This window comes from Onychostruthus taczanowskii, unplaced genomic scaffold (genome assembly GCF_017590055.1).
Source record: "Onychostruthus taczanowskii isolate IOZ18803 unplaced genomic scaffold, ASM1759005v1 scaffold16, whole genome shotgun sequence".
NCBI lineage: Eukaryota > Metazoa > Chordata > Aves > Passeriformes > Passeridae > Onychostruthus > Onychostruthus taczanowskii.
Genome location: NW_024498795.1, coordinates 11,792,049 through 11,911,881, shown reverse-complemented (window position 1 = coordinate 11,911,881; position 119,833 = coordinate 11,792,049). Strand labels below are relative to the sequence as shown.

At 42.1% G+C, this 119,833-nt stretch overlaps 1 protein-coding gene across 1 annotated transcript; it reads right to left on the bottom strand.

The window, feature by feature from the left end:
• Positions 1-29,915: 29,915 nt before the first annotated feature.
• Positions 29,916-99,441, bottom strand: TAF4B (TATA-box binding protein associated factor 4b). Its single transcript, XM_041399222.1, has 15 exons — positions 99,216-99,441; positions 84,323-84,471; positions 83,481-83,588; positions 79,125-79,292; positions 78,898-79,020; positions 76,641-76,730; positions 72,933-73,511; positions 67,715-67,850; positions 67,011-67,116; positions 61,836-62,005; positions 59,013-59,143; positions 54,453-54,578; positions 53,436-53,492; positions 41,005-41,124; positions 29,916-30,080 (listed from the first exon to the last, which is right to left on the bottom strand). Exons 1-15 carry the CDS (start codon positions 99,439-99,441, stop codon positions 29,916-29,918), a joined length of 2,454 nt encoding a protein of 817 aa, XP_041255156.1.
• Between the last annotated feature and the right edge of the window lie 20,392 nt (positions 99,442-119,833).

Below are 119,833 nucleotides of genomic sequence, written 5' to 3'. Positions count from 1 at the left end.
AGTGACATGGCCAGCCCCTTGTGTTATCCTCGGCTGGCTGCGTGTCCCTTGGTAGCAGGCAGTAATTCCACGTTCTGCATTAGAAGTCCTACGAGCTGCTCTCTTGCAGAGTCTCACTGAGGCCACCTCTGCAGGCACGGGCTCCAGGCCTGTGAGATTTTGCAGAGGCACCACATCCTGATGCCACTGCACGGACCGCTCACGGGTTGATGCACCAGCAATCACCACCTTTCCTCCAAAGTCTCTTTTTATGCACTGTTACAGAAGATGACTGTGTGTTCGTCCTAGGATGGAAATTTCTATCAATGCGATGGTGCTGGCATTCCATTCATTTTAGTGACACTTTGCTATTTATTTAAGAAAAGAAAAAAAAGAAACTTAGATACATGTAAAAAGTTTTCCAATATAGTCTTAACTAAAAAAAAAAAAAAAAAGTTACATTTTTTTCTGGTTTTTATTAAAATATGTATGAAGATATCTTTAAATAACTGGCAGCACATATCAGTGGTTTGGAATTACTGAAATGTGAAAATGGGTGAGGGAGGGGACTCTAAAAATTAAGGTTCATTAGTGGGTTATTAGATCCTCAATGTGATGCTGATCTGTCTGTTCACAGTACTGAAACAGCTGCCTCATTGAAAATGCTTGTTTTCAATTAGCAGCAAGAAGTCCTCTTACAAAATAAACAAATGCTTGCTCTTACTGCCCACAATTTGGTTGTTAGCCTGCATAGAAGTTGGAAAGCTAATATCCAGGGAAATAAATATTTTAAACAGATCTTTAAACGGTTGGAAGTGATGAAATTTGTGATGTCCGAAAAGATGCTGGTCCCTATGGGTTTGAGAGTCCATGGGTGCCAGTGCAAGGTGATGTAATTTCTCAGAGGCTGCTGTGCAGGCTGCAGCTGGGGGGAGCGCAGCTCCTTTCTCTGCTCCTTGGCAAGCAGGCACTGCAAGCCTGCTGCATCAGCAGCCCCAAAAGTGTCCCCCCAGTGCTGGCAGGGCCCACACTGCCTGCAGCCTCTGCACAGGCAGGGACTGGAAGGCGAGGAGCTTTGCCTCTGATGCTGTCCAACATGTGGCTCCCAAAGCCAGCAGGTTGTGCTCTGCTGGTGATTTTGCTTGCTCAGTGTGTACCTGTCCAAGTCAATGACCTTTAAGATACCACTGTGCTCCTTCCAAATCCTCAGCTGGCTGGGCACCCTCTCACCAAGCTTGCTTTTGTTGTTGATGGAGTCAAAAATCAGTCTGAAACCCTGAATGTAAATGTCTCTGCAGTTACAATGTGGTCATGGAGTGAGAGGTCATGAATATTCAAAGTAATGGCTGATGAAAAATGTGTGCAGGAATAAACTGGCTGTAGATTTTTAGAGAGCAAATGAGATTAATCCTGTTTGCAGTTGAGGTTTATAACTATGTGTTTTCAAAATGTTCTTTAGAAAAACTGATCAACAAACAAACGAGCAATTTCTGCAGGAATGTGGGGGGGAGTGGGGGGAACCAAGAAGGACCTTCTGTCTTTTTGTCTCTGGAGGTTAGTAATTTTGACATCTAAATTTATCTAATTTTTTATTAGAAAGTGTTGACTCAATTTTATGCCATCAGTGTATTTAATAACAAGAGGCAGAACTGCAGTGAGTGGTAGCTGCCAATGTTGTACTTCAGCAAGTTGGTTAAGCAGCTGCCAGGAGAACTCCTGCAGGCGTGCGGAGATTGCAGATGGCACCAACTCCCCTTCCCACAGTGAGACGCAGGCAGAGGAATTTCGTCCTCACCTTTTCTTTGGGTAATGCGAATGTTGGATTTCTGCAACAACCATCGACCCAGGGTTTAGTTCTTCCCCTGAATGAACCAAACAGCTGTGTAATGTAAGTATGGATCCTGGTGTGCTTGGGTGAGCCTTAAAACTAAGTGTCCCATTGGAGACTGAGCTAATTTACTCTGGAGAAGGTGAAGTCTTGCTTTGTCACTGGGTTAATCTCCTTTTCCAGAAGCCATACAGATAAATAGGTGCTGCTAATTTATTCTGTCTTCGGATAGGTACTAGCCAGGCAAGTCTGGCCCAATGAATGATTTTCCTCTCTGTTGCCACATGTCTATGGAAGGAAGCTGATCATCTCTGTGCTTGACTGGCACAAGAAAGTTGAATTGAGGCATTGTTTTATGATGCCCACTAAAATGCATAACGAAAACCAATGGCGAAAACTTAGTAAACTCCGGAAACATGAAAGTTGAGCCACCCATTCAATTATTTTCCTTTATGCTGAACAGGCACCAAATTCAATTTGAAGTCAAACATTTTGTTCATAAGCATAATTTTTTGCAGCAAGCTTTAAAAATTGATTTCTATACTAATTACAGGGTTTTTACTGCCATCCAAATGACTTGTCAAGTGAATTTTTCTTTAATGTTTCCATTGCATGAGTTGGCGGGGAGGGGGGGAAGGGTTGGATTTTGGGGGGTGAGAAAAGCATTTTTATTGACCGATGGTCAGTTTTTCAGAGAAATAAAAACATTTCTTTCCATCTGTCATTTCTTCACTGCAGAATTCTATATTATGAATTATTTCTATGGACAACTGGTATTTGTATGTTGGCATTCAAGCTGCCTGAGGTTTATTTACAGTGGAAGTGAAACCAAGATATCCTTAGGGCCTGTAGACCAGTTGCTTTTTCTCAGATTTCAGTTTGAATGGTTTATTATTTCTTGAGGGTCTGGAGGGATCGCCACCACCAAAAATCAATATGTTCCACCCGGTCCCAGTGTTGGCTTTGGCTGCTGCCTCATTGATCGGTTTTTTTGAAGACCCCAAAACTGACTTATCATATGAGATCCTCTATTTGAGGCTGAAACTGCTAAAATCATAGCCCTAACTCCTCTTAAAAAGAAAAAATGCAGGCACATAGTACACAAGTTCATCCTCTTGTAAGCTGAGCTAGCTCTGCTAGCTGGTAACCAGGATGTTAACATTGATGCTGTGGGGAAACCCTAGTGCTAGCCTGCTGAAGCACCTTCTATTTGCACAAGTAAGGGTTCCAGAAATGGAAATGTTGTCCAACAAATGGAGAAAAACGCACTTCTCCTTGAATCTGTTTTGGGAGGGGTTTTGTTTTTGTTTGTTTGATTGTTGTTGTTGTTTGGATTGTTTTATTTTGGGTTTTTTTTGTTTTGGTTTTTTGGTTATTTGGGTTTTTTTCACATTTTTTGACTAGGGACCTAATAGGAGTCCTGTGTCCCTAAAATAATAGGGGAGTAACACTTTTCAGGTGATGTTGGAGATTATGGACCAGGTCCCATCTTCTGCCTTCTATACTCATGGTGAACTTGCCCCACACCCCAGTCAGAAGCCAAAGGGGTGCAGTGTGGTCATGGGCTGTCAGTGTCATTGCATCCACAGCAACAGTACACCATCCCTGTTGCTTCTAAAAATACAGTATTTTCCACTGCAGGTCAGAGGAAGTATGGGTTGATGAGACTCTTCTCTCTCAGCCTCGTTAGAGCCCCATATACATGAGTTGTCTCTGGAGAGGCTGTTGCTAGTATGAGCAGGCTGGGTTTGTGCTTCTTGGGGAGCATGGAGTGCTGGTGCCATATCCCAGACCACTGATCCCTGTCCTGTGGTCCTCAGAGCACAGCTCTGGCTTGCTGGTCTGAGGAGAGATGGAGAGAGGGACATTTGTCTCTGTGCTCTAGAGTTTGGACTGATAAATGATCTCATCTATAACCCTAAATGGTCTTGTGGCTTCTGTTATGTAGCTTGTCAGTGTTGTTATTAATTTTCCTGAGGAAAATGTGAAGCATGGGATGGCTGGCCTTGCCTTCTTACCACTAGGATGCAGTCATAAAGACAGGGTGACATTGACTTAAAACAAAAGCTGCATATGGTGAAGTCCCCTAAACTTATGTACTGCATTCTTTCTGACTTCAGGTCAAACCAGAGGGCTCAGTGAGGCTCACCAGTGGATGTTTGATACTTCATTTGATTAACTGCCAAAAAATTGCAAAAACAAAAGGCAAAACAAGCAGAGCACGGATATTTGTTCTAAAGATCTGGAGCCATAATTTCACTAATCCCTGCTGCTTCTGAATAAATATTTCAGTTCTGGGTGGCTTACATTAAAACCAAAAGCAGCTGTGTATTTCTTTCCCTCGCTTTCTCCAGTTCAGGAGGCTTGTTTTTCTTCTGCTGTGCCTGGGCAGCTTGAGAGTAATAACTTTGGCCTTAATGCAGTTCTTGGTCTCTTCAAAGCATTGTACAGACCTTCAATTAAGCATCTCTCTAAAGGGAAGAAGGCAGCAATAAACTCACCTTGCAGCTGGGGAGGCTGAACAAGCTCGACTGTCACTCACTTGGGTCTCAAACTGCACATCTGGAGTCTCTCTTAGCTGTCCTTTTCCACAAGCCCTCCTGCAGTACAGAAAGAGTTGGAAATTAAGGAGGATGTGACATATTTTTTTTTAAGCTGAGAGTGTGAAGCTATTCAAACACATAAAAGGCATTGCTGGGATGTCTGAATGAGCTTAAAGTGTTAGCATTACCACCATGTTTGGCTTGATGCACCTTCTGATTTCTTTTTCTAATTCCTTCCAAAGTGAGAGAAAAATAAATGAAATAAAACGTCCTTTACCTTACATGTTTTAAGTGAAGTCAACTGATGGTCTACTTAATTTTCTTTCTCTGCCTCAGCTCTTCAAGAGAGACTAGCATTTTCTGTTTATGTTTATGTTCATGTTCCTTAACACAGAACTCAGGTATTAAAATGGGAGAAGGAACCAGTGCAGTTTGTGAAAGAGCTTTGCTTGTTCATACAGTGGTCACAACAAAATCGTGCTGCATGCCAGGATGGCAGGAATGTTTTTCAGGTGTGGTTGTTGAGATGGGGCAAGGTACGGCCAGCTCCCATCTTCAAATGCTCCACAATAAAAATTACAACAGTGGGAAACTAGGGCTCAAACCCTCACGGATTATCTCCCTCCTTAAGCATCTGCTCATCTTTCTCACAGTTGCAGCCTTTAGATGAGTAAAAGCTGTGCTATCATCTCCACTGTAACCAGTGTAGCTATTCCAGAAGAAAGCTGCTTGGATCAGGGACAGCTGTTCTGCAGAAAAATTCTCTTCTGATGCATTATTGATAGATGCAAGTTAAAGCCATAAAGCTCGCAGCTTTATTGGGCAATATCTACTAAATCCTGGAAGCACGTAAGATAACCTAAATGTAATCTACTGCATACCAGCTTTTTCAGTGATGGATAGCACAACAAAAGCAGGACTAATGAAAAATTAATGAAAACAGTTACTTCCATAAGAAAAATGATCTGTTTTCTCCCACCTTTGTATTGATTTTAACTGGCCCTGTAATTGGAAGTGTATAATTTTTTCCTCAGGTAAAGAGGATTGAGGGTGAGGGAGAGCGAGTGTATAATTCTATTCATGTTTGTGACATACTTTCAGGCTACAAAAACAAAGCATTTTCCTTAGGATGTTGAGGCTGCCTGTGAATGCCGACTTCAAGCATATTTTCTCAGCTCAGGCAAACTGCCATGCTGGTTTGCCTGAAACCAGATATTGCATGAGCAGAGTACTTGGCATACTTTGAAGGCCAGCAAGGAAGTACAAAGAAACAATGTTTAAGGAAAACCAAATACAGTGCATGTAACTTGGTGGGTTTAACATGTTTCATGGATTTAAGTTCATTCCTGACTGATGTGCTCCTTGGTGAAAGGGAAAAATCCTCCATTGCTCTTTGGAGAGGGGAGGAATGTCAGGCTGTGAAGAAGGACCTTCTCTGTGAAAAGAAACCAATTGTACCATGATGTTCATGTACCAGCTTGGCAGAGAATTCATGGCCACAGTGAGTCTCAGCCTCTTCTCACTAACACACTTAAACACAACTGTCTTTTTCTCTAAATTTAATAGACCATTTCTGTCTTTTTCCCTATCTCACAGCAGAATTCAGTCAGATCTGCAGCTGCTGTAAACTCTATTTTAAATATTCTTAAGTCCTTACCTGCTTAATGTTAATATACCCACTGAGCCCGAAGGGCAATGCTGAGATAATAAATCAATCAGAACAGCATATAGTTTGTTTTGCTAGGGTAAAAAAATGCACGTTTTTAAAGTGTTTAGGAAATGCTGCTTTCCTGTTCCCTGTTGTATATGCTATGGGTCTTTTTCTAATATCTTCCATCAAAGACATGATATAGGCCTGTAGTGTGATGAGGATCAGGATGTTCTTACACATTTGTAGTAAATGTTGCTCTTAATCTTTGGGGGTTTTTTTTTGGCTGATATGCCTTCATTTAAAAAGTACTTTTTTTTTTTTTCCCAACTTGAGAGATTTAGCCATGTCTTTTGGTTTTGCTTTTATTCCTTGCTTTTCTTATTGGCCTGATAACAGCTGCAATACAAGATGAAACACCCCTTTCAATGCATGTCTTAAAAAATTAAGGCATTTACTTGTCCTCAGTGTTTGGATTGGCTTTATTTTTGTCTCAGCAGCCTGCTCTGATCCAACCTCAGCTGGTGCTCCACACAGCAGATGTGGTGACTGCTTGGCCCTGGTGACCACGGAGCCTTTGTGATGGTGTCCTCCCCAGCTCATGGGGCCTTGCTGTGTGAGTGAGAGCTGCAAGAGCAGCATCAGTGATGAGAAACCACCCAAAAAGTGTTACAGCTGTAACACCGCAGCAGCAAGAGGGGGATGCAGCCCAGGGCAGTGCCTGTACTCACTGCTGGGGCTGGGAGAGGTGCTGCTGCCAGTGAGGGGTTCTGGGTGCCAGCTCCTTGTTCCCCAAATCCTCTGGGTCCCCTGGAGAGCAAAAGGCATCTGGACACAGATCTGGGCAACAGGGCCAAGGTGACCCTGCTTGTGCCAGGTGGGAGTGAACAAGATGATCTCTGAAGGCTCCTTCCTACCTCAACTATTGTATGTTTTCTGTCATTTCCAAGAAGACTGGACTGACTGTGATGTGAAAGGTTCCTCATGAAGTGTGAAATGTGGCCCTCTTTACTTGGTGCCACTGTCATACTATCTGGAGTTTTAATTCTGTCCTCTCTTTCTTTTCAATCAAGAGAGACCTTTTACATTTTTTTCAGTAGGGAGCAGAATGGGGATTCTTTCCTAACGGGACTTGAAAGCCATTGGGTGCAAGTGCTGGGCTTAATGTAATGAACTATATTTAAAGTATTACTCACAGAAATTCTGTGTACAGTGAAGCTGTATCTCATAATTGCATGTCACTGTTGCTGAAGAGCAAACAAAGGACTTCAAGAAAGGCAGATGCAGAGCTCCTTCATATTTTCTTTGTGGGGTCCTGATTTGGGGAGGCATTTCAGGGAGCCCTTAGCTTTTGGTGCAGTAGAAGTTTGGTCTTCATTTCATGGGACACCCACAGTACTGAAATTCTGTTTGTATTTCCATACCTCATCAAGTGAAGACACAGAGGGGCAAGAACACACCAGAGAAAGCTTCCCCCAAGTTCTCTCTTCCTGATTTTTTTGTTTGTTTTACTTATTGTAGGGCTAAATATTGATTTTTCAGCTCTGAAAAGCTGAAGACATAGCATCTTCTTCTGCCATGTTCTCAATATGCTTAAAACGAAAAAAGCACTCCATGACCACATTTTTCCCCTGCAAAAATGTGAGCAATTAGCGCAGCAGGTTCTCAGCTCAATATGTATAATTTATTGTAAAATGTATATAATTAGTTTGGCAGACAGCAAAAGCACCAACACAAGCATAAACCTTTTTATGAATCCATATGTAATACTGGATGTTGATGGATTATTACTACAGCAAGATGTCATGTTAAATAACTGATGCAGATGTACAGTAGCAAATAGTTTGCCATTTTCATTAAATAAGGAAACAAACAGAAAAAAAATTCTTCACATCTTCATTATTTATTGAAGTTGGGGGTTTTTTATACACTCACTGCTGGAGCATCTGGGTGTATTAAACAGCTGAATTCAATATCACATTAAGCTAAATTGCCCACAATGGGCAGCTGCCTCATTTCACTCTTCTTAAAAGTCCAAAATGTGTTTTCTGAACCTGAGGCATTTGTTTCCTTGCCGAAGTGGTGTGCTGGTTAGTATTTCACCAAAGGCAGAAGCAGCGGGAGACATGTCCTTCTGCTGCTAAGACCCTGGCCAAAATATTCTCAGTGCAGGTGAGAGGACAGGGATAGGAGGAGAGGTCAAAACAGCGCTCCCAGCTTTGTCTGTGTGGATCTGGTTTAAAACCTGGTAAACAGGGAGCATCATGTGCTGTCACTTTGGGGCTGGATCTGAGGGCTGGATCTGAGGATTGCCACCCTCCTGGACAAGCTCAGAAGTCTTCTCAGTCCTCTGGCTCCCAAATATCTACGTGTCATGTAGGGGTGTAGGGCAGCACAGGCTGCCGCCCTTTGGCTTCCTGCTCAGATCTTGGGTAGCCCCCCAGTGCCGGACCGTGAGCTGGGAGCAGCAGGATGGTGCAAAGAGGGATGTGGTGGAGGGTGTGTGTCTGGGCAAGGGAATGTTCTTCAGGAACCACCTGGGTTTGCCCTGCTCACTGCTTGGATCACATCCCTGACCTGAGCTTCTCAGTCCTGCCAAAAACCCTGAAGCCCCTCAGGAAAAAGCAGAAAGTCCTGCAGCACCTGTCCATGCTTGATCTCTAGTGCATGTCCAGTAAAGCGGGTCAGACAGGACCCCCCTCCATTACTTTCCTGCTACATTTTCCCCTATGTCTTTTTCCACAGAGACCACAAAGAGCTCAGACATTTTCCAGCCTCCCTGGAGGTGTCCACACTCCTCCAGGTGTTTCTTCCTGTCTTCCTGTCATGTGTGAGGCTCAGACCCAGATGTCAAAGCCCCCTTATCGGTACCCAGAACCAACTGTGTTTCACACCAACCTTCCTACACTTGTGTCCTCCTTCTACATCTTCTTTGGCCTCTCTCTCATCCCCAGGTGGATTTTCCAATTAATTTTCCACCTTTTATATCTTCCGACTCCCTTAGCCCATTTTTCATCATCTCTTTCCAGTTGTCTGTTTTCTTTCTTCTCCTATAATCCTGTACATTTGGATAATTTTCATTTGGACTGTTTAATATAACCACTGGATTTGTGTTTTAGCCTTGTTTAGCAGGTTGGAGGCTTTTTTTCCATCTTATGTTCTGCATTTTCTTCTCCCTCTTAATATGTCAGCATTAACAGACTGGGATCCAGCTTCATTTCAGTGGGAAGTTTCACAATGATTTCCATAGGAGAAGAGGGAGAACATTCAAAATGTGAGAGGCTAAACCCAAGTGTCTGGGTTTGTCTGTTGCTAGATTTCCCAAGCTTCTCCATGCTTCCAGCATCTCCTAGCTCCAAAGGGACCTATAAGTAGAAAGAACAATGTTTCTGAAAAGCAGGCCACATTTCCTTAAGTTACAGAGATGGAGGCAGCATCCTACCAGGTTTGAGCCAATGTGTCTGAGCAGGAACCTTATCTCCAGCATGTCCCTGCTAGGCATGGTGGGCAGTCCTTCAGCAGCATTTATAGAAGGAAGGAAGGAAGGAAGGAAGGAAGGAAGGAAGGAAGGAAGGAAGGAAGGACAAAACCTTTTTTTGCCTTCCAACTTCTTTCCAGGGGAAGCTTGTAGAGGTTCATATGTTCCAAACAAGCCAGAAATCTCTGTCCAATCCCCCAGATTACCCAGTCACACATTACCTGGCTGTGGTGCTGCCCCACAGTAGTGTTCTGAGTGCACGTATCCTGCAGACATGCTGTAGCCATCCCTAAATGACAGCTGCGATGGCTGAAGTCACTCATCCACATACATAATCTAAGAAAACCACCAGTGATGTACATTCAGTGATATGCTAGAAAATATAGTTTTGCTGGTAGGATTTATTCCATGACCCTGCTCTCTTCAAGTGAGCAAAGCAGTCAGAGACGTGGGGGATGCCCACAGGAAGCCTGCCCAACCTCTGCATAGCCTGGGATGGCTGTGCTGCCAAAGCACTGCTAGTACAGCCCTAGGAATGGGCAGACCTGGTTGTTTTCAGCCTTGGCATGTAGAAAGATTCCCACATTGTGCTCTGATCACATTCAGGTGGGTTTTTTTCTGCAGTTGCAAAACACCTCAGAAAAAGAATCAAAACTGACCTCAGGAGTGAAAGAAAAATGGAAGGGCAGCTGGTTTTGAGTGAGGCTCCTTTATCAAATGGTGTCTGTTCCAATCCCTTCTGTTCAGGAACAGCCCCAGTAGAAAAAGTCCCCCTTTCCAGCTTATCCTTTCTGCAGCTGTCACTGCACTGCTCTTTGTTCTTGAAGTTACCGGGCGCCCATGTCTCCCGATGGGATCTACAGGTTCCCACTGTTTATTTCAATGTAAATATTTTTTTTTGTTGAGAAACAAAAGGGGCTGGAAAAAGGGAGGTTATGGGAATATTCAGGATGAGATAAGGAATCTGAGGCAGAAAAGAACACACCAATTACCTCAGCTCACATGCTCATCTGCCAGATGAAACCAGTTTTACCGGCTGTTGCCCAAAGGCAAAACACCACAGGGCTTCTGATGTCATGTTGGCCTTTGGTTATGAGCCCGGGTAAATGGGTACCTGGCAGAGAGAGAAGAAGGGCTGTGCTGCTTAATGCCAGCTTCATCTATTTATGTTCCTCTAGCATCAATTAAAAATATCTCTGTCTCTTTCTGCCTGCCTGCCTGCCTGCTGCTGTGGTATTTGTTTTCTTTCCATAGCACTGCAGATTGCCTTGCCTTACAGTTTACAACAGTGAGAGCTGGCACTTGCCTCTGGCAGGCAGAGGATGAGAAACTATTTCAGTTTTCCTCCACTTTGTCTTCGTGTGGAGCCGCAAAGGTGTTTGATGGGCTGGTTGTTGTGAAGGGGTGATGTACAAGGCCAGAGCTGTTGTTAATTTGCAGTGCTTCAATAGCATTAGCTTTTTCCTTAGGATTTAAATTGAATTGGTGGCATTGCTGGGACAACATAGTGCTGTAGATCTGAAGTGTGTTCTGTGTACTCATCTGTCTTTTTTTCTTTATTATATTAACCTTCTCCTTCTTCCTCTTTTTTTTTTTTTTTTTTGCCTTTTTTATATCACCAAGACCCAGTGAAGCAGATTTTATGCTGCAATAATTCTGTATGTTTTGGTTATAAATATCCCAAATCAAAGTTAAGGGTTTTTTCATATAACTATCAAGGCAAGTGTCTGCTTCAGCCCAAATTGAAAGGGACGTTTTACACATAAAATTTCATCAGTGGATGGTAAACAGCTTCTGTCCTAATACAATTCCAAATATTCTGCTGCGGCACAGACCAACACCTTTGGTGAAACTGGTGCTGTCTGACCTACACACAACAATTCCCTGTGCTAGTTGTTGTCCCTGGAACTTAACCAGGGTCTGAGCATCCAAGAAATCCCAGGAAAATCAAGTCTTTTGCCCGTAGCAATATAAAACATGCTTCCAGTTCCCAGTTTCTCCTTGCATTCCTAGCTGCCTCTTTGAGGGCAAATAATGCCGCAAAGTAATTTAAAAACAGAGGAGGTAAAAATCAGTAACTTCAGCAATAGCAGCACAGACAGTTTCCTCCATCACAATCTCCCATCTAGATTTTCCAAGCAGACTTGCAATTTCAGTGGTTGCCTTGGCATGTGCCCAGCATGGTATGCCTGAAAGCAGCCAGGCTGTCTGAGAGCAAATGCGCAATGATTTTGAAAAATCAGGGTTCTTCAAGAGTTCTCAAGTTGATCGTCAAATACTACTAAATATTTCTCATTTTTCTTCTTCCTCAGAGTTGCACACCCTCAGAATGGCAAGTGCTTCATGATCTGAAGCCAACACAACAGTGCTGGTATCACTGGCTTGCAACAACATCTATTTGAAGGGATGTTTTAAAGCAGTCTGCAGTGCTGGAAGGCGGCTTTTTCTGTACTGCTTCTAGCTAGGATGTGCTGATCTGAGCACTCGGCAGCATAATTTATTTATTAGGACTTCACACAATTTTTTTCCCCATTGACACAGGATTAAAATTAAACATTTCACAAGATGAAAGTATAGCTTAGCTCATTCAGGTATGTCTGCATTAGACACCTGTGTAAGCAATTGCTCTCCGCTAGCTTGATCTTGCTTTCATGTACAGGCAAAACTCCCCCAAGATGACTCGCCTGAGTCGGATGTTCAGCTGAACCTGACTGTGCCCAGAGGAGGCAGTGATTGGAACAGACCAGAACAAACCTTTACAGCCTTTGATTCTCCAAAGACTCCATCAATAGTTGCCATTGATATTAAGGGGGGCTGACATGAGAGCTGAGATCCTTGGGAATGCAAGGATTCCTTGGCCTCATCACAGTACTGCACCCACATGCAGCAAAGCTCAATAAGTTACTTCTTCATGAGCTGCTGGAGAAGAGATGCATTCCCAAGCCATGCAGCTGCCTGGCTGCTAAGTGCTGGAGGCACAAGACAGCCACCATCAGCATGGTCTGTGGTCACTTGGGCTGACTCCACTTCACTTTAAGACTTTGCTCATACCAGTTACCAAGTCTGAAGCTAAGGGAAATGGTGGCACCTTGCCTTGGTCTCATCCCTTGATGCTGCCTCTTCCAGAGACAGTCTAGGCAGACAGAAAATGTCTGGCTTAGTGTCCTGCTGCTAGTGCACAGCAAGATCTCACAGGGTGGAACTATGGGGAGCCAAAATCCTAAGAGCAGCCCTTGAGACCCCCAGAACCCAGGAGAGGGAAGGGAAAAGCATCCCCCACCAAAGATCCATTGTCAGGGAGGCAGCACTAGCTGCTGTGGGTGCTGGGAAAAGATCAGATGCCTGCAAAAACCCAGCTGGCAGGGAAGGCATCAGACATAAAGCAGGCATAAAAGGTCTCTCTGCATCCAGCCACTGCCATGGGGACCTGGTTGACCCAGCCCTGAAAAACCCTGCTTGGCCAGACACTGCTCCTGCAAGCAGGTTGTGCTCTGCCTCTCACTCAATAAAGTTTCTCCTGCTCCATCAAGCACTTTTATCCCAGTGTCTGGGCTGACAGGCATGAGTTTGGGGTTCCAACACAACAGATGGGGAAAAAGGACTCCAGAAGATACCACCAGCTTTTCAGGGAAGGGGTTTGCTTGCACATCTTCTTCCCTTGGGGCCTTTGCTGCCCTTGCACCTGGGAGAGGAGTGGTGGGAAGCAGTCACCCACCCTGGCCATAGGGCGTGGGGCCTTCTGGTCCTTTGCTGGTGGATGTGGCAAAGAGAAGTCCGAGTCAGGCAGCTGATTTGGCAGTTTGTGGCATACGATGAGCATGCATGTTGCAGACTTGCTTGAACTGAGTGGACTCTGTAAAGGCTTTCTCAGGGATGCAAAGGGTTTTTTTCAGGAGAAAAGTGTTGCCTGTGAGGGTCCCCAAGTTTTGCAAAGCCTGGAAGTGAGCACAGTGCTCTGAAAGGAGTGGGATGGACTGTGGTGGACTACTAATGCCAGAGCAGATGTGGCCTTCCAGGGAAAAAAACCCAAGTGTTATCTAAAAGCTGTATGTTTCCCTGGGAAAGATCATGAAGGAGAGATGAAATATACCTGGAATATCATTGCTGGAAATATCACTGAATGTAGAACTTGTTGCCCTACTTTGAAACACATTCCCATCCTGCAAGGTCTGCTCTGTCCTTCAGACTCCCTCCTTTTGTGATAAGCAACACGTGTATTACTTTGTTCATTGCTCCCTGTGCATACATTATGTGGTCACATATGATGTGGTGATGACACTGAAACCACCTGTTGGTTGCCCAAGGTTTGAAAATGTGGCCTGGAATGGAAACTGTTGTCACAAAGACCTTCACACATGGGTTGGTTGGTTGCTTGCTTGGTTGGTGATTACAGACTATGAAGGGATGAGCGAGCAGAGCCTGGGCAGTTTTGCTGCAAACACTGTGGTCCAAAGTTATGCTGTAGATGTTGAGGTGTCCTCATTCATGGAGATTAATGCATTTGATAGGAGAAGCCACCATGTTACTAATGCTTGCAGAAGCATAACGTATATGAAAGTACTTCCAGTGCTTCCATCTCCCCAGAAGTAAACAGAAATTAAAATGTACTCTAAGTTTGCACACACAGAATCATTAACTTTGTATAGTTAGGGACTAGAGAGAGGGAGGGAAGGGGGATTTTTGGTAGGATTTTTTTTTTTTTTTTTGCCCTTGGCAAAATTTTCAACATTAACTAATTAATGTTTATAAAGCACTTTGCATATATAGTGCCTTTCATCAGGGGATCTCCAAGTATTAGATTATATTATCTTGAAGGCCCCAGGCCTGTGCATACTAGCCCTATAAAGTATTAGCCTTATAAACTTTAGTAATTCACTTTGGGTTTTTTCCCTGGGTTTTTTGTTTTGTTGGGTTATTTTTTTTTTCTGTTTTTTTTTTTTTTTTTTTTTTTTTTTTGGTTGCATTTTTAATCTTCCTTCTTCTGAAAATGTGCCAAGTATTTTGGCTGTGTATGTAAAAAGGTGGTAAAAAGTGTGGTGTCAGCCAGAATGACCATATGAAAACTTAGGGCTCAATAATGAACTTCTCAAATCCTCTAATTGCTAGGGTTGGGGAGTAGCAACTGTGCCAAACTAAAATTCAAGTATAAACCCCACTCATCAAGTAGAGTTGAGGGGGAAGCATCATCACTGGTGAGGGAAGCAGCCCTGACATTTGTTCTGGTAATGACAGTGGGGATATGGAGAAAAGGGGAAGATGCTCCTCTGAAATCCAGCAGCATCAGGAGAAAAAACCCTTGCTCCAGCCTGGGTGCAAGATGGTGGCTCTTCTGTATTGCATTAAGTTTCTGTTACTGGTGGCTGGAGGCTGGGAAAGCAAGGATGGGCATGAAATGGCCCATCTGGAGTGTGTTCATTGCTGCCATCCTCCTGGGCAGAGGCAGGAGGTAGGGTACCCCAAAGCCACGCCAATAGCAGTGAATCTCTCATGTTCTAAATCTGAAAAGCCTGCTTGGGTGTGGGCTCAGTGGATGACTCAAACAATTACTTAACAATAGCTGCTTGCGTGAGCTGGCAGGGATGAAGCCAGGTTCACAATGGAAAAAATGTGTGGGCATCTTGGCTTTAGCGAAACACGCGGGGAGCAGACTTGCTGCTGCATGCAGGAACTACCAACAGAGAAAGCAAGGCCTTGGGGAGCAGAAACTTGACAGGGACAAGGCAAAGGATGTCTTTGCCCTTACTTGCACATCTTACAGGTGGAATTCCCCCAGCTGAATTTAGCTGGATAAGGGCTGCTACTCTGAGGGAAAGGCTGAGCAGCAAATCCAGTCTTTTGAAGAGTCAGCAGTATTCAGAACTCTAGAATGGAGCCATCATTTGCAAGGCCATCTTGTCCACACTGAAGCGCTCTTTCATGAGTGAAAGTTCACAGCAAGGATGGGAAATCCCTCCCCATTCAAAATATAGGAGAATTCAGCAGAGTGATGGCACATGTAGCTACAACCAGACAGGTACTTTGTCATAGAAACAACCTGATAGCTCTTTAGAGTCTGCATATACTGAAGAACCTAATGGGGAGCTTGGAACAGGTAAAAGTGCTCACTTGCTGCTTGTGGACTGACATTCCAAATCTCAAAATATCCACTCTGCATATGACTCCCAAGACAGAGACAACTGGAAGAAGTGTACAAAGTGGTTGTGGGGAATGGCTCTCCAGATGGGTTGTGGGCAGCATCTGAACATAGAAAAACATATCAGGAAATCTAGCAAGTAGGGATCACTCACCAGGCTTGCAATGTGGATTAAATCTTGGTACCCTAAGCCTAGCACCGGGCACTGTGAACTCCTGGTCCCAAGGAAGAGTGGGAACTCCACAGAGATCTGGAGGGTGCTCACTGTACAGACCTAGAGCAGAATTCAGATGAAGAACAAACTGCAGCAGAGCTCCTGCTGGGAAGGAAGAGGCAGAGACATTTTTGTCATATCCACATGCTTTATCCCTGGAGCCAGTGCTGTGGGAGAGCAGGAGGCTCAAGTCTTGTGTTGGCAGATGCCCTAGGAAGCATAGCTCACACAGGTTGCTCTGTTGTTGCAAACAAGAGAGGGTTGTGAGGGCCAGCTGTATACTGAGAGTGAAAGAGAGAGCAAACTTTCCTGCTCTGGAGATACCACAATGCAGAGAGCTGGCCAGGGAGCAGACAAATGTCCCACCACCTTGTTCCAACCAACAGCGTGGGGTGATGTACTCTATATGACTGCAGTGAGCATTGAAAGGTACTTCTGTTTTTTTTCTCTCCCCTTCAGGCAGCCGTGGCTATAGAGACTGGGGGAAGAGGAATCAAAGCAAGAACTATGCTGTGATATGGCTGGGTCTATTCTCCTGGGATCCAACGGTGCTCTTCTCCTGGCATTGCCATGTATGCTGGACACATTTTGCTCTTCCAGTTTCTCCAGCACTTTATGCACTGTGTTCAACCCTGGCAAGGGTGTATTTATATTGGCAAATGAGTCCATCTACCAGATAAAGGGCCTGTAATGAGGCAAGCAGACATAGTTACAAAAGGTCGCTGCCATAAGCTGTCCATGCACATGTTAATCTTGCGTCTTCTTTGATGCAGATGCTTCACTTATGGGTCTGGCTAATATGTCTGGTCTTTCAGGCCAGGATACTCCCAGACTTGATATGCAGCAGGAGGGAGTGCCTGGTGCTATTGGTATTACCTCCAACCAAGGGCAAGCATGGATTAATCCACACTCATCAACAGGGAGCAAGGCACCTTTTTGCTTTCACTGAACTCAGGAAGCAAACATTGCTGCACCAGGCCCTGGGGAGCTGGGAGCTGGGCATGAGGACTCACAGGTAATCATAGATGGGCTGTGAGTCATTCCTGCCCTGGAAACCAACCAGCTTCTGCTCATCAGCTACCATTACAACAGCTGCAGCTTCTGTTAGATGTGAGTGGTTTTGCTGCCTGATGGTTGCTGTCCATGCAGTTGGAAGCCACTGGTACTCCTCTTTCACAGGTGGGTGGTACAAGTGCTTTGGAGCAAAATATGATGCTTGGCTTTGAAGGAGAAAGGCTGTGAGGTTTACCCATTGCAATGCCACAGCTCCACCCCTCACCAAAGCAGGTGCACTGCCTACTGCAGTCTTTAACCTCAGCAGATCTGGGAGAATTGGTTGCTCTTCCTATTTGCATGCAATTCCCTCTAACTTCTGAATGCTCTCCCTGTGACAGGTGATTTGCCTAGCCAACGGGAGCTCAGGAAGAGCCATGCAGCCTGGGATTTCCCCACACTTCACACCAATGAGTCCTGACTGGTACGAGCTGAGATGTAAGAGCAACAAGGAGGCAACACACAAGGATGAGAATGGCTTCTGCTGAAACTGAAGAGATGTCAGTCCAGGGAAGCGACACTACCATGTTGGGCTAAAGTAGACCATCTCATGGTGCTGTGTAGCTAATCACCTAGGGTGGGAGTCCTCTCCCATGGAGGTCATGCTGCTCCTTTGGTGGGGACAGCTGTAGCTGAGCAGTTGTAGCATGACCCAAGAGCCTGCAAGGACCAACACTGTGGCACGGATGGTAACTGAGGGACTCCAGAGGGAAACAAGAAAGGACTTGCAGCAAAGCTGACTCTGCAAGGCTGAGTTGGGCAACTGCAGTTTAGATCAGTTATAGATCTAGAGGCCCTCAAGTGAGGCAGGAGACAGAGGAAGCTCCTCTCTCCTGCCAGCACATCCATATTTGGAGGTGTGGGTGAAGGCTGCTCCCTGCCTGGGGGCTCAGGCACCAGCAAATTGGGCCACTTGGTCTAGTACAGAGGAAGTGTGCCACAGCACTCCCCTTCTCAGGTTTTTGGGGGTTTTGGATAACTTTGGGGGAGGAGGTACTAATTTGTACCCCCAGATAAAAAAGTTTCAACTTTGTCTTAAAGCAAGTTCCTGCATAGTACAGAAAAGCAATTTATGTCCCTCCAGAACAGGTGTTGCATGCAGCTCTCCCTACCTCGGGCAGTGCTGAGCTGGTTTTATGGCCCTGGCTAAGTACATCTTTGGATTATTCAAAGCTGCGTCTCTCTCCTATTAAAGTCTGAGGATTAAATGAAGACGCCTCTTCCTCACCACCTATCCACAGGGAGAATAACCCTGGTACAAGCAGCTCTCATTCCCCACTGTGGCAAGGTGGGCACTGGGGCTTGGCTGTGTTTCCAGGCAGAGCATCAGGGATACGAGGGAGCAGCAGCAATGCTCCCAGTGGGGGAGAACACTGCAGCAAGGCAGGCTTGGGGGTTTGGAGGGCATGACAACCATCTCAGGCTCCAGCAAAAGGAGAATGGATTTATAAGCATGTATAAGCCTCAACTCCAGCCCACCAACACTCTCTCCCCAAGGGAGGGCATACAGCTTCCCCTAGAGCGCTGAAAACATAGAGGGAAATACCCTTCAGGAACTGCCCAGATTTCATACTTGGAATTCAGACCACCAGTCTTGTGATTCCTGGAGATCTGATTCATACTTTTTGAACGTGTGGGTTTGGCAATCCTGTGCTTACACTTACAGCCATTTCCCAACCCCTTATTTTCCCCAGAGGTGTTCTTACTTTTCCCTTTTTTTACTCTTGTACACATGAAATAAACTGCTTGGGGGTTAGAGGGTTAGAGTTACTGATAGCAAAACTCATCTATTAAATTCACAGTGAGTTGCTCACCAAATAACAGCAAAAAAAATCCCCCACAATTTTATAGTTTAAATCAACCACAGCAGGTTGGAGCGACTCCTCATGGCTTTTGCTTTGCCTTGGGGCAGGATATACTGAGCAAGGGTTTTTCTCCCCAAGGAGCAGCAGGAAAATACTATCCCCCCACTGCAGCCATGCTGGGGGTGGCAGACAAGCCCTCTACCATTGTGGTGGATGTGACCTATCTGTCCCCACATGTTTTTGTGGGAAAGGTGAGCTCCTGTCCCCCACAGCTGCTTTGGGGAGGGAGGTCTGGGTACATGGAGAGACATAAGCTCCTGGGACAGCATCTAAGGGCCTTTCCTGGGGTCACGAAAATAGGATGGTTTTGTTCTGGGAGATTTAACATGAGAGTTTTGGGCCCATATTAATTTGGACCAGCAAAAAATCCATTTTTTCCTCCCATATATTTATTTTGTGCAGTCATAGAAATGACTGTATCTTTATCATTGTAGAAGTCAACCAGAGGCATAAGTAATACTGTAGCTGAAAGAAACAGTATTAATTATCCAAGCCCTGTGCAGAGCACCATTTTTATTCCCTCAGACAGCCTGCTGCTGGCACAATGGTTGGGAAAACCATGAACCCATGGGAGTGGAGACTGTTTTCCATTTTCTCTGAGAGCTCCCTGCTCATTTGAAGACAGCGCAGAATCAGGAAGCAAAAGGATGAGGGAGAGCGTTTGAAAAGTGCCACCCCCACAGTGGCGCCACATGCTCGGAGGTGTTACAAGATGTGACCTTTCAGTCAGTTTAGGATTCACAGCTAATTTCAGGAAAAAGCTTTGTGTGCTAAATCTTAGGAAGGTATAATATATTGCTGTCCTTCGTCTACATTGCCTCAAGCAATGGGCCATGGACATCCACAGAGGATGGCACATTGGGAAAGGGAAGTACCAAAAATAGATGGAGGGAAATCCCCAGTGCAGGGTTTCAGCTGCTGAGGAGTGCTTCCTTCTATGGCATTCTCCGTGATGCCGCAGAAGCCTCACACCAGCAAGTTTTTATTGGCATCACAGCAAAGCCCAACTTGAACGAGACATCTGAAAGAGCTTAATAGCCTAAAAGCACTGCAGCTGCCTGGGACAGCGTGCCTTCTTTCTTCAGGAGATGCACACAGGAATTTAGGGAAGGAAAAATGCTCCACCCCGGCTGTCCTTCCCTGGAAAAAAGGGAACCTGCTTCTCTGACACCTTGGAAAGGCAGAAATGACAGCAGTGACTTTTGCAGCCAGCACTCCTCAAGGCTCTCAAGAAGTTACATTCAAGATTTGGAAGCTCTCAAGATCACAAACACCACAGGACTGACACTGCCTACTCATTAACAAAGATAATGGCAGAGAAAGTAACAGCCCTATTTTAGCCCTGTTCAAACTGATTTAATGTCTCGACATGCCCACAGGGACCCCCAAGTGCTCACAGCTCCTGCCTGGACAATGGGTTTGCGATAAAGCTTTGTGAGCTCTCAGCTCAGACAAGGGGCAGCTGAGGACTTGCTTATGCAGGAGACGTCTCCTGTGGAAGGCAATCAAAGCAGCAAACCTGAAGAAGGCTGAGAAGCGATGGCAGTCATCCAAGGGAAATAAATTGTTTGAGGGATGGGGAGGAGAATCAGAGCAGCTATGGAAGCTGAAGAGGAAGGCAGGATTTTGGGCAGAGCAGAAGTGCCCAACAGCTGTGAAAGATGAAGGTGGAAGCACCTGGTCCGGGTGTTGCTGGTCGATGAGCATTTCACTTGGGTTTCGCCTAAGCATAGAAGTTCAGGTCAGGCTGGAGGATGCCTGGAGGAAGCAGACAGTTCCCTCCCAGTTCAGAATTCACAGAATCATCAGGTGGAGTAGAGGGGCTGAATCACCTTCCTTGATCTTCTGACCATGCTGTGTTTGATGCAGCCCAGGACACAGTTGGTTTTCCAGGCTGCAAGTACATGTTGCTTGCTCATGTCCAGCCTCTCATCCACCAGCACCACCAAGTCCTTCTCATCACTGCTGCTCTCAGTGACTTCTTCCCCCATCTGTACTCATGTCTGGGGCTGCCCCAACTCAGGTGCAGCACTTGCACTTGGTCTTGTTAAACCTCATGAGGTTTCCATGGGCCTACTTCTTGAGCATGTCCAGGTCCCTCTGGATAGCATCCTTCAGGTGTGTCAACTGCACAGCTGTTGTTGCTTGGTGCCATCTGCAAACTTGCTGAAGGTGCACTCCATCCTTCTGTCTGTGTTGTTAATGACGACATTAAATTACACCAGTCCCAATATGGGCCCCTCAGGGACAGCACTTGCCATTGATGTCCTTCAGAGCTCTGAGCCATTGATCACTATCCTCCAAATATGATCATCCAACCAATTTCTTATCCATCTAACAGTTCATCTATGAAATTGGATGGACTGTTCTCTTTCTAATTTAGAGAGAGGGATGTTGTAGGATATTGTGTCAAAGGCTTTACAGATAATTAGATGACATCTGTAGCCTTTCTCTTGTCCACTGATGTAGTCACTCCATCATACAAGGCCACTGGGTTGGTCAGGCAGGACTTGCCCTTGGGAAAGCTGTGCTGGCTGTCCCAAATCATGTCCCTGTTCTTCATGTGCCTTAGCACAGCTTCTGGGAGGATCTATTCCATGATCTTCCCAGGCATGAAACTGAGGCTGACAGGTCCATAGGTCCCAAGGTTCCCCATTCTACTCTTTCCAAAGATGAGTACAATGTTTCCCTTTTTCCAGTCACCTGGGTCTTCGGTTGAGTGGCATGACTTTTCAAATATAGAGAGTGGTTTCACAACTACATCAGCCAATTCCCTCAGGATTCTGGGAGACTTACGTAGGTTCAGGTTCCTGAGGTGGTCATGCTTACACAGTGGAAAACACTTTGCTCCCCAAGTCTCCATCCTGCTGTCTATCCACTTGAGTGATGTGGAAGAGAGGTTGCCATTGAAGCCAAAAAATTGAGTACTTCAGCCTTGTCCTCATCTGCTGTCACCACTATCCCAGCATTGTTTATTAGTGGGGGTACACCTTATACTTCCAAAGTATCATTCCCAGGGGTTAAAACACTGAGAAAGGGAAGGCCAGGGAGAACAGTAAGGGAAGCCAGGCAGTGCTACAGCAGGTTTGTGCAAGGCACAAGCAGGGGGGAAAGATGCAAAACTAAGGCAGCTGTAGGGGTAATGAACTGGTGGGAAGGAGATCGAACACCACAGAAAACAGATGGAGGGGACAAGAGTGGGAAAGAGGAGTGGGGCCACTGCATGTTGGTCAGATGTGCCTGGGGATGCTTGTTCCAAGAGCCAGGGAGTGCTTGTGCTGCATCCCGAAGTGAGGAACTCGAGCCCCTTACACGTGGTTTACTGCCCGTGATGCAGACTGGCTTCTCAAGTACACCTTGTCAAGGAGAGATGTCCCTGTGGAGGCTGGTGCCACGTCACATCATGGCTCAGAGGGCTCATAGCCCCCCAGCCACGCCTCCCACCCGCCTCGGGCCGGGAGCCGCCGGCGCGCCGAGGGGAAGGGCCTTGCCCAGGGCAGGGCCTCCCCCAGGGGCTGGGGCGGGCTGGGCAGGCCCGGCGGCCCTGGGGCAGCAGGGCGGTGCTGGCTCCTCCGGGCCCTGAGCCAAGCCGGCGCTTTCTCAAGGCTGCCTCCGCCAGCGCAGCCTCTCCGCCCTTCCCGGGGCTGGGTCGCCGCGCAGGAGGTGCCGGAGGGTCAAACGCCAGCTCCCGCCATCCATCCATCGGCCCTGTGCCACCCACCCTGCCCCAGCCCTGTGCTGATGCTCCCTGTCAGCTGCCGCCCAAGGCGGGTGACAGCTAAACAGGAATTTAAAATCTCTTCTTGATCCCTTCTTTAAATCATCCGTGTGTTTCTGGGGAGGGGAAAGAATCACCAAATGAGGCAGCACCCTTTCACTCTGCTATGGCTGGGTGGCACCTCCCAGGCTTTCTTCCTTGGGGGATGCTGCACCTGGGGTCAGCTCGGTTTCCCTGCTCCCAGGCGTGGCTCAGGACTGCAGAAAGTTGAGCCTGTTAAGGAGAAAAAGCCCGAAAAGGCAGGAGTCCAGCTCAGGAGGTGGAGGAACCTCACCCAGGTAACAGGGAGGTCTGGAAGAGTTGGGTCTGTGCAAAGTGTTCATCCCTGCAAAGTTTTTACTTGATCAGGACTACAAAGAAAAAAAAAAAGAAAGAAAGAAAAGAAAGGGAGAGAGAAAAAGAAAGAGAGAGAGGAAGGAAGAAAAGAAAGAAGAAAGAAAGAAAGAAAGGAAAGAAAGAAAGAAAGAAAGAAAGAAAGAAAGAAAGAAAGAAAGAAAGAAAGAAAGAAAGAAAGAAAGAAAGAAAGAAAGAAAGAAAGAAAAGAAAAGAAAAGAAAAGAAAAGAAAAGAAAAGAAAAGAAAAGAAAAGAAAAGAAAAGAAAAGAAAAGAAAAGAAAAGAAAAGAAAAGAAAAGAAAAGAAAAGAAAAGAAAAGAAAAGAAAAGAAAAGAAAAGAAAAGAAAAGAAAAGAAAAGAAAAGAAAAGAAAAGAAAAGAAAAGAAAAGAAAAGAAAAGAAAAGAAAAGAAAAGAAAAGAAAAGAGAAAAGAGGCTCCTGACTCATTCTCTTCCCAAGACTGCCCTAGCCCAGGGCATTTTCCCTGCCTTGGGAAGTGTTGCAAAATTTGAGCTTGCCCTGGAGGTATCTCTCACTAATAACTGGATATCCTGGTTTTGTGTAAGGACATAGGCAGGACCTTCCCACAGGTTCTCCTTTACCGCATGGGAAAAAAAACTCAAAACGCTGATTTCTGTTCCAGCATCCCCAGCAGACTGCTGTGAAGGGCTGATTGCACACTCGAGGGGATCTTTTTCTGGAGCCATCCTCCCCAGCTCTGGGGCATCACTCACCAACAGCTCCTAAGAAGTGTGGAATTTCAAAGGCAAAAACAAGCTTACTTTTAATATTTGCCCTCTGTACCTGACGTTTGGGTCACTTTCAGTTTGTTTTTTTTTTTCCCCTGTAATAAAGAAGGCTAAAGCTTTCAAATTAGAAGCAAAGACTGAGAGCTGTGTGAGATGAGGCCTCTTTGAGCTCTCACCACCTGCCAGCCAGTTGCAAAGGGCTAAGGAACGGGCTGGTGAAAGGCAGGGTGCAGAAAATTACAGACCTGGCCCTGACAAGAGGTAGCACAAGCCTGATTACCACCTCAGCTTGACGCTGAGGCAAAGCTCACATGGGCTGTAAGCCTCCAACCATGGTTTATTCATGTCAGCAGTGGAAAACTGCTTCAGCTACAAGATGTTGAGTAGCCCATGCTGTATTTACACAGCTCCTGGTATGTCTAATGTAGCTACACATCTTCTCCTTACTCCATATTCTTCTTTCAGCATCGGGCCACCAACTCCCATGGACAGCATGTGGCCCAAAGCCCACAGTAGCTCAGTTCTGTGCTGGTGATAGTACTTGCTGTTCCTTCAAAGAGAGATGAGGTGATAACAGAGTGGTTTTCCAAATTTTGAGACAGTGAAGTTAAAAACGAAAATTGCATTGAGCAGGAATCAACAATATAAGGATTTCTTCCTCAGTAAGTCTGCTTCATTAAATACACAGCCTGCCTACACGTACTCACCTACTTTGTTTCTAGGAAGGTCCTTTTCTGTCTTTTCTCTAAAACAAAGCATCTGCCAGAATGCACATAAATGCATCACTGAAGCTCCTGAGGAGAGGAGCAAGCTCTGTTTTCGATTCTCTGTATGCATTCTCCTTTTCCTACCCTTCCTTCTTGAGACTTCCCGCTAATCAGCTCTTCAAGGGAGTCTTTATTCTCTGCCCAATTTTGCACAAAGGTATCAAAGGATTTTAACACATTAAAACTTGAAACCTCTTAAAGAAAGAAGATAATTTATCTCCTTCCTCCCTCTCTCCTTGTTGCTGGAGTTTCACACCTGGGAGCTTTTATAACTCAGTTTTTACACAGAGTATTTCTTTTTAAAAGTTACTCAGCCATCCTTATACACACAGAGTACATGTATATTCACACATAATTACTTGAAAAAAATACTTCCATCCTCCCTTCCAGCTTCTAAGAACAGAAATAAGAAACACCTTAAAATAACTGTAAATAATAAACCCTGTCATGCTAAACACTTCAAAGTGGAAGAGCAAATATCTCAAGAAGCTTGGGGAACTACACATAATTATGAATTAGCTCTCAAAAACAGATACAGATGATCTGTCAGATAATTTTTCATTTCAAATAGATTTAAAAATACTATTCCCTGTGATCTGGTAGAGACAGTAACTGCTTACTGATAACTGCAGAGCAGTTATCAAACAAAGCCTGTGGAGCAGGAGCATGGCATGCCAAGCTGCTAAGAGGCACTTTATGCCTTAGCAGTACCTATGCAGAAGAACCCCACCTTTGCTGCCTCCCAGCAGGGCGCAGCCCCAGGGGAGGTAGTCTTCTAGTGACACTGCAAATGGGCAGAACTCTGGTGAAGCACATGCTGGTCACCCTCTGGGGCCTCAGTGCTGGTCCTGACACCGCTCAGTGTCTACCTGAATCACACAAAACAAGCTCTGTACCCTTTGCTAGTTCTGAGACACACAGGTAGACAATGAGACACATGGAAGAGCTGTGGGACTATGAAATGGGGCTGGGGAAGAGAATGGATGACCATCTCTGATAGGGTGTCCAGCAGGAATTTTAGATGTCTCTGCCAGGGAAACATCCCTTGGAAGATGGCAGGCACCTACTGCTGTAAGGACCTTGTAGAAAACGTCTGACTGAAGTAGGACTTAATGGTGGAAGTCTTAGCCACCATGAAACACCAACTTCTGCAAGGATCTTCCTGGTGCAGAAAGTAGCAGCCTTAGGGCTGTGGGCTGACCTGTGCCACCATCTCCTTCCACTCCAGGATAGCCATTAAAGTCCAGGATGAAAATCCTCCTTTTCCTCCCTTCTTCACAGCAAAAAACCATTTCAAAACCAGGCTCCCCAGAAGGGGAACTGTGGAGCAGGGGCTCATGAGGAGAGACTGGGTAGCAAAGTTATCAGCTAACATGCCAGAACAGCTACAGAGAGCAGGCAATGAGTGGCCATCTCATGCCTGCAATAGAAGAGGAAAGAAGAGCCCATAGGATATATCTGAAAGGAAAAGACAAAGTTTATTGCTTATTCCTTCAGTGTTCCAAATGGGGTGCTTATCTAGGTTGCTGAAGGCCTGCACCAAGTGAAACAGTGGCATTGTGGCCTGCACACAAGCAGCCTTAGTATCCAGTGAGGGAGGGACAAGCCACTGACACGTGGTAATGAACTCAAGAACTCAAAGTGTCAAAACAGGCAGGTCTGGTGCTCTTCAGTCTTGGTGCTCAGCTTTGCACCCCTCAAAGGAGTAAAGCCTTCATTACAGGTTGTAGTTATTTCCAGAGCTACAGCTGTGGGACCTGGGATAACAATGGCATCCTGCTTTCACAGCATGCACAGACATAGTGTGCTCTGTGCACAGGGAAGAGTGTGGAGCACTTGGCCTCAGAAAGCCAGCAGCCCTCATTTGAAAAGCTGCTGGGAACAAGCCTGTTTCACCAAGTCCAATCACTTGGACTGTCTGCCCCTTCAGGACATCCTCACTTGCTTTAGTCTTTCTCTCTTCACCCCAGTGATTACAAATGAAGAGGAAAGCAAAGAACAGAGCAAAGAAATGAACCTGGAGAACAGCTGACAGCATTTTTGCTCAGCACAATGCACTCACATGGCAGGACACAGGTGCCTACAAAGAGAGGGGGCCTAGAACAACTTGATGCAAACAGTAGCCTTAAGCTACTCGTGTCAAAGTGTCCAAGAGAGTGCAATGGCTTTGAGGAATCATCCAGCAATGTCTCACGATCCCCTGCTACCTTCCTCATTAAACCTCAAACAAAGCTGCAGGGTGTGCTAGTGCACTCCAGCTAGGCTTTCCCATGGGGAGAAGGGAAAAGCTGGAGTCAAAGACAGTGCAAAGGGCTAGATTCAGTGCTAAGACTTGAAAATGGCAATAAAAGGAAAAAGCAGCAGTTGGAGGAGAAACAGTACAGACCCCCTTTTGTCAGCAAGTAACACACAAAATTTGGCATAGAATGCTGCTGAGATAGTAGTAAAGAGCAAGCAACAACAGCTTTCCCCCCCAAGTGTATACCCTTTTCTCTGAAGGTTGAGCACTTCAGTGGCAGGGATAGTTGCCCAGCCAGCTCAGTGCATCAGAAACAGCCACTACAGGCTAGCAGGCCAGCTGGAAAGCAGGAAGTGCCTGGAGCAAGCTTTAGAGCTCACCCAGCACTGGTGGCACAGACAGTTCCCCTAGGTTCCCAAGCTTGAACATGAGCATACCGAGAACTAAAAGGCAAGGGAGCATGATAGCAGGTTTTGTCGTCATAACTTTATGACTGGGATTTCAGCATTCCCATAAAGGGCAGGAAGAGTGGGGAAAAGCATGAAAGTGAACTCCTGGTGATCTCTCCTGATGTAGCTGAGCAAAGCCCAGGAATCTTCTAAATGCCACTTTAGGAGGACAATTTTCTCAGAAGCAAAGCTATGCTCAGCTGGGGGGCAGGATGAATCCTTAGCAAGGAGACAAGTATTTTCAGTTTTTGCACTAAGGACTGTTCCTGTCTGAAATTAGGCCTAAAGACTTGCTGAAAAACCTTTTTGAAACATCTGCTACTCCTTACAGTATAAATTTTGGATTTGAGAGGTCTTTTGGGAGTGGGGTGGGTGTGGACATGACACATGGGGGAAGAGGGAACACACAGGGAGAATCTGCCTGTGAGAGACAACTTGTTCTGGCAGCAATAAAATCATGTGATCATAGGCAGGCCATAAAAACACCTGAATCATCCATAACCCTTTAGATATATCTATTTATCAATTATTTTTTCCAACATATTTCGCTTCAGTATTGCACTGGTTTCAAGAGAAAGAGGCAGGCCAATATGCGGATGCTTCTTGTGGTTCTCCAGCCTGCATTTAATTAATTTTGAGTTGCTTTAAAAATAATTTAGGACAGTGCTTCCACAGCACACTGCTGAAGTATGACACAGTTCATGCTTTTGCTTCCCAGAACATGTGCAAAGCTCTCACCTCTGCCCGGCTGTTACCGAAAACCCCCACAACCCAGTCTCTGTGCTGAGAGGAAGAAATCAAACATGAGACATTTCTTTTCTTCCCTGCCCACCCCTCCCCTTTCCAGCAATCCTTTTCCCTGTCACCTACTTCTGTTTAAAACTCTTTCAAACAAAGATGTTCATAGTTAATATGTCACATGAGGAAACCGTGCCAGCTCCTGCGATGGGCAGACAGCTGGGACGGGCTCTCCAAGTCACACCATTAGTCAGGGTGCTGACAGCTTCACATGCTGAACTTCTCACATCAGGAAACAAAGTCACCAATTTGTTGTTTTTAATAAAATAATTGCTTTAATGCAGTATTTAAAATAATTTTTAACATCTGATCAATAAGATAACAGTACACAAATATGGAAAATGCTGCACTTTACGTAAAAAGTAAAGCTAAGCATTTAATAATACAAAACAATTTTGCCCAATGCCATCAATATCTTGCAAACTATAGTCAAAGTACTGCTTTTCTTATATATATATATATGCTATATATACATATATAAATAATTTACAGCATTCATTTACTAGATTTGTTTACTACAGTTCCGACAAAAACCAACATAACCAATTCACAGCTTTGTGAATTTGGTAACCATCTACAGTGGTTCTGACAGTGCAGAATAGTTGTGTGAATAGTTGCTTCAAGTTTTGAAGCAGCATGCCAAGTAACCCTAGGAAGCTTGTTTCTTGTCAAAGAAAAGAAAATTCAGCAGGAAGCCATTCAACAGTTGGTTAGAGCATGGTGCAAATAATGTTCTGTGATTGATCCCTGTACAGGCAGTTCACTTTAGAGCTGGACTTGATGATCCTTGGGGGGTGGGGTCCCTTCCAACTCAGGATATTCTGTGATTCTGTGAATGCAGTCAGTGTCTTTCCCACCAGTCCTGGGAAACAGCCATGCTATACAGCACTGTGTCATGAAAGGCAACATATTTGGAGCCTGAGGAGGAGGGTGACCCAGAGGGCTTTCCTTCCACCACAAGGCAGTCTTTACCAGCAAGTAGACAATCTTTGAACCTGTTCTAACAGTCTTTATAATCCAGAGTCCTCCTTCTCACTGAATGGGAACAAAGCAACTGTCTAAATACTTTCTATTTGAGAAGCTTCCCTGTTAGACCACATTAAAGTATTAAAACAATATTCTAAAGCAGTGAATCCTGTGCTTTGCAAACACTGCTCCTATCCAAGGAGAGTGTTCAGCTCCAGAGTTTCAATGCATCTTAACTTTTTCCTTTTTTGTAGTCAGAACAGGTTTTGTTAATATCTTTCCACATTTATGCTCAAGTTCAATGCTATTTTTTGTATCCACAGAAAGACAAACTGTTTTTTCTGTTTACCCTCCCTTTTTAGGATCTTTTACTCATTTTATTTTTAGTAACTTCAAATTTTCCATGACCATTCAAATATGCCCTAACTACACTGTGTGATGTACTTCAATCACAAGAATGACTGATTTGTCCTCCTTCCCTCAGTCCCTTTCTGAGGAAAGGCTGAGGGCAACTGAGGCAAAGTGTGGGGTAGAAAGGGCCCCTCATTCCTTTTGCTTGCTACTTTGATCTCCACAACTGAGCATCCAGTAGTAATTCTAAGCCCAGAAAATTTACGATGTTGAGTCACACAGGCAATACATTAGTGTGTTTACTGGCTGCTGGTTCATGATTAAATACAGTTGCCATGCTATGCTGTGCCATTATGATGATATTTGTTTCCCTAAATAAGATGGGGTTGGAAGGTGGCACTACACATAGAACAGATGTTGCAGACTCTGGAGTACTGAAGCAAGTGGCATTCATAAACTAGGGACATTCATCAAGCCCTCAGAGCTTTTAAGACAGTTAAATGTAAGCAGAGAGGTGCTTATGTGTGCAGCTCAGTGTTTTCACTGGTTTACAGACAGATTTAAGCCAAGTATTATTAAAAACCTTATAGGTGCTAAGTTAGGTATTTAATAAAAATGTTTATCTGTAAACAAGAGTTATCCTTACAACGGATCATTTTCCAGAAACTGGAATTTCAAGACAGTGCAACAATGCTTCAGTGTTATCTTTGGCAGTAGACAGCACGGTGAAATGCAAGATTCAAATCACTTCAGAAGGGCACGGTACAAGCGTAGAGAATGCTTCATCTCCCTCTCTTGTTCCATGCAGAATATCAAGTCCCTGAGACAGACACGGGTTACTCTTGGACAGAGGATCTGCTTCGTAAGGCTAAAACCTGATGATCCAGCAATTCCATTGCCATTCAAACCCTAAATGGAGGAGAGAGGAAGAAAAAACCCATCAGAAACATTAGGATTTCATGTAAATAGAAGTTTTAACTAAACTGGTTGGATTATACTGCCTACTTCTATAAAACTAGCCCACTGGTGTTCAGCTTTCCTCGTTGAAAACCAGCAACCCAAAAATCCTTGCAGATTAGATGCTGAAAAAGACAAAGCAAGTGCTTGCCAGCTGATGGTTTATTTCAGTCAAAGCAACCGCAAAGTTCTTTCTTCCTTTAAAATTATACTAATATGGTAAGATAAATAACTGCTGTTTCACTGAAGTCTGCTAAATAGACTTGCACTGAGAAAGGATCGGGCAGCTACGAAGAAGGTACTAACACAGTACCTATGCAGAGTCCCAGGTTGTGCACAGCTCTTACTAGTGCTTGCTCCAGAGGTTTCCATCTCTTCATGAGGAAAACTGTCACTGTGAGTGCACCCTAACTTTGGAACATGGCCAGGAGAAACTCATCCCAGCCATCATCTGTGCTCTGTCCTTTAAGAGGGCAACACATACTCAGTGAAAGCATCCAGATATTCAGAACTCTGTATCTGAGCCTATCCACCTCAGTCAGCTGCCTTGCTTGGTTATGAAAATACAATTGGTAGGAGATGATGACATTTAGTAGTTTTACATTCAAGCTGCTGGAATGAGCAACCCCCACGCTTTCCAAAATGCCCCAAGATTTATTATTAGGGGTGGGGAAGAGGAAGATTACCATGAGCTGCACAATAGACTGGCTACTTATCTTGGAGCCAATCTGTGCTGCACAGCCAGTCTCTTATCACTACTGGAGGGTTCTTGGTAATGAATGTAATTTGTACAAATACGAGTGCTCAGTCTCTGTAACTTCAGCAAGGCAATGCCTGCCAGCATCAACACCACTTGGAGATGGTGTTGCTTGGATGCAGTGTTAACTATATCAATTCTTACCCTAACACTCTGCAAGACTTCAGCAAAATGACTTTGCCCACTTTGCTTAGAGAAATCTGTTTAAACTCCCCATTTATTAGAAATGACTATCAGTGCTGGACTACATATAGCAGCAAATGCTACTGTTTTTAGGGTGGAAGCATTGATATTTATTAAAAATATAAAGAGATTCACCAGAGAGCACAGGCTGGCCACAGAAAACCCAGGGCACATTGCAGAAATGGAAGCTGTATTTTTTTACAAGCAGCACGCAGGGTATTCAGCACCATTTCATTTGCTTTACAGTCAATACTATTAAACACTACGAAATGCCATCATTTGAAACTTTCAGTTTGTTAAATGGCTTGGAACAAATGTGTGCATGGGGAAGACTGCTGGCCACATTGCACAGAGGGCACTGCTGTCCTGGTAAGACACAAAAGGGTCACAGTTCAAGTTTGTCATATGACAACCCTGAAGGATCCAGGGAAAAGATAGCTCTGCAATGCAGCTGCCAGCACGGGTTGAAAAGGAGGTCAGTCCAACAGGATGCAGCAGAAGGCCCGAGGCAATGTTATAAATGAAACAAACCCCAAGGGTTTTCAGTAACCCAACAGCAATGTCCTTTATAATTCAAAGAACTTTATTGAGGTGAAAGTATTTTCTCTCTAAATAAGTCATTAGACTGGAAGTCTTACCTTTAAAAAGACACCAAACAAAGCCACTTCAATCCTGTTCACTCTTACAAAAAGGGAGACAGACGGCACAAATCACCCAGCCCACTTTGGAAGCTGCTGTTGCTGCTGTAGCTGCAAGATGCTACAACAGAGCAGAAGCTGCTTGAGTTTGAGACAGTTATGGATTTGTTTATTCTTAAATTCCTACCCATCATGCCCAGTGCAGAGACATAAAGCGGTATTACACATCCAAAGACAAAGCTTGTCCTGGGCCCCTGTTTACTGAGACAGCCATTCACAGTTCTAAGTTTCCCATAGCATCACTCTGGCTTATCAAAGCTACCGAGCACAGCATTTCAGGGGCCAAGGAGCTCTTTGACAACCAGCTGTAGCTCTTACCATAAGTTAAAACAAAGTGTCCTTCTCTCAAAGTACATGATGGTTTAAAATTAAAGAAGCCAACAGACAGCCTAGGTCATTCCAGTCCAGATAGGGACCATGCTGGGGAACCCACTTTTAAGTGAATTTATGCAGTGCTGAGCACTATCTCCTGTTAGCTACAGTCTCCCACAGTTGTATTGAAACACTGTTTTTTCCTGGTTTTGTTTTGGAACTTAGACCAGGCAGTGGTCCAAGATCTGCACATCCCAAAGAACCATCACAGAGCCCTCTGTTAATGTCCAAGACTTTACTTATGAAATGCCCAGCTCTGAGCTCTCAAGCTGACACAAGGGACACTTTAGGGGAGGGTCCTCTGCTGCTTCACTTGAGCAAATTCCTATTGGGCAGGAGATCAACTTTGTCTGGCCCTAGGCAACAGTCAATAATCCTCTCCTTTAGACCTCACATACCCCATCCTCAGAAGCACAAAATTTTTGAGACCTGAAAACCACCAGCTGACTCCTTGCTCCCAGACATCTCTATTATGCTCCTCCCATTCGGGCAGCAACCACTTGTGTCTTGCTGTTTTGGGGGATTCTTCACTGCTAGTCTTCAGCATACCCTAAGATAGCTTTGTCCATTTCTAGGGGAAAAGTGCTGCTTTTCAACCAGGTCACAGACAAGTACAAAGATAAACAAATAGAAAATGCATCCCTGTAGAATCAATTCTAACAAAGGGTACTGCAAACAGCCTGCATCCCCCTTCTGCAATATCTAATTATTAGTGCTCTAACTAGCAACTTCTTTAACTTCTTTTTTTCTCGTGCCTTTTTTTTTTTTTTTTTTAATCACCTTGAAGTTCCTGCCTTTCAGTAAACCCTCACCACCCTGCCCTCCTTCCAAAAGGGAAATGACAGACACACGCAGTCCAGGAGGGCCAACTACCAGTGTAGATTCTACCAGTCAGCCTGGGTATCACAGCTGACAGGCCCTGTTTGTAAGCCAGGTGAGGCACTACAGCAGTGTAACTGCACCACCATAAACCACCCATCCCAGTACTGAGACAACAACTGGCTTAAAATCAGCCCCAGGAGGTCACAACAGCAGCAGTCCTGCTTTTGAACTATCCTCAGAATTGAGCCCAAATCAGCAACTTTTCCACAGCAGCACACTGTCACCCTTAGAGCCTTTTATAAACACCTGACAGAGATCAATTACACTCACTTGGCAGCAGAACCCATTGTGGTGCTCCTGCTGTAGTCCCAAGCTGTTGAACAGCCAGTTTCATTCAGAGGTGCTCTGGAAACCTGTTTAAAGATCTCTAGAGCTCTCTCCAGTGGCTGGATGGAGAATGATATACCAATTCTCTGAGAAGGCAAGCGTGAAGTTACTACAGAGTCACCTTACTTCTAGTCTGCAAGGTATCTGGAGCTTGGCATCTGCAAGTTTGGATCATGGATACCAACAAGGATTTCAAAACTGCTCAGAGTTATTCTACAGGCCTTGACACAAAGCTCCTAGAGGTCTGCAAACCTCTCCCTCCCTACCAAGTTCCAGTCAGGTTCAGTGAGCTGCTCCTGGTGGAGTACACACCCCCTTCCCAAATTCAATGACTTCACACCAACCAAAATTCAAAATTTTAAACTCTTGGGAAGGAAACACTTTAAGGGAGAAAAGTACTCAGTCAAACATTCTAAAGTCAAGCAAAGAGTTCTCATTTCAATTTTTGGTGTGGCATAAACATATCACAGGCTCAGAGCCAAGATCCTGAGACAGCAAATTGTTATTGCAGCTCTGCTGCACATTATAAAAATACCACCAGCAGAAGGAAGCAAAGTCACGAGACACTTTTCAATGACTTTCCCAAACACTGAAAAATGACAGATGTGTGCAGCAGAGATGTGGTAAGAGCACCTAGTGAATTGAAGCAAAAGCTTCCAGCTTCGACTCCCATCTCTGTCATGTGTGGTTACACTGAGATCAGGGATATCTAGTGTTTGCTGTACTTGGTCTCCCAGCTGTAAAACACAGGACACATTCCTGTCTCATAGGAGGAAGCAAGGGTTAAAAAACCATTAACACATTGTGTTCAAGCACTTACCTGAGTCTCCTCCAGCAGCCAGGGGGAAAGGAACAGACCCTGGCAAAATTTTGACCTTTTTGCTCGTACACATAAGTGCCTAATTTAGGCCAGAGAAAACAAGGTGAAAGAAGTTGATAGCAGTCTGGTGGTAAGCCAGCCTACTGATGCTGCCTATTCTAACAAACCTCAGTCTGACAGAAATACTCCCACGTTCACAACACTGAAGTATTAGATGACTCGATATTTATAGGATTCTTTTTTAAAAATAAAGTTGGCTGTGTTAGGTTGGGGTCTGGGGATTTTATTATTTTTTTTAACCTTATAGAACATTAGCATAGCTCAAGCCAATGGCTGAAAGACTCAGATCTTTATATCCAGACTACTTCTTGTGTAGCTGAAAACAAACGTGTATCTATGATGTTATCTGCAGCCTACAAAAAAGCCTCTCAGAGCTGTCAGATCTATATAATAGAAAACTCCATTCAATTACACATTTTTCTTCAGATTTCATTGCAACATTCCTACAAGTCCTTTCAAATGTAGGCAACAACATGTTTTACATATTGAAACAAATTACTGTGAATGCAATGTCAGTTTATTCACTATTATGCCCAAGATTCATGTACGCATGTCACTTCTTATGGGTACATCAGATGCTTAATCTGTACCTGGAGGTAATGAATCCTATACAAATATGTCATGTTAGTTAACAGACAATTATTAAGCTGAAATTTTCTGGCTCTTTGCCACATCATTTTAAGCAATGTATTGTCAACTAAATTATAAATCTCTTGACCCTTCACATGTCATCAACATTTGTGCATTACCAATATGTTCAGCCTAAAGCTACAATGCAATTAGTCATTTAAATTGCAGATCTCTTTCACATATAAGAAGAATTAAGTTCATCTCTAGCACAGAGAAGGCACGATATGGGCCAATGAACTGTATTTCTGAAGTGTGTGAATGGCAGTTGAGAATATTTTTGCCTATTTACATGGGGAAAAATTCAGATCAAGTGTGTAGCCTAGACTGACAGACGCCAGGAAATCCAGCGCAGAAACTGAAACTCTCTAGCTGACAGAGCTGTGCTTTGTTAGGTCTTGAAACAAGTAACTAAGATGCTGAAGACGTTTTATAATTGCAGTAACTTTTAGCTCCCTTCTCCCCAAAGGTATGACCATATCATAGACACTTCAATTGTCCAAGAGCTTAAATAAAAACCAGAAATGTAAATCAACAGTCTGCATACAACAAGCATATGCAAAGTAGAAAAAAACCTCACCCTCCAGTATCACTTAATACCTATGGGCTGGGGGAAGGGGTGACAGAGACAGAAAGAGACACAGAGAAAGTGAGGAAAACCACTGAAGTGCAGAAACAGATTTGTAGCCTTGTTATGAGCACCTACTTATATATAAGTAGCCCAATTTGAGGTGATTGCTTTTAAATTAATTTTATGTAGCTTCTCAGAAAATACTTTAGCAGACTATCATGTACCCATGCCAAAGACCAGACAGTGGCCTCATTGCACAGGGAGCTATCATTTGCTACAGAGCCAATTCATGCCATTAAATTCACACTTAGACACACTCATGTCCTTAACACCAATACTGAAGCTGATGAATTGTGCTAGTGTGTTCCCTCATCAGAAAAGTTTATGGCCCAGAAGAGTGGCAGTAGCTTCTACAGTTACCACTTATAAGAGCATAAACTCCTTCTGGAATAAAAAATAAAATAAAATAAGCCATTGGATTGTCACACACAAGAAAAAACAAATCATGTCTCTTCCCCAATCACTTGGAAGAGCTGGGTTTACTCCCATTCTGCAGAAAGGACTTGTTGCTCAAAGGCTTAGTTCTTCCTCAGTCAAACTAAAGAACATTTCCAAAGCTTAAACAAGCACCATACACAGAACATGTTGAATCAACGTGCATACCAGCATCCCAAAGTTGTAAAGCAAGAAGGGTAAGTTCTGTTAACAATGATCAGATGTGGCAGACACAAGAAAAGATGACAAGCTCATTTCCTCCACCCACAGTCAATACTAAAAATGGAACAATGACCACTGTGGTAAACAAGGCATTTCCATTTTTGCTTGCCAAACTTCTTTGCAGAAGGAGAATGCAAGTGTGGACTGCTGTATTAGATGCGCACAGCCCTGGAAGTATCACATTATTTCAAGTATGTTGGCCAGGGCTAGGAGTTCAACAGAAAGGGAGTATTTGAATGGCTCTGCACTGACCACAGCTGCATGATTTACTTATGTAGCAACTACTTGCATAGTTTGTTTCCACAGCAAAGCCAGACTATCTGTGACAAGGCAAGACCCACACTTATTAACAGAGCAGCCAATCTGGGCAGGGGACAGAACAGACACAAGCAGTATCTGGAAAGAGGAATTTCCTTTGCCATTGGATCTGGCAAATTGAAAGAAAAGACACAAGATATATGCCCCTGAGTCAGTCACTGGAACCAGCGTGGAAGAAAGCAAGTGAAGAACTCAGCACCAATAGCACTTTGGGGCAGGAGAGACTGCATCACTTCTAAGTACTTAAGGTGTTATCATGGAGCCAGAAAAGTAGCGCAAAGCAAGTGTTCCACCCCAAAAAATTACACAGAAGTACTGGTTTTCCTATACAAAGTAGAAGAAGGGCTCAACCACAGCATTCAGATGACAACCATAAGTGTAATAGCCAGTCTTCTGAGTCTATTTTCAGAAACATGTGCAGACATCTTTCCTCTCTGGTCCATGATTTTGCAGAAATACACAGCTTTTGGTTCAAGGCCAAAGATGACCTTGCACCCAAGACACATCTGAATAGAATGAAAGAAAGTTTAAGGACTCAGAACTGTAGTCTTCAAATTTCTAAGATTCCAGTTACAGTGGAAATGAGAAAAAGCTGTTTCCAAAATGGCTTTGTCAACAGAAAAGCAGTAAAACTTAACAAAAAATATAAAAAATCCTTGACTATTTATCAGCACTGAAAACATTATGGGGTATGTTACCAACCAGTAAAAGCTATGAAACAGAACAAAGAATTGGGAAAATGAGTCTGTGGTTTCAAGTTTACTTTTTTCTTATTTGTTTTAGAAGTGTCCTCCCTTCCCAAGATGAGTTAGTTTTCAATTCTTCCTACCCTTTAATTCATTACTGTTTACCACATGCCCTCAAACTAGGGGAGGAGGAGAGGTGGGTAACAAATGCACAAACCCCAAGACACACATAAATGAAATCCAAAGGCCTCTCCTATTCATTGTTTCCGAAAGTGTCCAGAGGGATAAGAATGAGAGAAATGAAGATATTGCCACCTCTGGATTACAAGTAGCACCAATTAACACATTTTCACAACAGAGGGATTTTCTTACCAAGGCTTTCTCAAATTGCTTTCTGAACAATACCATTCAAATGTTAAGTTGCAGTAAAGAGAACATGCAAAACTACCCAAACTAGTGTTTCCAACAAGAAAGGAAAAAGAATTCCCATTACACTGATGCCTTTTCTTTCTTTTATTTTTAATTAGGCCTAGAGCATTAGCCTTATTTTTTCATTGCATGATCATCATGGATTTGGTACTACTGCTATTTTAACTTTAGAGATACATAAGCAATCATGGCAATATATAGATTTTTCTTTTTATATTGCTTTTAGGTCCAAATTAGTTGACAGGCACTCCTCTGAACAAGAGCCTCTTTCTGTACTTGTTACACTATGAGGTGATGAGGCTGCTGGCAAGCAGGCTTCCAGCTGGAAAGCACATGCTTGTGTCACCACATGTTCTAGTTACCACATTAAAATGACCCATAACAGGTCTCCTGGAAAGACCCAAGTAAAGCACAATTTCAGACATCAAAATAAGATGAATGTGCAGGAATCATGTGCTCAAGTATCTTGGGAAGAAGACTTTACAGAAGAAGAGCAAAACCCAGTGCTAGAGCGTGGAGAAATAGAAAACCTTGGGCTGAAGAATCATCCCAGTTAAACACAGATACTTCTTTTTGGATAAGTTAGCATACCATGCTCCCTAAAATGCTGGTTTGAGCCCTTCACATTGACTGCAACAGCAGGCAACAGATCCAACCACCCCAGTCTGCTGAACTAAACTTTCCCAGTATCCATTACATTTTGGTACTGAATAAAGAAAGGCAAATATATGACAAATTTGCTTACAGAGTTTCACTTTTTTAATACATACTGTAACTGATTATTTCTTCCCTGTCTGCCCAAATACATTAGGGCTTTGGTTTGCATCAATAATTGCTTGAAACAATTCCTTTCCTTTAATTATTGCAGTAGGCAACCATAAAAAGAAGCTGCACAGAGCTGACATGGCCATAGAAGACACAAACATTGTACAAAGAACATTATCTAAAGAAAGTTGAAGTCATAGTTAAAAATCTTAATCCAATTAGCATCAGTGATTTCACTCAATAATGTTAAATATCATTCATATTTAGGAATAACTTCTTCCATCATACATGTCTACCAAGTTATTAGCCTTTAAAAATAATAATAATAAAAAGAATGTCCCAGGAGTATTGTGCACAGATTTACTTGCCATTGCACAGTCTAGAAGTTCTGACATTTAAGATTATTTGAGAGCAAAGCTCTCCGTATTTTGTCTGTATTTGCAATTTGAAATGAAAAAGCACATCCTGCCTGTTTAAATTATTCTCAGACAGGTTGCCCAAAAAGATGATTCTAAAGATGCCCAAATGTGTATCAGCCTAAGGCCATATTGTACTTGCTTTCAGTTTCAAAGACCTCCTTTCATCTCTGAAGAATGGAATGTTGTTTACTGCTCAGGATGTTTTGCCATGTTATCATGAATGTATTACAAATGTTCTGCTTCTTGAACTAGAGAGTGTTTGTCAAAACCATTCTTTATTCTACATGAGAAGTCTTAAGCCTTTTATAAATCCTGCTCAGATATATTGGGACACTTAAAAACATTTAAATCTAAACATCCTTCTTAAGGATTGCTATCCTGCATAATTTCACAAAATAGTAAAAAAAAAGGTCTGAAGAGAAATGCTTTCCAGTAGCATGAGCCTAAGAACCAGGCACTGGAATGTGAGCTTGCATGCAAGAAACAAAAATGGTTCCACTGTCAGAATTACTTTCACCTACTGCCCTAACAAATCAGTCTATATAGCAACCATATGAGAAGCTTAAATGAAAAGCTTTTACTTGCTTAAAATACAGCAAGTAAATTTGTGACAATGGAATGTTATCAAGGTTTATGGTCAGTTTTAGGCGTGTCGTGTCCACATACTTTTAAAGTGGCAAAGTAAATAATGGATAACCAGCTTTCAACAGCAACACTGTTATCTGTCTCGCTTTGGCATAATCTCATGAAGCTTTTAATAAAGCAGACATACCACAGATTATGAGAAATAACTGAAAAGTACTTAACAGGCAGACTTGTTAAATATTCAGAAACAAATCCGACAATAATTACAGAAAACCACTATGAAGAACAGGAATAGTTACCCGATAGAAGCTTGGGGGAAGATGAGAAAAGGATGGGGAAAACTGTTCTTGTGCTAGACAGATTTTTTTCAGGTTTTTCCAGTGGTATTTAAAAAAATAATAACCATACATTTAGCTTCATGTGAAAGTGCATTAAAAAACTTCAAAGAAGAGAAGAAAAACTGCTCAAAAGCTGTGAACGCTGCTCTCTGCAGCTTGTTTAGAGAAAGACCACTGCCCTTCACTTGTGGTTAACAGGGAGCATTCAAAGACCTAATTCTATATCCATGTCAGGGAAAAAATGAGCTAAAAATTCACTGAAACAGCTCTATCTCATCTGCTTAGCGAGGCCTCTTGTCACAGTCCAGATGAAGAAAAAACTATGGGACAGTTGCCACCACTGTCTCAGTTACAATGCAAATAACCGAGGACAAGGTCCTCTCAGACTCTGCTATGCTAAAATGACAAAGTATTTTCAATCCTACCATCTATTTAAGCTTCCCAGACAACAAGAATGAAAAAGACTGAAGGGTTCATCAGAAAGGACAACTTTACCACCATTGCCTCTACACAAGAGTTACTTTCCAGGCTCCTGATCGTTGTGGTTATGTCAGGCCAACCAGACTTTCACTTGAGCAGTATTGAGGCTTCATGATAGAGGGGCAAAACTTGCTGTAACACCAATTTCTCCCATCTCCAGCAAAGATGATGACCCGTAACAGAAGTAGGCTGTCAGTCTCCTGAGGACTTCTGCAGTCACAAAAGCTTCCCAGGTACTGGGAACTGTTACTCTTCAGCACATTGAGAGATTTGCTCAGAAAAGGTTTGTTAAAAGCACTTTCAGTATTCAACTTGAGCCACAGAAGACGGTCAGGCTCATTGACCATTGAATGGTCAAGCTTTACTGACTTACTTACTGCTTTTTGGGAGAACCTAGCCAAGGTGAACTCACAGAATATTTAAGAGTCCCTATGCATTGTGCATGGATTAATGTCCACAGTCAAATGTCAAATCAAGAACCATTTCCAAAGTCATCCAAAACAGGAACTGTGAGTTCACCTGAGGGGCCATGGCAGCTACCCAGTGTGGAAAGCCACCACAGCTTGGTTACTCTCCACTACAGATAGAATTTCTCTGAGTCATCATTTCATTTAGTCCTTTACACACAGCGTTCTTTCCTTTAACACAAAATTACACACTCCCATCAAATTTGCCAGAAACAATCCTTTCAAGCACCTAACACACAAACTAGGTTTCTTACAGAATGCAACAAACCATTTTGTATGAGGGAACTCACACTTCTTCCTACAGGGAAAGATAAATGTAATTAATTCAGTAAGAAGATGCAACACAATGCAAGTCATTGCAAGCCAGGTTTGTACCTCGAGCCCAGATCCAATGTTCAGTGAATCCAACGGTCTTTTCTTCCTTGGTCCAATGGCTGCCAAAGCTGTGAGGTTGGCTTCTCTTTGTTGCATCTGTGCTAATTCCAGCTGTTGCATCTAATTGAAAAAGAAAACACATTAATTACGATACACATTATGTTCAAGGTTCTTTTTAGAGCTGTTTCAGATGGCTCTGTAGCTCCTACAGAAACAATGTGTTTCACAGCATCTTTCCCCTCTTTCTGGTCACTTCTGACAAACACCAGTACTCAGTCATGCTTGGAGCCCTATGGACAGCACTGTTTAACTAACACCTTTTATGGAGACCACACTGTGGTATCAATGCAGCCTTAACACAAGCCTTGCAGCTGCTTCCTTACCTCCTAAGGTTTGTTGTTTCTGGTTAATGGAAATTCTTGGTCTGAACTAGTTTATGAAGCTGGATTAGTATTAAAAAATTGAAGTTAGCAAGTTATGTGATCTGGTTTTATTCTTATTTCAAAATCTCAATTCCTGACTGCACAAGCAAGATACCAAATTTCCTCTATCACCTGAACTCAGCACTTATAATATAATTTTGTGAAACATTGGCAGTATTATATTATAACAGGATGCTGCTGGTTGACTGCTAGTCTTTCTTTTCCCAGTACATATTTGAATGTTCAGGAACATGTGAAGCAAGTGAGAGATACACTGCATGTTTATTTTCACTCACCTCCAAAACTGCTGAATCCTAAGAAATCATTAGAAACAACTTTCACCTGGTAACCCAAGACAAACTTGGGATGGGATAGAAACCCACAGTAAAGAGCATTAAAATAAAAAAAAAGTTTTATTCTTGTATTTTGAGATACATTCTGTTCAATAACTATCCATTCCAGCTGCTCTGGAGCTCAACCCAGTCAGGTCTGCTGACAGACTTACTGTCTGCAGACCTTGCTAACACAATCACACTGCTTCCAGATCCACTAGCTGTCCAACTTGGAGCATGGGTGGAGAAGGAAGGTTTTCCAAACATAAACCTCTGGGTGATGTCAACCCTGGGATGGTCTCACCTGCAACTAGTACAGCTCTGTAGCCCTTGTCCTCCCCATTCCCAGGACTTAGATGATTATTCACATGGGGATTCTCTGCATGGATGTGTGTGCATGTCTTAAAAAAACTGAAGTACAACCATACCACGTGCAGGAAAGCATCCAAATCTCCCCCATCATAAACCCAATGAATTACCTGGATTTCCTCACCTAGTCAACAAGATATCTTGCTTACCAAGCTTGTAACACTCTCTGATTTTGGTTGCTTTTCAGCTCTCAGAGATCCCACTTGGAGAGGAGAAGAGCAGCTGACAACTGCGCTTGCAGCTCCTACATGGTGTAAATCCCCTACTTGCTACCACTTAAATAAAGAAGAATCCAGTGAAATACTTTGGGGCTCATGGGGGGTGTTTTGGGGGAGAGAGACTTTGGCTGGGTAGTTTCAGGGTGGGTGGGGTTACAAGCCTTACTTTACATATCTAACTAGACTTTAGTGATGGTGGCAGCTTCACATCAGGTACTGCAGCAACTAGGCTATTTAAATAAAAACAGTATTTCAGGGCAAGATTCCTAAAAGGACAGTGTTCCCTGGAAGACTCACACTGCTCAAGGTTTTCCAGCAGAAATCAGGGAAAGTGAGATTTTAACAAATATGTTGAGAATAAAGTTTATGGGGGTTTGTATGTTTCAGTTTTGGAAACAGCACTATTTGCAAGTCATCTTTGATCACCCAATGTAGGCTTTTATTGTAGTAGTACTTCTTCACACAGTAGTATTTCTTCAAAGCCAGACACCATCATTCACTTACCATATACACTATTCTTGCTTTTGTGTGCAGTGTACACAATAAAAACCTTATTTACCAAAATTCACTCAATTCAGTCAGCTTGTTTTTATCTAAATATACAGGATTGCTTTCAATAATACTTTACAGACTATAAACTTTCAAACTACTAGTATTTTGCAATTGTCAGAGGTTAACTTTAGCCAGCTTAAGTAGCATAAAATGTTTAAGATAAATTTTCCTTTAATCTCATATATTGATTAAATCTCATATCTTTATATTCAGTAACACACTCCAGCCAGAGACGGAGGAAGGTGAAAATAAATTAAAAGAAAAATTTGAAACTTTGTAAACTGTGAAAGATTGAGGCAGGGAGGAGCAATAAAATACTTAGAATAAGTGTTAAATCTCAGCAATAAAATGCTGAGATTTTTGGCAGAGGCAGGTGCTAACTTCCAGCCTCAGCTGCCCAGGCTTCCAACACCTGGAGCCACTCATCCTTACAGCAGCTATGGAGCATCCCTGCAGAAGTAGAGCAGGCAGTCCTTCCTGCCAGCAGGGTAGTTCAGTCATCACGATGGTCATGTGTACATGTGTCATGTCTTCTTGCCATGAGAAGGGGCATTGCAACATGCCACACACACAGCACCCCTCTGAGGAAAGATTAAATTCCTAAAGGCTCCAGTGAAAGAGAAAACCAGAAGCGGAAAGATGATTTGCTTTAATTTAGGAACCATTGCACCCAAAGTAAAATGACTTTTAAAACCATTAAACTTAAAGCAAAACAAACGAAAGCCTTTATTAGTCTAATCATATGCTTCCATCCCTGGGAACCACTGGAAAACACATCCCCATTCCCTCTCCACCCAAAAAACACACACCAACCAGCATTACTGCAGTTAGACTTGTCAAAAATGTGTGGCTGCTGAACACCTCTGGCCTGAAGCAGCATTGAAATAAGCCCCTCTCTCCTTTTTACAGCTGCTGTAGATGGGCAGCCATGGTCAAGTGTAAGGACAAAAGGCAGAGCTATGAATTAAACACCAAGAGGGCTTTGGGTTGGCATCAGCATGTGGTGGAGGGGACTGGGCAAACTGAGGCTCTCATGGTGGAGCATCAGGATGCTGCTCTGGTTGAGGACTGGGCAGTGCCTTGGCACCATCCCCATGGAATTCTAGAGACCAAGCGTGCTGCTGGCACAGACACACTGCAGGAAGGAGCAATGCTGCTGGAGGGCAGTGCTGGCAGAGGTAACAAAGGAGAGGATGACAGGGAGACTCTATAAAAAGGATGTGCTTTCTAGATACAGAACTGATGCATCTTTGACCAGGCAGTTCCCAAGACAATGCTGGAATCACACATCATTACCAGCATCTGCTCTCTCTGATACGTTTTCCACCTCCTAGCTAGTCAAAGGATTTTTCAAATCATAGAGCATCTCACCAGGGGTTTGGAGCAAAATTAAAAAAAAAAAAAAATCATAGTCTTGTTGCATTCTATACATCTCAGGGATTTTTCTGAGAACATAATTAAGACAAATGAATTTAAACACTCAATTTCTATAATGGACTAAACAGATCCCCATTAAGCGATATGGGCAGGCATCCAAATTACCCTGCTGAAGCCAGCAAAATCATCTTTTCATCGAGTTTTTTTTCCATTTAAAATTGCACATTAAAGGTCTAAACATTGTGTGAGCAGTTAAAAGCACAGGGTAAGCAGAAGACAAGCAGATAATGTCAAGGGATACCCGAGGATACTGGCTGGCTAACTGTGGCCAGATTTTCCTAAACAAGATTAGGAAAGAGCAAGAGGTGACTGTGTGGAGTCAAATCTTTCTTTAACAGTTAGTTTTGTAGCACGTAAGTTAGGGAAGAAAGATCACTGCATAAGGGGCAGTAAAAGTAGTACATACACTTTATTAAAATATAACAGAGAAGCTGCACAGTTTCCCTTCTACAGGTCAGTTTTATTAACGTTGGTGTCTTTGAGTACGATAGGATACAAAGTGAATTGTCACACCCAGGTGAAATCATACCATCATACTTATCTTGACAACACATTGATCTTCCTTGAAGACTGAAGTGTGTGATGGCAATTCCAGAGGAGCAGGAGGGAGCTGCACCATACACTGGACCCCCAAACCAGCAGGCTGCCCCTCAACCCGACCTATATCATCTGCTGAAAGACGCTGCTCTTCCATCACAACACAAGAACCCAATACATGCTCTATTCAAAATCTGTTCCCCAAGAAGGGCAGTAAGAGGGGATGGGTTCCAGGCAAGGGGCAAATGAATGTTCATGCTTCCTTACCCCCCGCTTCCCGATTTCACATATGCTAAGAATTGCAGTACAAAGAGTTCTGAAAACCTGTGTATAAAGATCAAATTGCTATGAAAACGTCTCCGTCTCAGAACTTGTAAAATAGTCTTTGTTGCTGCTGGCCTTTTTAATAATAAAAATAGGGTTTAAAGTCTGGTCTTGCAGCAAGCAGGAATCTCTAGGGTGACACAATAACCATTTTAGTTAATCTGACCTGCAGCAGAAATCAGGAAATAAGGTACGTTTTAAAGTCCTTCCTTATAGTGAAATGGCATTTGCAGCATGGCTGTAATCACACAAAATGAAAGGTTTTAAAATTGACCTCTCTGTTCTTCACTCAATCCTCTGAGAAAAGTATTTTTTTCCCATTCACAGAAACTCTCTCACGTCTCATACACCACATTGCAGAAAATACGCAAAAATCTATTTTTACTGTTACACCAATGACATTTTTGAGGCACTTTAATATTAAAAAATAAATTTCAAGTTGTATAAGAAGACAAGAAGTACTTCAGATATAAAATGATGAAACTTTTACTTAAAGCAATACTGCAGATTGGTTTTAAACTCTTTTGCTTACGAAGTACATGATAATGTGGTTGCCTGCCTTATCAGAGCCTCAATAATGCAAGTTATGCAAATCTCAAGGCTTTCCCTAAAGAGAAAGAATCCCTTAAACACAACTGATGAAAAGTATACACTGCTACAAATAAAGTCAACTAATTCACAGCAGCTAATCCATGATGTGTACAGCAGAGGGTGGCTGTATTATCAAAGGTGGGAAAAAAAGAGAGTGTTATCTAGCTGAATACAAGTTCACCTTGGAAAAAGAGTAGATTAAAGTCTTCGTGTCTGGCCACAAAGTCCCCAGGACAGGATTCAGATATTTGATATAACCTTTCATAGAGGACAAAGTACATGAAACATTTGCTCTCTAGATCCTCAAAAAACGGTTTTACCAGGGAAGGTTTTTCTACAGGTGGAGATGAGATCACCTGTCTTAGCCAGGGCTCACAGAGCAGTAACAGGACTGAGGTTAAAGAAAAGCCAGACAGGCGGCCCTTGTCCAGCAGATGACATGCCAGCATCGTGCTGGCATGAGAAATTCATACCACTGTCTGCTTCTGCAGGCACTTCAATATACAAAGTACTAGGAAACAAATCTGAGGAGCAGAGAAAAGAAATCTCTCTTCATTTGAACACTAGAACTTATGCCTGGGGAAAAAAAAAAAAAAAGCCAAAAAATTGTCTTGGCAATGCAATAACAAATAAATACAGCCCCATGGATGTAAATGAGCTCAGAAAAAATGCTGGCAAGACAGATGTGGCTAAACACCACAATTCTGGACTTAGTTATAATTAATATAAGAGAAAGACTTAAAAGTACATGTACAAGATACTGGATTTAATATTAAGTAAAAAGTGGGGATGTCTCCACATACGACATTACAGACAGATAGAGTACAGAGTACAGGACAGATTAAATAAATATTTAAACTAACAGAAGAACTGGCAGGAAAGGAAACCAGGGAAGGCTGAAGACAACTTAATGTATGCCTAAGGGTTATGTGTGCTATCCAGCAATAAGTACATCAGGAGTAATAAAAGCACTAAAGTAGATGAACAAGAATTTTTATAAGACTGGGGGGGGGGGGGGGGGGGGGGGGGAAGAAAGGAATATAGGCATACAAAAGAGACAGAAGCTCCCAACACTATCAGCTTTCTCAATAAAGAAACTAAACAATAAATTAACAAATAGTAAAAGTCATATTCAGTCAAAGAAACTGTGATCAAATTTCAATGTCTACTTTTTTCTAGCTCACATCTGTGAAGGAGAAACTTCAGGACCCATCTGAGCCTTTTACTGCCCTTTACTGTGTATTTTTAAAGAACTAAACACTGAGATACCTTTTTAGTGGGTCCACTTATCCCACTGAAATGACTTTTCTCTTTTTTGTATCCATTCTCTCTTTTTGACCAGCTTTTTCAAGCAAGGTTTCACTGGGTTTCATTAAGTCCTCTGTTTAGTGCTTTGAAAGTTGTCTACTGCTCTCAGTCACTTCTCTCTTCATTGTCTTTGGAAGAAAGAACTGCAATTTTTTTCACATTCCCTTTAAGCATTTTAAGGAACTTGAGAAGAAAATGAAAAATAAACCTTAAAATCTGCTTTCAATCCCAAGCCTCTCACACTGGTTGTCATAAAGCTCAATGAGCATTACTGCCTCCAGCCTCTACCTTTCCTATACAAAATTTTCTGCCCTACAGGTTGAACATGGCTGAATAGCAGACTTCTCATATGGGGGACATTCTCTGAGGAAAACTGACACTTGGAGGCTGCATATTTAAACATTTACCATCCTCTCCTCTTGCCTATAATGCAATTTCTCTTCTTGCAATTGCTTCCTTTCAAACTGTTTTAATTAGCCATACAATTAGTTTCCACTGACTTTTCCCTCTGTTGTAATTTAGATTTAACAGCAGAAAGGCAGAATAGCATGCACTGGTTTGAAATGCAGCCCTGACTTATAATAGAGCTGTATGTAATACTGTAGATTTCTTTCAAGTTAATAACCCACATACCTGCTTCAGTGGCAGAATACTCCCTACTGTGGCTGTGAGCCCCAAGACCAGGTGCTTTGCCTGTCTAAAAGGGTGCAATTAAATGTTCTGGAGAATGACAGAACGTTTTTCTAGAATACCCATGAAGTAATCCCATAGGAGCAGGGAAAAAAAAAACTGGTATTCTGAGTTGATATTTCAATATGTAATTAACTCTACATGAGGTAAAAATCCAGGGCACAGTGACTTCCTGACCCCTTATTTTGGCCACTCTTGGTAAGAATTTCCAATATGTTGGAGTGTGTATTTCCTTTTGCCCGTTTTTTTTGTTTGCTTAGCTATTACTGATACATTTCTGTGTTTCCTAGGACACTTGGAACATGATTTCCCCTGTGCAGTCCCATCAGCTTGCCTTACTTGGAGGCCCAGGGAAGTTCTTGGGTGTCTGGCATCCAGAATAAAGCTCTCTATGTGCTTTCAGACACTGCTTAGGCTAACTGTGCTGCAAGGACAAGAAACAAGACTACAGCACCCCACACCAATGAAACACATTCCACAGGTTTTGTTTCAGATGCTATCACTTAGGAGAAAACTGTTCAATGACCATCAGCAGGCAGGTTTGTCCACCTCATCATACAGTCCACCCAACTCTTCCTGGCAGACAACTCTCTGGTCTTCATTATCATTTTCTTTTTGTACTTTCAGCCCTAAATTTTCCTCTATTAGCAAATTTCTAATCCAAAGCCATACTTACAACCAGTTTTATTTCATTCTCTTTCTCTCAGACAAATGGAGAAAAGTCTATTTGCAAATCCAAGAACATGCTTAATGGAGTTTGGGGAGGTGGGGCTGTTTTTCACTAAAGATAGTTGTTGCCAGCTTTCAGGCAGATGGTTTCAGGGTATTAGATGCAGTGTCTCAGCTGCTCTTTTTTTACATTCCTTCAGAACACCAATATGAGTGTCCCAAACAGGCATTCAGTCGCTTTGTAGCTAGCCCAATAGTCTAACACATTGTGGAATTTCTGTGCCTGACTTTCTACAAGACTTGTAACACACCAAATCTCTGAGATTGCCCTTTGTAAATTTTAAGGCTACATTGCAGCTAATAAAATTTATGTCTCTTTGATTATCATGGTTTGTTATTTTGTTTTTCAAAACATGCAGAAGCAGGTAAGAAACACTACAGAACAATAAAGATAATAAAAATAAAGTAATTAAGCAGAAGCTTTTAGGCTGCCATTGAAGGCTCATAAAAAAAAAAGCCAGTTGATAACTATGAGATCTTGTTTTGTTTGCAGCAACCTGTACTTGCTTTTTTGAGAGGTTAACTTCTGCCCTGCCACAAGAGTGGTCTTAAATAATTTGAACCATTGGGTCCAGAAGACTAGACAGAGAAGCAGCACAAGAGGAAAAAGAAAACAAACAGCTTGAAAATGTGAGTTGGAGGTGGTAGGGCAAGCAGCAAAGAATCAAATTACAGTAACTTGTTACCTGAGAGTGAGAGGAAATAAGGGAGTTAGAAGATTATATGAAACAGGAAAAAAAGATGGTAACTGTTGAAAAGATACTACAGAACAACTCAAATTCAGTCATTACTATGTAAGACCAAGAATGCATGGGATCATGCTGGCTCTTTGATGTTTTCTATAGAGGTTGTTTTGTCTCTACAAAAACCCTAGGGTTTGCCATTTTCCTTGCAGTCAGCTGACACTAAAGGTGTTGAATTTTCTCAGCATCTCATCTACTGCCATCTTGTATCTGTGTCAAAAAATGCACGAGTGAATCAAGTAGGCAGGAGCAAAGAGTGGGAAGATCTGTGCAGTCCCAAGTGAAGAGAGCTCCTGAGAGAGCAAGGAATGGGGCAGGCAGATCTGCTTCCCTCAGGTGCTTGCTCCACACGCTCCTTCCCTAGCTCCAGATGCAGCTGCTCCCCTTCATGTGCTGACAGGCGCCTCAAGGTGACACAAGGTAAGAGCAGGGATAAAGGTGGCTGCTGTGGAAATAAGCAAAGATGCTGTCATTAAAATACCTCTTCACCTGCTCAACCACAAGCAGGTATCTTGCCCAGATACATTCTGAGAGGTTTGCCCAGGCTCAGCCTTAAGCTTCCTGAAGCTGTAGTACAAAAGCACACCCACTTTTGAAGAGGATGGACAGAAGTACAAAGAAACTGGGAAAAATTCCTTCACCAAAAGGTTTGTCAAGCGTTTGAACAGGCTGTCCTAGGAAGTAGTTGAGTCACCATCCTTGGAGGGATCTAAAAAATATTTAGATGTGGCACTTAACACAGTTTAGTGATGGCTCAAGACTTGGCAGTGCTGGGTTAACAGTTGGGTGATCTTAGAGGTCTTAGAGGTCTTTTCCAAACTAAACAATTCTAAGGGATCAGAGTTTATATTTAGAATTATAGTACATACTGTTTAATACTGACATTTTTACAGGTCTTCTGCAATGAACTGTTCATATGGCTGGCTTGCACATTTGACAGTATCCTACACCTACTCAATTTAGGAAAGCTCATTTCAGGAAAGGGGAAGAAGCCACAGATAAACCATAAATACAGCAGCAAGAATCACACTGACTGAACATTTTCTTTGTAACTGGAAGCACTATAGAAAGTAGAACAGGAAACAGCAGAAATCACCTAAAAAAAGTCAGGGTTTAATAGTGCAAACATCATGGACAATGAGAGGACTGCATCCTCTCAGCCTGAAGAGGCAGATAAAGCAGAATGAAAAACAGGGGTAATTTACCCAGACTGCAGGAACACCACTGCACAAAGAGCTGGTCCGTGAGGAGAGCAAGGACAAAATTCTTGAGTGCACAAAGCAGCAGCTTGGGGCAAGCCTTGCAGCTGTCTCAGAAGGAATGTGCACTTTCCATAGGTATTAAAATCTACTGAAACAGGTGAAAGAGGGAAATAAATATAGACTTAATTCATGGCAAGCTACATAGGCTAAGAATATAGGAAAGTAAATGACTTAGCATAGGGGAACTTTGAGGCAATAGGTCATGCAAAAAGGGATGAAAAGGTCACAGCAATTATGTATAGCCTTTTGCATAAAAGAATCCACTGCAGAGTCTCTGGATGTACTTCCAGCAATGTTAAGATGTTGCTTCCAGCTACTGGATGACAGCACATCCTGGATTTATAAGTATTCATAATCAGGATGTACACCCTGTATTTTGGGAAACTTTGCTTTAGAACATGCTACAGTGCCATTACTCCACACCCTCTTCCTTCTCCCAGGGGGTCACCATCAACATACAAAAGACAGCTTTGAGGAAGGCAGGTCCATATTAATTCTTAAAGAACTATAAGCAGACAATCAGATCAGACTTTCCGGCAGATACTTGAGTGGAGTGACCTGGAAAGGATCTGATTCCAGATGACAGAGGCATCAAAGTTTCCAAGTTTGGTTCCTTAGGAGCAGACTATAACCACAACATGACAAGACAGACAGACAAGGGTAAGCCATTTCAAGCCTTCATCCCAATGTACATCATGCTTCTGTGTTACCAGTTTTAGTCTTAGGATATTTGTTGACTTTTATTTTGCTCTTATTCCAGTCCTATTCATGCTTGCATTTTTTCAATGCAAATGTGTGCTGACCAGTTTTCTCCAAACTGTCAATAAAGTGCTAATTTTTTCCAGCTGCATTTGCTCTCTTTTCCACTCTCCATCTTGAGATGGTCCCAGATGAAGAAGCACCACTGGCACAGATGGTGGGCATTCCCATTCTCCATGTGAAGCTTGGAGAAGCTTCTGGCTGCCTCATTCTCTGGAGAACAAAGCAGCAGGACAGAGGGCAAGTGAATACCAACACAAAGATCTATGTTGCCCCAAGAGGCACACCTGCCTCCTCTTCTTTCGGTGGAACAGTTGCAGACTGTCATTCTGGGAGCAGCACAGCATGGAGAAACACACAGGACAAAGAGTGATGCAGGTTGTGTTAGTCTGGCACAAGATGAGATGCACTGAAGGAGGGGAACTCAAGACATATTATAACAACAAGCACTAAAATTATATGCCTTCCCTGCTCTGTTGGCTCCTTTTTTTGTACACCACCATGCCACTTTTTAAAAGAGATCTCATGAAAAATATCAGTGAATCTAATCTAACCTTCTTTGTGTTCTAAATATGCAAACCACAGAATACTTTTAATGATTTTACACATTATTGTTCAGAAAACAAGAGAAAAAAAGCTGCATAAATGAATTGCTTTGCAGTTGTTATTAAAAGAAAGTACATCTAGAAAGATCAGATGATGCAGAGGTAAAGTCACCTACAAAACATGAAAGATTAGCATCACCCACTGATTGTTGATCCTGGTGGCACTAGAGGCAAACTGGGAAGGGCTTTAGGGCAACTTTGTGCTCACAGATTGTAGCAATGAAGGAAGAGTTGTAAGCAGAAACAAAGAATTAAAAGATAGATAGTAAAGCAAGTTCCTTCTTTCTCATTTTACAAATTTCATCTACTATGGTGCAAATTCAGAGCATTGATTCAAATACTATTTTACTGGATTTCCATTTGTTTTGCCTGGGCTCCTACATTAATCCAAACAATAAGGGCCTTTAAAGCATTCATAAATAACCTGCTGCTGCTGGCACCTAGGAGCCAAGTGCAGCAATGTTAAGCAACAACAAATTTCATAGTTCAAGAGGCACAGTTAAGGAAAAAGGTTGCTCAGAAAATCACTCTCATTTAGCACAAAGATCCTTAAAAATTGCATGAAATCAGTCAAGTAACTATAGAAACCAATTTCTTCAGCTCTGTATCACACGTCTCACACCTCAATTGTCTTTATTATCGTCTGCTGTCAGATCCTTAATCAGAAATGTGAACAGGCTTCATGATTTATTCAGCAGGGACAAGAATCTGTAGGTCAAGTGAAAAATTTCACACACACATACACATGCACACACATCTTCAACCTTAGGTACTTTCATTTCATTCTGTTCCCAGTAGCTCTGGGGGCAACTCCAGTGAGATCCAATATTAAGGCTCAATTAAAATAAGCTCCAATTAGTGGAGCTTTTTTCTCTCAGGCTAGAAAAGTCAGGAAATGGATATTGGGAAATGTAAAAAGTCAGCTACTGAGAGGAGGCTGCAGACATAAATGAACTTATTTGTTGATTTCTACAGTTGCTATGCAGAGGCCTCTGGGAGTAAAAGCTTAACCAGTCTAAGCTATAAACTAAAACCCCTGCAGCTAAACATGAACTGTGTGAAACAAGGGCTCCATTCCAGAACAGAAAACTGCTGGGCCCAGAAAATTAAAAGCCAGAGGCGTTTTCCATTTAAAACTAAATCCCAGTACCGCCTCCCAGCCAAAGAATTATAAGCAGTATCAGATTTACAAAACGAACAATTACCCTGGAAAAATGTAGCCTATTGTACAGTCCCAGATGCTAAATCTCAAAGTTTCTTTTTTTTTTTTTTCTAATCCCACATTATATTCCTACCAAGTGTACTGCTGCAGTTTACAAAGGACTGTTTCGAGACAGGACTGAAACTGCAAAAATAAAATGTTAAAAAAAGAGAGCTCATAATTCATTGACCTCATTTGAAGCACTGCCCTTGCCTGTGGCAGTTCCTGTCCTTCCCCAAGGCCTCTGCAAATGGTATGCAGCAGCAAAATAAACCCTGACCTAATTGCCAGGACAGGGCTGCCAACCTTCTCTCAACACACAAAGGCAAGCATGGTAACTGGAAACTCCTACCTCTTTCGCTTTCTGCTTTAACCGCAGTTGCTCTGGATCTTCTTTATTGGAACGGCTCTACCAAAGGAAGAAGAAAAAGACTGAACAGAAATTACTGGCATCCAAACACCATCCTATCTGTTAAATATTTAATAAATGACAGTTTTCTCTGGTGATTGAAAGATTTAGCTCCAGGGGTGAATGCCTCAATCCAGACTGGCTTCCATCCCCCTCCACGCACATACGTGCACACCGCTCCTCATCTGGGCCGGCTGCCTCTGCTCTAGCCAGAGGCAAGATTAAGCTGAAAATGATGCTAACAATGTCAGTCAGGTCCAGTCTAGGCATGATGTTGTTCATGTCAGCAGCAGACACTTAAAAAGGACAGGAAGTATAGGAAAGAAAGGGAGCTCTATTCATGCAGGCACAACACTGTTCCTTCAACTCTAGATTAGGCTTCCACCCAAGCGGCTCCAGAATTCGGCTTGAAACAAAACCAAAAGAAAAGAATCAAGACAAGATTGTCAATTCACAGCTGATGAAGCAACATCTACTGTCGTAGTTTTTTTTCCCTCCTTTTCCTGAGGGGAAGGAAGAGAGAAGAAACTTATTCTGTACTAGCAATAGCTCCATCAGGGGTTCATGGATGCTGTGGTACCAGCTCTAAGGCTAGCCCTCTGAACTTGACTACAGGAAAATAATACACCTGCAAGGGTGGAGGATCTCACCAGGCTTCTGTTTCAGAGGCAAAAAGAGATACAGGAAGGACATTTATAGATTTTTACTTCATTTTGACCAGTAGAAATAATCTCAAAAGAGTAGTTCACCCCACCACACATTTCAAAGGACTCTTGTGGACTTTTGAAAAAATGTAAATAGGTTAAATCCTTTTCTGTATAGCTGCAATTGTCCTAAACATTATAGATTTTCAGTGACAGAATTAATGGTTACTATATTTAAAGCAGAAGTAGGAGAAACCTGAAGATGGTCACCAATCTAGAGGATATGACTACTTCCTTGGAAACTTAAGAGTTTTACCTTGGCTGCTCGAAGCAACATTTCACGTTCCTCTTCATCTTTTCTCTGCTTTTCTAGGTGATCGAGCTTCTCAAGAAATCTCAGTTGAGCTCTGGTGTCACTACATACGATGTACTTATCACTCCCCTGAAAAAAGAACTTAGTTATAGACAACCAGGAGCTCATAAACCTAGTGGGAACAATCTGAAAAAAACAACACTATTTTTCAAAGCTGAAAAGTATGGGCTGTTTTATAAAGACTTCAGGTGGTAGGTAGTCATTTACACATCTCCTCTCCACTGAAGCATGTTTCCAGGTGTCTGTGACTAGTAAGAGGTTATTGAACAAGTGACATTAACAACATCCAGTCTATACTGACTATAATAACAGAAGTCTTCCCTAACCTTAGACTAAAGACTAAAAAAATTTTGTTTTAAACCACCAACTTCATATCCAGTAAACATGTCAGTAAAGAAAAAGGAATTGTAAAGCAGCTGGGCATAATATCTTTTCTCCTTTGAAAGAAAAAAAATTAGAACTTGACATTATAAGTTTCTAGTGTTTTGGGTTCCAATTTCAGCCATTTAATGCAGAAGTTGAAACAAGCATCACCTGGTATTTCCAAAAAAGATTATTTATGTATTGGAGGGGTGGTCTAGAACCAGTTATAATGAATCTTAGGGGTGAAGAAGGTGAAATATATTATATACAGTTTATTATAGCTTTAAGAATACATATTTTTGCCTCAGTGAATCTTTCAAGTCCCAGGATAGCTAATGTTGAAAGGTAACACTCCAATAGGAAGTCATCTGGTCCAGCCACATGTAAAAGCTGGGCCAGTGAATACTAATGATTAGTTTTAGTCCAACAATCACTGGAGACACAGGCATTGAAACAGGACTGAGGCCCTTTTGGTCTCAAGAATAGCAATCAGCAGTTTGTTTTACGTTCTATTTTTGCTCCCACTGGAAAGCCTGAGTTGACATTTACTTTAGCTCAGAAAAGCAGAGAAAGAAAAGATCCAAAACATGGTAAACTGGCAATGAAAATCTTGGTTTTACTACTCTGCTTTTCCAAAGACAGACTTCTTGAGCCATGCGTTGGCCAGATGGCAATTAGGCAACACAAGACAAGAAGCCCATTCTAGATGAGGCATGTCTGTGCCACCTGTTTGTACCACTTTTTAGTGCACGTCCTACAGCTGTCTTCTTTCTCTGTTACTTTGTGAACTTGTTTTTTTTTTCTTGAGAAATTTATCCTGAGGCATTTATCAGCCAAAAACACCATGTATTTTCAGTGACTCTTCGTTCTATCTTACACTAGTCTCACATTGTAATGAAACAATTCTGACATACAACTATTCTAAAAGAAGCACAGGATATTTTACAGTTGTATTTTAGGCAAGGTTATATGTTAAGTATATGGACTATCCATGACTTCAGTTACTCAGTTTTTAGTTTTCAAGGATACTATAGTCAGACTCTTCTTCTCACACCCAGTTGTGCACTATGAAAATACAGAAGAAAAGTAAAAGTTTTCTTGTGGAGCACTGTTGTCTTGTGATCTGAATTTTCACAACTGAGTCAAAGCATGAAATCAATCCCTTTTCTGGTATTAGGCTTGGTCCTTTTCAATGAGCCACCTCATTGTCACGTATTACCAACTGTGGCTCAAAACACACCATATGCTGCAACCAGAGACTTTCCCAAGCAGCATCTGTGGCTCTGCAAAAAAGTCCAACAAACCTTTTCCACTGCTATTCTGTCACTGCTCAAGTCTTTTTTAACTGCTCCCCACAAAGCATAAGCTATTTCTGAGTCACTCTCAGTACATCAGTACAACTTGTTTTGAAGCAGCAGTTTATAATAATCCACCACCATGCCACAATCCTTTTAAAAGGACAAAGAAGAAAGCTGTAGTACCAGAAGATTATTTTTTTCCAAAGTTTAGAAGTGTTTTGCTTTGGAATAGCCAGATATTTACACATTTTAAGACAAATCCATGACCCTATACCAACCAGCAATGTTAAGTCTCTCAAGCAGAAGCTCCCCAATGCACTACCATGAGCTTATATGGGACAAGAAATAGATGCATCTGTAACAGTATTTCAGCTCATCACCTGTTTTAAGATAGCTTATTTCAGGAATTTTTAAAAGAGGAACACCTGCAGTTATATTTTGTCCTACTCAATGAGCTTCTCTGTGGTCATTTAGCAGGGAATTGCTGAGACAGAAAACATTACATTGCACCCCTGTTCATGACTTGTAGCCAGTGCTGTTATGATGAAGCATTATCACCCACATCCCATGGCCCTACAGATAATGCAGTTTAGTGTTGTGGTATTTCAGAGCTACTGCATGAGGGGGAAATGTTTTCATGGAGCATCATTTTTAGCTCAGCACCACACCATGCCTCTCGGAGCCATGAGCTCAGGGCCTCCAACCACAGGAGCATGGCAGCTGTTTCATGCTGGGATGAATCCACATAAAAACCCTTTCCCTTTATGGTCTTCCAAAGGCTCTATAAGAGCACTGCAACAAAATCTGCATCACAGAAAGCAGCTCCCAGCCATCTGAAAGGCTATTCCTACTTCACATTAAGAGACCACCATCATAGTTTTGTCCCAATGAAGTCAGTGACTTCCAATTTTAATTCCTTTGCTTAAATTTAACAAAAAAAAAGGACTAAAGTTGACAAGTCTACATGATGGCATAGCATGAAGCTTTTACCCTGTCAATTCACTCTCTCTGCAGGGCTATCTATCAGACGAAAGCTGCTAGGCATGAGCTGAGCAAACTGGGAAGAAGAGTTCCCTGACTATGATCCCATGAATTACTGGTCTTTTTACACCAACTCCCACCCTAACAATAGTTACTTTGGTTTCACCACAAACACCCCTATTGCTGTTTTTCTGTAGTGAAGATAGGCCAGTACAAAACTCCTAATGGAGCAAGCACCTAGCCCTCCTGGAAAGACTCTGGGAATTTATCTGACATAGACAGCCCATACTGTGCAGGGGTACCACTCAAAAGCCATGAGGGATAGGAGAACAGGAGGTAAGCACCAGGGCAGATGTAATACAGGGCTGTATAAATACCTACATTAACACATAACAGGACCCCAGCACCCTGCAGTGTTCTCTACTTGAACTTAAGTTTTCTAAAAGCCTGTCAGCATCTTTCACAATAGCACTGCTCACAAAGGGAATCCTGTAGGACACTCCTCTGTCGCGTAATACCATCTTCCTAACAAAAGAGGGTATCTGTGCCTCTAAGATTACTGTGCCCGTTACTTTTGATTTTTTTGTTTGTTTTGCTTTTGAGAAAAGAGGAAAAGAAAGCCAGCTTATTGCAATCTTATAATCTTATCATTGCTTCTGGCAATTCAATCAGACAAAAACCCATTTTTCTATTGCTTTAGTTCAATGAGAAAGAAACTAGCCCTATCCAGCCTACTGTCCAAAACCATTTCCTTCTGTTCTTGGTGTCTGCAAGACACTATGTCCTACTGGTTACTCTGGACTTCAGCTTCCTCCTCACTTTTGCTCACAAGCTCTATTGTACCTCCCACTGTGGAGAAACAACAAGTGCAGTTTCTGAAGTCTTTTCATACAAAATTCTGTACTTGTTATGTATTGATTTTCTTTTCTATTACATCTTCTGCTGCGAAGGAACAGAATACCCCTACTGCTCCAGAACACTCCATGAATACTCAGAAGTTTCCAAATAGTTGCTCCTCTTTACTATTGCTGCTCCAGTGCTGAAAAGCCTATAAAAAGTGTTCAGTACAAAAAGAATTCCTATTCCATCAGTTGGCTGCTCTTCTTCAATTTCATTAAGTATAAAGTTCTTGTAAAAAAACTCAACCTGAACAAACAGGAAACTAAGAGCTGACAGATACATTTGCTTCTCACTTCTTTTTTTTTTTCCAAAACAGCTTCACATTGGAAGATGTAAGGATTAGTATCTTGCTACTGAATGACAAAAGGAAAAAAGAAAGAGCTGGTTTGGCCAGTAAATTATCACTTCCCATTTGCACCATACAAGCATCTTAAGGGATACCAGCTCACTGAGACACAATATACTTTATATTGAATGAAGCTAAAAAAAGACTTAAGATGAAAAAACATCTTAAGATGAAAAGGGTCTCTGCCTTCACGGACCACTTTCTAAAAGTAAAATAATCAATTCAGTTTCCCAAGGCTTTTTACTGAGCCAATACTGACTGCAATTCCACCAACAGTAAATGCATAAGGAAAACACAAGTCCCTAAGTCAACCCACCATCAAGAGCATTCAGAATCAGCTTTCCATTTATCAGGTAAGAGACTTTGCACAACAGCCACCACTGCTATGGAAAAGAAGAAAAATACGCATTTAGTCTTATGCTGGGTTTTAAGAGCACCTGTCCAACAAGTCAAATGGAACAGTTATATGCTGGGCTAGACACAGCTAAACCCAGCCTTTGGTAGATACTGAGTACGCAAATGTTACCTGTGATGTGCCCACACTTGGAAGAAGTTTACCTTCAAGGCTGCAAAGCAGGAAAACTTTGTGCAAAACTTGCTAATGATTTCCTTTACCTTGTGGGTTGATACTCTGTGCTGAGCAATTACAGTTAGTTTTTCCAGGAGCCCTCGTAATCTCTTCTGTGTAGCGTGGGAGATCAAGTTCACAACATCAGAGTTAAGTTCCATAATGTCATGCCTTTTACCTGTGGAAGCAGAGAAAATCCATTACGTGTTTTAGTAGTAGCTGATAATTGAAATAATTAGCACAGCAGGTATTCTGTTCCCCCTGGAAGTCATACCCATTATGAATAAAGGTTTGGAGATTATGATTTCCCTGGTAAAGTCACAACTTCAAAGATCTCAGACATTACATTAATAAAACTTAGCCTGGAGCTTCAGAAAATATAGACATTGTTTCACTTAGCCTCCAGAACCACTCTCCTTGCAAGGTCATTTATAGGACAAAGTTAATAAGAACACAAATCAAGCCTCATGTTCAGGGAGGGGGAGAAGCGGTAGCTGTAGAAATTAGTGCCATATTCTGTTAATTCCAGTAATTAAAAAAATACAGAATTACATTTTGCCCTGCTTGACACCGCGCTTGTTAACAACTCATGACATTTATTTGACGAGCAGGAATGGGTTTTGCAGCGCACTCCAGGCACACGAGACCCTCCAAACTGCCTTGACCGACCGACAGGGGCAGACAGACCCAAGGGACCTACAGCTCGGACAGCGCGGATTCCAGTCCAGCCGGGGCCATCCTGCCATCACCTTCAACCTTTCCTCTCGGGCTGCCGCCGAATCTCCGTGTCTCAGCAGCTGTGACCGAGGCTGGTGACAGCTCCAGGCAAGGCTGTGCTGGCCCTGCACCTAGAGCTGGGCATCACCTCTGTGACCTTCCCGCGGCTGCAGGCTGCTGCCGGAGAAGCCTTCCCATGGCTGACACCATCCATCACTCAGCGCGGCTCCTTCGAGACACCTGGGCGGCAGCGGCTTTTCCCTGGTAGGCACGGCAGGCAGCAGCTCCACATGCCTCATACGTTGTACCTGTCAGAAGCACTTTTCCTTGCCCTACACTGCATTTACAGCAGCTGTAATACTTTATGATGCAATATACAGCACGCCTTCAAAACCCATTTCAGTATTTACTGCCAAGTGAAGTGTTAAGAATGGATAAACAGCGCACTGTAAAAAAACTAATCATCTATTTCATTTGCTTTTGCTACTGTAACTGAAAATGAATGACAATCTCACAAAGCAGAGAGAACCTAGAATATTTTCCCAGATACAATCAAAGCATTCCCGTTTGATCAGTAAGCACCGGCCTGTAACTTAACTGAGTACAAAGCTCATTTTGCACAAGCTCCTTTCAATACTTCTTCTGCAGCTTCTCACTAGACTATCAGATTACTGAAACACCAACTCAAAGACAAAATAAAATCCCCCCCAAACCTCAAGATCTCCCTACACACATTTCTTAATCCAAAGATGGCTTGATTCAAAAGCAGACATGTTAACTTTCTGAATTGCTCCACTCCCTGGCAGCATTCCTTTCCTTGCAAACAAGCACTTATCATTTATGACATGAATTATTGATATTGCTATTACTGTTATTATTAATTTGGAACAACTACCATTCTAGCTATGAAACAGCCAGGTTTCTATTTTCCATCTTTCAACACAATGTCTTTACACCCACAACCAGCAAATTATGCTAGAAATACTCTCTCTGTTTTTGCAGAGCTCTTTATTTTTCCTTATATCCACTTCCCACGAATGACTGATTAATCTTCTACTAAACTTTGAGAACATCTTCTAGGCACCAGGTCTGATGTGCATTTTCCCTCTGCCACTGGTAACACAGCATTTGCTAAGCCCCATACAGCTTGAGATGACACATGTGGCTGACCAGGGCAGGAGCACCAAGGTCACAGGTAGCACTTGCAGGTTACGTGCTTGTCACAGGCTAGCTGCTCACTCTGGACTAAGAACCAGGCGTGTGTGTAAACAAAAAGACTTTGTGAACATGTGGTTAAGCCACTGTGACAGCATTGTGACTGCACATTCAGGCTTTCCTGGATGCTCAGCTGTAAAACTCAGTGTTCCAGTACAGCAAGTACTGGGCAGAGGGCAAGAGCAAGGAGCTGAGCAACATGCATCGAGTTTGCTGTCAACTGTAGTGGAACCAGCCAGTGTGCTGCTACACAATTACATGCTCCCTGCTCTGACATAATACAACATTACTAAGCAGCACTTATTATTTTTGCTCAAAAGGTAACAGCTGAAATGATGCCTACATTAGAAACTTCCTGTAACACAGGCATTCAACACACATTCCGCAGTATTATTCATTACACAGACAAACACCTTCAACATCTATTTTATATAAAATTAACAAAAGTTTTTTCCATGAAGGGAGTCATAAACAAAGCTCTGCTCCGTGTGCACTGGAAGTTTGAAACTTCTCCCTAATATTAGTTGATAGAGTACATACACCTGAACAGGTTGAGGAATGCAAAAACTGTTAGGGAAGTCAGTGTAATGCATCAAGTTAGAAGCTGCTGAGACAGAAGAGCACATTTAAGTGTTTTGACACTAGCAGATTTATGGTTAAGTGTTGCATTAGGTTTAAGAGTAAGAAAGTTGCTCACTTCTCACATGTTTAAGTGGCATCAGTGTCTTTTTCCTGGTTGTGCTTCAGACTGTTTCCATGTAAAGAAAACCTTAAAGGACAGTTGTTTCCTAGAAGGGGAAAGTATTGTTTGGTAGAAACACATGAGATAGTAGATCATAATAGTTCCAGGTCCTTCTTCAAAGACTGGAGGCTGGCTGATGAAAGAGGTAAGGAAACACTACATCCATACATATCTGCTGTGTGTGCTTTGTTCTCACCTATGTTCAAGATCTTACTCTGAAGAGCTTCCAAAGACAGAAATGGTTCATCTGCGCAAGAGTGAATCACCGTGCCAATGAGCTCAGAGTTTGCTGCCAAAATGCAGGCATTCTCCTCGCTGAGATTAACCCCAGCCATAGAAGTCACATCATTTAGGTCATCTTCATCTCTACAAAAGAGGAGACCAACATTTTATGCTTTGTTCAGAATAGACACAAAGAAAAAGTCTCAACTATCAACAAGCAGCTACATTCACATATCCTGTATACAACAGATGTTCAGCGTGGGTGTGGACAGGGAGCTCCTAAAAGCTCTCACATTTCTGCAAGGTGCTTCTGAAACATTAATTTGGCTAATGCCTCAGTTGCTAGGCATGCAAATCCTTTATATGAAACTGAAATTTTGAGCCAGCTTGGAAACCTAGGCTGAGTTAAACGCAGATTAAAAGTTCCCACAACCCCTAACCCTGCACCACCACTCTCACAGCCTGATATTTGTTCTAAAACTAATTCACCAGGTAGAACCAAGTGTGGAATGAAGCTGAATGTTGACTCACTGGACTACAAACAAGCCCATTTTCTAACCAAGATGCATATCTTGCACACTGAGGCTTAAAGCACAGGCTTATTAGCACAGACATGATCTTCAGTTTTCTTTAGCAAGCTCCCCTAAAACACAGGATACAAACACTCCTTGATTACTTACTAAAACCAATCCAGACCTTGTACTTTGAATCAGTCCTACCATACATGTGTACATAGCAGGGAAGATGCCACTGCCTCTGAAGCACCATGTCAGAGCTCTAGCTGGTAACACCATTAGCTGAATTCTCATGTAGCAGCTTTGGACTGTATGTTCAAAATAAAAGCTCAGTTAGGGTGAACATCACTCACTATAGTAGCCAGTGTGCTTCAGCCTAATTATTTTTTTAGAGATCATTTAAAATACTGAATGAATCTTAGATGGAAAGCTTTTGCACTACTTTGGTAGTGAAACAATCCAAGTTTTTATCAAATTGTTCAAACGATCAAGAAAAAGCATTTTTACTTCACAATGTGACAAAGGCCCTAATAGTGGCTTCAGGGATTTAGGACCAATCCAAAACAGACATCCATAGTATTAGGCAAATAAGTAAAATCACTCAATCTGAACATCTTTTTATTTGGAAAGCACAGAAAACAAAACCAACACACACACACCCCTCCTAAAGAGCATTCTCTGGCAAGGTTTGATGAAGTTCACCTTCAGAAAACACTGTGTGGCCTCAATAACTCTTGAACAAGGGTTAGCCAGGAATTTCTCATTCTAAGGTGAAATGATGTTTCTTGGAGGCTATCCTTTGACTGACTAGAAGCAGAAGCTGAAGTTATTAGAACATGAGTTGGGATTGAGGTTAAGCAAACTCAAAAGACACAAGAAAATGTTAGGATATTTTTCTTAAAACTATAGATGTATTTTCTCCTTTGAGTTTCAGTATATTTCTATTGCACAATTCTTCTGCAAACTTCCAGTGAGAGACTCAGACAGAAAAGGAGTCCAGCCTTGAGTCCAGCCTTCTTCTATCCCTCCTTCCATTGGTGTGCCCTCATTGCTAGCAGTTCCTAGGTGTGCATGTCTTCAGGGAAAAGGAGATCCAATAGATTCTCAAACCAGCTCCAGCTCTTTATGTCTAACTAGACACAACAGCTTCCCAACCAGGCTTGTGCCCCAAATCCATCAGGCTAAGAAAAGTGTTAAATCCCAGGACTGTCAGAACAGTTAGATGTCCACAGCTACAATTTGAAGCTGAAGCCAACAGTGTCAGAACAGCCTCCCTCCTCCTACCCCTTCTCATCCAGCAGCTGAGCAGCTCCAAGTGTACACTCAGGCTCTATCAGCCTAACAGAGACCCTGAACTTTCACCAAGCGTGTCAGTGAAGCTTCATGGGATGATAATTGAGTGCTAACTAATCTTCACAAGTACATTCTGGTTTCCTCTTCACAGTGACCACTACAGAGAAGTCTTTTCTGATGGCAGAGACAAGAATTCCACTGAAGCATGGTGACTGCCACATATCTGCTGACAAAATCAGCACATCCAGCACCAGGAACCACACATCACAAGCTATCCGTGCTGGAACCTGACATTACTCCAGTGGAAGTGTTTATGGAATCCCAGAAAGGATGTTTGCATCCCAGGTACAACTGCATAGCATGCAGTTTCAGGAAATCATTTTTGTTTTTAATCTGGCCACATACTCAAAACACTCAGGCAAAGAACAGATAAACTTCTACAATGTATCCATGTTTCTACATAGAGAAATTTAATTTCTTTATAACCTGCCTTTACCAGGTTACTATTCTCTTGATTATTTCCATGCACACAGTCTCTCTAGTGTGTACAAGCATACAAGTGTTTATATGCAAGCAGACATCTCTACCTGTACTGTTCTTCAGTACCAATTCTAACTTTTTCACTGTGAGACATAAGTTTGCTTTGATAAAATATATGAAAACACTGTTGCATTTATTTTACTCAAAGAAATTACCACTGTATTCCTTAGAAAAGTGCTCACTAAAGATTAATGAAAGTTTCAGAAGCCACGGTAAGTTCATACTTTTTACTACTCTTTTTTCTTTGTTCAAACGAACTTCAATCATTTAAAGTAAGGTATCATGTACTTTGAGTAAGCTGTAGAAATCATTCTACTAAGGTGATAAATTTAAAATGTTACAGAGTGTACACAAAGGTGTTTCTGATGCATACTGACTTGCTTTCACTTTCAGCAATCCCTCCATAAAGCCCCTTTTCTGCACCACTTCCTTTAATGCTCTTTACATTTGATCATGTCACACTCAGAACAGGAAAAACTCACCCAGCAGATACAAGCCTCCAGTGATTTAGGCTTACTAGGACAAGGTGGAAAGCAGAACTCAGGAGTTCTGAGCGATACACCGCACAATGTCGGATTTGACATTTCTATGGATATTCACTGCAAAAGAAGCCCAGGCAATGCAGATGCACCTCACAGCTCTGAATTTGCCTGCTGCCTGAAAAGTGAGTCTGTGGCACCCTCTGGTGTCTGAGGACCGCACTCGTCTTCTGAATCCCCCTAATTTACTCCATTTTATCCAAGAGTTAAAGGGAAAACTAGAAAGACACACTGAACCCAAACCTTTGTGCACCATCCCTGACAACGACCCAGGCCAGAACAATTCCAGCCAAGCCAGAAAGTTGCATGTGCTTCGGAGAACAACTCTATTAAACAAAACAAATTCAAAACAAATATTTCAAGACAAAATATGTGATTTATTTTTTTTCCAGAGTGCTCTAGCATATACTTTACAGGAATGTGTAGATCAGTTTACAAAAATCTTGATTTTTTAAAAACAGACTATTTCCTGACATGCCATGGTGCAATGTCCATGCTTAGCTGAAACAACACCTAGAAGGCTGGAATGCTTTGTGTTTTGTTTTTTTTTCCTGTTTGATTGCTTGGGGGGCAGGAAATCACCACTCTTTCTACTGCTTATCTCAGGCAACCTAAAGCAGCATGTTAGAGAGCAGACAAGGTCAAACTGCAGCTAATTAAGTACAGCTTAGTGAGCAGAATGTCCTCAAATCCTAAACTAGCCTAGTCACAGAATGGCAGAGGGAGTCGGGGTCGATGACACACTGTAATGAGAGTGCACAGCAAGAGCACTCTTGTTCGAGCCACAGGTATAATCACATCCATTACAAGACATGTTCTGTGCTTGTAACAAATTTCATCACAAAACCTGAAAACAGGCCACGGTGCCTCTCTCTGCCTCACACATTGATCACAGGTAAGAAAGTTTGATTACAGCAAACTTTTGAATAAAAGAAACACCAAGGGTGTGTCCAAAGACAAACTCTTCAGAGACAAGAGACCCTACAAAGAAAATTTAGGGTGAGTTAGAGATTTTCTGTCTAAATTCTCATGGACTTATGCTACTTTGAAGATCACAATCCAAAAGCAAGAAGAGAAATCTCTATAGAATCACACTGTAAAAGCAGGTTTTTCTCCTACACTATGAATTTAACAATTCAGGGAACGACTTACAAGAATTCAAATTTCTCATGTAAGACAGCTAATATATTCCATTTGGAAGATCAGAGAAAAATTTTTTCCTTTTCTTTTTTGGGTATGAGTTTGTTCATTGTTGCTTTTTTTTTATTACGATATTTATGAAGGGGTTTTTTTTTAAACATCACTACCCAAAATTACATCCCACATTACATTCTAAAGTATATTTCATAAGACCTTGAGGCAGATGAACAGAGCTATTGCTTTAATATGAGCTTTTCATTTCAGCTTCTGGCAATCACTGTTTTTAAGCGTTCACTGTATACTGTCTGTTACTGTAAACAGCAGCAGCTTTCTGTCTATACCAGTGCATTCAAAGCTGCAGCTTTCAACAGATGATAAGTCAACTGGTCAACAAGATAGAGGTGTCATCACCATGTCTACTTTCTTCCCTTGGAAGAGCAGTATCAAACCTGCCCTGAAGTGGTAAGACTAATAATGCTTATGGCAGAATGTACCTCTGTTCCAACATCACACTTCATAGCTGCAAAATTAATTTCTGCTTTTGAAAAGTTAATCAGTTGCCAGAACTAAAAGCTTTAAGCACTCTTGCAATCTAAAGGCCTAGAGAATATGTTAGAAATCATGATTAGAGATGTAATCAAAGACTAGACACAGATGTAGTCAAAGACCCATAGACTCAGAAACAAGCTTGTAAGAAGAGCTAATAAAAGATTCTGAAATGCAGCACAGAGCTTTAGACAGGTTCCAAGCCAGTCCAAGTAACAGTTCAATGCTATCAGACTATATGCAAAAACCAGACTTCCATCTGCTTTAATCCTGCTGAGAGACTTTACTACAAAGTAAAGTAATACAACTGGTAATTGTATTCATAGGATGGAAAACATGTTAGTGAAAAACTGACACAAAACCCAACCTCACCAGGACAGCTTTCTTACACTAAGAATAATTAACGTCTGCGTAGAAGTTTTAAGGTTACCCACTGCCCATGAGTATTGTGACGTGAAAAACATGTATCAGAAAAAAGTTTCTGAAGAAAGTTGCTATTATTTGAGCTCCATTCCCACCTCTATACTTGTTTCTTCCTTTTGTTCCTTTCTATACTTCTGATATTTTCTTTTTTACCTGAAGGGTGTTGCTCCATTCTCTTTCATTTTCACTTTTTGAACAGGAGATGCTTGAAGCGACAGAATTTTATTTCTTGGCAAGGTAATTTGCTTCAGAATGGAACCTACAACAAAACAAAGAACATGCTGTAGTAGAAAGCAAAATGCTAAAACAACTGTTTAGTTAGTTCATTATTCCAGGCAAGGCTACTGCAGACTCAGTAACAACTAACTGGGTCCATCTGAAAACCAGACACTCTAGAATCTTACATTCTACAAGTTCTGTATGGCCCAAAGCCTCATACGCTCTCTAGCAAACATCCTCTCTTCTGTCCTGACCAGGGAAATGTTTCAGTGAAAACTCACTGGTCGAGACACAATCTTATTGTGCATCAACCTGAACCTGCCGAAGGAAAAAGCAAGGCCTCATGAAACAGCTCTCAAAATCATCATCTTAGAGGAAGTTAACTGCAAGGAGCTCAGTTACAGTATTTTAACAAGTACAAATATTTGATTGACACGCTCCTCACAAGTGCCAGAAGCAGATGTGACATTGATTTTCTCATCAGAGCTCCAGACAGTAAAGATGTTCAACTTAATGCACAGAGGTGGTTGCTCCCAACAGCCACCTTCTTGCATTCCTACAATCTACCAACAGCCTGCACTTATTTCTATACCTCAGGAGTCCTCCCCTTCTCCATGAAAGAGGTTCCTGCACTTTACCTGCAGGAAACTGGTTGGTTTGAACAAGTGTATTCAGCGGCATCTTCTTCTCAGCAGGTGTCTGCAGGGTGAGCACTGAGGGCTGTGGGAGCGTGGATACTTGCTTGACAATGGCTCCTGACGGTTGCTGGACTACCTGGAAGAGGAATATCCAATATCAACAGTGAGAAGAGATAAAAATACAGAGAAGTAAACAGTATCAATGTTTCCATTTAGCCAGAAGTGCCACTGGGCAAGTAAGCTTGTCTAGTTTTCAGCTTAAAGCAAACAGCATGCTCGGAAAAGACCTTTTTTTTTTTTTTTGTTAAACTTCATGTCAAGACATCTTAACAAGTGGTAGTGAGCTTTAAGCTCATTCAGTGAGCTCTAACAGACACTTCACCCCTATTCTCTACTGATGAACTCTATTGGACAAGTTCCACTAATTATCACACAAGCCATTACACTGAGGCTTTCCTCTACATAAGTCTTGCTCAGCAGGCCAGCTATTAAAGAGTGAGTCTGCCAGTAACTTCAAAAGGGTAGGTATCACAACACCTAGTCAAAAAGGGAGAACACCAAAACAATTGAAGTCTTACACGAAATACTGTACTTGCTAAGAACTAAAGAGTACCTGCTATAAAATTACTGATGTGTTTTTGGAATTGCAACATCAATTGTAAATTGAGATGCTGAGTTTTAAAGTGTTAACCTAAAATACACTAAACAGTTGCCACGAACAAAAAGTACAAACAGCAACGCCTATAGCAAGTAGAGCCTCTACACAAAGACACCAGTACACAGCTGAAGGGTAAAAAGGAAGGCAGTTCATAGTTTTGTTTAAAGAGACTTTTCAAAGAAACAAAACCAGACAGCAGGATGTCATCACAACACAGACCTACAGGCACAGCCCATAAATGCTAATCCTTCCTCTTCAGGGGCAGCTATTAAAATGCAAGAAAGTAATAAAATTGCAGCATCCCTAAAAATCTCACTTCTAAGCCTCCTAGCTAGCAGAATGTGGGCTCCACTTAGATACATCTTTAAAAAAGTTCTTGATTACAGGCAGTATAAAGATGCCACTTCACCAAATCATAAAATCAACATCTTCAGACTGAATCCTGTTTTTTTAGCAGCAGAAAACTAACAAAGAAAGTGTCAGGGTCAAGCAGCCATTTTTCTCCTCCACATCTTTTATTCTTACTTCAGAAAGTCTAATGAGTACTTGTACAGCAAGACTGCACAAGTGTAATTTACAATACCTCAGAAGTTAGGCTCTCTCCTGCCACCTAACTTTTCCTCTATTAATAAATATCATCAACATAAGCATCAACATAAGACATTCACAAAAAGAGGTACTTAGTGTACCAAAGAGTCAAGATATCCTCTCAACCATCTCTGTACTGGTAGCATGAAAACTTGGTGTAGCAGCAGTAATAGAATAACTGATGTGAAAGTGGTATCTGAAAACCTGACAGACAGTTAACGTTAAGATCTAGAGGAGGAGAGAACTACAGGAATACAGGGACAGACTGTGGACAGAGATGAGGGTCACATATGCAGCACTTGTTTATGGAGCAGAACAGATGCTAACATTTGCTTCTATGTGTTTTTCCCAAAACTCAGTTTGATCTCTCAGAAAGGTCTGGCTTCCGAAACTGCAAGTTGTGAATAACGTTAGCAGCGTCTTTTATGAATTCAAGTAACTTATGAGGAGACAACCAGCTTGGACACACTACTCACAGGCTCCACTAGCACTAACACACACCTAGAGATCCTCCTTACCACCAGGAAGAATGATGCTTCATCTTCAGCATGCTAAACACTGGAACAGCACAGGAGGAAACATAACATTCCAGACCGAGGTACAGCAGACAAAAGAGCAGAGATAGCACTGTTACAACCATGGTTTAAGTGGAGACTGGGATGTAAGTCAAGTAACCAAGGAGGCTACATTGCCAAGAAACAGAGAGGATGTGCTGGCAGTAGAGCTCATTTTCTGTTTGTCATTCTAGCTCTAGACTAACAAAAGCTGGAAGTCCTTGAGAGTTGCAGTGGGAGAGAACAACAATATTGGAAATTTCAACATGGATCCAATGCCAGAACAAAGCATTACCAACATCAGTAATATCTGTGAGAATATCCTTTCTTCAGGTTAGCAGCAAGAAATAATAAAGAAAATGGACTGTTCCTTTGTGTCCTGTTAAGCAGGCTGACACAGACATCAGAGTAAAATCATTGATGTTCTTAAGTTAAGAAAAATGCAACACAACATTCAGTTGGCAATGAAGAGACAGCTGCCTGAAAGAGACTTTGATTAGCCTCACTGAACCTGTTTTACATTCATAAAACAAAGTTTGGAGATCAGCAGAGTGATGCTGAGGTATCATCACATACAAGCAGTATTGTTTCATGAAGGAAGCCTCACTAATTGAATGCAAGAGCAATAACCAGGACAAAAAAAAATAATGCAGAAGATTGTTCATGAAAGCTCAGCTCCGAGGGGACATACACTAACAACTGACTAAGAACAAGCAGTTGCAACAGCATAAACACTTCACTCCTTGGTTCAATCATTAATAATCTCCAGGCAGTGTGTCTCACTGGTAATTGTGGGGACTACACCATAAACCCTTACTGGTTATGCCTGACATGAAGCTGTAATCTCACAGCAGCTTTCTCACCAATGGATGCCAGCATCTGGTAATGTAAATTTTAATTTATTGTGCTTTAACAAGAGACAAAGCAATAGTAGAGCAAGACAAACTTTATTTCCAATATGAAATGTCTTTGTAAGCCAACACCCTTAAATGAGGCAGTGTTAAGAAAGTCACAGGAGAAAATCCTTGAAAATATGCAACTGCCACAGCACAGGAGTGCAATCAATCCCAACAGCACCCCTGAAGAACAGGCCCCTTAGTGTCCACACAGAGTTTTGATAACAATGCTACAGAAATGAAAAGTTTCATGTTGCATCACTCCAGTCACAAACTTGATACTAAAATACAGCAGTGCTGCATTCTTGAGCACCACCAACATTATAATGGAGCTGGCATGTGGAAGTTCAAATTCTCTCAAGCACAAGAGGCCAAAATTAGGAAGGGGCATGCAGAGGGAGTGTATGGCATCAGACATCCCTGTGGGCTGAAAAGGGAAAAAACTGCTGGCAGCATTGTATGGACAGATGTGCACAGTTGGCAGGGTGTTTCCTTTTTCAGCTGGCAGTAGGACCTTTCTGTTTAGGGAGGGCAGGTCCAGATTTGTTTTCTTATGGGAGAAGATAGACCCTTTGCCCTTTCAAGAGAAGGCATCAGGGTAGCCATAGGAGATACAGCCACTTCTAATACCTTGCCCTTTGTGCTGTTGTCTAAGTTGTGTAAGTTGTCTGAACAAACACCCAGCTCCTGATATGGCTAAGCTGTGAAGCAGTCAACTCAGTCCTTCAACTGTATCTGAGAAGAGCAAGTATTTTAATCACTGTGCCTACCCAAATGAGGATAAAAACATGTTTTGTGTACAAGTCAATATATGTAAGGCACAGCAAAGAAATGCAATTGCAGCAGACTGCCACAGTCCAGCAGTGTAGAGGCAGAAGCCACTTCTTGAGTTCACCAATATCAAATGCAAGAAGTGTTTTGACTCCCTTGTGTAGAGCTAAGCTTCCTTGCCTATTTGTACAGATGGTCAACCTTTTTCCTGGATTACAAGACTTGCTGTGTAGCCAACAAACTGCTCTCCTGCCCTTGTACAACCTAAGAAATTCTCCTTTTCTTCTGGCTGGAATTTCAAACTTAGTCCTCAAAGACAATATGAGTACCAACTCCTTTTCCAATTTGATTTCAGCTACTACTAGCCAAGATTGTCAGTGCATATGCTTAATAACTCCTCTTTGGAGTTTTTGGGTTGAGGGTATTGTGCCTCTTTTTTTTTTTTTAAATTTAACAAATCCACTCAGAAAAAGGACTCCCCATCCACCCCATAGAGTTTTAAGCAAGTCTGGAAAGGTGAAAAGCTCATGCTTATGCTACTATAGCATGAACTCTTTATTTAGAATGCAGGATTCTTGTATTACATCTACCTTATGCCCTTTGAAAGGAAAGGAACTAAAAAAGCAAAACATTTTAGGGGTCTGAACACTGTTAAATCAAGTATACACTATATCCAAGCTAAAAAGAAAACTCACACAGCAGACGTCCTACCATACCTGTGAAAAGTAAATCTAGTTCCACAGGAAGTCTAACGGTTTTCTCACTTTTTAAAGAAAAATAATCTTTACAAGGAATTCCTTTGCAAGAATTGAGTTCTTTATCTGCCAAAGGGAGACTAATTCTCTCAAAATACTGGAAAGCATTACTTACAGGTAGACCAGCTGGACACCATGCTACTTGGTATCTTAAACACCTATAAGCCAAACCTAATTTATTTCACAAAGTTGCTCTTTCGGGTATACCTGTGATCCACAGTTTCTTGGTATTTAATATTAATATTAGCAAGAAGTTAACCTGTGCCAAGAATAAAAAACGTTAACACATTGCTTTTGAGGGTATTGTTTTAATAAGACAGTTATTCCTCCTGGAATTTGTTAGCTAATGAGGCCTGATAGAAAAAACTCACTTTTGGACAACTTCATAATTAACATGTCTTAGTAAATGTGGAGGTCAGAACTCAGCTCAGAAAAGCTCCTTGAGGTAGTTCACGCATTTCAGATAACATATCACTGAACAGTATCAAGTCACCTGTGTCTGCCAAGTATCCAGGGCAGGAACTACAAGGGGAGAGAGATTGGCATCCCTGGTGGCTAGCTGAGGCACAGCCCTAACAGGGCATCCAAGAGCAATTAATGTAAGTATCCCATCAGCAGTTTCTGGTTCTGACCCTTGCATTTCCTAACTTTTCTTCCAGGTGCTAACCTAGCCTGGCTGTGGGCCTAGTGGGGGCTAGACCTCATATCCCCCTGTGACTCAGCTATGGATTGATATTCAGTCTGGTGAATGATGGATGGTCAACACATCTTACAAGAGACCAAGCTGACAACTTGGTTTTAGAGTCACCTTTCCAGCACAGGCTCAGCATTTCTAAATGATCAAACATAACTGATGGACTCAAGACAAACTAGCTTCATATATTAAAAGAAAAAACGAAAGAAGAACCAGAGGTCCAGATTGGTATCCTCTATTAAATGGTGAGAATCAAAGCAAAGGTGCAGGGTTATTACACAGAAGAAGAGAATCCATCTTACCAGCTGCTTCACTTTAACCACCTGCTGAGCACCCGCTGACCGCGCCACGATGGAGCTGGGCTGCGAGATTTTAATACCAATTGGCGTTCCAGTGACTGGTTTCAGAGGCTGGAGAGGGGTTGTTGCAGAAGACGCCACTGCAGAGACCAGCACTGGCTTTGCAGACTGTGGAGAGGCCGCTGGCGCCGCGGAGGTGAAGACCGGCTTGCCGGCTTGGACGGCAGCCAGCCCGGACGATGCCGCGGCTGTGGCGAGGACGGAAGCCGCGGGCCCCAGCGCTGCTGTCCCCGTGGCACGGGAAGGAATGGCCCTCACAGCCTGCAGAGGAGCTGCTGCCGAAGTGCTGGCAAGGACTGGGGTGATAACCACAGGGGCCGTGACCGCTGCAGAGGCAGGCGTGGGTTTTACAGCTGGAGGAGCAGTTGTTGCTACAGCCGAGGTCGCCACTCCTGTCGAAGGAGCTGGTACTGCAGAGGGACAAGTGGAAACCTCTTCTTGGGTTGGAGCTGGCTGCTCCATACACTGCTGGATAAAGCTCTGAGGATTAGGCATTAGTTGCCGTAAGGCAAGCATGCTTTTCTAAAAGAAAAATGAAAAAGCAGGGGATGTAGTAACAGCAGATTTTTCCACAATAATAATACATTAGTAACTGAATCATCTTCCTCATTTTCCAATTGAATTTTTCATGAGGCAATAAAAGGCAAACAAATTTAGCTAAATTTCAGGCACGCTTAAATTGATGACAATCTTGTTCAGTGAAGATGACAAGAAACACCAACACCAGCTGAGCAAAGGGCAACCATCACCACAGCTATGCTACACATTGTAATCCCATCTATGTGGAAACTCACACATAACTTTGTTCTTCTGTTTAGAGTTTTCAATTTGGAATTTGTGTTTCAGAGTAAGATGATTTTAACTGCTTTATTACCTCAAAGAATTTTGTTTTGCCAAAAACCCCTGCTATATTGGAACAGCTGTGTTTATTTCCTGGAGCCTGACAGGGAGCTACGAATTATCCAATGAAGTCAGGAACAAGCTCTGAAGACAAGAAAACTTTTATACCAATACAGCTGTATCTACACTAGGGGGGGATACCACTTTAATAATGTCTGTAGAGCTGCAGCAACACAACTTCAGCCAGCTACTTCTCTGCAATAGGAGAACAAAAGTAAAGGAATTTGGCAACATCTCATTTTCACTACAGCTGTGTTTGAGAAGGTTAATGGACAGAATGATCTTCAAACGCTCTACAGATTTTTCTCCTTTACTGTTTATAATCTGCTATGGCTCTGAACCAGGGGAAATCAGTTCTGCAGCTACCTGTATATTCTTGAGAACCCATGTATTTTTTATTCCTCTCTTAACAGTTGCTGAAGTTTCTAAGAGCTCCTAACACAGTGCTGCCGCTTTAGACTTCATGCAAAAGGTGCATATCTCACATGCTAGCATACCAAGCAATCATATTGTTTGCACAACTGGACCTTTTGCAGCCCATCTGTTTTTTAACATTCACTTCCTTTTCTTTTAAAAAGCTGCTTAGCTCCTGATGCAATTTATGTACCAAAAGCATCCAGCAGACTTGAAAATCAAGCAGGCTTCACAGCCTTTTTCCCTGTACTTTTTCTACCTCTTCGAACAGACAAAACGAAACACATGCACAACTTCATCAAAAACCTGCAGCTCAAAGATAAGAGCTGACTCCAGAGAGACCTCCCTAAAATTCCACTTCACTAGCTAAAAGTGGATTGGCAAAAAGCCGTATCACATTTCTTTCCAGACTCAAGCTGCAAACATTTCCCCCATAAAGAAGGCCAGCACTGATCCTCTTAGCACCTTCGAGAAGTGCTCCAGAAGTCATCCTCCATTTGGCACTCGGTCCTGTCACAGCTGCTCAGAGTTACAGATCAACCTAATTGTGTGCATCAGCCACACATCCTTACAGTGTTTCAGGAAAAGGCAATCTGGGTGCAAGACGTTTTAAAGGACTGGCAACACTGTGAAGTCAGCTAACTCTGACCATATCTGAACAACAGTTCTGAAGTCACAGTATATCTGTTAATGTAGCATGCAACAGGGAGAGATCAGCATGCCAAGGATTATGTGGTGTGGACACTTCTCCAGTCAAAGAAGCCTAGATGATGCCAGTATCTGGCAGTGCACTGCAGAAGAAACACACAAGGACTCTGCTGTGACAGGTCAGGGTCTGACCCACGCTGATGAACCCAACTTAACCCCTGCAGAATTGCCTTGAGTTCCCTGCATCAAGTGTAGCAGCTCTTCACATAGTTGGATGGCTTCTTGTAACAGCTGAGTACTTCTGAGAGTGCCAGTCACACTGACTCTGTACTCACAGCCTGGTCCTTCTGCAGCCAGAGCCACACTGGATGCAGAAAACCCATCCTCAGAGCTGTTTATTTTTCTGGCTTTTGCATGCCTATCTAAGAAGCCTCCAGGAAACTAAACAGGTAATAAATGACCAATAATACAATTTTATGTATCATAGAATCATCAAGGTTGGAAGAAACCTTATACCTTTAAGATCATCAAGTCCAACCACCAGTCCCGCACTACCACTGTATCCCCTAAACCACTAAATCTCATCACCCAGCACCAGATCCTATTAAACACATCCAGGGATGTTGACTGCAGCACCCCCCCGGGCAACCCATTCCAATGGCTGACCATTTCAACAGTGAACATATTTTTCTAATATCAAATCTGAATCTCCCATCTCAGCTTAAGGTCCTGTAGAAATGACTGCACTCTTTCAGACTCATGGCAAACTTGCTAGCAAGGCATTTGAAAGTTGCCACCGTAAGGAAAATTTTTATCCCAGATTTGAGCAGATTAACACCAGCCATCTAGAGCAATATCAACATTATCACATTCATTGTTATATGGCCTGTCAAATATCAAGGAAAAGGGCAAACTCCAGTAAAACTCTGTCTCAGCTTTACCACTTAACTACTCTTCCTTTATTGACCATCATGCCTATAATGAATGTACAGGTCTAAAAAACTTAAGAGTATGGTGTACATTGGAATTTAGTGAATTTAACATAGTCTTCCATGTTGTCACTGAGATTTAATGTTTGCTGTATAATTAATTTTTATTTTGTTAATATCATTCTATAATATGATTAAAAGTCTCAAGGAAGCATTTTTTTCCTTTACATGATTATTTGCTTGAATGGAAGTAGAGTCCCTGGGATTCTTTTCCTAAGCTACAGTAGTCTTTTCCTGGAGCAGGGGTAGAGATTTTTTCTGCCTCCAGCTAAACATATCCCAGCAGAAGATGAACAGCTTTATGCAGATTCTTTGATCTTTAACATGGCATAAGCTTGTGCATCACCACTGCTGTCAGCCTCTGAGTTAGAACTCAGAATTACTACAATTTTGATGAGAAAGTAGGAGGTCATCTTAACACAGCTGCTCTACTGCAGATTAGATGCACAGCTTCTAACACACTATTCTCCACTAACACCTAAAGGGCAATTACTCTACAACATTGGGAACACAGCATAAACTACTCCTCAAAAACTCTTCTTCCCCTTAAGAATTACCTTTCCAAGCACAGCAGTCACAGAGGTATCCTAAGCACCATTGTTCAACTGACCTGAACAAATCTGAATGCCCCAACTCTTTTCTCTTCTGGTCCTCCTCCCTTCCCTCTTTAAATACTACAAATCCATAATCAGACACTTACCTTGAGAAAAGGAACTAAATATGGTTGTGGAGATGACTTAAGCTCCATGTACAACTTTTTTGTAAATTCTTCTGGTTCAATTTTTGCTTCCTAAGAGAAAAATATAATTACAATAGTAAGTTATAGCTGAATCCACCCCACTTTTTTTCCCCAAGATGTATCAAAAGGTCATGGCAACTTTTATTATCATGGCATTGTTCAATTTCAGTACTCAAAGGCTTTTTTCCTGCTTTATTTAAAGAGAAAAAAGGGGAGTTAGGATAGAATAATGTTGTAATGTTCATACAGTATTAGCCAGTTGTCCAATTTCAGTACTCAAAGGCTTTTTTCCTGCTTTATTTAAAGAGAAAAAAGGGGAGTTAGGATAGAATAATGTAATGTTCATACAGTATTAGCCCAGTTGTTTACATTTTCCTCAACTACAGGCAGTTAACACACTTAGGGATAGGTGTTCACACCCAATCACTGAAGTGAAGGGATAGAAAAAAGTTTAAGCAACACAGATCCTTTTGAGTATCTCATTGTTATGTAGATGTATTTTAAATCTACTACTAGTACTTCTTTCAGTAGTTTATGTGCATAAAAATAAACTTAGAAGCACTGAAGACTAATGACAACTTAGCAGTTTTTGTAAGACAATTCTGCACACACAGCATAATAGAACATTTAACACAGTCTTTCAAAAGCAATCAAAACATTTCTGCATACCCCCATGGTAACAGTCCTCTGAATTGCAGAGTACTGTTTCCTTTCTTAATGCTTTCCAGCCTGTCCCAACACAAACACCTGAGGCAAGGGCTTAGGAGGGTTGGGAAGCTGCAGCAAACTTCTGAGACCTCTCACCTGTACACAGGGCTAAGCCCCAGACTCTGCTGCCCTTCCTCACCCTCCCAGAGTCATCATTACCTTCTCCAAGAAAGAGCAAAGAGCAGCACCAATCTCCATTTCTGCTGAGAAATTACTCCTCTCACCCATATTCACCTCTGGAGAAACTGTTCCAAGTTGCTACATAAGCAGAACAGGGATTTTAAAGACTGTGTTTTTGCAGACAAACAGAGCTTCAAGCAGCTCTCCCATTTAGCCACTCGATCTGCTGCCTGTTAGATCTCACTGAGGTGCAGACATGGGTCACCAAGGTCTCACTGATACAGATGCAAGTGGTTTGGCATGCTAAGGCTCAGTGCATACAGGGTGCTTGACATGCGCTTCATTAAACGCTGCCTTAAGGATCATTTTGCTGCCCAGCTGCAATTTACTCATTTCTCTCATACACAAAAAGTCACTTTATTTTGCATTTAAATCATACACATACCAAATAGCAGATTTTTAAATTACTACAAAAAGCAAACAAGTGTGCAGTTAACAATGTATTAATGTCTCTTAATAACTGCTCTTAAAAGAAAGAAAAACAAAAAACAACAAGTACTGTAAGCACAAGAAAGAACAACTCAATTTTTCCCACAGAAGAAAGGTGTATAGTCCAGCAGGGACAGAGGCTAAGGAATCAAATTTTTGCAAGGCTGCATTCTTCAAACAGTCTGCTCTCTGAAATTACACCTGTCTACATCACACCTTCCCAGACTGAAAAGCCCTTTGGTACCACCAGCAAAGCCACCCCCCTCCACCAGCACACAGCCTTCTGCTACGGCGGAACAACAACACAGCAGCAGCGGTCAAATGCCATGACAAGAAGTGGCAGGAGAAATCGTTACCAGGAAAACCCAGCTGTGCTGGGATACAGCACAAAGCACCATACGGAAGCCACCTGCAAAGAGAGAGAGCTTGGCAGCCACCACATTGTTTGCTCCATCCTACTGTTTTAAGCTATTGATAATGTCATTCCTGTTCCACTGCTCAGTTCTGTCTTGGAGTAAAGCAGTAGTATGGACTTAGCGCTGCACGGCAACCTCCACCTCAGATTCTTGCTACTGAGGACTCAAAACTACACTAACATGAAAAAAAAGACCCAGAAACTGTGTTAACACTACCAGCTCCTGCTATCAGTTACCTGTGTGCATAAAGTGAAATAGAAATGTGAGGGAGGGAAGTAACACAGCATGGGATTCAGTTAAAATAAGATTTATAATGTAAGACTTTACAAGGGTCAGATGCACCCAGCCACAAATCCAACTCTTGAGCTGATAAAAAAAAAAAAACAAAAAGCACTACAAAATAACAGGAACAAAACTATGATAAAGTAAATGTCAAAAATCTATACACAAATGATGCAGACTTTGTTTTGGAAAAAAAGTCTCACCAGTAGGTTTTGCACCAGATTCTTCACATTCTGCCCCATCTCAGGGGCTTGAGGTCCACTTGACGCCAATTTTACTAGTGTAGCAAGAAAATTCTTGCATTTCTTCACATTCTCTAGCATCTCCTAGTGTGGAAATAAAGAGAAGACTGTTAGATGTTGCACTGTCTCTTCAACCTCTGATGAACATACAGAATGTTAATTTTTAATTAAAAACTTTTTTTCCTTACTGTAGAAGCGCTGGTCTGTGCTACTGTTGTGCCCTCTGCTTTCACAGAGACTGCCTTTTGGGAGATAGCTTGTGCAGGTGGTCCTGTAACTGGAAGTTTTACAGGTGTTCCAGTACTCAAAGGCTTTACAGCAGTAACTGTAGTAACACTAGCTGTTGCAGCTGCTGGCTGAAGAGAAAAATTAACACTTTTTAACCAAGGAACAACGTGACAAACATACTCGATTCTGCTAGCATATAAGGCAGCAACCTCCCTGGATTCTGCTAGCATATAAGGTAGCAGCTTCCCTCCACACTGCTATCCGAAACACAAACAATTCCTCTCTTTGTTTTTAGAGTTTAGATTAATTTGCTTTGAGAGGCTCTATTTAATATAGTGACAGCCACAGCCATAATTCTATTTAAAAATGAAGGGTGGGGGGAAGAAATTACAGAGGCATATCCAGACCAAAACACTGCCTGCAACTTTGAAGGAAGACAGGAAGGTAAAATTGTCTTGAAGAAACCAATATATTAACTTTGCCAGGCTACTACAGTCTAAGACTAATGGATTTTGGACAATGCTAAGCCAGGTGATACCATTCTGAAGACAAGCAGAACCGTAAGTCATTATTTATCTTTCAGTCTTGCCCTGAAGCTCCTCTCCCAATTGCAACACCCTTTGCTTTTCCTATCACACACAGAGTAGGCAAAAGACATCATGTCAACTTTGGAAGGATGCAAGTGCCAGCAGAAGCAGCCAGCTCAGCAAATGGATCTAACAAGTTCTTCCTGCTTTTTCCTCGTGGGCAGCAATTTGGATCTCCTTCTCCTCTGCCCTGACAGAAATTCTCACAAAATCCAGTTATTGTGAGACCTCTTTTTAAAAGCTCATTATAATTTACCAACAGATTCAGAAGCTGCAGCAACAGGAGAGTAATTAAGGTTTAGGAAGAAATACCTCCCTTCTTTGCAAATTAGACTAAATCTAAAACCCACTAAACTGAAGTATTTCTACTTCAGACTTTAAAGAGAACAAACAAACAAACCATACCCAAAACACCAACACAGTTAATTTGATACAACAGAATACAATATGAATAAAAGAATCTGCCCATGCAAAAACCCACTACTTTTGATTCCTCAAATTAAAAACTGAAAAGCCAGAAGGAACCCACAGATAGAGTTCCAGGTTAACATCTGAAACCTAAAGTTGGGTGTCATCTTTCCTCCTGTGAAGGCTGTGAAGAGGAAGGGAAAGTCTGGTTTTGTAGTCCAAATTTTAGTTTCAGATCTGCACAATGTAATGGCTTTCACTGACTCTTAATTCTGACTCCATTTAAGCATCCCAGCTTAGTGAAAGAGGCACAACTAACACTGGCTAATTGCATTAATCATAAGAGAGTCAGACAGGAGTCTAACTTACCATACCATGGATAAAACAAAAACTAATAAAAACTGGGACAGACATCACATAGAATAGCAGTCTTTCCGGATAGGGAAAATTAATAAGCAAACTTTTAAAGCTAAAGCAAAACCATAATGCTTTTGTCACATATTTACAATTTTTCTTTTCTGGGTGGGTGTCCCCTCCTCCCCAAGCTGCTGCCAGCTTGACATGAAAGCAGCAGGCAGGTACCAGAAAGCTTGGGCTCCCACTGTCGGTAACACTTTAATAGCTCTCTGCAGGATCTTTGCCACCACCACTGCCTCTTCCAAGGATGAGGCTCAACAGCTCTGAGACCACAGGGAGGCAAACTGGGCACAAGAATCCCACAAACAGATGGGCAGGAGGAAGACGGAAGGGGACACAGTGCAGATCTGCCAAGTTGCAATGCCCTGGGCTTTTAAAAGTCGAAAACAGGAGCTGATCTCTTGCAAATTCCAGCATGCTTACACATCAAGACTAGAACAGCATTTTATCAGCTGAGGGAGGAAACAACAGGAAGTCTGCTGGACCCTTTTCCCAGGAAAATGAATATCTGGGAATTAATTTCTGCCATGTGCCGTCAACAATCGGCTACTGACAATTCTCATTCTCACTTTGAGCAACAGAGAAACGGTCACCACAAAAAATGGCATTAATCCTGCATATTTTGAAGTCATTTCAACAGAAGTGCTCTGCATCTAAATGAAAGTGCCGCAGCATGATGCTAATTAGACACTTTGCAGCTTTGTTACCCCATCTGGGAAACCGGTAAAAAATAAGAACACACAGGTAATTTTGCCTAACCTCAGAGCTTAAACATTCAGGAATGTCAGAAAAGGGAAATATTTTCGCTGATGAGGAGAATAATCCTGCAGTCAGTACCTACAGAGTTTTGCAGAGAGCGTTCCAACTTGTATTTCACAAAAGACTGGAGATGCAAAACCAAGCCAAATATTATTTCTTCTCCACTCTCCACGACTTTTTGTGGTGACATCATACTTCCACACCACACTCCTCTCCTGTGATCTCAAAAATTATCAAGACTAAGATCAGGAAGTTATTTTAAGACTGTTGAATGAATTGCTGCCAAGGAAATCAGACTCAAGGGCTCAGCCATCCTCTCCCCAGATGGTTCCATCAACTTTTTGTAATGACTCCCTTTGCAGCACTCTTCTCCTGTCCATCCCAGGGTGAAGAGCAACATGACCACATGATGGCAAGATGTATCCATATTGCAAATCTATTTACTCTTCATTGTACAAGGAGCTCATACAGAGGGCTTTGAAATCTTCTGCAAAGCAGAGGGGCTTCAAGGAAGCTACTCCAAACAAAACAGCTCTATTAATTTTTCTTAGAGTCGTCATCCCTACTGTTTAAATCCAGCCCTACAGCTCATTACAAGTGTTCCAGTTTCTACAGTGGGGGGAAAAAAACCCTCAGCTTACAAAAAATACTCCAAGTCTATGTCTTTATATATCTCAGAAGAACACAAGTTCAATAGACTACATCAAAACTGAATTAAAGTACAGAAAAACCAAGCTAAAGGCAGATAAAAGTTTTAAAAAGAGAAGTTAATAGCATGATGAATCTCAGTGTTTACCCACATGAGAGTGTGAGGATGCATGCGACTTCATCCATCAGATGATGGATGACCTTCATCTCTTTTCCCCAGTGCAAGGGTAGTATAGTAGATAACTATTGTTTTTATATCCTAAAGACCTCTATGCAGAGATCACAAACACAGGGTTTGCAAGCTAGTATTCCAAAACAAAAGTGAGGAATATCCATTACTGTATTTAGACACAAAGCATACATTCTGAGCAAAACAGAAAATGTAATAAGAGAGACCTCTGGGTTTTCCACTTTAGCCCCAACATTATCCATCTGTAGTGAGAGGGAAGTGAAAAAAGAGCACAGAGTGTGAGTAGTGTTCAGTTGCTGATACAGAAGAACAGCAGAAGGATGAACTTGTTAGTCAGACTGTTACCACTGCCAGTACACACATCCCCCAACCCTTCAAACACCCTCAGGGTCAAGAACATACATCCAGCATGTTTTTTTGAATGACCGATCTTGCTCATTTACTGAGTGTTTTGTCAACTGCTACAGCTCAGTCTCCTTCGAAGTCTTGTCACAAAATACAAGTACAAGCCAGACTTCTTCATTTCTCCTCCAGATTACGAACAGAACATACTATCTGCGGAAAAATTTCTTTTAATTCCACATGCATATCCAGAAGTCTCAGCCCCAAGAAGAGGATGAACCATATGTAGGAAAAATCTCATACTCTGCAGGTGATAAAACCCTCTTCAGAAGACAGCTACAACATTTTTCTCTAGAAAAAAGCAAAGGAAGACCTAGGAAATAAGACAAAAATACTACTTGAAAATAATGAGGCATTTTCAACCACTGCCTATTTACAGTTGTACCTGTGGAACCCACCTGCCACACTCAGTTAGAGAACAGGTCTCCAGCTATGACCTTCCTTCAGTTTATAATGAGGGGGAAAAACATCATACACATGAAAAGCAGCTTGATTGGTGTAGACAGCTCATTTTCCCCCAACATCATCTCAGGTATACTTTTTTCCCCACTAAGGAATCAGTGAACCCCAACAGAAGCACATCTCCCAGAGAAGATTTAGCAAAAGATTGAAGGAGCTCTGTCACAGTGTACAAAAGCACTGGAAATGGCTCTCTGAACTATTTCTTTTATTCATTGTTCATGTGCTTTCTACTGTAGTGGGCTAAGATTATCTGACACATGCTGACAGAAGCCTAATTAAATTATGCATTTAAAAAAACAGATTTGGGAAACATTTGTTATGAGGACAAACGTTACTAAGCTTACTGAAAACCAGATTACAGTTAGAAATAACAAGAACGCATCCATATTTTCTCTAGTTCTTTCTGTCACTTATTCCACCACACTATAAAGCTTGCAAAGTACCTGTATTACAGCAGGCGTCTGAACAGTAGAAACCACAGCATTTGTTGTTTGAGATAATGTTTTCACAGGAGCAGCTGCTATTTTCTTTACTAACTGCGTGCCAGAATTCTTTGAAGAAATAAAAATAAAAAAATAATTACACACGGGCAGAGAACAGTTGTCAGACAAGTCAATGACAAAACAGACAGTGAAGTTGGGGTCAGATACAAACTGAGACATATCCTCTTACAGTAACAATACAGGCGTCATTCACACAGTCCATATAATTTAAACACTGCTCAACCAAGCTCTTTGTCTACCAGTTTAATATTCAATAACAGATTCAGAGACTTTTAGAGATAATGCATAATCAGAATAAAATGGTTAAAGAAATAGGTAAATTGTTACTTTTATGTAGTTCCTCACTCTTGCACGCTGACCACACTACAAGAGATGGAAGCAAAAAGCCAGCAGAGTTCAGGGAAGGAGGAACATCCTAGGGACATGGGAAAGGTTCTCAGCTTTACTCAGCTTTGGCCCAACAGAGGATCACAAGGTTTTAGATACTTGCAGTAACCAGAGACAATTTTGGCTGGCATTTTTTTCTTGAAATGGTTTACATTATCATCATCAGAGACGAGTTGACTAATTTGAGCTTTACCTTACCATATGTAACAGCTCACAAGTTTTTTCCCAAGCAAGAAAGCAAAGCACATATTGATGTTTATTGGTGCAAAACCAAACACCATCCCCCCACTCAGAAAGGGTTAAAACGCTTATTTAACCCTCCACAACTTATTTGCAAACCATGCTATAACTACATAACATACAGCTATGCCAAGTAAAGTTATGAGAGAAGTTACCTGAACAGCACATATTCTGATTGCAGGTGTGCTGGTTGGCACAGATGGTCTCACACTTGTGTTATTTTGTGTCTGGTTCTGGTTCTGTGCTATTGACTGTTGAGATACCAGCATCAGGTGGCCATTACTACTTCTGATAAGAACAGTTCCTGTTGAAAAAAAAAACCAGTCAGACTGTGAAATTAAGTTATATTATGGCTTTCCTGTATTTCTGTGGAAGAAATAACTAGACCACACTGATAATGTAATATTTACTTTATTACTCCAAGGAACAGCTGCCAAGAAATATAAGAATAAAGTGCACATCAGCTTTACTATGCATCTTATGACAGAAAATAATTCCTAAATTCAAGAGAAAAACTTAACCACTGGCCTCGCTGAAACATGGTGGGCATACAACATGCAAATTGCAAAACAGTTCACCATTTGAGTCAAAAAGATACTCTGAACATTAAAAAGACAGACACTCAAAATATACACACAGTCTGGGATTACTTTAGCACTAATTTTAAGCAGTTCTTCAACTGCAAAATTCATTACCACTACCACACTTGGTTGCCTCTTCCGTTTCTCAACATTTAGGCACATACTGAGAGATGAAAACACAGTTTAGAGAAAACTGTAGTGAGAAGTGAAGCCTGATTAGTATCAACTCACCCACTTGTATCAAGACCATCCTCCCTGGTCAAGAGAGCAGTGGTCTCCCCTGAAAATCAAGGCTGCTGAGGTAATTGAAGCTGTCCCTCTGTCAAGGGTGTGTCCAAAAGCATTATACCCCAAGGTTTTATTGAAGCAGTTTGAAGCCAAATAGGGAGATTCCAGTGGGAAAGAATTAAAAAAGAACGGGAGGGAGAAAAAAAAAAAAGACCATTCAGCTATTAAAGCCTCCTCCCTCCTCCCCTAAGGGCTCACCTCTGAAAAATTCAGAGGATTCAAAACAATCATAAATACAAAATGCCAGCTGGGTACTTGGTCTGTACCATGTCAGGTCCTTCAAAGGAGCTACAGAGGACCCTGCCTTTGTGGTGCCTCACCTCCTTTGCCTCCAGCAGCAGCTGCTGCAAAGTCCCGCACTGAAAGCATCATCCTCAAACATCGTCATTTAACACCGACCTTTCAAATAAAAGGAAGGAGGAGGTACAGGAGAATCCAGATATGTAAACAACACTAGCTCAATGTTTCTGGAGGACTGCATTAAACTTTCTTGCAAGATATCCAACATCTGAAACCAGATCAGAATTCTATGCACACTTACAACCCTTCCTAGTGTAAAACAAGACTGTAACGGAAGTCTTTTTACTACTTGGTTAGTCTGAAAGCTGACAAAACATGACCATACAATACAGCCTAAAACACTGCTTCTGTCTGAGTTTAAACACATACAACAGAAAAAGCCACAAGCTCCACAAGTTGGGTTTTTTTGAGTATGTTTTGGGTTTTTTTGGTTTTTTTTTAAATAATCAAGCTATAACCACATGCTTAGAAACAGCTTTTCATCCTCCACATCTAAAAGCATAAGAGGATATTGCAAGACAACACAAAACCTGGTATAAAAGTCTGTAACATCAACATATTGCCATTTACATAGCAGACACAAGCTGAGAACTGCAAGAGCAGCATCTACATGATCCCCTCCTTTCTCAAGCAGCTTTTACTACATGGGGCAGATGCACAAGGCAGTTGCACATTCAGAAAAACACTGTTAACTCCATCTGACAACTCAGCTTTCTCCTCCTCCACTGATGACTTGACCATAATTATATTTAGGTACAGATGGATCATTTAATTTAATCAATGAATAACGGGAATTCTAGAAAACATATTAGATTTCTCATTTTCTTTTCACGCCATCTCATTTAGACAGTGATTCATGGCAAACAATTTATCATCAGCCAGGAAAAGGGCATTGTTTCCCTTGTTCAGACCACATGCTTATGCAGATTTCACTGAAAGAGAGAAAGCTGACCATATTTTGCTAGCAATAGCATTTCTCTCTGCTCTAAATCTACATTCAGAATGACAGAAGTGTTGCTCCTGGAGACTTTAAGCTTTTCTTTTATAATCCTAGTTTAAAATATCATTGACAGCTCTACTACTTTGAGAAGGCAAATATAAACTTATAATTTCATTCCTTTAGAGGTTTAGAATTCATTAAGAGTTAGTTTTCATGTACTTGGATATTTTGTCACTACTCATTACTCATCATTTGTCTGTTAAGTCAAATTATCAGAAGTGCAATTTCTACTTCTGCATTTGAGAAACCAAATTGACAACTTGATTACAGGGCTGGGACTGGTTTTTCGTTACTGTTCTGCATTTTCAGTTGGCATTCAACAGAGATGGAGACCCTGCTGGAAAAGTATCCCATCCTCCAGTCACCTGAATGGGGTGAGTTTCCAGCACAATCTAATTGCTTGACAGGAAATTACCTCGAGTGAGCTAGAAAGTTTATGCAAATACAATACAGTTCATATGTAAATCCATTAACATCTCAAAAAAGAAAAGGTAAACAAGTAACGCCTTTACATTTGAGCAGGACAGCAGTGATCCCAAAAAGGATGTAACCTAAAACATAAAGCAACCTTACCCATAGCAACAGGATTAGGCAACACAAGGACCTCCATACTGAATTAAAATGGTGAGAGCAGCCACAGAAGAAGTTATCTAAGGCCAATCCAGTGGCCATAGCCTTGATTGGAACATTCAACTATGATAATGCCTGTTACTTGAATATAAGTTAGAGTAACAAACAATCATTTCCTTATCTTTGTCCCATTTGGCAGAATTTTTAATACAGCACGGTAACCTTTTCATGGCAGCAGCTCTTTGTGACACTGGCAAAATTATAACTCCAAACCAGTATTATGGTAATCTACTAACTACTGCTTCTGCAGGCTTAATGCTATTGATGCCTGATGCACAGATAAAGCTGAAGGCATATTTGAAACAGCTGTTAGAGCTACAGTTCCACACACTGAAGAGCCACATCTTGTCCAAGCACGAGAGACAGTTCTGGGTAGTTACAACCTAATGTCACAAAGGGACAGTAAACTGACACATGAATTGCCTGGAACACTTTGAAAGCTGTTGAGAACAGCACTTATTTTTTACCTCTCCTTGCCACAATTTAATTACAGTTTTTCACAACTTTGATACTCCCCTTCTGCCTGGAAACAAAAGCAATAACCCCATACTACAGTCAACAGTAGACTCCAAGAGGTGGCACAGGAGGTCTCTTATGCTAGAAGAAGAGGTTCCATGGCTCTCAAATCCAATGACTGAAGTCTCATACACTTTATACAGCTGCACAAGTGTGAAATGAGACAACAGCAGGTGATGGTAACCTTGAGGCTCTCAATAGAAGGGTCACATAAACAGACTCGCGCAGCTACCAAGACTCTACTATCAGAAATGAAGGTAAGTGCAAGAATCCACATTCTTCACTTGGCAGGGGGGAAAGATAGTACTTCTTATCAAGAGCTGTTTTCCCATACACTAGAAGGCAAATACTAACAAAATAAATGTGAAAACTGATCATGTCTTGCAGTCACTGCAACTCCACAAGAAAATGGGGGAAAAGAAGAGACAACATGGAAAACACAGGACCTCTGAACAGCTGAAGCATGAAATTTCATCTAACACCTTTCAGCACTGCATTTAAAAACAGAAAAGGTAGTGGCAATCTGAGCAAAATACCAGCATCAATGGTAGTAAATGAAGAGTGATGAAGCATCCTCATAATAATAGAGATGCCCTCTTTTGGGCTGCACTTCCAAGAACATTGTTTGACAGTTTTACTGGAGTTGTTTCACAGAACAGGACAGTCTTCCTCACTATTCACACACTTTTATAGGAAGAGCAAGGCACAATTCCTTTGGGGCTACAAAGCTGTTCCTATTTTCAAACCAAAGTGACCAGTTACCATCAGGGATTATTTCTTACATGCTTTACTGGAGGACTCCAGTGTCTCCAGCAGAATAAAAAAAAACCCTCTTTTTGCAACGAATTGAGACTTCTGTCTTTAGATATTCTGCCTGTCCTGCCAAAAACATACCTTGGAAAGTTATTTGGTTTTCCTACACTGGCTGAAAAGGTAGTTAATGCACCATCAGCTGTTTCAGCCATTTGTTCTCTTCACACCTTTCTCCAGCTGTAACCCTCTGAAGGGAGCTGGAGGGGAAGTAAGTACCTGACAACCAAAACCCAACTCAGTTTCCTCCAAGGCTACACAAAAGGAGCCATGCTATACCTTCTTACCTTGAAGAGGTCTCATTGAGATCTACACCCAGCACCCTGCCTTCTCCTGGAACCAGGGCTGCAGGTACCCTGCCTTGAGGAGGAGAGCCTGGCAACAGTCCTGCAAAGCTCTGGCAGCCACCACCCAGATCAGCCTCTACTTAGACATGCCAGCACTGTGAGCAATGGAAAATCAGAGGCCTTCTAATGAAATTTAATTTCATTTCGCAAACTTGAGATCACTCTGCTACAAATTTGGACTGTCCCAACACCATTAGTAAAGGAAACCAGCTTACTCTGAACTTGGTTTAGCACCCAACCCAGGAACCAAGAAACACAGGTTAGCAGCATCCAGATACCTCTGCATTTTAACTAGAAAGCACCAAAACCTCACTGGAGACAAGAGCAAGAAGCTGTGGGATAAGGGCAGAGATCTGTTTATGCCATCTGCACGGGCTTCACTGTATTTCAGGGAATAGTGTTAAGGAAACCAAAATGTTGTTAACACAAACCTGCGCTGCCAACTGAAGCTCTGGGCTTCATCCAGCAGCATTGAACACCAATGATGCAAAAGCATCCCACTGTAAGGGCAACTTCCACCACGTAGGACAAGCCTGAGACATTTCTGATGGGGAACTTCCCCCAGGAATTTCCTGAGATGAAGCAGCTGGCGTTTGTGCTCCAGTGGAGATCCACCTTATGCTGTTACTACAGGTGAAGCTGAAGTTGTCACCACTTTGATTACAAGGTTTCTAACCCAACTGCTCAACCAAACAACTCATGGGAACTGCTGCTTAGGGAATAACATGAGGAAATGAAGAGAAGTCTTTTGCTCCTAAAATAAAATACAAGCAAGAACCAACCACAATGAGACCAAAGTCATTTAAGAGAACATAAGTCACAAAAGCTGCATTCAAAGAAGCGTAAACTTAGCATATTTCAAAACAAGGAGTGCCTTTATCAGGTATGTTGCCAATCTTAGTAAAGTACACTTAAACCCAATTATAAAAACAAGGCTAAATGGGGACTTCCAGGTCTCAAATCAGTAACTAAACAACAAAAATGTTTTAAAACAACAGTAATGTGTCAGAGCTCTCTGTTCCTAAACAAATTCCATTCTTTCACTGAGCTACTCAAAACAGAGCGATAGCTTTTAAGGAAGTTATTTCAAGCTAAAACCAAGCTTTAAAGGGGATGTTTTAATAGGAAACTAAGTGGCAATTGAAAGGGAATATTGGTTTTAAGATCCTTTGACAATTTAGGATCATTCAAAACTTGGAAAATAACATACCAAACACTACTAATCAATGCAACAGGATAGCATACAATTTTTCTCTCTGAAGCTATCCTTTAGGAAATAAAGCCTGTTTTTTCCTCTTCAGTTCCACTTATTGAGTCCCACAGAATAGGTCACTTAAAAGTTTTTAAAAATACGTCACAGGACTGAATAACACAGACCAAAAAAGGGCATTATTAGAGATGTAGACTGTTCCAGCAGTGATTGCATCAAGGTGCATTATGTCAGTAGGTTAGCAGAAAAAGAGTGCTAAAGAGGCACAAAGTGTTAATGAAATACTGGGAAAGACAGTAACTTAACTTCTACATGATTGACTTAATCCTTCTAATATGAAGGATATGGAATGTTTTCAGATGAAGTATGGTCTGTAGTGCATGCAGGAGGACTACTTATTCTCTTATGAACCTCACTCAGTACTTGAATTTTTCTAGATGTCTACTGCAAGTTATGTAATGGAGATTAAAAAACAAGGACAACAGCACAATTTGGAGGCAACAGCTAGCTGTGCTTTTCACCCTTTTAGGAATGAAGCTACAGCAATGATCTAGAGGCTCTACATCAAGTTACCTCATCACAGGCTCTTAATAATGATCTCTAACTTCTATTTTTAAATGCAATTGACTTCAGACAACAGATCTTTTGTGAAGTCAAAGATTGATTGTTTTAGGCTTTTCTTGGGAAAAGCACCTGTGATTGTTCTCGTATTTCCCATATAAGCAGGACAGAGGGCTCATCTACACTATACGGGATCAAGATAAGTTGTTCAGCATCTACACTACACCCACAAAGCATTTTACTCCATACAGCAAATCATTCCAACTTGTGGAAGTTGATTCTAGCTGATATAAAAAGAATTCAGCAATGTCCAACCCACAATCAAGCACTGCTATTGCAGCAACAAGAATCACTGACCACACATCCCAGCCATCAACCAATTAATTCCATTCACATCTCGTTTCACAAACTAAATAATTACGTATCAGAAATCACCCTCTGTGCTCTTTTCCTTTGTTCCAGGGAGGCTTCTAAACTAATGGGTTTTCATAGTAATGGCTCAGGACCAGTGACTAGCATGTAGATATTGCAGAGTCACAATGAAATGTCAGATTTTGAATTCCAATGAAAGACACCTTGTTTTGCACATGGATATGAAAATCATTAATTTCCATGTCAGGAGAAAAATTCAAAGGCCATAATGCCCATATTCTTTCATGCTACAACAGAACACAGACTACACACAATGCTGTACCTGTAAGTTCTTTAAAGATGTTGATGGCATCTTTGCCAACTGCGCAAACTGCACTGCAGATTCATGCAGATTCTGGAATACAACTTTCAAGGCTGATGTCTGACATCTCACCTTTTCAAAGCCAGTGACCAGCTTTCCTTGCAGAGATCACTGCCCAGCTGACAGCACAGTTCCACCAGCATTAATGTTCCCCAGACTGTCTGGGCTGCTGTGAGCAGTGTTTTAAACAACCACCATGTACACACTAGCTCGAGGGGTTTACAGTCCCAGCAAAGGCTGCTGCCTCCAGTAACTCAAACCTTCCTCTGGCTAAGCATCTTTCTGCGCTAACAGCAGGCACCAGCTCCTGAGATACCCAGTACAGGGTACCTTCCAAGTGTAGGGAGCTAGGAAAGGGATGCTGCTGTCTCTTCTAGGCAGGATGGAGCAGACTCTGGTGTCCTATTGTTTAAAACGGTCTGGAATAATGGACACCACACATCTTTCTCAAGAGTATAAACGAAGTCCCCTCTCCCTCCCTTTCTGCAGGAACTAGACACAAAGTGCTAAAACTGCAAAAATCTGAAGCCAAGTTTCACACACTGCTCAACCAGCAAGTCTTATCCAAGCTGTTGGAGACTAGCTGCTCATCAATGCATTTTGGTGCCCAGATGGATATCTGTTTAACAGTCTAGCAACTAGGCCCCCTTAATTTTCACATTTTCTGATGCCTTTTCACAGAATACAGGCCCACATTTCAGCTTAAAGAGTTCTTCTTGACTGCACACACAGTTGAGCTTCTTTCCTTGAGAACACATTTATATCCACATAATTTTACAGTTATAGTAAAACTCTTAAGCAAAAGTATATGTACAACCAACAACAACCAACCAATAGGTTTTCTGGGCATAGTTACAAGACAGCACTACCATTTCTATTTGGATTCAGAGTGTATTTATTACACTTGAATCCCAAGAAGTGTTGTTTTTATTGTATGTAGGCATCAGGGATTCCCAGCCAACACTGTGCACCAAAAGGCAGAGCCGTATTTGATATTGTGATAGCATCTAGCTCTTGTCCTTGGGCCACGTCTTTCAGCAACTGGGATCATTTCCCATCAACATTTCCCCATCGCATCTTTGTGGTTTGCAACTTTGCACCTTGAGGCTTGGTTGCTTTCCTGTCTGAGTAATCAAGACAGTTCTAGGACTGTCTATAGCTAAGATGATCTGACTTGAGCATTCTCCAGGACCCAAATTACCTCATACAAGAGCTTCAAATATTTGCTGGGGACTCAGCTGATGGCAGTGAAGTAGTACTTCAAAGGAGCCAAGTGACACTTCCTTACTCTCAAGACAATTCCTACTGCACTGAAAGGAGCGTTGAGTCTCTATACCACATTCTCTTGTGTACTCCTAGTACTCAGTGGAGTGAAATTCTTCAAATAGCAAGTGATATGCTTGGCACACTGCAGCCATATATATACAGCAGACAGCTTTCTAAGGACCAGAAAGTATGCCAACACCCTGCACTTGCCATTTCTGGAACAGCCATCTAGCTGTTACAGAGAAATCTGAAGCTGAAATGTTGAACCACAAATCTTAACTTTAAACCAAGAGTTACTGAAAACATCATTGGTGCCTCGGTAGTGTTTTAACAAAGGACAAAATCAGTTCCCTTTAAATCTGTATCTCCTTTAAATAAGAAGATAATCAAGTCAGTTAATTTTACAATGGGACATTTGTTTCCTCACTGCTCACCTGGGGACCAGAAGAAAGTTGAATTCCACTTCTAAAAGTGCAAATACCCTACTCAGCTGGATGGTTTTTCACTTGCAAACAAGGAATCAACACTGAATTTTAACACTGTTCACCACCTTGCTCTAAGTGTGACGGAGCAAACAAAAATTATTGCAGAAGACAGCAAAACCTCCATGGGAAGCATTAACTTCCATCTACACAGATATTGTGGAAACTGTCACTGTGGAAACTCTGTGACATTTGTGAAGTGCGTAGTACGCCAGCTGTGTATAAAGGTGTTCTGAGTGCACTAACCCCCTTCAACAGAGAGCACTGGCTGCCCCACTGAGACTGCCTGGAAATGAATGCACCACCCATCAGTCAGCTGGACCTGGCTCCCAGGGCTCCACTGGGAACAGGCGGCAACTGCCACTGGGCAAGCTGCCAGGGAAAGTCTTCAGGGGCTGTGCCGACCAGGGCATGCTGTTTCATCCAGTCGCTATTCCAGCCTGGACATCCACCCAAGGAACTCTGATTCCCCAAGCAACTCCTAGGAGCAGCCAGTACTAACAAAACTATCTCCTCTGCCTCCACCAAACTGGAAGTGTGCTCTGGAAGAAGCCTGCAAACATGAGGAGTTTAATGAAATATTCAGTTTTAAATATGAAAATTAAGTGTTACTGTATCATCGGACTGTTCTTATGGCACAGGAAGGTCACTGAGCTGCACCAGATCTCCAGCCTTAACAGACCCTAGATTTCTTCATCAGCAACAAGGATCTTCCATCTATTGCTATTTTTACCCCACTTCAGTTGCAATCAGAGACTATTTCCTCAAGACACTGGAAAAGACCTGTTAGTGGACTTTGTTCTAAAGGTGATCCAGATGGCAGAGCAGACCTTAATCCTGGCAATCTGAACAGTAGGACACTTAAAAAACATCTATGGTGATCTTTTCCATTTTGCAAATTACACCTGGTTTTCTTCTGACATCATCAATTTTCAGAAAATACCAAAAGAATTCTCAAAAAAGTATTTGCCTTTTGCTTCTGTCTAAATGGTTAAGGCAGTACTAATTCTTCATCTCTGATAGTTATCAAAAGCGTTGCTTTTTACATCAAAACCTGCATACACATATATCTGTAAATACAATCCTACCCACTAGGCACAGCACAGACTCCAGTCAAGTGGCATAACAAATACCTGGTTCTCTAAAATGACTTTAAAAACCTGGTATGGTTACTACTCAAAATAACAACACATGAGCTTACCTAGATTTTATCAGCATCTTTGGGAAAAAGAATACTGAAACATAATTAGTATTTCCTCTAGCTGTCACTTGTGTGAGTGATGCTATTTTTACTGCTGCAAGCTGAAAGGTCCTTTAAATACTGCAAAAGCAACACAAGTCATGCTCACGTTCTCTCTCTTCTAAGGATTAAAAAAAGTTTACTGTTCACCAAACTGTAGCTGTAATTCTTTGCAATACACTCCAATCGACTGTAAAATCTGAATAGCATTTAACATTAATTTTACTGAGCATCATATTTCCATGCTTCAGTATTCAGAATGCATCTATTTTTTTTCTGTGTGTTGGAAAACCATAAATCTAGACATTAGCTTTGCATCTTCTGCCAAGATTTAAATCTTAATTCCCACATGGCTGTGCATTTAATAATTTGAAGGCATTATTTTGCTAGACACACTCAGTCCTGAAAGCAAAATCAAGTCCTACAGTGCAGCTGAAATTTCAACTAGTTACAGCACAACACATTTCCTCGCTATTATCTAAGTTTGACTTAGTTCTTCAAGCTTTTCAAAGCTTTGCTCACCCCTCCTCAGAAGAAAAAGAAGTTGATCAGTGTCGCCTACTGTGAACAGAGAAGCTTGCAGAGAATCCATTCCCAGAAGCCCGCTAAACAGAGGTCGTTATTGGGATACAAAAAGTTACAAGCACCGATTATTCAGCCCCCACTGGTCTAAGTACAAGTACTACGCTCAGACTTCATGGGATTACCAACAACCAGAAACTGCATACTTTAAAGGAATTTCTATGGTTTTCTATCAGTTGAAACAAGAAGTCTTTAGATAACCTACTCCTACTCAACATAATATAAATTAAGTATTTTTAAATCAGTGTTTCCTCCTGTTCTAAAGTGACGGACCAGATACAGATATGAAAATATCGAATTCCTCACGGTTTTACCACTGAAAAACAACAACTAGAACATAAAGATGGAGATTCACAGCACTGCATGAGACCTATTAGGTCAACTTTAAAAGAAGGCAGCAGCATCCAGATGCTTATCAGCCCTTACCTCTTCAGGTTACCTACCTTATGTTCTACAGACAATTAAGAGAAACTCAACAAGACCAGGCTCCATACCACCCCACTGCAGTTTTGGAATACCCACACCGGCTCTCCCCTTCCCACCCACAGGAGTCCACACGCTGGCTGCCTACTTCATGCCACACAGCCCAGCCACCTGACACAAACAGTGGCTGTGCTTTCTGAAGTTACCCACTATCAGCCTAGATAAGCTGCAGGCAGTGGAAAACCTGCCACAGACGAGGCAAAACATCCAAGCAAAGACAACTGAGCTGCAAACAGAAACCAAGAAGCTGAACTTGCTGCTGTTCCCCTCTAAGTCAGGTGCGAAGGAAACCTTACACGGAGACCATGCCTTGCACCACACTGCTAGCGAAATTACAGCACACTCAGGACACCTTTTCTTTGCTGACACTGTGCTTGCTCAGCCCCACTGGTGTTAGCAGTAATGGAAAGCATAAAACAGAAATACACACGCCAGAGGCAGCCAATGCTACAGTAGAGAGGATGGCAGCTGTTGCCACAGTGGCATGAGGTGAGGTTTTCAAAGAATTTTCCTGCTCTAAGCGAATTGAAGGTAACAATGGAGGATCCCTGGCATCTGGTTCAGTTCTGTCCTTTTTCATCCTATCAGCAGAGAAGCAGATTTATCTACTAATTGTTCTTTCAACACCTGCTTGTTATGAATATTCCAGGTCCAGGGATAGACTGAAAGAACAGGCACAGAAGTGGCAAAAACCTAAGTTCAAGAAAAGTAAACAAAACCAAGAAACAACACTCTTTTTGTTGTTTTTATGCTCTTTTTCTACCCTCCACTTCTCCAAAGCAGTGTGGGGCCCAAAGACACTAAGGAGAACTACAGACATTTGTCACGGCCCTTTGTCTCTCCTTCCCCTTCCCAATTAATTCCTCCTGTCTAATAGCACAGTCCATCCATTTCTCCCCCCCATTAAGCTCAGGTTAACCAAGGACACAATTTCTTGTTAAGCAGATGGTCCATGACATGAGACTTTTGCAGGTTTGTACGCATCAGCACAGGCCACATGGAGCTCAGGACTGAGGCAGCACTGCGCTCACCACGCCGCTCTGCTCTCTGCAGACCCAGACTGCTACGTGCAGAGCCTTCTGAAATGCTGCTAGCCTCGCTGCTCTTGTCAGCAAAGAGGGCAACTGAGGAAAGGTCCCTTTGGTAGATCAAATCCCCTTGTTCATTTGGGAGGATACAGCCCAGCCATTGAGTCTGCGAGCTGATGGTATGCACGATAAGAAGACTAAACCCATCCCTGAAGTCAGACCAGCTGGAGTCCTACTTCGTGCTCAAGCCTCCAGTGGTGGTCAGCCAGGGATGGACTGGAGCAGGAGGATGGCCTTGGGTAGCAGCAGCACTGCTCTGACAGCTGGCTGCTCCGCTGAAAACCAGCACTTTGTGGAGGAAATCAAAGGAAGGTCATGAAAAATCCTTGCTACTCATGAGCAAGCCTGAGTCCTTCAAGACCAAGAGAACTTGTAAAGCTCAGTGGTCTTTCAGACAAATCAGACAAAATCAGACAAAAAGAGGCACTTGGCAGATGGGCAATCTGTGCTCAGGGGCATGAGGAGTCAGTCATTAGCTAGTCATCTGCTTTTCCCAATTCCTGGCTTTATGCTGAGCAAGAGAAAGGGGGAGGTAGAGACGGAAGAGAAAGAACAGCATAAATCCCAGATTTCCATGAACCTCCCTGCCCTCCAGGTCAAACACAACTCGGCTGGTGCCCTTCCTTCCCCAGACTTCAGTGCTATGGAAGCAATGCCCACTCTGGGCACAATCCGTTCATCACACACTCAGCATGACCAGTAAGGGCAGTGCTGTCCAGCCTTCCTCAGAACAAGCCACTTCAAATACTTCCCTTTGAAACCTGAAGGAAGGATGTTTTCTGTATGCATTTTTCTTAACACGTGACACAAAAGATGAATGCCATTATTTTAAACCTAAGTGCATCTTCCCTTCTGTATTTTATCCTGTATGGCTAGATTTGGCAGTTTATTTGAAATAAAAAACTTTTCAAGCCTAGGAATTTGGTGGTTTATTCCACTTCTTTTTCTTAATGCTGCTAAGACTTGTAGCTTTAATGCTATCCACCTTGCATTTTTTATTATTAATTAAAAATTGAATCCACCTAGGAGACAGGTAAAATACTAACACCGTTTCAAGACAGAATGCATTTTTATATAACCTTGCAACAATTACATAGAAAAGTTCCCCTGAAACATTGATCCATTTGAAATCTGACAATGTCCAGCTCCTTTTGAAGCACTGAAGTCCACACAGTTATTTTTATTTACAATGCTGCAGAGTACCAGCACCTCTGAACTTCTGATACAAAGACGGCATTGTCCCAAGAGCAAGGAAAACAAGCTGATGCAACTGAGGGGTAATACTACTTTTGTGACGTCTGCTTCCTACCACAACACAAGTCAGATGACATTCAACAGTATACCTGGACACAGTCAAACTTAAGCCACTACAAAAACCCTGTAAGTTTTGCTAACTTGTAGTTCCCAAACCACAGGCAACTCGCTTGATCACCCACCTTCACAGATAGGTATTTAACTCAACGTCAATACATTCCAGAAAGCAAAAGTATTAGATACAAAACCTGAATACCTGGGAAGCCCTGCTACTAGAAGTTAATATATTTCCATTAGGTTCATTTCAGAGGAAAGTTGGCAAGGATTTAAACCCATCCTTGACTGCTGACTACCCAGACATTACAGCATCATGAGTGCTGGGAAATCTACAGTGAAACTGACTGACTAAAGACTTTTTTTTTTAAATTAGCATTATATATTTCCTTGGGAGGTGCATGTCTTTGATAAAGACACTGGCATTTAAAAAAAAATGAGCAAAGGAAAAAAAAACAAATATGCACTACCAGCACAGGGATTACTGTAAAGCCAGTCATTGTTTTCAGCAATATCCAACCTGAAAGTAATTGCAACAGATGCTCCAACAACAGAACTATCCTGGCAGGAAATAATTATAGCATCAAATAGCAATGAAGTCATTACATATCTTGGGGTCTCAACAGAGCGAGACCAAAACCAATGAAAGCAAAGTCACTTTTTTTTTTTTTTTTTTTTTTTTAAGCACTTAAATACAGCCCAACAGGGAGAAGTGGGAAGTTCAGAACCAACAGCACCTTCTCCCTCTTAAGAGAAAGTGCAGGTGGAAGCCCTGGCTAATCCTCTGTTGCTATCCAAAGTATTAAGATGTCTGTATCAGCATTGTGCAATTCCTACACAAATATTTTCACTGCTGTTATAGGACGCACATCTGCAAGGACGGCATCTCCCCGAACCCTTACGTTTCCCACGGAGGATTTATAGAAAAAAAAAGGTTTCAAGGAGCAACACGTAATGAACTTTCAACTCTGTCCTCCTTAGGCACGGCGGTATTTTGTTCCATCCACAGTCGCATCGGCCTGGTCGTGCCGGTGACAAGAATTCCCGCGGGACAGCCCGGCCGGAGGGGAGTGCGGGCAGCCTGACCCGCCCGGTGAGTTACGGAGCCGCTCTGCAGCCGCCAAGCCACGCTCGCACCCCCGCCCCGAGATACTCCTTCATCCAAGTTCCACTAAAGCCTCGAGCAGTCCTTTTCAAGTCACGTATATGGGTAACTTGGCCGCTGAGTTTTTGGTTACTTCTCCTGCTCTTCGTGCTATCCAGCAAAGTAAGAAGTTGCCTTTATCCAGAGACTTCCAGATCTATCCTCCAGACAGGCTGTAAGCATCCCCAGCGCTACCCGACGGAACCCAGTCACATTGCCCGTGCCCAGCAAGGCACACGCACACGCCGGTTCCCAGAAGTCTGGGGCGGACAAGCAGCCCGAAACACACACCTCCACTACACCACCGCCACCCCCGCCGCCCTGCCCGTCCTTCGCCACGGCCCGTCTCCAGCAGCAAGGGCAGCGCGGCGGGCCCCGTCCTGCCCACCGGCCCCCCGGCAGCGACGACCGCGACATGCCGGCTAAGTCGCGACACGGGACATGTCCGCAACTGGGGCAGCCCGGGAGGGATCACTCACCTGGGGGCAGCTGCAAGTTGGCCGGCAACTGGAGGGTGGCCGCGGGTGGCCCCTTGGGCGCCACCGGCCGCGGGACGCCGGGAGCGGCCCCCCGCACCAGCGGGGTGCCCGTGGGGGCGGCCGCGGGACGCGGGGCGGCAGCNNAGCCCGCGGCTGGGGCGCAGGCGGCCGCCTGCTCCGGGTGCCCGCCGGGCATCAGCCTGACGGGGGCCGCCGAGGCGCTCATGGAGGAGGAGGCGGCGAGGGGACGGGGGGCGGCCGCGTCGCGCAGAGCCCCGCGGCGCCCCGCAGCATCGCGGGCGGGCGGCGCTCAGGCGGTGCCCCGGCCGGCGGCTCGCCCGCCGAAACACATGGCAGCGCCGCTCCTCCGGCTCCCGGGCGCCGCGCACGTGGGCCCGGCCGGCCCGGCCTCCCCTGCCGGCGGCGGGAGGGAGGGAGAGAAGGGAGGAGGGAAGAAGGGCGGGCCAATGCCGCCAGAGCGTCCTACTGCGGCGGCGCCCGGCCCAGCCCCGCCGCCCCTTTGAGCCCGCCCGTGTTTACGGAGCCATGCGGACTCCAGTGCTTGTGCCGCGTTGAAGTTGGCGGCAGCGGGGAGAGTCCGGGCGGCCGGAGAGGGACGCGCCCGGATCCCCGGGATGGGGTGAGGCGCGGAGCGGAGCCGCTCCTCCCGCCGTGCCAGCCTCCGGCCCGCCTACCTGCGCCAGAGCACCCCCGGCTGTACCTGGGCTGCAGGTGTCCTTGGGGCTTCCATTCAAAACGAGAGCGGCTCCGGCAAGCGTGAGAGCTCGTCGTGTCGTGATGGGAACTTGCTGACAGGCCGAGACGGCGAAAGCAGCTCGATGAAGGGGACAGCGTTGTCCCGTTTGACCTTCATGCCCGGGGCTCGACTTGAAGAAAGGCTGAGGGAGGACGTGGAACTCAGTCGCCCTTGTAAAGCAAGGGTCATCCTGACAGAATACACACTACACGGCTCTAAAAACAAATTTTAAAATATAATGGAAAGTTTCTGCATGTGTGATAGGGAACTCGGCATGACCTTCAGTAATTCTGCTTTGAGGTTGTTGTGTATCATAGCCAAGTCTAGATTAAATTTCACTACATCCTGAAGCATGTTGATGCACGTGCTTTAGTTTATGCATAAAATTTAAGGGGTATTGCATATAACTACCCAAACTGAGCACAACATAAGCAATTACAAAATACAGGGCCTATTGTATGGTTCATTAAAGTGGTACAAAAAGCTCGAAGTCCAAAAATACTAGGAGAAAAAAAAAAATTACTCTTGTATTACACTTTCCTAGCAACTATGTTTTTCAGATAGAAATGTAGACAAGAAAGGGAAACACTCCTCTTTTTGGCCATTTCGAGTAACAACTTTGCCTGCGATTCCACAGCATTAGTGCTTTGTATTGCTCTCAGCAGAAACAGAAACAGAGAAGAGAAATTGCTCACCTCTTGCCATGCCTACTCTATTCCAGAACAAATCAGCCCAAAATCTCAAAAGAAGTGGCAGCAGCAATGGTCAGAGTTTCCAAGTGTCAGAGCAAGCTAAGAAGATGGTGAAAAAGAAGAGGTGGTAATGCAAGAGAGAGCATCCTCTGTACCTTTTACACCTCTGCCAAGTCTGACCAAATTACATCACTTCTTACGCACATAAAGTAACAACCAGGGTACAGCGAGTTACCTCCTACATGCCAAAGGATGCACAGAGACCAGGAGAGAGGGATGCTTCATTTTCAGCAAAGACCAGCAGTGACTGATGGCAGAAGGGAAGAGGATGCAAAGCAAGGCATCGTGTTTATGATTCTTGGACTTCAGGAAGAGTGGAGCTGGCTTCTTGCTTAAAGCCAAGTTTTTATCTTCTTGCAGCCATTGAACTTTAGAGGGAACCTCTGAGACCCCCATGTTAATGCTAAGGAGTGAAAGCATATTTGTGATGCTAAGGAGAGAAAGGAGGCAAAAAGAAAGACAACAGAAGTGTATGCACCAAAGCTGCAAAGCACAGCACTGCGTGAAAATGAGAAGTAGAAAATACAGCATAGTGAAAGAAAGAAATACATGAATCAAGGAGCAAAGGAAGCAATATGAAATGCATTACAAGAAAAGGCATACCACAATTACAATAAAGAGGAAAACAAATAATACCTAGAAAATGTAAAAATATACATATCTTAAAAAAATTAAAAAGTTAAAGTGCCATAAGTATCTTCTCCAAACAAAGCAGAGGCACCATCATTGTATGAAACTGCGCAGGAAATAAAAGGAAGAGTCTTTTTCCCACGCTGGAAATGTGTGTTATCATAGAGGCCCAGTATGCACTCTTTATTAGCAAGGGAAGGGAAATACAAAGGGAAATACAAAAAATCATTCAGAATATAAAGGAAGAAAGAATCTGGAACTTGAAAGCTGTTTTCATAACTGAAGAGGTTACAGCACGTGTAAGGAAATTATTTTTGTCATTACGTGGAGTTTTGGGGTTTTAAAAAATCTTTATTCTCTTGGATAAATGCCACCATCAAAAAAACCTCGATACACTGAAAAACACTGAATTAAGTCATCATTCTTGTCTACACTCTTTTTTACCCCAAGACCTTGTCTGGGGGATACTGGTAAACATGGTAATTGCTTTTCAAAGTCAGCTGAAGATGCATCTCACCATGGAACTGTTCCTTCCATGAACACCCGGCCTTGGCAAACTGACCTGCTCTACTACTTCAAATAACCCATGAATGGGTGCATCTGAAATTCATATAGAACTCCCTTCTTTACCTTCCAGGCACAGGAAAGCATTACAGCAAACAGCAGCTCAGACTTCCTTTCCAGGAGCTATTAGGTTGGATAGATACTGCCCATAGTTTGCTCTGCATGACCTGTTTCCAACAGCTGAGACCTTCACAGTGCACATTGAATCAGTCTGTGCTGTTCTAAGCTTTCTGGAGGCTTTCACATAGCATATTTAAAACACAAACCACCTTCCATAAAGCCACTTGCCCTTCAAAATTTCTGTCCACACAGCAGGCCTTAACTCTTCTTTTTAAGTCCTTAGGTGTTAAGCCAGTTTCATTTAGAGCAATGGTTTCAGCTTCCCATAATCCTATAAAATCTATCTAGTATGCTTCAAGGGGTTTTTATCTGTCCATGATTCTTTTTACAAAAGTTTTATATTCTCTTAGTTAGAAATTCAGGAATATAATACATGAGCAAAAAGACTAAGTAAGGGGAATCAAAGTTGTAAATGTGTATCTATTTACTAATAAAGTGAAATCACAGATAGCTATTTAATATCAGCAGTAAACACACCTTCATTTTGGTTGCAATTTTAGTAGATTTGTTTGTTTGTTTGTTTATAGTCAGAGATACAGTCTGCCCTGTTTTTTGTCTTGACTGATGATATTTTTATGGAGGTACCTCTTTCAGGTATTCAGGTCACAACGTATATACAGATTTGCATAAGTCAAAGTCTTTGTTCCATGAGGTACAATACCCTGCAGGTTTAAAACCTTATAAAACACTTAAAAGTACAGCAGGAAGGTATAACAAAAGAATTGGGCATATACTTTTATACTGTTACATGGCATAAAACTTGGTTGACCATACTGAGCTACTAAGCAAGGGTTAACAGTGAGGCACATGAAGTCCCAGCAGAGGAATTCCTGTCTGGCTGTGCACCTGCAGTGCCAGCTGATTTGAGGAACCCCAAGCTACATCTCAGAGCCATAGAAATATGTGTTGGAGAAGACCACCAAGACCATCAAGTCCAGTCATTACCCTGCACTGCCAAGTCCATCACTAAGCCTTGTCCCTCAGTACCACATGTACAGATTGTTTCAATACCTCTAGGGATTATGACTTAACCACTTCCCTGGCAGACTGTTCCAACGCTCAGCAGCCCTTTCAGTGAAGGAATTTTTTCTGATCTCCAATCTGAGCTTCCCCTGGCACAATCTGAGGCCATTTCCTCTTGTCCCATCAGTTGTTACTTGGGAGAAGAGGCCAACTCTCACCTGGTTACAGCCTCCTTTCTGGTAGTTGTAGAGAGCAATGAGGGCATCCCTCAGCCTCCTCTTCTCCCAGCAACTCCCGTAGCCATTTGCCAAAAAACTTGTGCTCCAGACCCTTCCCCAGCTCTGTTGGCTTTCTCTAGACATGCTCCAACACCTGCATGTCCTTTTTGCCTTGAGGGGCCCAGAACAAACAAAGGATTTGAGGTGCAGCCTCACCAGTGCCAAGTACAAGGGGACAATCACTGCCCTGGACCTGCTAGCCACACTACTGACACAGGCCAGGGTGCCACTGGCCTTCTTGGCCAGCTGGGCACAGCTGGCTCATGTTCAGCTGGAAGTGACCTGGTGACGTGGGAAGGTCTGCACATGCATCTCACAAGCTTGGCTCTAAGTGAGAAAGATAGATCAGAAAACAAAGTGAACAAAGGAAGAAAGAAGGGAGGAATGGGCACGAGAGGTAGCCGAGAGGAGCTGAAAATATACTGTAACAGGAAATAGGTACAGTAACAATGCCTCTACAAAAGAGATCCACAAATTAAAGCTTAGCCAGTGGGCACAAATATATTCTCAACAGAACAAAGAATAAAACCAATTGATCTCAGACATAATATGTTAAGAATTACAGAACTATACTATGAAATTATACTGGATACCACTTGCTATCCAGTAAAACTCACTAAAAGAAAATAGTTTTATCACTTATGCTGCAGTGCCCTATAATAATACAGCATTATGTAAGGTGACGTTGCTATTTATTTATTTATTGATATTGCTCATGAATAATGTACAGTATTGCAACACTTAGTAAATGAAACAGAACACAAATAGGATCTTTACTGGACTCATAGTACCACTGAGTAGTAATTAGCCTATTTGCAAAAATTACAGTAAAAAAGAAGGAAAAAAGAGGTTCTGACAGATTTTACAAATCCTGTATCGCCAGTAACCCAGGCCAATCATCAGCTTCTGGAAAACATGCCAGCAATTTTTTGTGGCAAATATATGTGCAAGGGAAAAAAAAAAATCCTCTTTTTACAGATCTCAAGCATATTGGAAGTAGCACAACTCTAGCTCTATCATGTTTCAGGAAAACCACAAAACAGCTTAGATAGAAACAAGTTCATTCAGCAACTGTTCACTGTGAACAATTACTGCCTCTTAGAGCTTCAAAAACCTTATGCTGTCATAATTGTTCTGTAACTTAGATATTTTTTCCTTCTCTGCTTCTGTAACTTGCACTTCAGTATCTTTTGCATTAAAAATCTGAATAAAACAAAATTATTAATGCCATGGATTTCCAATTGTGATGCTCCAATCTATTCTTCCTTTATCCTCACAAGTATCACATTGTAGAAGACTGTTGCTGGAGTGATGTGTTTTCACCTCCCTATGCTTGAATATTGTCTTAGATTAAGCAGGTGCATCTTTTTTAGCTGAACTGCTGATCTCCTACCAGGAATTCATCATTTGATTCACCCTTGATGCATAAAGAGCATAAAAGCATGGAAAGCTAATGATTTCTGAACCTGGAAGTGCAATCTTGTTTCCTTGTTTTTGTTCAATGGATAATTCAAATAAACTGGTTTACTTGATCAAAAAGTGCCTGCAAAGAACATCTGGATTTATCTTTTTTTCCTTTAGGTCATTAATAAAAGGATTGAGTTTTTTTCCCCTTCCTTTTCCCTCCCTCACACATTTTTCATATCTGAAGGGGGAAAGAGGGGTATTTTAAACTTTGAACAAATGTTAAAACTGAAAAATTACTCTAATTTCAAAAGCATTAATGCAAAGCAAATTGTTTGCCCTATTTAAACACTTGGGAAAATGCATTTACATATTGTCCTCTCCCCTGTTTTTTCTGTGCTGTTTCCAAAACATCCAAGTCACAGTCACATACTGTACTGTCATACTGGGAGAGAGGAATTGTGTACTGAATTTAAAAGGACGCACTTGTTAAAATTTGTTATTCAAGCTGAATACCTAGAGATAGGCAATACCCTCTGGTGCTCCATCACCCTGACTAAAAAAAAAAAAAAAATCCTGATGTTCAGTATAACTTACCATGTTTCAGTCTGAGCCTATCAGATATTTATCTCCCTGAGCCCTCTCTTCTCCAGGCTGAGCAGTCCTGACACTCTCAACCCTTTCTCTCAGGTGAAATGCTCCAGTCCTTTCATCATCCTTGGGGCCCTTTGCTGGACTCTCTCCAGTACATCCATGTCTCTCTTGTGCTGGGCAGCCCAGAAGGGAATACAGCACTCCAGGTGTGACCTCACCAGTGCTGAGCAGAGAGGAAAGTTTGTCTTCCTTTAATCTGCTGGCAGTACTTTATAGAGGTAGTATTACAGTAACTATTATGAAAAATGAGAATACTGCATTCTGATAATATTTTAATGCAATTTTTTTAAACACTATATAGCCTGTATCTTTCACTTGTGATGGAAACAGAAGCTATTAAGCTACAAAGGGACAACATCATGTCAGAAACACTGTGGTAAGGATCACTGTTGGATAAAACACGGCTATAATTTTCATCATTTTCAAAGACAATGATAATGTCTTATACAACCCACACAAGTAGCATGTTGCCATACACCTTCCTACACAGCTTCCTGCATGAAATGTTCCCAACAGTGTCTTACACTATTATAAATCAGCAGCAACCATTATAGCTCCCAGCACTATCAATCTACAGAGACACTACAAAAGTCACGTAACATTGTACCACCAGATGTTAGGGGAGATTTCATACATCAAATTGAATGCACAGGTGTCACCTGGAATAATTTTTGTGAGAAGATTTTGCATAGCATTTATATAATTGTTTCCTATAGGGTTATTAATACATACCTGGAATGGCTGGTTTCTCCTTGTTATAGCAAGTTCAATATTTTTTTCCACCAGATTTCACAGTGTAGCATACAATGAAATCATTAAAACAAGTATATTTACCAAGTACTTTGCATTTTCATGAAGGAAAGAAGCCCAGGCTTTTCTTGAAGCTTTTAGCATGCACTTAGTACTGGATTCTTAGCTAATTTGATGATGTCTTCTGAGCTCCTGGAGCAGCTTTGGGGTATTGCTGTTCCAAAAACTCTTACCCAGCTTCAGCATTGCCACCAATTTTAGATGAAAGAAAGGAAGTTGCAAATATCATATCATATCAACATACATGAACTTACCTGCTTAAATTGATCTTATAAAGGCTCATATACATTTTGCAAAGGGACTCCCTCACACTCACTGTGCAACATGCAGTGCACAACTTTTCTGTCTGCCAGGTCAACCATTTCCCCTTGCAGCTCATAGTTAGACTCTGCTAATGTTCCAGTACTTCACCGTAGGATATCTAGGAACATAAATACATGAGAGCAGCAGTTCTCAGCTATTTTTATGCCACATGTCTTTTCCTTTAGTCTCTGGCAACTCTTGTTAGCCAAAACCTCTTCTGATCAACAGCTGTGGAAAGAACAAAAACTTCAATCCTTTAATACACTCCTGTGAACAACAGTTGAAGGAACTCAAATTCTGTCCATGGTAGAAGCATCCCTAGTAAGGTGGGATGTAGACTATTTCACTAACCCATGTAGATCTATATTCAGCATTTTAGGAATGCTGTGGCTGAGTTAGGCAGGGGTTTTTTTTTCAAAAACAGCCAAGAAGCTCTTTTGAAATAACTGCAAGGTTTGGTACATAATTCTGTACATCTGAGAAGAAAAAAAAGGCATGCACAGGGTTTCTCTCAAATGGAATTCCAAACTTTTTCCAGTTTCATTGGCATCTAAATCACTAACAACTTCCTAGTGAATTGAAGATTGTCCACATGGTCTAATGTGCAAGACTAGCTTCTACTGCTGTGTTTTCTTTTCCCACATTATCTAGAGAATAGATATTTGTAGTGGTTCAATGATTATCTTTCCCATCCTGAAGTTTATTAATAAAAAATTATTCTAATATAATAGCACACAAAAAAAAAAAAAAAAAACCAAACCAAACCAAAACAAAAAAAACCCAAAAAACAAAAAACAAAAAACACCAAAACCAAAAACCAGTAGCATTTGTTCATTTAGAAGAGATGCAGAAGGTGGGCAGAAGCTTCACCTGGGTTTACTGAAGAGCTGATTATAACCATTTTCACTTGTGCCATGATTTTTCAATAAATGGTATCCCTGGTGTCCCACTGCCAACACATGTTCACCAGTCCTGAAGACAAGCCTCTTCCATCAGCATTTTTTTTTAAATTAAAATCAGAATGGCAAGAAAGGTGTTCTGCACTTTACAGTGGGCAAAAAAAGTATATTTAGAGGATGGGAAAAGGAGATGGGGCAAGGGCTTCCCTGCTTTCTCTCCTTTGGGAATCAAACAGAGAATGAGAAAAGTAATCCAATTAACTACACTCTTGAGGCAAAAACTAGGGAATAAGAGGCAAGTACAGGCAGGTCCCAGCAGGACAGGGAGCCAAGAAGGTGTGATGGGCACATCAGTGTATAGAACAGTAGAAGACTGCAAAGTTAAACACCACCACTTGCATCGATAAGTAACTCTGCTACTCTATGCTTATCTTGGGACAAATAAATCTACACAAACAGACATGCAATACCTAAGGAATGAGAAAAGAAGGAATTAGGATTCGTCATTACCTTTTGTCCATAACCTCCAAGTTAAGAGCCCAAGTCTCTGAGCAAAAAGGAATTGAGAGGGAGACAATGGTAACAACAAGAATGGGTACCACGTGGAAAATTATCAAAAAGCAACTTTCCCCACCAAGGTTCTTAAGTAGAGACAACACAAAGTGTGTACTTACCAGTTCTAGCAACTACTTCAAAGCATCAATAACATTAAGAGGTTAAAGAAAATGGTCAAAAATAACAAATTAATACAACTATCATTTACAGTATCAACACAGTAATGAGAAGTACTTATGTAATAAAACTACCCACTTAGAAATAAAGATAAGTCAATACAGAAGTGATTATCACAATTCAGCCTTGAATTTTTTTATTTCATTGATGGACAAAACCAGAGAAATTAATAAAATACACAGAACATATATAAAATTAGAGTAAGCCTTTAAAGGATCCTTATGTCCCTCAATCCTTTGCCTCAAAGCCAATGTGACACTTGATTTTGCCTTCACCAAGGCACATACTCTTACAGGTCTGGGGGAGTTGTAATTCTACAGAAAAATTGTTCCAATTTACTCATAACCAAAGAATGGAAGAAATCACAAAATGTGCTGATGCACTATTTTCCTCCCTCCTCTTCTACTAAGCCTTACCAAAGAGAACTAATTAAAACTGAGCAGCAAAGGTGGACATCACTCCTGCTGTGCATTGGGAGACAAATCCAGTGCAGCAACGTCCAGCTGCCTTAGCTATACCTATGCCAGAACAGAAAGGTCACCAGACACTGGAGCAGGCTCATCTCTATTTCTTCAGTGGTCTCTGGCCCACGTTGGGTACCTGCAGCCAGGGCACAGTGGGTCCATTCTGGAGGCAAGGAGACTCTGGTTGGAACATGGTCTTGAGGACAAAACCTGGTCTTCAGCAGTTTTGTTCACTAGTGGAGAGGCACCCATCAGCTCAGGCACTGTGAGAGCTTCCAGAATCCACTCAGCACCAACTCAACAATGAAATTACTCCACTGGATTATAGTGGTAAATACTTGATGGACTGAGTACAAAGTATGGACAGCACCAGCTGCTGTCAGGTGTGACTGTTCCTTTAGCCAGAGGATTTCCTCAACCAGCTTCCCTACTTCTCCATGATACTCACCATGATCTGACACTTTTAAGCAGAAACCTAAAAGTGTCAGACCTTATCTGCTAAAGTTGCAACGCAGTGTGTGATGTATTCTGGTGTGGCTGGACTCTCAAGGCTTTAATTGGTGCTTTAAATCACTATTGTGGCACCTGCAGTCAGGTCTGCATAATCACAGTGATAAAGTCCTCACAAAGAGTCCTTCATTAACTAACAACAAATTGTTATTCAAGAAGGAGAAAACCATTGCAACTTTTTTTAAAAGTCAAAAACTGCTAAGAGAGCAACAGAGGTGAAAACAGACAAATTTAAAACCAGACACAGAAGTAACTTTATTCTGGGAAATAGCAATTTTAAGTAAATTTCAGGTCATAGCAGCTTTGAAGTTTACAGAAAGTTAACTTGCATAATTAAATATGGGTTTAGCCACTCCAAAAACACATATGAAAAGCACCTTCTTCCTGAGATACCACATATCATGGTTTTGGTATTGTACCACTCCCACCAACCACAGTACCAGGAAATGGGGGTTGCCAGCAGCGTAACAGTGTGTAAGAAGAGAGGGCTACTGAGGTACATCCTTTTTCTTCTTCATTACAAGATGCTGTAGAAAATCCAAAGCACAGTACCACATCACAAGTTCCTGATGATAAAGCAAGTTGAGTAAGTTTCTTACTTCCCAATTTCCTAGTAAATTATTCACTCTCTGGTGTAGTTTCTCGTTGTCCCACAAATTCACCTGCTTGTGAGGCCAGTGAAAACATGCAGTTTCCAAAGATAAAAAAAGATAGGCTTTTTTTTTTTTTTTTTTTAAGCTGGATCATTCCGATGAGCTGTTTACTACAAAAAGCTGTAAATTTCTTTGATCACTTGGACTCCCCTTCTTGGGGAGCAGTTCCACATTTAGCATCAGCCAATCTAAGAGCCCATTGCTACAAAAGAAGAGGTTCTCCTCTCTCCTGCCTCTCACTGCATATTTTGATTTTCTCCCTATTTTAAGTTGAGCAGTTCTACAGGATGTTAAATCACTGTTGATCCACCTGTGTGGGGACCAAACTCAAAACTGATTTTTTTTGACATGCTGAATTTTGTTTTCATCCCTTTGAATGCACACAAAGAGGATAGCTTCACCTCCTGATAGCATAACCTAAATGGAGACTGCCACAAAATGCAGCAGTTCTGTTCTTCCCAACCACTTCCACAGACATTCCTGCAGCTTTCCTTGGACTGGATTTAACAACCACACAGCTTTGTGGCAACTCATCAAAAAAAAGAATTCACTTTGCATCAGATTAGTGAGTTTAGCACAATTATCTCCAGTGGCAGCCTGCACACACAGCTGGTTAGATATAATATCAAATTGCACCCTCAGTGGTTGACATTAATGGTCTGACCCCCAAAAAAGGACAGTTACATCTCCTCCCCCAACTTCTTCCTTCACTCCCCCTTTCCCTGACAGGTATGGGATTCATATGGCTGTCCACTGAATCAATGCAACAAGAAAGTGAAGATTTTTTAAATTTTTTTTTTTTTTCTGGGAGGTTGGTGAGCTGAGTCAACTCACAAGGGCTCCAAAGCAGCATCGGAAAGGGCACCAGGGAGAAGATGGCAGTGCTTAGGATGGAGCAGAGGCAGGAAGAAGTGCCACCACCCAGTAGCACACACTAATGTGAGAGTTTAGACTGATCTAAGTCAGTGCTGTGGCATTGCTCTTTGAATTGCCTCCTCTTCTGAGTCTGTGGCTCTCACCTGGCTGGGGTGAGACACTGCAAGAAAACTTCTCTGGCTTTCCTGGCTTATCTCTCTGCCCTGCAGGGCTTCCAGCCTGGTTTATCACACCCCAGCCAGGCAGCAAGGCCAGCACAGAAGTGGCAGTGGGAGGGCACAGCCTGCGGTAAGACCTTTGCCTTGAGATGCCAGGTAGCAATGACCAGCTGGTTTAGGGGTGCCATGGAACTGTGCAGGGGGATGATATGTGTGCTCTAGGCAGTTCTGCTAACCATCTGCTGAGCTTCCATGCAGTTTTGCCTTCATTCAGTCCTCATCTGAAGAAAAATATTCCTTGTGGAGGCAAATGTTCTAAAGCACTGGCTTATATATGTTTGGAAGAGGGTCTCTTTTAAGAGATGGACTTGTCAAGAGGCAGCAGCTAGGGCAGGGGAGGAGGAGAGCAGCAGAGATTTAAGCCCAAAGTTGTGTTCCAAGTCTCCAGAAATATTTCCAATATCATCCTCATTTGTTTTGATGAATTTCATCTGTAGGTTAGCATTTCTTGTCCCTTTCAGTCTGCCTATTGACATTGGAATTAGTAAAGAGCAACTTCTGCTATCCAAGTGGCTTGCTCCTAATAATGAGATGCAAACAGACATCTTAAAGATGATTTAAAAAAAAAAAAAGTACCACTAATTTTGCAAAATCAAATAATTATTCCCACTGGCCCAACATGAATCCCTTGGCCATGCTCAAAACAGTTGTGTAGAAGCCTTCGTGTCCTAGTACCAATGTCCCAAACCATAGTGTCCATCCTCACAATATTATTCATAAATTCATAGTTATTCAATTATCTTCATAAATTCAATTTTAAAGGTCTCCTATGTACCATGTACTTGCAAGGCAACATATTGTGGTGCAATATCTGGTAACAATACCTGCAATAACTGGTGGGATCAATAATCTACCAATAACTGGTGTGATCAACCAGTGCACACGTTCTCCTCACAGTTCTTTCCTCTGGAAGCTTGGCAGCATTTGTGTTTTTATATACACAACACTGCTGTATCAGGCCCTCAAATTCCGTCCTGTTAAACAAGGACAAATTTTTCTTATCCCAAATATTTATTTATGTTATGCAGAGGAGACATTGTAATAAATAAGTCTTTTCACAAGGACATTGGCAAACAGTTATCTGGAGGCTGTGTCATCCTCCCCAAATTAGAAATAATAATAATAATGTCTGACACCTGTTAAGAAGGAAAAAATTCTAAGGTGTGATAAAGATCACACCAAAAAGTTTTGAAGTTGCAAAAGTTGTAGTTTACAAATACAGTACAGATAGGTAGCCCCTGGACAAAAGGCTTATAACCAAGTAGAAAAGAAAGTAAATAAGGTGATTACAGACATGAGAGCCTAGGGAGATAGCAAGTCAGCACAGATCAGTGTGGTGAGTAGTATTCTCAGTATATGCACTCTTTATAGGTGTAGTCATGCTCCACTCTTCTGCCCTGGAATAATCTTCCCTTGTTTTGATATTGAAACTCATCTCCTCCCAGTCTGTGAAACTGATCAGGCAGAAAAGCACTTTTAAAGAAAGACAATTGGTTTTCTGCCAATTTTGTTTCCTTAAACATCTCACTACATGATCAGACAAGTAAAAGTGATGGCACAGGAGACAGAGTGGGAACACAAGTGAGTGTAGAGGGGACTGAAGGAAAAATATGAATTTTGGTAACAGCTTGCTGGGAGGTTTACTTAGCTGTAAGGTAATACCAGACTGGAGCTTAAATGCTTAAATTGCTTATGACTGGTGTAATAAGTATTTTGGTGGGGATGAGTTTTGAAGGCAGATGCACTACAGAGATTTATGAGAAGCTCCTTTTATAGACAAAGAAAGAAAGGAAAGAAAGGAAAGAAAGGTGACAACTGCTGCTTTGAAAATTTCTGAGAGAGGTGAATGGAACAAATGTTAGTCAGCATCTCAAGAGCAGATAATAACTTTGTTGTTTTCCCAGTTGTTTGAAGCTCAGCACTTCCCCTCATAAAGCCTTTTTCTCAGAAGATGCAAATAAAAAGGAAAACTGACCAGCACTGTGTCAGATCTGGCAATGGACCGAAGAAATTAAATGAATGATAGAATCAGTGATAAACAAGGATCTTGAGCTGAACATCTCAAGCATGATTGAAATACAACATAAGCTCCCCGCCTTGCTTAGTCAGCCTTCCTCAAAGATGCTTTCCTACTAACACTAATAAATTGATGTAAAAGAGGGCTTACAGGAATACACATAGTCTTTCCCTTGCAAAAATGTATGCTCTTATCCAGTACTCAAGAAAAGCTCTTTTTTTACACTACATACAAAACTCATCCCTTTTTTACACAACTTTCTTACGATAAATATTCTCCTATCATTTACCTAAGACCAGAGCTTTGGTATATCAAAACCAACATCAAACTTTACAATTTCTGTGACTATTTTATATAAAGTATACACAGGGTAAAATATCACATGCAAAAATATAGGCAATGGTGTATTATTTTAAAAGACATAAGCTGATATTTTGGTCATTTAAGAAGAATAACAGGCTATGATTTCATACTTCTAATATAAAATGTTTGCTCTTTTCAAAAGTCCAACTCAATAGGCACATGCAATCTAGCCATCAATTATACTTGTTTTAGAGAAGTTTTTCTAGACAGTTTCGTGTTACATGTCAGTACACTAAAATTTTGTCCTTTGTTTTAGCCTTACAATTATCTACATTGCTTAGAAAAATTAGGTCTAAACCAATAAATATCAATAAACATAGAAGGTTTAATCTGCTTCTCCTCATCAGATTTGACCTCCCCTTTCCACTTTGCTCTCCTAATTTCTGATTAATTCAATTTTTTTTGTTTGCTTTTCCAGAGAACAAAGTTATTTCAATTCTTCATTTGTGGGTTATAATTTATTTTCCTTGACTGTATCTAATCAACTTTCCAAGCTGATGCTGACCAAGTACTATGAGGAATTCTGAGAAAGACAAAGAAAAATAAAATACATGCTTAGTATTTTCAATAGATATCTAAATACTGAATCCTACAAAAGATAATTATTCCAAACTGAATTATTCTCACTAGCTAAATCAACAGGGTAAAATGATACATCATGGATGGAGAATTAAAGGCTCACTTGGAATGACTAAGGAAGAATAGAGTATTTACGAGTAGCAAAGAGCAAAATGGGGTAATGAATTTATTTGAGCAATAGTACCTTATTCCTTCAAAAATATATACACACTAATAGCTAGACTGTGAATATATTTAGAAAATTACACAGAACCACATTTTGTCATTACTAGGAGACTAGTAGTATTTAATAATGAAGGTTATAGTCTAGGAAAAAAAATTCTTATTCCTATAGAATCAACATAAAAGAGGCATAAGCATTATTATGGCCTACATTCCCATTAGCAAAGTTTCTAATTAGTCTTGTAACTTAGAATTTTTCTTACTGACACCAAGAGCAAACTCAACTTGATTTTCAGACTTACTTAATAGTAAGATATATTGCTATTTTACTTGCAAAAGAATATATTGCAATTATAGGATAACACTTTTTTAAAGTATCTTTTTTTATGAGAGGCATGCTTTAAAATTTCATGCTGGATATAAGGAAAATAAAGCAGTAAAAAGCATTGCTACGTCAGTAAAAGAAATACCAGAAATCAACATAGTTACTATTTTTTCTATGTTTTCTCCTGTTTTTCACAGCAGACTTTCTCTGCCTTGGGACTCTCTTCTTACAGAGTGTACTCACACAAAGCATCCTCCTCCTTCTCCTTTTTGCTCCTTCTTGAAAAGAAACACACATGGAGAGATGCAAAGGGTCTGCATGGATGAACATGAGCAAGGAGCTCCTGACAAAACCCAAACATAAAATGCAGCATACCAGAGATGGAAGCAAGGACAGGCAATCTGAAGGAATAATGCAGAAATACTGTCTGAGCAGAGAGGGGTATTTTAATAGCCTCAGCTTTAGTTAAGTCTTTAGACATTATCTCCCACAACAGTCTCATAGGCAAGCTGATGGAGTACAGAATAAAGAAGTGCACAGCGAGGTACACCGAACATTCGCTGAACTGTCAGTCTCACAGAGTTGGGATCAGCAGCACGGAGTCCAGCTGGGGCCAGTCAACAGTGACACATCTCAGGAGTCACTGCTGGGCCCAGTGCTGCTCAGCGTCTTCATTACTGGCCTGGATGACAGCAGGGAATTGGACCCTCAGCAAATTCACAGATATTCCAAGAGTGAGAGTTGATACACCATGGCTCTTGGATGACCTCAGCGGACTGAAAAAATAGTCAGACGTGAACCATATGAAGTTCAACAAAGGGACAGCAAAGTCCTGTACCTGGGGAGAACCAACCCCATGCACCAGCTCATGCTGAGGGATGACTTTGCAAAAAGCACCTGGGAGTCCTGGCAGACAAGGTGGTTGTAAGCCAGCAACACGCCCTCACCACAAAGGGCAAGAGAATCTTGGACAGCACTGGAAAGAGCACTGCCAACAGAATTAGGGGATTCTTCTTTATCTCATGGGATCAGAGTCTCTGAAAGGAAATCACACTCGACATTATTTGCACTTTCTAGTTCCCCTCAGGAAGTTGATGGGAACTGTGACAAGGGGGAAGTACTGCCCTCTAATTGTTCAGTGATCTCCCCTGTCCTCCATGGTCACGAGTCTTCAGAAGGCAGATGCTGGAGATGATGCAGATGATGCAGAAGTGACAGTCCCCAGAAGAACAGTATGACTCTCCACTGCAAATGTGTTCCCTTTTACCAGGTGTGAAAGTTCATTGATCTTTAAGATCATCGCTGCCTTTTCTTCAGTATGGCTTGGCAGTGCCTTCTCATGTTTGTCTTTCCTGCTTTGCTTTCAACATTCAAAAACTGAAGAAGTTAGTGAACTGTAGCACTTTGCTTCTGTGCCATCAAATAAAATATTAACCTCTAAGAATGCTTGAGGAATTTGCAGCTCTAAGGAGGTTTAGATTAGATGTTCTGCTATTTTTTATTTATAACATATGTTCCTAGTAGCTGGAGATTCCCTTTTGAAGAATAAAATCAGGACGTGGAAAGATTTTCTCACTGCAGATATTGCACTTACATTAGTGCAAACTGCTGAACCTGCTGTGAGCTTCTTTATTCTAAATACTTATATTTGCAGACTAAAATGACAGGTAGTAGAATAAAAGTTTAGCATCCCAATGATTTTTTTCCTGGTTCGTTATTGCCCCTCTGGAATATGGCAGAGCCGCCAATATCATTGAAGTGTGCAGTGCTGTTTGAGTACTTCATTTTATACTGGAACATACAAGCTTGCATTTCACACGCTACTTTTTATTACAATTCCATAAAATAGTCAATCCAGAGTAGAAGTTACAAAATTCCGTGAAAAAAACCCAAACCAAACAATCAGGTAAGAAGCCGGCAGAATAAATTCCAGACAAATTTATTCTGTTAGCATCCTCCCTTTTAGGAAGCAAAAAGAACCATTTACCCTAAAAACCACTCTGATATTGTTGTGTATTTTGATAACAAATTGCTGAGTTTTAAATAAACAGAATTTGAACATCAACCATTTACATAGGCAGACCTTCAGGTGCAAGCTTCATTTTAAGATTAATTAACACAGAGACAAGGCATGTAGAAAATAAAAAAAAAAAGTTATGAGATCACCAAGTTCAGTTGGTAAAGAAATATTAAACCAAAAATGGCATTTTTTCCATTTCTTTTTCATCTACTGGAAGACCCTTCTTCCTTGGGATCTGTTCTGTTACTTGATGGTATAGTTGATGTTACAAAACACCAGCATAAATGTACATTTGAAAATGTTAATGAATCAGCATTCCATATTTTCCTTCTTGTGGATGGATATGCCCGTGACTCTGTGGAAATTCAGATAATACATGTGGCAGAAAACAACTTGTTACTGAGAAATATAAGTCAGAAACATAGGAAAAAGCCTTTCAGAATAGGACTGATCCTCCTCTGTCTGAATTCTGCTCTCTCCAAAACATATGACATACTCAAATGCAGATCAACAAAAAAGAAAGACTACACTGACAAAAGTTAGAATAGAGGTGGAAATAAGATCTGATTGGAACATATTTACATTTTAAACTCTTGATGATGACTGAGATTTATGCATCTAAAATACAATTAAATAATGTTAAGGTTGTGAGTAAGTCACAAGAGCAAAGAAATGTGCAATTAAAGGGAAAATATACCATATGTCCTTTGATATCTAGGCATATTGCATTGCATTAAGGAAGTCATAAAAGAGACACCCTGTTGTGGTTATGTGTTCTGAGACATGTGGCACATTTCCATTGTAGCTATCTATTTCCCTGCTTGTATGCATCTGTGGCATTATTTAAATGTTGATTTTGAATGTGAATTTCCTTTTGCATGGTAAAAAACCCCAGAGCTTCAGACTTGCTTTTTTCAATGTTTGTTTATATTTGTTGCCATTTATGAATGTGGAAGTCCAAAATGTTAAACACATGAATGAAAAAAACATCACAAATGGCAAAAAAAAAAAAATTAATTTAATCCTCAGACAAAATAAGGCCAAGGAGATAGTTTTAACAACTATGAATGAATGATCTTATATCTTCCCTCTAGAAACTGACAGAGTTGCATTTCAAACACTGCTCTCCTGTATTTTGCATGGAAATAGGAATGTACTAAAAGAATTCACATATTTAGTTTGGCCCGTTTGTGGAAATAAAATGGGAAATTACTCCTTTCGTTTCAAGGTTCCTCACCTGTAGCCTCCCACAAGCTTTTTTTTTTTTTTCTTCCTCAACTCAAAAGCCAACCTGAAAGTGTGGAAGAACAAAATGGAACATTCAGATCCTAAGAGCAGTGTTTGTGTGGCTGGCATCCAACCCACATCGTCTCAAACACTGCGATCACCAAGACACCCCAGTGCAAAATACTTGATGCACAGGGTTGGGTAACCAGAGCATGACATCTGGACATCACACTTGTGGAAAAAGAAAAACATTTTGTGGCATTCCCAGTGTTCAGTGTATTTCATGGGAACATGTTTGCTATGCCTTGGGACACTTTCAGATACCTCACCAGTTCTCCAGGGACAAGTATATGCTAAAAAAACCAGTCTTCATAATTCTGTTACTAACCGGGTAGGAGATGGTTGGTTCTGATTACACACTGATTTGGCCATGGCCATGATGCATTCTTCACTCGAAGGGTTCTTTGCTGCTGTTTGCAGTAACTAAAGAAGTACCAATTTGAACACACAGGTACTAAAACAGTTACTACAACAGTTACTCTCTGAGTCCACTCCAAGACCACGTAATAATAACCACAGATCACCATGAAGCATATCAACTTTAGAAAAATACAGTTTCTTCAAATCTTCCTCTTTTATTTTTGGTTTCCTACAAGTATTACAGTAGTGACAATGATGATGATGATGGTGATGATAAAGTGCATAGCAGACTGAAAAAAATGGACCAAAATAGTCCAAAAAATGGACCACAGTGATGAGTGAAATGACTAGAAACACAAAGTAATGGAAATGCTGGCATTGCTCCATCTTAGTGTAACCTACAGAGCGAGCACTGAGCCACAGATATTTCCTGGAGAAAAGCAAGCCAGATGAGCATCACATCAACTCTGGGACCTGTATAATCTGAAAAGACAGGGCAAAAGAAGTGTCACTCAGGTAACACAGAGCATCAGGCCCAGCTGGCGAGCCCTTGGGGAGTGGGATGCTGTAGGAATGCAGCAACAGCTTGGAGCCAGCAAGCTCGGGAACTGGCTGTCAAGGGGAAAAAGCAAGGGACAGTCACAGCACATCCTCAGACAGCAGAGCAGCACGAGTAATCGTCACGGGGCCAGGGACAGGAGCCAGCCTAGACCCAGTGTGAGCAGAGAGCATGCCAATAGGGAAGCAGCTGCACAGCCACGGGGTGGCCATGGATGCCACTGGCAAATGCGTGCTGTGACCAAAAGGGCCGGCTGGGGCTGGAGGGAAGAGCCAAGGCCTTCCACCAGCAACTGCTGAGAAACAGAGCAAGCAAGTCAGGATCAAGGCTCACGTCTTGTGGCTGTGGTATCCTGTCACCGGGCAGGCATGTCCTGCCAGCCATGGAAGCAGACCTCGGCCAGCTGCAAGAGCAGCCACCAGCTGGCCAAAGGCACAGAATTCTGTACCCACAGGCTGCAGTGTGGCACCGGACTGCACACAGGCTGAGCCACGGGTGTGCCCAGGAAAAACAAGGTTTAAAACGCTTTGGCTGGGGACTTTCGATGTCCCGGTTCCAACTCTTCATTCCCATTGCATGAAGAGTTGCATGTCTCATTGCAACTCTTCATTCTTCCAAAAACTGTCTTAGACTTTGCAAACTTGTTCACGAGGCTCTTCAGCGACACCGAGATTCCCTCCAGTGGCTGCACTGAAACAAATCAAGGCTGGTTTCAGGGCTTCCAGCATCTGCAATTTAATGTTTAATGTTGCAGCCGAGCTTCTTCTTGTTCTGTTTCACTCTCAGGGCAGTGAACCTGCAGCCACCCAACTCATAGCGGAAAGCCGTCCCGAGCCCCCGGGCAGCCTGTTCCAGTGCTCTGCCACCCTCCATGTGAAAAAGTCCTTCCTCATGTCGAAGAGGAAACTTCTTGTGCTCTAGTTTTCGGCCATTGCTCCTTGTCCTGCCGCTGGGCATCACTCTCTTGGCACCCTCCTTTGAGAGGTGTACATGCATTAATGAATTGTCTATTCTCTAGACTAACAGGGTCAGCTCCTGCAGTCTCTCTTCGTGAGAGACGCTCCAGACCAGATACCCTCCAACTCCTTCAGCGCCTCCCGTCCCGTTCCTTTCCGTCCCGTCCCGTCCCGCTCCGCCCCGCGCTGCCGCCAGAGCGGGCTGCCCGGGTGCAACCAACTGCGGAGCTGGGCAGAGGGGGGAGTAGAGACTGCCGCCCGGCACAGCCTGAGCGTGTCCCCTGCAACGTGCGCGCCCAGCATCATCACCCCCGCCCCCCCCTCCCCCCCAGTCGACCGTACCACTTCCTTGCTATGAGACTCGTCGGGCAGGAACGTACCAAGGCGGCGGAGGGAAAGGGGT